Source organism: Rhinolophus hipposideros (assembly GCF_964194185.1).
Source record: "Rhinolophus hipposideros genome assembly, chromosome: 2".
Classification (NCBI taxonomy): domain Eukaryota; kingdom Metazoa; phylum Chordata; class Mammalia; order Chiroptera; family Rhinolophidae; genus Rhinolophus; species Rhinolophus hipposideros.
Window position 1 is genome coordinate 107,846,330 of NC_138048.1, and position 106,019 is coordinate 107,952,348.

The 106,019-nt window shown below is 50.6% G+C and overlaps 1 protein-coding gene across 3 annotated transcripts; it reads left to right on the top strand.

Moving 5' to 3' along the window:
- Nucleotides 1-35,806: 35,806 nt before the first annotated feature.
- Nucleotides 35,807-105,371, top strand: ABCG1 (ATP binding cassette subfamily G member 1). Of its 3 annotated transcripts, XM_081074289.1 has the most exons (16): nucleotides 35,807-35,996; nucleotides 36,732-36,825; nucleotides 49,748-49,991; nucleotides 81,185-81,302; nucleotides 82,212-82,344; nucleotides 84,806-84,856; nucleotides 88,773-88,918; nucleotides 89,201-89,324; nucleotides 90,095-90,209; nucleotides 92,915-93,063; nucleotides 93,215-93,316; nucleotides 94,230-94,398; nucleotides 95,277-95,377; nucleotides 95,493-95,651; nucleotides 96,400-96,518; nucleotides 97,673-105,371. In XM_081074289.1, the coding sequence occupies exons 2-16, from the start codon at nucleotides 36,733-36,735 to the stop codon at nucleotides 97,899-97,901; spliced, it is 2,052 nt and encodes a 683-aa protein (XP_080930415.1). In that variant the 5' UTR covers nucleotides 35,807-35,996; nucleotide 36,732; the 3' UTR covers nucleotides 97,902-105,371. The 3 variants fall into 3 exon arrangements, with proteins under 3 accessions (XP_080930415.1, XP_080930414.1, XP_080930413.1); XM_081074288.1 differs by lacking the exons at nucleotides 35,807-35,996; nucleotides 36,732-36,825 and adding an exon at nucleotides 43,404-43,565; XM_081074287.1 differs by lacking the exons at nucleotides 35,807-35,996; nucleotides 36,732-36,825 and adding an exon at nucleotides 43,407-43,565 and having other exon boundaries at nucleotides 92,915-93,099; nucleotides 97,673-102,060.
- The last annotated feature ends 648 nt before the right edge of the window (nucleotides 105,372-106,019 follow it).

The window sequence follows — 106,019 nt, forward strand, 5'->3', positions numbered from 1 at the left end:
ATCTATAACCTAAAGAGTTTAGTTTAGAATTTTCTCCATTATATCATGTTAACAGATAATGCTTTTTACTTAAAATAAATCAAATTGTATTTGATAGCTAACACTATACAGAAAGTATAGTGTTTTTCTTGATAAATTTAGAATTATAACACAATCTTTAATTTTTAATTCATGAGATTAATTTTGTTGAATGTGATTAACTGCCATTAATACAAACATTCGGGGAAAAGTGAGTTTTTTGATTTATTGGCTATTCTCAGAGTCAGTAAAGAATTATACTATGTAACACTGCAGATAACCAATTTTGAACAAGTAGAATAAACTGTATGTGACATTGAAACATGATGGTGCCGACTGCTCTGTTTGGTTCAGATACTCACCCAGCGTCCTGCAAGGGCCAGGAGCTGGGCTGGGCCCTGAGGGCTCCAGGAACCTGTCACTGCCTCTTCTTGACCTGCATCCATTTGTTCTGACATCCGCTCAGGACATATGACTTACTTTTCTTGAAGAAGAGACACTAAACATGCAATAACCCAGGTTTGGAGCCCCGTGGCTGTGTGACTCTTTGGACTTGAAATAAAGTAGTTGATGTGCATTTAAAAACTCCATCTTTAAAACTTCACCTACCATTCTCATGTAATTGCAAGAAATAGGTGGTGTTTATTCACCTGTGTTCTCCGTAATACAGTGGTACCTCGGTTTTCTAACGTAATCCGTTCCAGAAAACTGTTCGAGTTCTGAAACGTTCGAAAACCGAGGCACGATTTCCCCATAGAAAGTAATGCAAAATGGATTAAACCGTTCCAGACCTTTAAAATCAACCCCTAAAGCTGCAAATTTAGCATGAATTTTACTATCTAATGATACCATAGCTCCATAAAATTCACGGCGTTTGTAAACCGAAATGTTCGTCAACGGAGACGTTTGAAAACAGAGGTACTTCTGTAATGGAAAATTTGGTCTCCTCTCTTTTTCCCTCACCTGTCCCTGTCTCTTCTGGGACGAATATTTCCTGAGCACACACTGTGCACCAGGTCTTGGGCTCAGTGCTACTGATGAAATTGTGGAAGAGCAGACTGAGCCCTGCCCTCGTCAAGCACATGGTCTTGTTGGGGAGAGAGTCACTCAAAGCCAAAGATGAGGGGAGCCGTGATAAGTGCTGAAGGGACAAGTCAGAGGTACCTCTGACCTGGTTCATCCCTCTACCCATTCTCCTCTCTATGCACTCATCCATCCATCCATCCATCCATCCACCCACCAAAGAATGATTACTGAGTTCCGGTTCTTATCCTGACTATTAGGAAGACAAAAGGCATGAGGCAGAGTCCTTGCCCACAGGAACTTAAAACCCATCTGGAGACAAGCCCCTGAGACCACTACAGGCATAAAGTCGGGGAGGCTAGGGATAGAGGGAGAGGAAGAGAGTAATGCCCGTGTGCACGTAGGCTCGTGCTCATGTTACTTGCATGGAGGCTTCTGGGATGCTGCTATGTAGGAATATACTCACATTGCCTGCATATTGCTTTAAATCCTCTAATCCTAGAATCCTCTGCTGGCATGGCTCAAGGAACTAATCCAGAGCATATTGACACAGAAGGAGGAAGGGAGGGGCATATGTAGAGGTTGTTCACTGCTCTTCAATGTAGATGTCACCGCCCAGTTGTGCAGTGCACAGCCTGTAAGGCCAGACTTGGCCTTGGAGACGCTCCAGAAGACCCCTTCGCAGACTGAGTGGGCTCTGGGTTTTCCTGCCTGTGGAGCAGAGGAGATGGTGTGCCAGCTGTGCGTGTGCTTGCAGATATTATCTTATTCAGTCCTCATTACAAGCCTTCCACATACAATTATTCTCACTGTACAGTGAGGAATGGAGACATTATGCAACTTTCCCAAAGTCAAACAGCTAGTCAGTGGAGGCGCTGGAATTAAAGCCAAGCCTGTGTGGTTGTAAAGCCCGTGCTTCCGCTCTGCCTCCTGCCACAGGCCATGGTAGGACAATGAACATGACCGTGAACGTTCTCCTCTCCTTCATGTAATTGTTGCAGCCACCCTCTGAATTTGGAGTCACTGATCCCATTTTACAGACAAGCAAACTGAGGCCAAAGTTGAAATCACAAGTCCAAGCATCTCGGAAAACAAACTAAGATCTTTTTCCTCCTAGTTCAGGCTCTTCCTTCTCCTCCAGGAAAGACCTGGTTGTTTTACTGGTGAGAAATGTGGGTGCAGTTTGAGGACCTTAGAACTCAGAGTACCTCGAAGACGTGGAGAGATAGCCCAGGTGCTTCCCAAGGCAGGTTGGCCTCGTGTGGCTGTGGTTCTGGTCCCGTGCAGTTCTCACGTGCAGGTACCACTTGGGGCCCCAAGTCCTTCTTTGACCAGGAACGCAGGCGGTGATTCTGGCTGCGCTGGAGGGACTGATGGAGTCGCTGTGCCTGCCTTGCGCTCTCCAGACCAGGCTGCACTGTCCCTGCACCACCACTAGGTGGCAGGACAGACCAGTGCAGGAGGTCCCTTTGTTTCCGCAGCCACCACAGCCCTCCTTCTCTTGTTTTCTTTTGCCCAATTTGAGCCTCTTGAAAGCAAACAAAGGGCAATTAGAAATAATTGCTCAGTCCTGCGGGGTCCTGGGCTCCTATCTGTTGGGGTGGGGCCCTGGGGGGTCCTGGAAATAGCTCAGAAAACGACGCTGGTCACTCAGGCTGGAAAGACCTGGCACCTTCAGAACAAGGAGTTACTGGACGCTCTGCTCTGCCAATGTGGCTATATGGGCACAGCCAGTGTGGACTCTGCTTTCCCACCCCGACCTCCTGCAGGAGGGAGATGTCTTCTTCCCCTCCGGTCTCCGTTTCTGGGAGGGAAAGGGCAGCCACAGCAGGAAACAGTCTCTGTGTGCAAAGGAACCCGTGGGAATGAGTGAGTGTGGGGGTTTCCTGAGTGAAGACTCAGGAGGAGACAGGGGCTGCTGCATGCAGCAGGGTCTCAGGGTGTAAGCAAAGTTGGAGACCGGGCCAACTCGAGGAGGAAAGCCTTCGTGTCACAGAGCGGACGTGCCCCTCGCCTGGGCACAGCTTTGGCAGCTTTGCGAGTCTCAGTGCTGGGCAGTTATGGTCAGGCAGGGAGGGGGACGTGCAGGGCACAGAGGGGAAGGAACCACAGCTCCGCCAGGTGCCCCCTCGACCTCCAACCTTGAGCCTGCGTTGGGCAGAAAGGGTCGTTCTCATCATCAGACTGCAGAGTCTCCCTTTGGAGACCCTGGACACCAAAGTGATTCTGATGAAAAGAAAGTGACAGTAAGGACTTCACTTAGGGGTTCCTTAACCCAGAGAATATTTAGGATTTGCACTCCATGAGGTAGCATGTGATTTTGGAAGTCAGGTTAAAAGTACCAGCTTTCCCACATAGGGCATGTCACCTAATCTCCCTGAGCCTTAGTTTCCCCACCTATGAAACAGAGATGGGACTGGCATTGGTTAGGGTGCTTTGGGCTACAAGTAATGGAAACATTGACTCCAACAGGCTGTAACGATAAAGACAATTTTTGGCCTCTTGCAAATGAGAAGTCCAAGGCAGGGTGGGCTTCAGGAGAGGTTTGATCCTGCAGCTCCCAAGGACACTGGTTTTAGCCATCTTTCTGCGGTTTCAGCTTTAGCCAAAGTTCCATCTTAGTTCCCAAATAACCATGAGCAGTAATTGCGACTAAATGTCCTTCACTGATGTCCAGCAGAAAAAAGAGCGTGTTTCCCCAGCTATTAATCAAAGGGGCTGTAATTACCTCTTGATTCAGACATCCTGGGTCGTGTCCCCAGGCCCGAGCCAATCACTGTGGCCAGGAGGATATCCTGTGCTCACTGCTGGGATCTGGGCCACAGGCCCAGCCCGGAGTTGCTTCCATCCAGGGGGATGGCATTGTGCGGAGGCCACAGGAAACCAATACACCCAGGAGAGAGATGGGCTCCGTGTTTCTGATTCACACCGCCCAGGCCTGGCGCCTAGGCAGAGAGGAGAGGCCCTGAGATGATTTTGACTGAGTTTGTATCGATGTTCGTCTCTCTGCCTCATTCCAGGGCTGGCCTGGCTCCAGGCTCTGCGGGCTCCATCTCCTGGGATGTTTTCTGGGAACCAGGAAGAATAACACAGGCTTCTCAAACTATCCTTCGAGAATGCTCTTAGTAGGCAAGTGATGCCTTTGATGGATTGCTCCTGCAGAAAGGGCTCTGAAGCCCCCTTAGAAGCCGTCTCCTGGTTGAAGGTGGGCCCGGCAGTGGTTGTGAGGTGTGTGGGGGGAACACTGGGGTGCCTGAGTCAGCCACTCGAGTTCTCTTTTGATCTCTGCCTTTGGAACCCAGAGAGACACCGAGGAATCACTAGCCCTTTAGGGTTGGGGCTCTGATACCCATCCTCTGAGTCAGGAGAGGACCAAGCTTGTCCAACGCTGACCGTGAAACCGGGAGGGCTGGGGCTGCACACCCCCACCAACCACGTCTCAGTGCCACCGTCTTGGGAGGCCAGTGTCAGCATCTCCAGACCAAGGAGGAGAACAGAGGCCTGAGACACTAGCAACTCCCCCTGAGAAACCAGCAAGTTTCTCAGCTGAACCTGAACCTGGGGTTGTCCGCGCCCATGGCCTCTGCACCGTTTCCCAAAACGTGGACTGTAAAACGCCAGTCCCACGGGTGTTACTGGGCGTTTCAGGGGAAGAGAGTTTATGTTAGATCACATGTGAGAAAAGCTGGCTAAATAAGGCCACACGGCTGTGCTGTCACAGGACCTCTCGGCCACTTAACTGCGTGGTGGACCAGCCTCCACCCCGGGCCCAGCTTTGACCTTTACTCTTTGTCTCTGGAAAGAGAAGTTTCGATGACTCAGGGTGGTGGAGGACAGTGAACACATGGAGCAGGGGTAGAGGTTAGCGCATCCCCACCCTTGCTCCAGGACCCTCGTCCCCAAGGAGGGTAGGGGTCACCTCCTGGCATGACCCCACAGGGGCTTGGATGGAACCCTCCCAACAGCAGTTCCCACTCTCTCTCTGAGTGGCCATCAGAAGCCATCCCTGCTGGGACTTCATCTCCTGGGACCCCCCAGTTACCCAGCCGCAGTGGGGATTCCTGGTCGGGCGGTGGGCCACTCAGTGACGAAGGAGGCCGTGGAGCCTTAGCTGAAGATGAAGGGGCAGTTGGCTGCTCACTCCTTCCTCAAAGCTGCGTCACCATGATGGCGGGTGTGGCCTCTGGCCCCCGCTGTCCCCTGCCGTGCTCTGGAGCTGCCTCAAACCCCAGGACCGGCTCGGCTGAGAAGGAATCGGCTCACCCAGCACCCATGAGCAGATGGGCCTTATTTGGGGCCGGTCAGCTCCTTGCCCGAGGCAGGCCTCTTCACGCTTCTTTCCCCTTTCACTTGAGTGGCCACAATGGCCTGTCGTCCTGCAGTTGGTCTCACCCCAGGAGCCCACCTGTGTCTGAATTCAGTCTCAACATAAGCCGTCCTCTTCAGGGGCCTGGCCCACTCATGACAAGAAGTCAGACCCACCCGACACCCCCTTTCCCTTCTCTTTCCCAGAAAGGCCCTTGTAATTCTTCAGTTTCACGAGGGCTCCCATGTGCTCCCGGGGACAGACGGGACCCCGCATCTTCCAGCAGCCTCAGCAGCTTGTTGACATGGAAGCTTTTTCTTCTGTCTGCTCCTCCCAGTGGCAGGACCGGGGATTCTCTGTGGGCAGCCCAGGGGCCTAGATGACCAGCTTGTCAAGTCTGCATAGGGCTCTCACCCACTGCCCCCCACGCCCGCAGGAGGCAGGTATGGGGAGTAGAAGTGAAGGCAACAGCTCTCAGCCTGGAGGGTGCTCTCTGCCAGCTGCCTCCTTCACCTGCCAGCCTGCAGCCAGGCCCACACCTGCAGTGGGAGGGGAACGAGACGGAGGCCGGGGGAGGAGGCAGCCTCAGGGTCAAAGTCACTGCCTCAGGGTCAAGGTCACTGCCTGCGGCTCATCCACCGTCTCTCTGGCCCTGAGCTTCTGGGCCTTCAGGTCTTGGGGCTTCCTGGCTCTGCACCTGAACTCGGGACAAGGCCTGGGAGACCAGCTCCTCTGTAGGATGTGGAGTCCGGTGTCAGGTGACTCTTACCAAAGGTCTCAGCAGTGGCCTGATAGAACCATCCAGAATGTCTGCCATCGCAGGTCTCAAATGCAGGCCAAAATCTTTCACACTTTTGAGAGGGTAACCCCTCCTTGTTTGGGGTGGGGAGATGGTTTCTATAGTGAGAAACCTCTCTGAACTCCGGGAATGTTAGAATCAGGGACAGAGGATAAAATGAAATCAAAACCATCACATTAATCCTTCCTGGTTACGTTCAGGAACAGTCTGTGTGTGTGTTGGAAAGTGTTCAGTGTTGAGGGATGAAGGCACATCAGGGACTCCCACCGCATAGCGTTTCGGAGTTTATCCCTTAGAAGAGTTGACTCTAGTTTAAACTGGGCCGCTCCTTACGGACTGCCTAATTCGTGTGGAAAGGTGTAAGAGGAACCAAATAAATGTGTAAACAGATTCTTCACTAGACCCCAAGGGCCACCAGGTTTCCATGTTCAGTCGTCATTAACTTCTCCAGAGTTCTTTAAACTGCGTGGCCTGTGTAACTGAGGCACCTTACAAAGAAAATCAAATAAAGTTGTGAACAGTTTAAAATGCCCAGGGAAATTGAACTAATGGGATTGATTGGTTATGAGAAGACAGTGAGAAGATGATGTGGTCACCATGGTAACGTGGCAAGCATTTCAGCCCTGGGCAGGAACAGCGGCAGGCGGACACAGGTGTGATGCGTTTATCCAGAGTTTGACTCAAGGCGGAACTGGTCAGATTGAAAACCTTCACAGTCCCTGGTGAGCTGTAGTTCTCATCTTTCTGCAGGTGTCTGTCCCGTTTACAACAAGGAGGCATTGTCGCTGGTGCCCTGGCTGGTCTCCCGAGGCCACGTCCAGCTCCCTGGTCTTGGGCTTTGACTCACTAGGACACAGTCCAGCCCATTCCTGCCCCATGGCCCGGACCCAGCATGTTTGGGTTTCTTTTTCACAGAGTTGGTACCCAAGTATTACAAAGCTCACCAGCTAACTCCGGTCTTCTCGCTGTACATTTTGTGATTAAATGGAGTGGGAGAGAGAGAGAGACAGAGAGAAACAACAAAACCCCAAGGAATTAAGAGTGACAAAAATCAGCATGCAGAACTTCCGTCCACACGCTTTGGAGCTGCACTCACTGCCGGTTACGACGTTATGAATAGAGCCCAGCCTCGTCCTGTGAGTTTTGAGTTGAGTTTTGTGGGAGGGGTGAAGGAGAGGGCTGTGGACTTGAAGCTCAGGCAGGGAGATTGCCTTTGCTGGTGGCCCGCAGGTGGGAGGGCGCGACGGAGTGCTCTGGGCTCTGGGTCTGGGGTGGGGGCACGCCGGCTGCCCCTGCGTCGGGCTCCTTGGGAAAGGACCGCCAGGCTCCCTCACCTGTGAGACGGAGGGTGGGTGCGATGATACAGGAGCACCCTGATCCTAAAAGGGTCTTCACACTTTCACAGGCACTAGAACTACCTCGGCAGGGGGTGCGCGCGTTGTATTGCAGACTCCCAGGCCCCACTCAGTGGGGTTCTGATTCAATAAACCAGAGGCAGCCTCACTTTTTATCCATGTTTCTTACAAGCTTTGGATGACCATCCCCCCACAGTGGACCCCGCGTTGCTGGAATCTTCTTTGCAGGGGGATCTCATTGGTCTGGTTGCTCAGGTTGGCTTGCGCTGTAACTGGAATGGAGGTCCCACCTACCGCCCTGCTCCTCAGACCAGGCTTTGTGGGTGCAGAGGAATAAATCACACAGCTGTTGGTGAAGTAAAGACTTGTTGAGCACCTACTATGTGCAAAGCAAAGACACATTCTTCTGGGGAGAGAAAAAGGAAAAACCCCACAGCCCTGCCCCTGAGGACTTATTGCTGAGAAACGAGGATGGGCGAGGCAGAAGCCAGACTCAGAAAACTGCCAAGGAGCATGGTGCCGCCCATGGGGGTGGGGGCAGCCTCCTGCCGAGCCCTCGGTCCGTCCAGTGTACTCAAGCAGGGTGTGAGTCCTGGCACCTGGCCTGGCACCTGCGGGGCCCTCTGCTTGGCCAGATATTCCCCGCCCACTGCTGGCCCCAGGTCCTTCAAGCCCTGAGCTTTCTCCCTTGCCACCTGCAGGCACCAGGGCCCTGTGGGGACTGGCACTCTGACAACCTGCTTCAGCCACCTTCTCTGGCAGAGTGACAGGGAGGCGTTTCTCTTCTTTTCTTGAGCGGAGCCTCTGCACCTCCCACAGGGCTGAAGAAATGAGAGGCCTCAGGGTGCTTCTGGATGGCATGAACGCTGTGCATGGGTCCCACGAACAAACCTCAAACCCCACCTAAGCTTCAGACAGTCCAGCAACTTGGGCAGAGCTGCCCAGCCCTCAGTTGCCACGGTCTGACGTCCACACAGGCCTCTGTAGGCAGCTTCTGCAAATAGAACCTCTTCCCTGGGCAGGGGTGTGGGGCCAGCAGCCCCAGCTCCCCACAGCTGGTAGTGACCCCTCCTGGCCCAATCTGCCTGGATGCTGAGTAGTCTGCAGAGAGAGAGGCAGCAGATGGAGATACCAGACCAGGCAGGAAGAGGGGGCAGGAGGCACAGGCAGAAAGGGGAGCCTGGACCCCAGCTCCCAGCTTTGCTCCCAGCTTTGCTCTCAGCTCGCACTGTGGCAGCAAACACTTTCTGTGGATCTTTCCAGACCCTGAAGCCCATGCCTTTGAACCTGGAAGCACCTGGGATCTCTGACTTGGGGGGGACTGGACCATGAGGATAACGTCTGTGAAGGCAAGGTGAGGGGGGTGGCTCAGAAACATGAGACGGGGTCTTGCTCTCTGACCGTCCTCCCAGCAGAGATCTCGCTGTGAAAACACCATCTGCTCATCCATGCCCCAGCGTCTGACAGCACTTACACCTGTCTCCCTCCACTCCACGTTCCTTCAGGTGAGACCACTCGCTAGGCTGGAAGCAGCACCCCCCGCCCCTGCCCCACCGCCCCATCAGTGTTCAACTGGAAACCCCAGATGTGGGCTCTGATGTGCGGGTATCTGGTAGGAGCCAGATACCCCCAGTGCAGCTGTAGCCGAGGAAAGGGGCATTTTCTGCTTTGCTGATGTGTTTCAAGGACATAACGCCCAAGTCATTGAAGAACAAAGGCAAGCCGACACACCATGGCTTTGCTGGCCGGGGCCACGCCAAGGTCAGGAGTCAGATTCTGCAGCCACATCTGTCGGAGAACAATGCACAGCAGCCCTTGTCCTGAGGATGTGGGCTGGCTTCCAACCACTGTCGTTTCTGGAAAAAGAGAAGCCAGTCTTCCCCGAGAAGCTGGCTCAGTAAGGACTCTGCCCTTCCTGCCCCTCGGTCGGCCGCGGGAAAGACGACAGTCGTGGCTTAGAGCCAGCAGAGCTTCACCCTGTTGTCACAATCCCATCAAATCCTCCTGAGGACGCTGTGAGGTCCATACTGCTGTCCTTTCTCCTCCTCCATGAAGCTGAGCGACTGCCCAAGGCTGGAGGGTCTGCCCAGGCCCCCAGCTGTTGCCCCCAGGCCAGTCCCAGTGGCCCCAGGCCAGGAGATAGGAAGACGAGGGCTGTGTATGGACCCGTTCCAGTCCCCATGGCTGCTGTAACAAGTCACCTCACACCTAAAAGAGCACAAATGTGTTCTCTTATACTTCTGGAGCTCAGAAATCCAACAGGCGTCTCACGGGGCTAAACTCGGGGAGTCGGGAGGGCTGGTTTGTCCTGGAGGCTCCCGGGCTGCCTGGGCCGGCTCCCAGAGGCGCCCTCATTTCTTGGCTCGTGGCCCCTTCTTCAAAGGCAGGACGCCGGCCAAGTCTCTCTCACCTCACATCACTCAGAGGTCCCTCTGCCACTTAAGGATCCTGGTGATCCCTCCGGCCCCGGCCAGATATCTCCCTGTTTTAACGCCAGCTGACAAACAACTTCCATTTCATCTGCTACCTGGATCCCTCTCGCCTTGTAAGGTAATATGTTCACAGGTTCCAGGATTAGGACCTGGAAATAGTTTCAGCTGGGATGACCCTCATATCTGTGCCCCCCCAAGCCGACTGTCACTCTGTTACTTGGGCTGGGCACCCCCAGGTGCAGTCTCTACCTGGAGGAGGTGCTGCGGCCGGTGTTAAATAAAAAATTATGTAAACACACAATCGAATAAATTATATTAAGACAAAGGTAACAAGTGCTCAAATTCGTGACTTTCTCATTATGTTACCTCTGCGTGTTACTGTCATCTACACGCCTGTGGTTGCCTCTGTTATATCTGAATGGCAGAAATCCCAACCTGACATCTCTCCCCAAATCTGCATTTAGTGACATCATGCTGGCAGCTCGAAGTCGGCCACGACTTACACCGTGGACGGTTTACACCGTGCAAATGAGCAAACGCTACAAATGAGGGCTTGGTTTATTTTTTTGTTCTTTAGACTCAAGAAAGTTATGGAGGAAATAGCAATAATGCAGATGAACTGAAAAGCATGTCATGTTTGTCACTGTCCAAATTGTGAATAGCACAGAAAAACGGTCAGCTCATAATTGAAGTATAACTATCGACGGCTACACGTATCTGAGTTTGGCAAAAATCAATGAAAGCATTGTGTGTGAATTAATTGGCTCTATGGAGTTTATAGCAAGGTACTATTTTATTATCTGTGAAGTGCATGCTGTGCCCACTTTATTGCGAGGAAGCGGAGGATAAACTGACCGCCTCGTGCAGGCGCCTGCTTCCTGCTGCAGACAGCTGCGTGTTCAGGCTTTCCAGGACACCACTGCCCAGCTTCACCTCCCAGCACCTCGTGTTCTGTGTTCTGCCCTCTGGCCCACTCGGCTGTCCCAGAATCCTCCCTGCTTGTTTCCGTGCTGTTGCTCAGTGTGGCAGGACCCCACCCCACTCCACTTTGTCCCATTGCCTTGTGACCCTGTCTGTCTCCTCCAGGAGGCCATCCTGGCCCTGGGTTGGGCGGAGTTCCCCTCCTGTGATCTCACTGTCCCCGGCTTCTTCCTGTCTCAGCTCACATCACAGCCCATGGAATCAGGCTTCCTTCTCTGTTGTTACCACAGGCCCTGGCTGTGTCCGGTGCAGCCCAATTCCCACATAGTAGGTGCTCAGTGAACACTCACTCAGCGCATTCATGTGAAGAGCTGCAGTGTTTCTTGGCTGGGTAAGGCCTTCCAGTCTCTCCCAGGACACGGCAGGAAAGAAGAGGGAAAGGAAAGCACAGAGGTAGACACGGTTCCCAAGAGAGCCGGCTCCTAGCAGGTGGAGTCTTCTGGGCACCCTGAGGGGACCGTGGGGGAATGCCACACAGCAGCGCCCTGACAGAGTTTCTTTATGCAGATCCACGGAGGAGGGAGCGTCTAGGACGGGGACAGACCAGCGTCCTCCCCAGGGGATCCTGTGCCAGGTGTGTTCAGAGGATAAACAGGGGTGAGGGTGAGGCCATTACCAGGGCGACAGCTGCTCGGGGGCCCCCGGCACAGTCAGCCCAGATGTAGGGGCCATCCTCGTGGGCCCCCATTCTCCACCCCAGCAAACGACAGGAGGCACTGATGATGGCAATGCAGGCCCAGCTGGCTTCATGCTGCTGCGCAGCCCCGAGGGGTGGGACGAGGGGGATCCCCGGAGAGATGCCAGGCCGGGTAGCAGTGACGGCAGCAGCAGCGCTAGGCTAGACCCTTTCCTTACTCAAGCCCGTGTGGACAGCTCTCAGGATTACCCATCTTGCAGTTGGGGGACTGAGGTTTGCCCCTAGAAGAGGCAGCACAAGGACAGCCCCATAGACCCTGAGATCACAAAATACTTCTTGACCAGGATCTTAAAAACATTTAGTGCCACTTGCAAGTTACGCACCTGGCTTGAGCCTGGAGAGTTCCCGCGAGCACCTGTAACACCTTCTGTCCTTGCCCTCTTGGGGCTCCTCTTCTGCCCGACCCCCGGGTGGAGGCACGCATCCTGGCACCTCCTCTTACTTTACTTGGAGTTTGGAGACTGTCCTGGCCCCATGGGGAGGGGAGGGTGGGAAGCAGGGCCTTCCCAGCTGCCCCCACACCAGGACACGCCCGTGAAACAGCCCACAAAATGGCTGAGGCAGGTGACCAGCAGAGAGCAGGCCTCACACCTGGCCTCCCTTCCCAGACTTGAGAAGCAGAGGAAAACTTACTGGCCTAAGGGAGAGGGGAAGGAGGGTTGGGGGAGAAAGTGAAATGGTAATCAGAGCAGATACACTTTTAGAATGAACAGTGAGACTTCTGGTTTACCAGTGGTGGCCCAACCTCGAGAGGACCCACAGAGAACAAGAGGAACGAGGGCAGAAGGATAGACTCTGTCTAATGAAATGAGGCCTCAGGCCATGAGAGAGGTGGAAGGGATATCGAAAGCAATGGCTAGGGGAGCTGGAGAGAGGATCCTGCAGCTGCAAATTTCAGGAAAGGCCGTGACAGGACACATGGCTAAAGGAAGATGGGGGGTGGTCGCTGGGGAGGGGAGATCCACAGGCAGGCACAGGGATCGTCCCCAACCTGTTTGGTTCTGAGAAGCAGAGCCTATGACTGAATGAGGAATTAGCCGGCTTCCATATACCTATCAGGAAGCTGTGTATGGAAGTCACATCTTCGTACAGAAAGAGACAGTGTAACCTACACAAACGTCGAACTCAGATTAGGAGCAAGTCAGGTCATTTAATATAAATGGGCTAAGCTTAAGAATTAGAAAGCCAACCCCATGCCCCGTCCGGGAGGCATTCTCCACCTGTTGAAAGGTTGGAAATCCAAGGATGGTGGTTAATGTCAGGTGAAAAGCATTAGGCAAGATCAAGGAAGGCTCTGTAGAATAATAAGTGCAATTCACAACAAATGTGTCCCACTTACGAAAACGTATATACCACATAGGTTTTAACCTGTACAGAGTAAAAACTAGGACACACGAGGTAGAATATACAAGGTCATGGAAACAATAGGAGACTTTAAGAAAACAACTGTTGTGGTTTGTTAACTCCCCCCGCCCCCCCACACACTATTTTGCTATGGCAAGTTTCACTGACACAAAAAAGTTGGAAGAATTATACAATGAACCCTCACATGTCCTCCCCCTCCCTAGACCAGGGGTCAGCCTCACCCACTGACTTTTATACATGACCTGTAAGCTAAAAATGGCTTTATGTTTTTAAATGGTTGAAAAAATGTTTTGTGTCACATAAATAATGAAGTGAAATTCAAATTTCAGCGTTTATAAATAGAGTTGTATGGGAAGCAGGCTCACACATTCATATACACATGTGCATGGCTGGTTTCTCTCAGCAATGGATGAGTTGACAGGAGGTAACAGACAGTCTGGCCCATAAAGTCTACGATATTTACTATCTGGTCTTTTACAGATTGACCGACCCTGGCCCTAGATTCTAAAAATGAACACTTTTCTATAATCGCTTTGTCACACATCTGTCCATCCCTCTCTTCATCCATTGATCCACACTGTTTGGGATACATTTTAAAGTTGTAGACATCTGTATATGTCACTCTTTAAAGGCTTCAGCTCGCATATCATTAAACAGAGTTCATTACTAGTTTGTGGGTGTTTTTAAGATCAAATTTACAAACCGCAAAATGTATAAAATTTAAGCCTAATCCAAACCTCTATCAAGATGAAGTTCCCTCGTGGCCTTTCCCAGGCCCCATCCCCCCATGAGGCAACCACAGTTCCCTTTTTTATTTTCACTCTCGGTTAGTTTTACGTGTTCTAGACCTTCATACACATGGAATCGCACACTCCGTGCTCTTATGTGCAAGGGTTCTTCCACTCTGCATAATGTTCTGAGAATCACAGTTACGTGGAACGGGAGTGTAGACCTTTCTACTGAAGAGTATTATTCCATTGTGTGTTTCTTTATTTATTCTCCTGATGACGGGCTTCCAAGCTGAGTCCAGTGGTTGACTAGTTTAGATAAAGCTACTGTTTCTTGTACTACCCTTCTGATGCTTTTCCTTCTCTTGGGTAAATCCCTCCGAGCGGAAACTGGCTCATGGAGTGGGTGGGTGTTTAGTTTAATGGGACACTCTCCGGACTTTGTCCAAACTGGTTGTAGCATGTCACCTCCCAACAGTGAGAGTCCCAGTTATACCACGTCTCTACCAACAATAGGTGGTGCCTTTCTTTTCCATTGCAGCCATTCTGATGGGTGTGCAATAATATGTTATTTAGTTGGATTTTTCCTGATTACTAATAATGTTGAACCTTTTTCATGTGCTTTTTAGACATTCATATATCTTCCTTTGTCAAGTAAAAAATTAAATGGATTTTTGCCAGAAAAATATTTGTGGGTCAACATTTATTTCTCACAGATGAACATTATAAGCCTGAAGATTCAATGTTATGGATAGTTTCTGATCCTGACATAATCAGTTAAAAATAAACAGCTCTTAAAATTTTTTACTTTATTGAGGTATAATTTACATAACAATAATACACCCATTTTTTGCGTACACACAATAAATACGATGTGAGGTAAGATTTGAGGTTCATCTTTTTTTTCTTCTCATATAGACATCCTGCCATTCTAGCACCATTTGCTGGAAAGACTACCCCTTCCCTCATTGAATTACCCAGGCATCTTTGTTGAAAATTAATTGACCATCTCTGTGAAGGTATGTTGCTGGGTTCTCCATTCTTTTCCACGAATCTCTCTGTCTGTCTTTATATCAGTGCTACAATGTCTTGATTATAGCTTTCTAGCAAGTCTTAAAATTATGTAGTATAAGACCTCCAATTTTATTCATTTTCAAAAAAAGCTGGCTCTTTTAGGTTTTTTGCATTTCTTTATGGAATTTTAGAATCAGTTTGTTGATTTTGACAAAAAAAGACTACTAGGATATTTTTGGAAGAATTTATACAGAATTACTATTATTTCTGCCTAACATGTTCAGTAGAATTCACCAATGAAGCTACCTGGGATTAGAGTTTTCTCTGAGGAAAGTTTTAAACCACAAATTCAATTTCTTTAACAGATATAGGGATATTCAGGTTATTTATTTTTCTTGAGTGAGATTTGGTTGTTTGCATTTTTCAAAAACTTTGTTCAAGTAATTTATCAAATGTATTGCCATAAGCTGTTCATAATATTCCTTTACTGTTCTTTTAATGTTTATCTTATCTATAGTGAGGTTCTGTTTATAATTCCTAATATTGGTGATTTATGTCTTTTCTCTTTTTTTAATTTCTGATTTTGGGGCCTAGAGATTTATCAATTATATTAATCTCTTCAAAGAACTTAGTTTTGCTTTCATTGAATTTTCTGTTCTTCTTTTTTTTTTCTTCCCATTGATTTCTACTCATTATTTCCTTTCTTCTTAATTTGGGTTTAATTCACTGTTGTCTTTGTAGTTTCTTGGCTTGCAAATAGAGCATTGATTCCAGGCCTTTGTTCTTTTCTTACAAAAGCATTAAAATTTGTAAGTTTCCTTTTAGTCACTACTTTTGCTACATCCCACAAATTCTGATATATTGTGATTACATTTTCATTCAGTTCAAAATAGTCTAATCTCTTTTGTGATTTCTTCTTTGGCTCATGGGTTATTTAGAAGTGTGTTGTTTAATTTCCAAACATTTAGGAGGTTTTTCACATGCTTTTTTTTATTGATTTCTAGTTTAATTATTTTATGGTCAAAGAACAGACATTACATAATTTGAGACACTTTACATTTATTTGCCAGACCTATGGTGTATGTTCCATGTGTACTTGAAAAGAACATATTTTGCAGTTGTTTTGGGTAGAGTGTCTATAAATTCGGCAGATTGGTTGACACTGTGTTCCTGAGGCAGTATTGTTACTAATTTTCTATTTGCTCTAGTAGTCATTGAGAGAACAACAATTAAATACTTAACATTGTTGACTTGTCTCTTCTTCTTTTTAGGTCTGTTAGCTTTTCCTTCATGTATTTTTGAATCTCTGCAATTAGGTGCATGCACATTTAGTATTGTTACATCCTCATGATGAACTTATTCCTTTATCATTCTAAAATCTTCCTTTTTATCCCTGGTGATATTCCTTGTCCTGAAATCTACTTCAGCTAATATTAATATGGCTAGTCCAGCTAATCTTATGCCTAGTACATGCACGATATCTCTTTTCCATTCCTTTATCTTTAATCTATTTGTGTCATTATATTTAAGGCAGGTTTCCTGTAGACAACATACACGTAGGTTCTATTTTTTGCTCCACTTTGACAATCTCTGCTTTTTCTTAGTCTGTTCAGCCCATTTATTTTTGAGATAATTTAGGGTATGGTTGGGTATAAACCTATCATCTTGTTTATTTTTCCTTTATTTCATTCCCTTATTTTGATCAATTGAGCATCGTGTGTGTGTGTGTGTGTGTGTGTGTGAGTGTCTGTGTGTGTAGTAAAATAAACAACATGCATTTAAATTGAGTTCTTTTTAGTATTTCATTTTATCTCCACTTTGGCTCGTTAGCTGTATTTCATTGTTTTGTCACTTAATGGTGGCTCGATTGTACCTTTAACTTGTCACAGTCTACCTTCAGATAATATCGCACCCCTTCACCTACAGAGTGTGAGAACCTTACTACTGTACCTAAGTACTTTCATCTCCCCCATCCCTTCCTTTATGATATTGTTTCATACATTTCATTTTTACACATGTTGGGAATCCCAGAATATTCGGTCATCATTTTTTAATGCAGGTCTTTTAAAATCACAACTTAAAGGAAAAATAATTTAAAAATATATATCGTTAACAAAAATGCCAAAATGTCACAGCAAATGCTTTGCTTCTTCCTCTTTCTTCAAGAATGTACTGTTTGTACTGTGATGGCAGCATTTTTTTATGCTGTCATTATTTATTTGTCTTTCTCCTGCATTAGACAATAAAGTCCTTGAGAGCTGAAACAATATCTATTCATCTGATAACCTTAGCACAGTGCGAGGAGCTCGAAGGAGTCCAACAAATGTTGCACCACTCACTAGTTTCCTGACTACCCAACCAACTGATTTACTGAATGGAGGAATGATGAGATGGCTGAAACAAATGCCATAAACACAGTTGCATCACGCTCTAGTGGGCAGAGAGATGTACAGGTTACCTCCTGATCGCTTCTCCCCATCCTCACTTTCACCATCTACCTCCCATTCAAAGCCTGGCAGTCGGGCAGAAAAGCACAAGGACTTCCAAAGCACGCTTCAAAGACATCCGACCTTAAAAGGTCACAGATCAGGGCGCAGGGTGGAATCTGACTTGGGCAGCTTTCCAGGAGCTGCTGGGCATGGCCGCACTGGATACGTCATTTGTCTTGAGACCTCAGATGTGTTTGTGTTGTAAACAAATATGACCGTGGGTGAGGTCTGGGAATGGAGAGTGGGTCACTTCTGGATCGTGCCCTTGCTGGCCTGGAAAGTGGCCCAGGGCCATGTGCGAGTCTTTGTGGACCTGACGGCTCCCGATCTCATTGGGGAAACTGAGGCAGCTAAGTAGCTTTATCAAATGCAAATAAATTTCTGCAGCTGAACTGGAACACTGACTGATTATTGGTGTAGATAGTATTCATTTCCTGGGATGTGGAAATTTCATGTTTAAACCTTTGAAGTTATACATCGAATGCTTTCTAAAGTGGTTGGGAGGCTCGGGAATAGTTAAAGCCAGCTCACAGCAGGCAACAGTGAGTTCTTCTGAAAATGAGGATGTGGGAATATTTCTCTTCTAGCATTTTGAGTTCAGAACAATCAGAGCATTATGGATTTTACCCTGCTTTGCTGCCCTTTCTCTAATTTTCTAATCCTTGAAATGTTGAGAGAGTTATAAAAATGCTCACAATGTGCTTTAAACATTTCTACATAAATAAATAAAACGACAAAAAATCTATTTCTCTCTTCCAGCTTTTTTTAACCTTCTAGGAGAGAATTTATTTCAGAGAGGAATCTTTAATGCAAACAGAATTTTTTTTTTAAAGCTGTAGAATTTTCTTTTAAATGTAAAATGAAACATGTTCAACAACTTTCCTGTTTCATGTTTTATTGATTAGCACATATGTATTAAGCACTTATCGATGGGGTGAAGAAGGAAACATATGTCCATTACATGGAATAAGGCAGTTGGTGCTTTATGCCCAAAGACAGGTGTGGGACAGTTTCCCCCAATGACCACCAATTCTCTAGGTTTATTTTTGTCCTTTTCTGATGCACATATGGGTTAGCCATTAGTTTTCCGTTCACTACATCACAGAACTAGAAAGGCCTTTGAGGATAATTTACTGCGGTAGTTTTCAAAACAAGTGTTTTTTTCTTTTCTTCCAGCCAAGGGACCCACTGTCCAGTGATTCAGTTGGAAGAGGGACTGCCTGATTGGAGGCAGGAGATTTGTAGCTCTGTCCTCTTCCCACCAGCCCATGGCTGGCCCCCGCCTTGGGCAGTGGACATTTTGAGAACCATTGACCTAGTTCAACTCCTTCACTTACACATGAGGAAGAGATGTGTAACACATGTAGCCCAGAGAGGCTGTAACTGGTCCAAGGCCCCACAGCCCCAGGGGCAGAGCTGGCCTGGATACGGGGTCTTGTGACTCTTGGGCCAGTGTTGCCTCATTCTTGGAGCTTCCTCCCTCTGGGGTGAGCAGGCATGTAGGTGGGGAGAAGAGGGGCTGCCTTGGGAAGCAACCGGCATCTCCGGGTACCCAGACAATGACCTGGTGAGCCACCGTGGTGCTGACTGGCTGAGTCGGTGGCTGGGACTCCCTGTGTCCGGGGGCCTTGGAAGTGGGGACCTCATTAAGCTGAAGGCTAGGACAGGATCCTGCGAAAAGGCCCGTTCTGGGTCTGTTTGGGCCCCAGCCAGTGTGGAGAGCTGCCGGCTGTGGCTGGCAGTCACGGGGACTGCTAACCTAGTGACTGCACAGAGAGGACGGGGGGACCCTCCAAGGGCTTTCTTTCAAGGGCAGGGCTTTCTCCTCAGCAAACATCCCGTATGGCTCATTGGGAAGGAGAGGCAGTACATCTGCTCCAGAACCTTCCAGATTGTCATCCAAGACCTCCAGCAACTTTACCATATAAGACAGCGCCAGTATGTCCTTTGCATTTGTCCTTTGCTGGAGCTTAGTTTTCTGGAACTACTCAGCCTGACTCAACCAATTCAAAGACTGCTCCAAGAACGTGAGCCTGGGGTTGTTCTAGAAGTTCCACTAACTCTTCCAAAATCGTAAGGTACCATTTAGTAAATTACTGCTTTCTCGTACTTAGTGACACCTGGGAAGATTCATTTCATCTCCTAACACTCTCCAAAGTGTGGTGTGTGTGTGCGTGTGTGTGTGTGTGTGTGTGTGTGTGTGTGTGTGTGTGTGAGAGAGAGAGAGAGAGAGAGAGAGAGAGAGAGAGAGAGAGAGAGAGAGAGAGAGACAAGAAAGTATTTGGGGAATTAATGTATAAACGCAAACGTTTATCTGTACTTCTAAAATGTAGATCATTCTTCTCTCAATGGCCTGGATTAACAGCCAGTTCTAGTTCTAGTCAGAGCAGTTATTAGTTATAATTTCCTTAAAATGGCATTTAAAAAACCATTATCAGAAAAGGCTGCATTAGTCAGGACACTCTGAGCCACAGCCACCTCAAACTAGCCTTAGCCAAACAGGGCGCTTGCTGGCTCACACGGATGGGAAGTCCAGGTGCCCCCAGGAGGCCCTGGCAAGACTGTAGTGATGTCATCTTTCAAAGGCACTGTCAAGGGCAGGCTGACAGAGCCTTGGCTCATCACCAGTGGACACACACTGCTTTCCCACTGGCTCTAGTGCCAGAGGCCCAGGAGAGACTCTGATTGGCCCAAGTCACATGAGCTTGCCCCAACCAATCACTGTGGCCAGGAGGTAGGGGGCTCTGATGGGTCAGAGCGGGACCACATGGTTGGTAAGAGGTCAGCCCCACCTGGGCCAGGAAAGGACTCCTGCCAGGCCAAGGGGGTTGGTTAACTGCAGAAAGGCAGGACCCACAACCCCTCCCCCAGAGGTAGTCCCTGCTTTTCAGACCTCTCAACGTAACACAGGCCCACAAGTAACACAGATTCTACCACCCAGTCCTGTCTGGAACAAGGCTGGGTGGCAATACAGATGCATTGCATATACGTTGTGTTTCCTTTGAAAACCTTGTTGCCTGCTGGCTTTGGTGCTAGCGCTTTCATTGTGTTTAACTTGCTGTTTGGCTGTGTTTCTTCACATAGAAATGCACTTGTTCTGACGATGCATTTCGCCCTTGACTTCCAGAATTCAGAGATTTAGCAGCATCTCGAAGCAGGGAGCTTTTAGCACTGGAATATCGATGCAGTTATGCTTTCTTACCTGCTGTCCTTGGCTACTCAAATTTCCCACCACACCGACCTTCAGTCTGCCAGGAAGAACATTCCCGCTCTTCCTGGCAATGTTCTTTTCCCCAGTGGCCCCTAGCACTGGTTTGCACTCCTTCACCCACAGCCATCTGCGTGACGTGGGAACCTTGTGATCACCCCAATTCTCAAGCTTCTTGGCTCCTCAGGCTTTCTCTTAGCTGCAATTTAGATATTTTAATCTGATGGATTTCTATACGAAATGACCTCAAATTGCACGAACGGCTCTACATCTCCAAAGCTGGGGACCCTACGCCTGGTCATCTGGTGACACCGCCCAGCGGCTTCTTCCCTGCACATGATGGGTGCGGAATACTTGTGAATTTAACACCAGTATTCACCTGACACACTCCCACTTCTTTCCAGAGACCGTGCTGCTGCTTCATCTCACAGAAAGGTCTTTCTTCTTTGGGGTTCTACAAAACATTGACAATTGATCAAATGCTGGCTGAAGGTTTGTTACGTTTTGAATGCACGCGGGCATGTGCATGTGTCTGCGTGTTCACACGGGAGTTGCCCGTGTTCATAGAACTTAACCGTCAACGAGCTTGTAAAACTCGAGGCTGTGGACCAGCAATCCTCGGTCTGGACACCTCACAGTGTCCGCCTCTCACGATGACGTCCATCAGAGCAGGTGCTCAGTAAAGACTTTGAAATGAACTCAAGACCTGTCTCCACATTGGCAAATGTGTTTTCTCCTTCCTGGCTTCTACTCCCCAGCTCTACCTAGCACCCTCACAGATCAAAGCTCAGAGTCCCCACACATTAGGCTGCTCTGACACCCGCTCAGCCCCCAGAGCACTTTGGGGGTTTGTTAACTGCCACACAGTCACAGGGGCAGGGGACTATGGCACTGCTTTCACGTTGCTTTCTGAACCTACTTCAAGGTTCAACATCTGAGTGTACAAAACCCAATGCTGAGCTCAGCTATGGGCACCTTCCCTCGCAGGGACACTATGCTCCCTGAAAACTGACAGAGAGCATCAGGCAGCTGGGGAGACACCCAAGTCTCCCTAAGAACTCACAGCAAAATGGGAGAAATGCCAGGTGATGCTCTTCATCTGGAAATCACGAGCATGAGGATCCTCACCTTCCTTCCAGCTGAAAAGCCTGACTCCCAGGGATGCATTGTCCATGCACAGAATAAGGAAGAAAAGCTCCTAGAATTGGTCCCTCACGTGACGCTGTTCACCCCAAATCCAGTTCAACTTCTTAAAAACATGGAGAAACATTTCCTCCAGCCAAATACCCTGCTTTCCTTTTAGAAAACGGGCCATTTTTATGCGGTGAAAACCTTCTTGAAAACATTTTCACCTGATTACACTGACATTTCGTGTCAGCATGAAAACTAAAACTACACCCACTGGTGTTTTTTTTCTCTACTTGAAATCCCGACATCCTTCTATCGACACTCTCAAAGAGCTGACATTTGATGGTTACATCTTCTATTGGGATTAAGGACTTCGGAAGGTGTTTTTCCATGAGACGATGATTAGAGTGAAAAAAAACATCTTGCCTTATTAAAATATCTGAGTGCCGTCAGAGGGTGGGCACTGCACACAATGGCTCTCCTTATTTGAGAGGCGGTGGGTAGCCTGCGGACCAGAACCGGGCACTGCTGTGTGCAGACCACATAACCTAGTGCCTGGACTGTGAGCCTCCCAACCTTTAGCTTTAAAAGGATCAGGTTGCAGAGGATCGGAATCTTCAAATTCACCAAATGCTGCCAAGTTGCCCTCCAAAATGGTCATCCTGCTTTGCACCGCACCGAGAGTGGGAAGGCGTGTTTCTCCACGTGTGTGGGGACCCTTGTTATTGGCGGACGTAACCTGCCTGCCGGTCCAACCAGTGTGAAATGGTTTATCGTTGTTTCAATTTCCACTTCCATGTTGACCGACACATTTGAGCACCTTTTCACGCGTTTATTGGATGCCAGAGTTTCTTCTGTGAATTTCCTGTTCGTCCAACTCTTCCCATTTCAGATGTTACAGTGTTTGTTGTTTTAGGATCAGTTTGTAGGATTTCTTTACATAGCCTCGTTATTATGTTTGTGGTTGAGTTACACATACATATTTTTCTCACCCAACTTTTTTATCAAACTTGTATTAGCATCTTAAAATGAATTGCAAAGCTCACCTGCTTTTCCCATTCTTTCAAACAATTCGTATAAGATAAAGATGATGTATTTTTTGAAGATTTGATAAAATTCTTCTGAAAAATTTACCTGAAAAATCTGTCTGGGATGTCTAAGCAGGTGGGACAATTGACTACTAATTCAGTTTATGTAAGGATTTATAGGTTTATTCAAGCTTTTCTTTTCTCCTTAATTTAATTTTGGTGATTTTCACTTTTCTAAAGACTATCTATTTCATTGCTGTTTTCAGATTCATCAGATAAATTACACAGAGTGCCTCTTAAATGTGCTTTTAATTTTCACTGCAATTAAATCCCACTTTTCATTCTTATTAGTCACAATTTATTCTCATCCCTTTTCCTCTCCCTCCCTCCCTCTGTTCCCTCCCAACCTCCTCTCTCTTCTATATTATTCTGGCTAGAGGTGTGTCTATTAGTTTTTACAGAGAACTCACTTTTACGTTTGCTGATTTTTTTTGCTGTTCCTTCAACGGCATGATATTTAGCTGTTATGAAATCACGTGTTCTTGCTGGCTACCCATTCAGGTGGACCCAGCATCTCATAATTTCTATTGTAATTTCTTCACCCAAGAGTCGTTTAAGAGAGTATTTACATTTTCTAAACATGCCTTTGAGTGTATTATTGATTTGGAATTTAATTGCATTGAGATCTGAGAATGTGCTATGGACAATTTTTTAAAATCTGTTGAAACTTAAGAGAGAAAAACAAACTTTGCTTATGGTTAATTAACCGAGTTCCGTGAGTACTTGAAAAAAACGCATATGTTCTATTTGCTAGATGATAAATGCCATCCACTGCTGTGGGCCCTTCAGCTTGACCCAGCTGGGCTGACTGAGGAGGCTGCAGAATTCTCTCAGACTTGTGTGTCCGATAAATGAAGGCCAGGGGTCCTGCTTCGAGCCCCAGATCCCAGTGGGGCTGTGGCCCTGTGTTTCTGGGTCCTTCCCAGGCCATGAGAATTTCAAACCTGGCTTTGGCTACAGCCTCTCTTTTCAGACTTTATATTTGGGGCAGCCCAAGGTTCCTGCACCTTCTTGCCTGGAAATCCCCATCTCCGTTCCAGCGGCAGCAGCTCAGAGAAATGAGGCACTTGCCTGAGGTCACATGCCCCTTAGCGGAGGAACTAAAGGTAGGACTTCCCATCTTCACTGTCAGAGCTCTTGTCGCTCTGCCAGGTGACACCACAGCACTAAGAACAGAGTTTAAAATTGTCATGAACTAAGTGAACAACCGCCAAACCATGTACTCGCATAAACTATTATGAAACTGCTTAGCAAATAAATTATTCAAAGCCAATGGTTTCATTTTACTAGAAAAGTAGAAGTGTGTGTGTGTGTGTGTGTGTGTGTGTGCACGCGTGCACGCGTGCCTCAGTGCTTGTGCAGAAAAGTAATGAGGGGCTCCCTGAGGTACTGTGTCAGGGGTCTCCTGGGGTCAGGGGTCTACTGGAAAATTGGACCCAAGGTGATTTCTTTAAAACCTTAATGGTTGGAAGCTGGGGAAATGGTTTTATAAAACCATAAACAATTCCTGTGCCTAGAAGTGAAGAATTACTTGGGCGGGCCGTTTTGTGGTTCTGCTAAACCTCCCAGGTGTAAGCGATGGCCTTCAGCTGGTGGCAGGAAGACGAGAAGATGCAGGCCGATTGTCAGGCTGCCGGGCCCCCAGTCCCCGGTGGGACGGAGATGGTCTCTACCAGCCAAAAAGAGTCAATTGCTAAACCCATTCATTATTCAAAAGTAAAGAACTTTCAAACCAAAGGTAATAGACACTGAAACAACATCCCCTCCTCATCATTTTAACATTTTACAGGTATTTGTGCTCGTTGTGGCTTTGTGCCTGTCTGGGGGGACTCTCCTGCTGGTCTGCCATGCACATTTCTCCTTATGCCATGTTCTGTGAAATTGCGTTGGGAGCTTGAAATCGGTCAATGGTGGGAGTACTTATACCTTGGAAATCGGTGGACTCTGTAAGCCAGAGTCTGTAAGCCCCTCCCCCGATGCTCACTTGTCACATATTGGTCAGCACACCACTGCCCGACGCCATAGCGTCTCCATTTTCCAGGTGGGCGAGGTGCTGCTCATCCCACACATCTGAGTCATTTCGGTTGGAGTAGGAGCTTCGCAATGCAGGTACTCTTCTATTGGAGAGGTGAGGGTCTTATTGGAAGGCGAGTGTCTCAGGATCTTAGGTAAACAAATGGACAAAACAGTCCTTGAGAAAAACCTGTTTCAACTAGAAGAGGAAAAATTAGAAAAATCAATGTAAGAGAAAAGTTGGTTGTCAATTTCTTAGGAGCAAACTCTTAAGACAAGGATAGACCATGGCTTATAGAGAATGAACACAATAGGTTTGACACGTCCCAGAAGGAAGCTCTGAGGTAAGTGACATTTAGACTGACGGAGGAAACACAAAGATAAAGAGCTAGGTTTACCTTTATTAGAAAAAAAAAATTAGCAAGAAATTTTATGTCATCCATCAGGGAATGGCTGAGTAAATAATTTAATGGAAGATTATGTGGGTAATAAAATAATGCGTAAGATCTCTATATGTTGCCATGGAATGCTTTCATGTTAGGGGGGAGAAAAGAAATGGTCCCAAATAATTCTGTATTTATGTAAAAGAAACAACTTTACATAAGTCACACACACACACGCACGCACACGTATTTGCTGGTTTTATGACTAAAGAGCAACTTATGGGAGAATATTGTCCTGGTCAGCTCAGGCTGCTAACACCAAAATACCACAGGCTGAGTGCCTTAAGCAATGGAGATTTCTCTCTCACGTCCTGGAGGCCACAGACTTAGTCTTCTCATATAAACACACTTTCTCATTTTTTGAACTATACATAGCCTGAAATTTTCCAGATCTTTAAGTTTTGGTTTCATTTTTGCTTAGCAGTTTTTTTTCCTTTGGTTCATTTTTTTTTTCTCACATTTTACTATAAGCAGTCCGGAGGAACAGGCTGCTCCTTCAACACTCTGCTTTGCAGTCTCCTCAGCCAAGTATCCGGTGTCATAGCTCACAGGCCCTACCGTCCACAAACACTAGAACACCATGCAGCCGAGCCCTCTGCCACTTTATAACCCCATCCCCTTTCCTCCGGGCTCCAGCACCATGTTCCTCGTTTCCATCTGAGACCTCTCCAGAATCACCTGTGATGTCCCTGTTTCTGCCAACAGTCCCTTTGTGGCAACCTCAGCTTTTTCAAGCCTGTGCCTCTAAACTCTTCCAGCCTCTCCCCATCCCCCGGTTCTAAGGCCACTTCCACATTTTTAGGTCTTTGTAACCCCAGCACCCTCACTTCTCAGTTCCAGTTTCTCTCTAAGCTCAGGCTACCATAACAGGACAGCATAGCTGGGGGGCTTATGAACAACGGACATTTATTTCTCACAGTTCTGGAGGCTGGGAGCCTGAGATCAGGGTGGCAGTATGGTTGGGTTCTGGTTAGAAACTTCTTCTGTGTTCTCATCTGGCAGAGAAAGGGAGGGAGGGAGGGAGGGAGGGACAAAGAGAGGGAGGGAGAGAGAGGTGAACCTCTGTCTGGAGTTTATAAGGACATAATCCCATCATAAGGCACTCCCTCCCTCATTACTTAATGACTTCCCAAAGGTCTCACCTCCAAACACATCACACTGGGGGTTAGGGCTTCAACATGGGAATTTGGGGAGCACAATTCAGTCCACAGCAGATATACACAAAACTTTTAACAGTGCTGTCTTGTATGTATGTTGGAGATACTCGCCTAGAAATAAAAGGCCAAAGTGAGAGAGCATTTATTTGTGATAAAAAAGAAGAGCTAGTCAGGGTGCACTGATTCAGGCAGAAACCCAGATACTGTGCCCACGAGGAGACAAAGGCGAGGGGTGTCTGCCTGTGAGAGAGGGAAGGGGAGCACCTCCATCCGCAGACGAAGGCGGTTCTATCGTGCAGATGACATCACACAGATGCTCATTCTAAACACTGTTTGTAACTTCCAGTCCCGTGGTCATCAGTCCAGCAGTCATCAGACCTGCTTTCTTGTTATCTTTGCAAACAGTCGCCGGGGACACAGGTGGCTCAGGCCCAGTGCAAAGGTTGTTTTGCCCTGTTTTAACATTCTGGAGGTTTGAGGAGTAAGTCCGGCGAGGTGGTTCCTCCGGGATGGCAGCGCCAGTACCATTTTAATTAAAGTGTTTCCATTTATCACTCTTTTGCCGCGGTAAAGAAGGCTACACGCATTTTTCATGTACCTTTATTTTGTTATGATAAGCATGTATAATTTGTCTTATTTTGAAAAAGAACTCTTCCTCTTCCTTTCACTTTCTGACAACTTTGTTTCTAAGGGTGTTAGGTGGGCAGGGCAGAGCAGGAATCTGCCCTGGGGGTGGAGGGCACTGCCAGGGCGTGGGCAGGGGGAGGGTTTCCACACAGAGGGGAGATGCAGCGTGGGGTATTGGAACCAGAGTGAGGGGTGAAGTGTCCATGGTGGGGGCTGACCCCAGCTGTGGGTGCCCCACAGGGGACTGGGCATTACTCATTGTGACATCCTCCATCATCGGTCTCTCTATCAGCTATCTGTCTGTCTGTCTGTCTGTCTGTCTATCTATCATCTACCTATCATCATCTATATCTAATCTATTCGTCTATCTCATCTGTCTACCCACCTGCCTATCATCTTTCATCTGTTTATTTAAAAAGATGTCCTAAATGTGGTTGCTTTGTGTGGGTTGTGCTCAGCTATGTTACTAAAAAGGTATCTTTTCTATTTAAAAACCTAAAAGCTTCGCAGTGGGTTTCAGTGGAGACCTGAGTTCTGCAGGGCTTGGGGAGCCAGCCAGCTCTTCCCCTGAAGCTCCAGGCCCAGCTCATGCAGTTCTGCTGGCCAGCCGGGTCTCCAACCATGGGAATGCTCTCAGGTCAGCAGTGTGTCTCAGACCTGACCTGCCAGTTCACCGGGACTTCAGGAACATAGAGCTCTCCGCTACCCGAGGAGTCCCCCTCCCCCAGTGTCACAGGTCAGGGTGCCGTGCGCTCCGTGGGGACCCGAAGCACCTGCTTGCCCCTCAGGAACTATTGATACCTCAAGAGGAGTTCCCCAACACACCGAAACCTACAGTCTGAGGGGAGTAATTGCAGATGAAAAGCATTCTAAACTGACAGTAATAGAATTTTAGCACTTTGGAGATAAGGCATCTTTTAAATTATGTTGCAAACCAATCAATAAACTATTGTTTTACTTTCCCAAATGTATTAATACAACTTTGGAGGGAGGTCAAGTTTGGTGAGATGAAATGACAGTACACATTCAGGCGCTACACACGGTGGCGACGTTTTTCTGGACAATGAAGTAAGAAACACACAACTTTCTGCAGTTCTCCAGGCTACACTTCATTTCACTGTCGGTATGGAAATGCAGCACCTTTCTGCCAGACACGACCACTTTCTTTCCCCCACACTGCACAGACATCAGGCGGTATGGAGCGTTTTTAGATTTATGTGCCCAAGTGTGTAATCTTTAGCAAGTAACGCTTATTATGGACTTTGGAAAAAAATCCAAGTGTTTCGTGTGTATAAGGACGCGTCTTTCCCTGGGGAATTCTGAAAACATGGCAGGCACTGACTTTCCCAGCACGGGTGTTGTCAGGCTTGGTAAGCGACGGTCCCTGCCCCTTCCCTTGGCAGCCATCACTAACCCATCAGAGCACCAGGTACATTTGCCAGGGGTTAAGGTAATGACAGCCCACGGATTGATCCAACGCAGCCTGCGGGATGAACCCTAACTGCCCTCCTATGGTTAATCCTTGTTCCTGACAGGGAGCTCTGGCCGCTTCACTGTGTCTGCCTCTGCTGGTGTGAAGGGTCAGAAACTGTAGCACAGCCCTCCGGGCTCCACCCTCAGCAATTATGGTACCAGCAGACCTCCTTCGCATCCAAAAGTCTCTCTCAGGCCGACCCAGCTCTCCCTCCTCTTCCTCCCTCGCTTCTTTTCCCTGGCCCTGGGGTTAAACCGGAGCCCCAGACCACCCTCTGGGAAACGCTGGGCCACAGCGGCCCACACCCCCACCCCGTGTGGACTCAGGTAGGCGCCCCAGGGCTGTGCAAGGGGGGAGACCAAGCCCGTGCCCCACCTCCTGGAGGTCGGGGGCTGAATTTGGGATGTTTCCGACAAACACAGCGTTGTAGAGCTCTCCATACTGAATTCCACAATGTAGTACCGTGAAGAATTGCAATAATGCAATTTATCTGCAAATAAAACAAAAACGGGCTTTTATGGCCTGGCCTGGGAACCTAACCCCTGAGTCTATGGGAAAATGCAGCCTAAATTTTAGACAATACACTGGAGAAAGTGCTGGCCCGCCCTGCGTGGGGACTGCCAGCACTCCGGATGTGGCGTGTGCTCCGTGGACCGCGGTGGAGCTGGCGGTGCCGCCCGCAGTGAGCCCTGAGCCCTGAACCCTTCATTCCCTGTGATGTGGGGCTAAGAGCAGGATTTGGTAAAGAGTGTCTAATATTCAGGTCTCTCCGTTGGGATTTCGATGGCTCTGAAAGTCAAAGCCTTTGGAAGACAATGTCCTGATAACAAGGGCACATTTTCATTCTGGGTCCAGTGTGACTTAAAGAGCCACCCCCCACCCCCGGGGGACTTTGGATTGCACAGCTGATCCCCTCGGCTGCCCTCCAGCTCTGCTTTCTTGAAATAGGAGGGAATGGCCTGAATTTTCTTAGATGCTCAGCAGTCCAGGTCGGTTCTCACGGGTTCTGGACATTCGATGCCGTTTCTGTGACCCTGGGCACAGTGGCCCCACGCTCAGCGCCACCTTGTACCCCACCCCACTCGGCCCAGCTCTCCACCCCACACACCACTGTCATCGCCTGGGGACCATGTCTATGGTGGCCCTGTGGGAATTTGCAGGTGAGCAGCACACATTGGCCCCCCGACCACCTGACACTCCTGCCTTCCGTCCCCTGCCCGGGGACAGGTGCTTGCTGGGCTTGCCTCTGTCTCCCCTCTTGGCTCCAGGGTGGCACAGATGGCTTCCCACAGATTCTTGGGTCTGTTCCAGCCATGTGAGCAGGACTGAGGCTGCCTTAGTGAGCAGACTTGAGGTTTGGCCAGCATCTTTGTGACTTATATTATACACGGCACACACACTCAGACACACACACTGTCACACTCTCACTCACTCACACTCACACACACACTGACACACTCAAACACACTCAGACACATACACACTCTCAGACACACATTCAGACACACTCAGACACATACACACTTTCAGACACACATTCAGACACACTCAGACACATACACACTCTCAGACACACATTCAGACACACTCAGACACATACACACTTTCAGACACACATTCAGACACACTCAGACACATACACACTTTCAGACACACATTTAGACACACTCAGACACATACACACTCTCAGACACACATTCAGACACACTCAGACACATACACACTCTCAGACACACATTCAGACACACACTCTAAGACACACTCTCAAACTCACACACTCAACACACACACTCACATTCAGACACATACACACTCAGACACTCAGACAATCACACTCATGCACACACTCATGCACACGCTCATGCACACACTCACACACACGTACTCACACACACGTTTTTCAATCCCAACTAGTGAGATATTCTTATGTGCTTTTTCAGTTTTCACATTCTGAAATTCTTCACTGGTTACTGGTGGCTGTACGAATCAGCCACTGCCAACCGGGCACCTCGTAGAGCCCCTCTTCCTGTGCTGGGGAACACACGCTTGGCCCTGACTCCCTGTGTTTTTTGCTTGTTTGTTTGTTTGGTTTCCTGTAGTTGTTCTCAAGCCCACTTAACCTTTGGCACATCAAGAAACGAATCCGGGACTTTTCTTGGAAGAGCAAATAAGGTAGTTGACTTGGGTTCATGCACCACTTCTCATTTCTTATCCTGTGCTTCATCAGGAAAAAACAAACGAAACAAGCTCACGCTCGTATCCTTGAGGGCCCGAGCCTGCACAGCACAGGCCTGCCCTGTAGTGGCCTCAGCACACACTGCCACTGGTGGGAGGCGGGCGGCACCAAGGGACCGGGCAGCGGGACACATTCAGACCAACAGGCCAAGTTAGAGAAGGACAGCCACTTCAGCAGGGCTGCCAAGCTACTAGGGGTGTGAGTGGTAGGATTGACGCAGGGCTGTGACAGAGGTGGGGGGGGGGCTTCCGATGGCTCAGAGTTGTCTCTGAGACGTGGCCATTAGCGTTCTCCTGCCTGGACCCCAGTCCTGGGGCTGGAGAGACATAGAGGCCTCACTATTTGTTAACAGTCTGTCCCCTGGAGGATTCTACAGGGCAATCTGGCTTTGGAACCACTTACGGCATGTATTCCATCACCAATGCGAGGGGCAGGAGGCCTGGGCACGCTGGGTGTGTGTTGGGGGTTGGGGGCTGGAGGGGCTAGGCATCAATGACACAACAGGAAAAGGAGTCGGCCAGCTCACGATTACACCATATTCCCAGGAACACAGAGGTGCTGCAGGCACTGTGAGAAGCTGGTGAAAAATGCACAGACCTGCACCCACCGATCAGATGTGGGGTACAGCGTCTGACAAGGCTACACTTATGCACAGTCAGGCTTAGGCCTAGGGCATATGTTCTCACGTTTGGGTGCCTATTTGAGTCCCCTGGGAGCTAGTCAAACTCCTGATGCCCAGACCTTAGCCCGTGTTATCTGGGGGCACCCTGGTTGGGTGGGATTCAGGTTTCAGGCATCGATGTGGAGCCTAAGGAGGGGCATAGAGCTGGTTCATCAGGAAAGGGCAGGAGAGAGTGTTGGGAGCTGGCAGCCATCCTGCGGCCGGGGCATTACTGTGGGGACGGGAAGGAAGGTGCCTTGTTTGGAAAGATGGCCCTAGCACACGTGGAAGGGCACCTGTCTATCATCACTGACTCCTGAGAAGTGAGGCAAAGGGGCAGGAAGGCGAAGTCTCACCCATCAGTTCTCTGTGTGCTCCCCCAGCCCTGTGATGCCCCCACGTTTCTGTGATTCTGTGACTGGGCTGACAGGTGCCCCCATCCACTGCCACACAGGAGGTGCTGTAGCTAGGATGGACAGGGGCCCTGAGTTCTGGCTCTTGGCCTCTCTCGGTGGTGAGCCCATGAATGCCCAAAGCAAGTGAACACGGCTGTGGGTGTTGGTCACCCCCAAGCAGTTGCATACTTGGTCCTCTCCTGTGTAAGTTGCTGCTAGAGCACTGGATACTGCAGCTGCTCCAGCTCAGGGGGCAAAGGTCATGATCTGTAGGAAATGGGTGGACAATCAGATGAGGGGCTTGACTGAGATGCCTGGGCAAAACAAGGAGCTAAGGGACCCCCATTGTGCTCAGGTGACAGGAAGGGCATCCACCTTAGACATGTGTCCTGCTGTCCTCTGGGGAGCTCAGGCCACTTGGGGAGCACAGTGTGGACACTGCTTCCTTTGGGAGCCCGTGGAACCCTAGAACCTCAGAGCAAGGTGGCCATATCCTGTGAGGGTCGGATGAAGGAGCTAAGAATGTTCTAGCTGGGGACCTGAAGGGCAGTCTGAGGACCGTAGGCTGCTAGTGTGCAGCCAGGAGAGGGTCAGGGTGGGATGGGACGAGGTTGGCTGGGTGAGGTGGGGCCAGAAAGGCTCCAGTCACCTGAGTGTCCCCAAGCACACCCAGGCCATCCCGGGTCCACAGTGCCCTCAGCACAGCTCTCACAGCCTTAGTTCCAGCTCCAAATCCTGGGCTGGCGTTGAGTTCTCCTATTTATTTCCTGCCCAGGCAATGCCAGCAGATAGCCCACGTTCTTCTTCTAATCTCCCATAGACTTAAATCGAAAACTTGATACAATTGAAAGAGTGAAGTATCTACATTGTGTCAAACTCTAAATTGTGCAGCAATTGAAACATGAAAACACTCTCAAGTTCTTCCAGGGGTGGGTATTGCTGAATCTCAAGTGCCCGCCTGGGATCTTGTCCATAACTAATCGCAAACCTTTACAGACTCCCTCAAAATCCTGCATCAACAGCAGATAAAAACCCATTTTAGTCAGCTAGTTATCGCATCCATGAGTTACCTATGTTTTTAAGAGAGTAGAGTTTGTAACAAGTGCAACGTATTATTTTAATTAAATTGCCATTAAGGTCAATTTCAGTTCTTTTTTTTTTTGGTTTTTGTTTTAAATAAAGGGCATTTTACAGAAGTTGTGGGTAGGAATTGGTTGAGTTAGCCATTTGTGATGAGGATGGGCCAATTCAAGGAAAATGGTGAAAATGATTTTTCTCTACAGACCTGATGTTGCCCAAGACAGCTCCCCAAATTGTAGGAAGAGAAAGCCACCTCCTGACTTCCTGTGACAACACGACTTGGATTATTGTTTTGGTGCTGTTACTAAGGGTGGATTGCAGTGTTCACCTCCTGACTGATTCCTGGGGTTGCAGTCACAGAACTGGAGCATAAACCAGCCCAAACAGCCACAAGTTATAGGTGAAAGGTGATTCAACAGCAGGCGTGGCAGAAGTCAGCAGACAGGTTTCGTCTGCCTGTCTCCTCTCCGCTGTGGAAATGGCTTGCATGTTTAGAGGTCAAACTTCAGAGAATGACCCAGAGAATAAAGTTAGCAGCCAACAACTTCAAAATAACTGTGATAAATGCGTTAAAAATGGAGTACAAGATAGACGAAAAGGGTGGAAGGAGGAGGCATTTTCGTGGAGAATTGGAACGTACAAAAATCATTAACCGGGCATTCTAGAAATGCCAATAAATATTTAAAATGTGGGTATTGCAGATGGTTTTAACACCTGACGGATTACAGCAGACTACAAGGTTAATACATTTGAAGGTAGATCAATAGAAAATATCCAAACTGAATCACAGGGAGGAAAAACAATGGTGAAAACAGAACAAAGTGTAAGACATGTAGTGCATGCTTAAGAGCAACACAGGTGTAACTGGAATCCTGGGGGGAAAAGGGAGAGAGGGAGGGAGAGAAACAATATTTGAAGAAATAATAGTCAAATGTTTTCTAGAGCTTATGAAAAATAGCACCCCACAGGCAGCCATGACAACGCAACTAAAGACACTCAGGAAAGAGGACTTCCAGAACTTCTTCAGAAAGTGGCAAGAATGACGGGATAAGTGTGTTCGAAGCGAGGGGAAGTATTTTGAGGGGATTAATGGCAATGCCTCTTTTACTGTAATATATTTTTTTAATGTGAACATTCACTGTGTGTTTTGATCACACCTCATATCATGGTGCTGGTGCAATTCAATGAAGAAAGGCTGATGTTTTCAGCAAACTGGTGCTGGAACAATTGCTTGAATAAGCATATGCAATAATGCACCTTGACCTCTGCCTTTCAGCATACACAGAAATTAATTCAAAGTTGATAAACTTTATGAATTCAAAATTGATCAACTTTAAAGTGAAGATGGGAAAAATGGCACTTTCAGAAGAAAACAGGAATTACTTTCGTATTCTCGTGGTAGGCAGAGATTTCTTAAAGAAGACGTACAGGCAAAAACCACTCCCATAACTATGAAGGAAAATATTGATAAATTGAGTTTTACTAACACTGAGAACTTCCATCATTAGAAAGAAAAATTAACAAACTGAATGACAAGCTGCAGACTGGGAAACATATTCTCAATACATCTGTGTGACAGACAGTGCATCCGGACTCTATCAAGAAATCCTACAAATCAATATTGAAAAAAGAAATTCAATTTTTAAATGGGGGAGAAATTGAACAGGCACAACGTTAGTCAGTACAGAAAGGCAAATGAAAACCTTGCTGATCGAATCACCACACACCTATTAGAATGGGCACGTTTGAAAAACCCAAACACCTGAAAATGGAAGGTGGCGAGTATCTGGCCCCGCTGGGGGCCTTCCATTGCTGGTGGGCGTGTGGATCGGTTTAAATTGGGAAAACTGGTTGGTAGCATCGACTGAAGTGAAACATATTCTTATCCCACAAAACAGCAATTCCACTGCTAGGCATATTCTCAGGAGAACTGAGTGTTTATGTTCACCAAGACACATGTACAAGAATGTTGACTACACCCTTATTTATAATAGCTGACAACTGAAAACAACTCAAGAGTCCATCAAGAGGAGAATGGGAAAATAAACCGTGGCAAAAAGGAGCGGTGGCATAATGGACATGCGTACAACATGGAAGACTTGTAAAAACACGTTTTGTGAAAGACCCCGGACCGAGCAGTACATGCTATGCTCCAAATACATGACGTCAAAATAAACCAAGTGAATCTACAGGGATTAAAGCCAGAGTACTGTCACCTCCAGAGACAGGACTTGACTAACAGGATACAAGGAACATTTCACACCAAGGAAGTGTTCTATGGGGTGAGTGATCTGGGTGGTGAATATACAGGGGTCTAGATACGTAAAATTCACCAAGCTAACAGCAAGATCTGTGTGCTTTACTAAAAAAGAAAGGAAAAATTGTTTCTTACAGGAAGAAAAGAAAATGTAACCTCTGGAGCCAGACCTGATTGTTTGGGATCTGAGATTGACTACTCTCTTGCTGTGTGACCTCAGAAAGTCACATAACCTCTCTGTGCCTTACTTCCTCGTTGTGGATAATAACAGTGTCTGGCCTACAGAGTTGTGATGAGAATTAAGTGAGTTAGTGATCATAGAGTTCAAAGCGCAGTGCGGGGCACCTGCCCTGGCCTCCATGGCTGTCAGTTCTTGTCACCAGGGGGTGGCCACTGCCCTGAAGCTCTGAGGTCCCAGGCGCTTCACCAGCTCACTTTGCCTCCACTCTGCAGCAAGAGTCCTTGGCTAAAGCTATGGTGATATGATATTATTTAAGTTACTCTAGACCTTCCACTAGGAAATACTCTATTTACCCTTACCTATTACCCTATAGACCCTGAGGAAGTTCATTTTTGTTGTCAATGTGTGTTATGAAAAATAAATTCCACCATATTCACAAGTGCAAATTCTATCATCGGTCCCAAAGTGGATTTCACACTTGGCCCATCGGTGGACAGACAGGTGGAGGGCACTATTTTGTGCCAGTAACCTGGAAGGGAGCAGACTGCCCTTTAGTAACCTCTGTCACTTCCTGTTCTGGGAGTAACAATTGCACGGGGCAATGTTATTACACATAGGATTGCATCATGCCTATTTTAAAACAATTGTAGCATAAAACAGAAACTGAATCACTGTTTGTGGTTTGGGGGTTTCACATGTCGGCAGTGGTGAAAATTGAAATTCTGTCCTACATAAGACAGGGGCTTCTTCCTTTAGCTGCAAAATAAATAACACTTCACAGCAGACTGGTCCGTTTGTATCAGGAGGGCTCCTTGGCGCAGCTTTACACCTGAGCTTGTGGGTAAGTCACTGACAAAATGCTTTTTAGCCAAATAATGTTTTGTAATGCAAATGTATGGAGTAAATGTAACTACTTAGCTGTAGGTCAAAGAAAATATGTCATGTCTTTTAGTACAGGCAGCAAATGGTCATTTGGATTTAAACTATGATGCAAATTGTCTGTGACTGACACCAGTCGGTCAACAAATGTTGGAGAGTCACCTGGGACCAGGCCACATGCTGGGATCAGTGACCTTCTCTGTCCTGCAGGCCAAGAGACCAGACCGAGGGAAACACATGAATCTGTAAATTTGGATGGGCTGGGTGTCAGTGAAACACAAGATACCGTAATATTTTTTCCAGTTTTATTGAGATATAATTTACATACACCATTGTATGATATACATATAACAAGATTAGTACAACATACTGATTTGAAGTCAGTCTATATTGCGAAATAATCACAATACGTAAGTTTAGTTAACATCCATGACCTCACAGAGTTACAATGTTTTTTCTTGTGATAAGCACTTTAAGCCCTACTCTCTTAGTAACTTTCAAACAGACAATACATTGTGGGAAGCTACAGGCCTCATGCTGTAAGTTATATCCCCAGGACTCAATTGCCTTCTAACTAGAAGTTTTTACCTTTGACCACCGTATTGGTTGCCTAATAGTTACTACTGAAGTATTGTCACTCTGAGGCTGGTGACCCAGGAGTTCCTCTGTACCTATATCTACCCATTGTCCCTTGCAGAATGTCCCACACAACAGTTCTTTATAAGAAGCAAGGAGGAGTGACGCCCGCCACTGGGGGTATGGTGAGCCGTGAAAGCCATGGCGCAGAGGAGGTAAGAGGAGGGTCATGGAAGAAAACGTGTGCATACCAGCCTCCCTCCTTCTCTCTTCGCGGCTCCCATGCACCCTCACGACCCCAGCCCACTGGGCCGTCGCAGTGGTGCTCCTTTGGTTCCCATTGTACTGATGAGGACTGAGGCTTTGAGAGGTTTCCGACTGGCCGAGCATCCAGGCAGCGGGTGGTGGGCTGGCGTCCCCCACCCCCTGCTGTCTGCCTGCAGCTGCCGTTGATACCATTTTATGCTTCTTTATAGCTTCTATTTCTTTGCTGAGACTTTCTAATTTTTTGTTTCAAGTGTGTTCATAATTGCTCACTGAAGCGTTTTTCTGATGGCTGCTTTTAACCCTTTGTCAGGCTATTGTGACATCGTGTGTTGGCATCTACTGATTGCTTTTTTTTTTTTTTTTTGGATGGTGACTTTCTTGGGGGAGGATGAATAATTTTTGGTGGAAACCTAGATATTTTCAGTATTATGTTATGAGACTCTAGATCTTATTCAAGCCTTTTGTTTGAGCTGGCTTCCTCTGACATCACTCAGGCACAGGAAAGGGGGGGCACTTCCTCATTACTGTCAGGTGAGTGTGGAAGTCCAGCTTTCCCACTCAACCTGCGCTGACACCCAAGGGAGGCGCTCCTGGGTAGGTGGTTCAGCTCTCCACTTGGCCACCACCCACCCCTCCGTGGCTGAGAGAGATAGGGGACCTCATTGCTGCGCTCACATTATCTCCTCTGCACCATGGTGTGTGAGGAGAGCAGGTCCTTGTTGGCACGGGATGGTGGTGAGAGTTCTGATTCTACTGGGTCTCCTCTGTCACCAGCCCAGTGAGGGTGGGAGGAGCTCCTCATTACTGCCTGGGGCCATGGATTCCAGCCTCCCTATTTGGCCTTCTTGACACCATTTTGACTGAAGGTGAGAGCAGGTTTGGGGGCCTCCTTACAACCTGAGGGAGGTGAAAATCTAAGCTCCCCACTCATCCTTGCTGGGGTGGGTGGGGTGGGCCCACAGTTTATGATGTGGTGTTTGGCTGGAGCAGAGCAGTAGTTGTCTAAACATTTTCTCCATTGCTAGGTTGCTCCTTTTCTATTCCTGTGGCTAGAGAGAGCAATCTTTTGTTGGGCCTTTGCGTGTGTATGTGTGTGTGTGTGTGTCCATTAGCATTTCCAGGTTGTTGGTTTCTTCAACTGAAAGTCTGGGACATATGAGGCAGAAAGAAAGGGACCTCACACAGTGTGGTTCCTTGAACCCCAAGGTCGCTGGCCAGCCTGGCTTGTCTTCTCCACCTTTCTGAGTCTCCTCATGTTTCTTTTGTGTAATGTCTGGAGTTGTGCTCAAGGGGAATAGAGAAAAGCATGTCTATTGCTTTTCCCCATTAGCCTGCCCTGTGACATGTGACACACTGAGCTTGGACTTCTTGTAGATCTCTCTCCCTGCTTGGAATAGGATTGTCCTATTTGCCAACAAATATTGACAGCTGGAAAAAACGGTGCTGGGAGGAGTCAGGAGTCCTGGGTCCTTGCTTGGGTACCAAGACCCTGGGCAGGTCTCAAACCTCACAGAGCTCCTGTCTCCTTATTTCCATGGGGCAGAAGGGCTTACTGAGATAAGCTTAAATAATATCATATCACAATAGCTTTAGCCAAGGACTCTTGCTGCAGAGTGGAGGCAAAGTGAGCTGGTGAAGCGCCTGGGACCTCAGAGCTTCAGGACAGTGGCCACCCCCTGGTGACAAGGACTGACAGCCATGGAGGCCAGGGCAGGTGGTTCAGGCATTGTTTCCCAGGCCTGGAGAGGGTAGGGGGGGAGTGGGGGTTTGAAGATCCCTGGAGAGTCACGTGACTCAGGGAGCCAAGAGGACTTCTGCCGGGGTGAGCAGGGTTCTGAGCACCCTGCACTTGACCCGTGGTCTTTGGAGCCAGGAGAGTCCATCTGTGCCCGAGCTGGCATGACAGGAAGGCACCTCCGGGGACCAGAGGGAGGCAGATTTTCTGACTGATAAGAAAAATAAGACATGGCCTTCCCTGCACCTGGGAGTGACATTCACGCATGTCCCAGGGATGGGTGCTGCCCTCCGACCTCGCAGGGGCACATGAGTGTCACATGAGGTGATGCAGGTGGCAGCAGTCTCCAAACCATTACAGGTTGTTCAAATATAACTCATCACTTTCATCAAGCACCTACTCTGGTGAGACGCCACGCTAAGAATGATGTCGAAGGCAAAGAAATATCCGAGGGACATCAGGATCTATGATTTTTGGGGGGAGATAAAGCCTGTGGCGAGGTGAACAGAGTCTCAGGCCATAAGGGGTTACAGGGTTGACCTATGAAGTATTTGTAAGGATTTTTCCATCAACTGGTTTCTAGTTCCTGACTTTTAACAACTTTGACAAACTGTCTTAATCAGGACTTTTTAGACTGCACGTGACTGAAAACTAATTCATGTTAGTTCAAGGTCAGAGGGAGAGTCCTGGGTCTCACACAGCGACTAAATAATGAGGACGACCAACACTGATTTATAAGATGGACACTATGGGCCAGACGTGACTTTCAAAAATGAACTCATTTCATCCTCATGACAATTCTCTGAGATGGCTCATCCCCCACTCCATAGCGGATGTTATGGAGGCACCGAGACTCAAGGTCCTGTTCCTGGAGCCGACTCCTGGCTCTAGAGCCCAGCGCTTACCGCCGCGCGGCCCAGCCTCTGGGAATGGGCGCTGCGACTTCCTCCAGCTCCCAGCTCTGCCTTCCTCCGAGTGGTCACGTCCTTCTCACCTAGACACTCTCTTTACAGCAAGAAAGTCGGCCCCTGCAAATAGCTGCCAACCCCCAAAGGAAAAGAAACCCTCCCTTTCTTGGGGGTCCATGCAAGACCCCAGGAAAACTCTGGTGGCCCCATTGGGTTCATACATCCTTTCCAGAACAACTGCAGTGGCCAGCGGGATCCGATCTGACTGACCGAGGTGGGGGTTGCGTTCTAGGATGGATTCCATGGAGTTAGGGGTGGGAGGCTCCTCAGGGGCAAAGCGAGGCCCATGGGCCACCAGTCATTTCCCTGCTGGAACCTTCTATGGGGTGATAGGAGCCCTTCATCTATATGTCAGCAGGAGGCGTCCAGTACTTTCCCTGTGCCTGTCTCTGGGACTTCGGTCCTAATCTGCAGCTTTGAAGGTCATCTCGTCGCCAGATGTTGTTTCCTCTTTCTTCATCTGCAGACAGTGTTTCCTAGGTCTGTCCTGCCACTCTGTTCTGTGCTAAGGGAAGAAAACAGAAATAATCTGTTTGCAATGTTTACTTTGCCTCTTCCTTACTTAGTGTATGCATATTTACTTGCATTTTTCTGTCCTTGAAGACATCCCTCATTAACCTCATCTTTTCATCTCAGCCCCTGGGCACTTCCCCTCTTCCCGCCTCCACCCTGCAGGACATTCTCATCTCCAGACCCCTCCTCTGCCCTCACCTCCTGGCAGATGCAGGAGGGAGGGGCCCCCAGGGGATACCATGGTCGGGGGACATTTGGACATTGGAGACAGAACATTGTGGGAGTCGGACCAAGAGCAGGACCCTTGACCAAGAGACCGTGTCCTTGGGTGCCTCATCACCCCCTCCTTCCCCAGCCACAGGGCTGGACAGAGAGAAAGTGGACGCTCCTTCAAAATGGAATCTGGGGGTAAAGTGCAAACCAGGCAGGTGAAACTACATAATTACAAGGAGAGCTAATGTCCCCAAATGCTGGTTGAGCACGTGGACCTGCTTGCCCCCAGGACATCAGGTTGTTGGCTGAGTGGCAGGAAGGCTTGTCCTGACCGACAGTGTGAGGGGAACATGGGACAGCATGACCATTAGCGAGGGGAGGGAGTACCCTGAATAGGCGTTCCGTAGTGGACCCCAACTTTTACAAGGGACGCCGAGGAAACGTAAGTCATGCAGAGGAAGGTGAGCAGGAAGGGGCCTGTCTATGAAGCAACATTGGAGGGGCAGGGATTCTTGGGCCACAGAAGTGAAGGCCTGCAGAGAGACGTGGTGCCGTATTGTGTGTCGGGCGCTCGAGGCCCGCTGTGTGGAGGGGCGGCTCCCTGAGCTGTGCCTGAGGAACGCGGAGCCCGCAGGGTGACAGACAGGGAGTCCCAAGTACTTACTGTCGGGACGGAAGTGCCTCTGCACAGGAAGTTCTCAGGCCAGCCTGGTCCACCCGTCAGCCAGACCTTGGCATCCCTGGGACTGGGGTCTGGACTGGACAGTCCTGTGGTGAGTTCCCTCATATTTGTCTGCGTGGCACCCACGTTTCTTCTCAAAGCTCCCTAAAACGGCCCTGTGAAACATCCGTGTCCCAATCTTTCTGCATGGTTCTGTTGGGGCCGACCTCCCCTTTGGCCTGTTTGACACATGTGACTCAAGCCAGGCCCAGCGATGTTTGGCATTGCGCTGGGCACAGTGGCTGGCTGCCAGCTGATAGGATACCAGGCTGCCTGGCCCTGCTGGAAGGGCCTTCCCGAGACGGCCCGGCTGAGGGGCAAGCCAGCAGAGGGGAGCAGAGCCATTCAGAGAGCTGCAGGCCAGGGGCTGAGGACATAAAACGTGTGCTTGGCTGGGGCAGGCCTGAAACCCATGCACCCAGAACCCTTGTGGTGCCTAAGACAGTGCATTACCTTTAGCTTAAGCCACTTGCAGTTGAGTTTCTGTCAGTAATGAGCCAGGGTCCAGACGCAAATGTCACAGATCTGACCTTCTTTACCATTTGCTTGTGCCCTGACTTGCACAAGAGGGACAGTGTTAGTGAGGATTAGCATTAGAGCGCTTGCTCCGTGCCACATGGTGGGAAGGGCTCGCCATGAACGATTTCCCATGAAGCTAAGATTATTCTTCCCACAATGTACAGATGTCTAAGTGAGAACACTTTCAGGGGCCTGTAACAGAAAGGTCAGCAGCTCAAGCCATGCCAACAAGGACCTAGTCTGTCACTGTCTTCCCTCTCTGGCTTCATCTGTAGGCTCTGCACACTGTCCCCATGGCCACTCCCAGGAGCCCAGCAGGCACCATCACCTTACACTCCTGGTTCCTAACCTGCCACTGCTATAAATCACATGGCCTAGAACTCGGAGCGGGGGGAGCAGTGCAGGGTGGGGGAATTCCAGAAGAAACCTCTGGACACATTCTTGGGAGTGAGGAGAACCGATGGCAGCGTTACAGGACCACAGTGTGCTGTCACTCACCATGGCCACATAGCAGGGAGTGTCCAGCCAATGCCCATGGAGAACCCTCTGGGATGCGAGCCCTGTCATCCTCTCCTGCCTTGTGTCCTGTCTGCCCCAGGAGCAAGTGGTGGCTGCAGGGCCACCAGAAATGAGGCATCTTTTGGCCTAGACTCTCCCTAGGAGGTCTATGAATTTGAATCCTCTTTCCAGAACATTCAGAGATTGTTGGCTTCCCTGTTCAGTACATTGGAGGCACCACACGGCCTCCTGGAATTACAGCAGTCAGATTCCCTTACTCGTGGCCAAGGATAGAAAAGAGCTAATGCATTGACTCTTCAAGTGACACTATTCAGAATAAAGCAGGACCCTGTCCCCCTGAACTCATACATTACATCCCCTTTTCCTCCTTTGATGTGAGGGGAGAATTGGGCTGTGGTCATCAGACCCGTGGGTATGAAGTCCACCTGCCTGGCATGAAAAGCTTTTTGCCCCCTTTCTAGGTGAGGAGAAAGACGGGGGTTCTCTCATCTGAGGGGTGGCCCAGGAGTGCTGGAGGTGAGAAGAAATGCTGTGTGTAGTCCCAACATGCAAACCACTAAACAAAAGCATTGGCCTCTGAGATTGGGAGTAAAGAATGCCTTGTCACCATGGTTACTGAGAAATGGTCCCACCTGTATAACAAGGGTTCTAGCATACACCAGGCCATCTGACGTTCCATGAGAGGGTGTTGGGAGTGTCATTCCTTATGCAGTTACAGGAACACAGCTGTGGACCAGGTATTAGGGTGGGCCCTGGAAACACCGCTCTGCAAAGACAAGCTTTGTCTTCATTTGTTGGGGTGCGGTTGGGCGGGGAGAGCAGAGTGTTGGGCATCTTCGCCTGAGCGCCCCTTGGTTACCAGCACTTAACTCTGCGACTGGCACAAAGCAGTGTTGCATGTATTGCCTCAGTGTAGGGGGTGTCACCCCAGATACGGAGCTGTAGTGGTGGGCGGCGTAGGAACGGCCATCCCTTCCTTAGTTCTCACGTTCCTACCCGGCCCAACAAAGAAAAAGGAAGATCCCCTGCGCCTTCCTCCTCGCACAGGCTTGGAGGTGCTGGTCCTGGAGGGGGATCCCGCTGTCTGTCGGAGCCCTGGGCCGCTGGCCCAGCCTCTGCGAGTTTCTGGTCTCGGGGGCTCCGTGGCTGGGCGGGCCCGGGGGGCGGCGGCTCCCGCAGCGGGGATGCCGGGCAGCTCCGCCAGCCACCGCCGGCAGGAGCAAAACAAGAGCACGCGCACCTGCTGGCCCCGCCCCGCTTCCCTCACCGGCCAATCGTGGGGAGTGGGCGGGGCGTGGGCGGGGCCTGCGTGGGGCGGGGCCGGAGCCCAGCGGCAGCCGGAGACCGAGCTCGCGCGGGGCGCAGCGGCCGAGCCAGGAGCGAGCGCAGCCTCGTGCCCGCCGCCCGTCCCCGCCGCCGCCGTGTCCCCGCCGCTGCCGCCGCCGCCGCCCCCGGGGCATGGCCTGTCTGATGGCCGCTTTCTCGGTCGGCACCGCCATGGTGAGTGAGCGCATCCTTCGGCCCCGGGGCTTGGTTCTGTTTTCCGGAGAGCAAGAAACGCACAAAGACCCGCACCCTCACCTTGACACCTGCCCCTGGGTCCCCCGGGAGGCGCCGTCGCCCACGTCCTGGGCACCTAGCGTCCTGGGCTGCTCCTTGCCCGGCCGAGCACTCCTGGAAGGCGGAGGGGCCCGGAGTGGGCGGGAGGCAGCCGCACCCCACAAGTGGACAGATGGTTTGACCTCGCCCGCCTCTGACGGAGGGGCCTGGGGCCGGGCATCTCGCGCGCACTGGGGATGGCTGCAGCCTGGGCCACAGGGCGGCCCAGCTTTCGGCCCGGGTGCGCGGCCGGGGCTCGGGAGCGGGCCTTTCTCGCGCCACCCTCCGGAGCACCGGGCACGGTCGGGGGGAACAAAAGAGGAAGCAGCTCCCCGAAAGAGAGAGCTCCTCGGCGACAGCCGCTCCCGGACCCGCCTCGGAGGGGATGGCGGAGTCCCGGGGAGGCAGACGGAGGGCGAGCCTGGGCACCCTGGAGAGACTCGGGTGGGGACAGAGGCGCCCCTCCAGCGTCTCCTGAGGGTACTGGCTCCGTAGGGGGACCACCGGCTGCCAGCGAAGTCAGCGCTGGACACGGCATGTGCCGTTCCTGGGGTGGTCAGCAGTCTCCTCTGCTGGTTTGCAATGGCGCGTAAACCACATTAGGACAAAACAAACATTTCCATGCCCAGCAGGCGGGCATTGCAGTTTGGTACTCACGGACTAGATTTCACATCACCTAAAGTACAAATAGAAAGTATTACGCATTCCAACCCCTATCGCTCTCCCCACCCATCCCTCCGTCTTCCTATCTTCTGTGTATTTACTATCCTGCTAGTTCCGTCCCAGAGGCTGTAAGCCCACAGCGCACAGCAGCACCGGTGTGTCACCCCCACCCTCCGCTTTATTTCATTTTTAGCATCCTGTATTGAAGTCAGCTGGGCTCAACAGGATTTGACCGACAGTTACCTCTTGCCTTGAGCTAAAGGAAAAAAAAAAAAAAGAAACGTGTAGCCGGGTTTCTGCGCATGCTCTGTTCTGCCAACGGCATCCTATGATTCCACACAGGTTACTGTAGAACATACCGCGCCTCGCCAGCTCATTATATAATGATTTTGTGTAAACCGATAGAATGGGGCCGCGGGAGCGCTAAGGAGCTTGGTAGAACCGGGGAGAGCCAGTGGTAGGGGGACTCACAGCCGGGGTCCCGTCTCTGGGCTTGTTCTGCCTTTATTACTTAGTTTCTTACAGATAAGGAGGGGATGGAAAAACAGAGAAGCCCTTTGTTTTTGGTTGAGTGTTTGGTCACACTTGGCAATTCTTCCTTTTACATTTGCCCATCTCTTTGGGATCCCTCAATTATGCTGATAATGGAAAATGAAGGAGCTTATGGCTAGTTGTAAGCAAATAAAGTTTCACAACTTTGAGGTGCTGGGTAACTCCTGTGGTCCTTTCAATGCTACCAAAGTGGCTTATACATGTGGGAAAGTAATGAACCAGAATGTTTTAAGGCGTAGAGGTTTTTATGTCACGATTTTTAATGTTGTGGTATGGTTTGATACAGTCCCAGGACTCAAGTGTTTTGTTCTCACATGGAGATGCTAATGGCTGGGCTCGTTTTTTTTTTTTTGTTTGTTTTGTTTTGTTGTTTTGTTTTGCAGGAAACGTTGTTCTTTGTGAAAATAATTTTCCTCCCTGAATACCTTGTACTTTTAAAATTATTATTACTTTAAAAATTTGATACAAATCATCAACAAGGAGCCCTTGAGAGACCGCCCCCCGCCCCAGGCCCCGAGGTTTGCTGTACCGTCACCCCGGCTCTGGGGTCCAGCCCAGCTGCCTGTGCCAGGTGTGAGTTTGTTCAGAGAAAGTTCCTCGAAGGGGGTGCTGGAGTCCCTGAGCTGGGTGGAGGGGTGGGCATGGATTCCCAATGGGATGGTGGTATTTGGGGTGATTTAAAGCGGGGTATTGGTGATGGTGAGGTTGCATTCCCAGGCACCACTCAAGTGGCATCTGCCCTTTGCTGAGTTAAGGGCATGCTGTTTGGGTTATTTTCCTTAGGCAGTGGTCTTGAGAATTCTCGTCAGTACATTTTCCTGTAGTGTGCTTAGGGGTCTGCTGGTCTAGGTGGGCACAAGGCTGGTGGCAATGAACCAAAGAGAGAAGTGAGAGGGTGCGTGCGAACACCTGGCGCCTGTGAGTTCCTCTTCCCTTTCCTCCCCTCCTCATGTTGCTGTGGGTGGGGGCGTGGGGGTGTGTGTGTTGAGTTTGTATCTCTAACTGTGCTTCCCCGGGTAAATAGAGTGAGCCAGGCTTGCAATGGCCTTGTGTGTGGGGTGGGGTGGGGGGGGGTGCTGCTGCCTGTTGGAGACCCGCGCTACATAGATATCTCTATACGTTAGCATTCAAATTGAAGTCAGCACCCAAGGAAATATTCTCACCTATCAAAGGCAGGCTCACTCCAAACAGGGTCTCCTCACATCCAACGTCCGCGAATGGAGTTACTATTGTTTATCATTCATTACACAGCACAAATCGTGTGTAGAGTGGGGAGGAAAAGACGATGCTTTGGTAAGATAGGGGAACATACACTGAAAGGGAACCAGTGGGGAGGGAAGATGTATTTGTTTCATTTTTAATGAGCTCAGAAAGCGAAGGACAGCGAGCTGTAACCTACATTGCCAGCCTCACTCATCTGAGGATTGTTTCCAGAGAGCTGGTCTATTTCAAAATGACAGCCACTGCCTCCCATCACACAGGATTTCATGATTTTATTAATTGGGCAAAGCCGTTGGACACCCGTGGAGGAAAGGTGCGCACAGCTTTGGCGTCAGTTTATTTGGGAGGGGGGTTGTATGGATTTCTGTTTCTTGTGTATTTCCCTATAATGGACAGGGACTGGAATGACCCAGGGTCACCTACAACTTGTGTGTAGAAAGCTAAGCAGCATTCGAGTGCAGCATCCTATGCTGGCTGGGAGGACGGGGTGCAGACATGGATGCTGCACAGCATTGGACCCCAGCCTGGCTCCTCATTAACCACGGGGTCTCGGGCAGCCTCTTTGTGCCTTAGATCCCTCCTTTGAAGTGGAGGAAGGGGTGATGGTAATGCCCTCTGGGGAGATAGTAAGAGGCATAGTCTCTGCAGCCTGAAGTTTAATGGGTACACTGTACTTGCTGAATCAACAGTCATTGTTTGTAGTCGTTTACCTACTGCACAGGAGGCGTTATTATTGAATGCTTTAAATAGTGAGAACTTGACTCTGGCTTCTCTCTCTCACTCCCAAATCAGTTTCGTCACCAAGCTTTGTCCTGCGCTGCATTGCATGTTTCTTCTGGGTGTCTGCATGGCCTTGTGGTCTCGTTAGGCACTTGCCTCGCTGTATTGTGATACCCGTATTCTTGCCTGGGGCCTAGTCTTGAGCTTGCTCTTGCTGAAACCTTAGGCCACGACCGCTGACCCCCAGGGCTTTATTTGGTGCTCAAGTTGTTGAATGAATGAGACACTAGATAGGCTTCGAGTCTATAGAGGGGAAACTCGGGTCCTCATCATAAAACAGGTCTGGCTTCTGCTACAGTCGGTGGGTGGGTGGGTGGAGTAATGGCTGTTCATCCCTGTCTTGGTGTAGGTTTCATCAAAAAAGAAAGCCACACCGTGGACCTCCTTAGGGGGTGGACACCTGTGGTGGGTGCCAGGGGAGGGTATGGATGGCCCGTGGCAGCTGGAATGCTGGGAGGACCACCACTGGAGAGGGTATGCTAGACGCTCCCCGCCCCCAGCTGTGAACACACAATGATTGGGGGTTCCTGGTTAGAGCCAAATCTGCCAGCAGGATGTGGGTTCAGAGCCAGATGGTTAGCCTTTGCACTTAGGTGGCAGGGTGGAGGTGAGAATGGACCTTGGGGACCAGGCCTGCAGCTAATTGTCTTGCCCACTGCTCCCTCCACTACCCCCCCCCCCAAGTTCCTTAGAGGGGGTGCTGGAGTCCCTGAGCTGGGTGGAGGAGTGGGCACGGATTCCCAGTGGGATGGTGGTATTTGGGGAGATTTAAAGCGGGTGTTGGTGATGGTGAGGTTGCATTCCCAGGCACCACACAAGTGGCATCTTCCCTTTGCTGAGTTGGGTGCCAGGGGAGGGCAATTATGGAGTCAAAAAGGGTTATAAACCTGGGACAGCAGCATGTGCCCCAAAAGGGGATTTATCCAGTGAACCAAGGGATGGCATGGGGGGCCTGCACTGGGCGCCCGAGCTGAACTTGCACGTCCTTTCCAATCGTCCAAAGCCAAGAGCTGAGCTATGGCAGGCTTCTCTTATTACTCTTTCATGAGGCCTGGACATAAGGTCCCCCCGGTCCTGCCGCTGCCCCTTGGGAGCTGCAGAGGCACACACTCATGAACAGACTTTGCGGAGTCCCCTTGTCAGGCTAACATACACCTTCCTTGACTTTGTTTGTATGAACCCATTTACGTCTGCCTTTGAAGCATTTCACATGCTTGGTGCCAGAAGCGAACCAAGCCTAATTCCGTCAGTTTTATTCTGTACTTGAATTTTTATCTACAGAGTGTTCTAGTCAGTGAGATGAGTTTTGATTTGGTTAAGCTTTTCAGAGGTAGGAGATGCCTGGGGGGTGTGTGTGTGCGCATGCACACGTGCCTTTTTCTTAAACGGCAAAGCAACATTTTCAAATATCACCAGAACCAGAAACCCGTTCGCAGGTCTCCCCATCTCTCTCTTTGTGCTTTAAATACTCAAAAGCTCCAAGGACTCCAAGACTTTTGAGCCCTTAACTACCACGTGGGAAAGGATGCCAGCTCTTCAGCCTTATAGTCACATACCCTCAGGAGGTCATTCAAATGAGGGAAGGGCTTGTTCCAGCCACATGAGTTGCTGGGGCTTGTGGAGATTATTTATGGAATGATCCACCCTCTGGGTTTATTTCGGATTTTTGATTAGAAACAATGATGATCAAAAAGCCATCAACTCTAAAGAAATACCTAACAAACTTATGGAAAACTAACAGTAAAGTGTTTCCCTTTTGAGCAAACAATAACACTGCAGTGTCTCCCCCCATTGTACCGCAGTCAGAAGGGCCTGACTTAGGCAAGAGGGTAATAGATGGGCTCTGCCAGTCAGGCCGACTGTAGTCAACGCTACGAAGTAGTGTCTCCAGAGGCCCATGCTTCGGGTACTGTGGAATGTTCTCTCTTGATTCAAGAAACAGCTAGAGAAAGCATAGCATATTTGCCCACCCCACGGTTCTTCTGAGTTCTAGAGTTGCCTGAAGCATATTGATTTGCTCAGGCCTGCCAAGCTATTAGAAAAGGATATTTCTGTCTTTGCATAAATACTTTTGGTTCTTGGCATCAGTAACTAGTCAGTTGACTCCCATGGAAGCTTTAAAAGCCAGTGTAGCTACCAAGGGGTAGGTGAGTCAATGGAGAGAGCACCTAACTAACTGATTTTTGTTTTTTTTTTGATGACTCAGATTCTGGGATCACTTCTACCCCTCACTTGATTGTAGGACTCAGAGCAAGTTTCTTAAATTGTCTGTGCCTCAGTTTCCTTGTCTGTGTAATAGAGAAAAAAATCAACCTTTCCAACTGTTTTTTCAGTGCTATTATTAAGATACGATGAGAGAGGAGAGGTGTAAGTGATTTAGATTTACAAGGAAAATACAAAGGCCAACTCCCACAAAACCCAGAAATTCAAGTGGTGTCATTGCTCTTGGGAAATGTTAATGGGGTTCCACGAGGAACGCACGAAAAGAGCTCATTTTAGAGAAAACTGTCAATTACATATTTCATAGGAGCCCCATGTGTCTTTATTGGGATTTTTAATGAGTGGATGGTAAATAGATACTTTTTTTTATGGTGGCCAGTGTTTCATTCTTTGAAACAAGTGATTCATTTATTATGGTTTTGTAATTAGATTTTATGATTCTCAAAGAAATAGTAATATCTTATCTATCTTAAGCATTTTTAATAGAAGAACAAGTGATGGCTAGAGATGACAAATTCCTCTAGGCAAGCGCCTTTCTTCTCGCATGGAGGGCACTCTGTTGTCTAAGAGCTGAATGGTGAGGCCCCTGAGCTCTTTTCCTTGATGTAGCTTCTAACCTCTCTTGGTGCTTCTCTCTTTTTCTCTAGAATGCCAGCAGTTACTCTACAGCGATGATGGAGCCCAAGTCGGTGTGCGTCTCTGTGGATGAGGTGGTCTCCAGCAACATGGAGACCACCGAGAAGGACCTGCTGAATGGACATCTGAAAAAAGTGGACAACAATCTCACTGAGGCCCAGCGCTTCTCCTCCTTGCCTCGGAGGGCGGCTGTCAACATTGAATTCAAGGACCTCTCCTATTCGGTCCCAGAAGGACCCTGGTGGAGGAAGAAAGGTAGGGAGGTGGCTGCTGTGTGCGTCAGGAGGCGGGAGGAAGCTCTGAAGGAAGCAACAGGTTGGGGAAATCTGGTTCTGGAGAGGCTGAGTCTTCCCATTCTGACTCTGCCATGGTCAACTTATTTCATTGCTTTGTGCCTGATTTTTTTCTCACCTATAATATGAACAGGTTGGATTAGATGCTTCAGCCTTCACGGTGGCTTTTAACTTCTGATATGATTACAAAGAATGTCACAAAGTTAGGCCAGGGTCCATGTGTGCTGGTTTCCGGTGTGCACGCGAAGGGTCCTTTTCAAAATGGGAGACAGGTGCTCCCTCCCCAGTTTGAAGTGTTAAACTTCAATGTTGGTAACCTAGAGTGACCTCTCTTGAAAATATTACATTTATGGGTCTTGGAAGGACTCCTCATGGGTGGTGGGCTATAAAGAAAAATACATTGTTGTCAAATGAGCCGTAGAAATAAAAATAAAAGAGACAGAGAGGACGGCACTCAGGAGGGCTCTGGAAAGCCACACGGTCCAGGAGTTGGCCACCAGCTTGTTGCATGTTAACCACAATTGACGACTCATGGTATTTTGAATTTTCTTAGTAACCTGGATATTCCTTCGCCAGCCCTAGATTTTCAGTGTGCAGAGTTAATGCCACCTGGGTTGGTATATCCTTTACCGTCTGATCCATTTCTTCCCATGGTACTTCCCATCTCCCTCTGCTCTGTTCACCCATCACCTACCCATTTTCAGGTGAGTGGGGGACCAATTGAGAGAGGACAGTGTTACACATCACCAAGAAACGATGGTCCCTAGTTTCTACTCACTCATTTAAAACAGCTTGAAAATCTATGAGGAATTTGGAATAGAAGTGACTCGGGTACCACTGGAATATTGTAATTTTTTTAGGACTCTCAACTTAAATCTAGATTCGACCCTTCTTTCTTATTGAAGAAGACCCACCAAGGCTCACTTTTTTATTCTCCATTTTTCTTTCTTTCTTTTTCTTCTTTTACCTTCATTTTGTTTTCCTCTGCTCGTGAGGTTAAGCCATAGACTGTTGGCATGGGCACTCCTTGGGAGCTGCCAGCCAACTTGGTTGTGGCATGACTTCATGCTTGCACAACCAACTATGAATGGATCCTAAACCTTCTCAATGGCTGCTTGCATAGCACTGTTATCTAATGCTTAACATTTTCACTTTGCCAGCCTGGTTTTTTAAGAAATTCTATGGCAGACAGGGTTGGGCTCATTTGTTTGAGCCTGTTGAAATGCCAACACACAGTTCTAGCCTTTTTCTTCTCAACTTGAAAAAAGATTTTACTGGAAAAAACGTGCACCAAGTGACCAGGAGGGCCTCGTTGTGTTTTGGCTTGATTTGTGTGTTTTTCTTGATTTGTCTATACAGACAAACTGTGGATAATCTGAGAGATGTACATCATTATCTATCCGATACATGTGGCCTTTGAAATACTGTCTTGTTGGTTGAAGATGCTTGGATGGGTCTCCCTCAAATTGAAAATAGCTTGCAATGCAGAAATGTAAATGTTTGAAAACTGCCAGAATCTTGGTTTGAAATTCACACAGCAGGCAAGTGAAGGATATCATTTCCTAGTCAGGTATGTGGCTTGTCAACACTATATTCTCTAAATCTCAGAACTGGTCACACCGATTGTCAAACTTAGCCAATGGCGATGGCATCTAAATCAATGAGGGAAGGACCACCACTGTCCATTCCTAGTGGCCTCCTTGGAAGCTCTGTCCAGGTGACTGCCAGATAGACATATGCCCTATAGTAACCTCCGTGGGCTCTGGAGGGGGAGGAGGAGGAAGTGGGCCCCAGGGACCTACCGGTGAGTCAGAGATGGTTAGGGCGGAGGGGAAGCTGTGCACGACTGGTCTGCTGTGTCCTGGTTGCTGGTTTCTCGAGCTGTTGAGGCCTGATTTCTTTGACTGGCTTCCTCCCTGACCCCTTCTCCACAGCAGCACCTGTGTCCACTTCACTCTGCTTGCCCTCCTTCCCCTGCATGCCCCATTGTTTCCTTTGTTCTCGGTACCCTGCAGTTCAGAAGGTTTCTCACTCCAGCACAAATTTAGGGTGGGAAATACTTGTCCATCTTCTCACTGAACAGAAAGGAAATGGAGTGGTTAAGGCTTGCCCATGTGCCAGAGCTGCAAGGCCGGCCTAGGACTGGGTGGTGATTTCTAACTCTGCAGTCTGACTTGGTGCCCACGCCGCGCTTGACCCAGGGCCTCAGGGGTGCCAGGGTCCCCGTAGCCACAGGGAAGCAGTGCTTCTTCTCCAGGTTTGGTGCCTGCAGGGTGGGCTCTGCTTGGCTTGCTGAGTTGGTTGTCCCGTCAGGCTGGAGGCTACATCCAGGAAAATCGAGAGTTGTCTCGAATGGAGTGAGTTACCTGCCGAGGTTCTCAGTGCTCACTGTGCCCTCATCACCACCAGGCTCTCGAGTGCTACATCGACTCAGAACTTGGGGACCATATTTCCCCAACTAAGTGCCACCCTCAGGATGAACAATACAAGTCTGAATGAAATCTGGACCCAGGCAGCAGGCTCCGGGGGGAGGTCCTGTGGGCTGGTACGCATGAATTCCGCTCACACTGTTCTCTCCAGTTCACTGCCCTGCTTGTCAGCCTCCAAGCCGCTCCTCAGGTCTGGCGCCCCTCCCTCAACGTGGGGCCTCATCTTTCCTGCTTTGTCCTTCCGATTGCTGCCAGTTGTCTCTGAATGCAGCCATGATGAGGCTAAGCAGAGACGTCAGATTGAAGCCACGCTCTCATTTCCCTTTTCTCTCTGTGGCAGTTACATATTTGGCATCACCTTGGTGTGACACCAAGTATGACCAACCCTTGGGACAGGGACTCTTTCTCTTACTTTTCTCACCATGTTAGTTTTGCTCTCCGTACCAAGCTGATTGTTTTTACTTTCTGAAGTTCAACTTGACATGTTGAGCTCATTGTAAGGACACACTGGGGGTGGGATAACCCGGCATCATGTAGGTCTGAATGTGAGAGCTGAAGTGCCTGTGTAGTGAAGGGAACAAAGTGCTTGTGTAGTGAAGGGAACAAAGCCTGAGAGCAGAAGTGATTCGATCAAGGGCAGAGCCAGTGCTGGGTCCTGGCTGTCTGACTCCTAATCTAGGTTTCTTTGCATCACAAAGACACTAGACCATGCCAGAAAATTCCAGGAGAGACTTTTCCTCACATGATTTCTCCCAGAACACGGCACTTGACTCAAACTCGACATAGAATGCTGTAGCAAAGTTTGTATTGTGGTTAGAATAATATTATAAACTCCTCCATAATTATTTTAAAGAAAGAAGACAGAGAGAGAGTGAATGTCATAATTCTTAGAAGAAAGGTGATGAGTGATCAATAGCAATATTTTTTAGAGGGAAATGTCAGGCACCGATTCTTTAAAATTCTTGAGCTTGATGATTGCCAAGCATTAAATATGGTGTTTAACAAAACATCTTGTATTTTCAATTGTAGTTACATTTTCACCATATGATTAATGATGTCTTTGGAGGGAAAACTAGATCATATAATAGATTCCTAGTAGAGAACATAATTGTGAAAGGAATTATTCCCAAGAGAAAAAAAGTACACCCCAAGGATAATTTCACTGGCTTCTGACACAGTAATTACTTTCCCTCAAGGAATCCACTCACGTAGTATAAGTTGATGGGACAAATGATTTGGAACAATATGGTTTTTGGTGCCAACACACCAATTATTGTGTCGGAGCAACGTATGTATCCGAACAATCCGGGTTAGTTGTTATCACTCAGTCTCAGTGTGACTTACTTGTGAAGGCAGCTTCTGTTTCCGGTATGGCAGATCAATGGCAGACACTTGGTCGGGAACATTTAGGACCCCTCACTAAGAAGGCAGACCACGTCCTGAGTTTCTTGGTGAAGATGCGGGTGGTGAGGAGAAGATCTGACACTTAGCACTTCCTCGCTCTCAGGGCTCATTCACACATCCTAATCATTTTTTATTAGGATGTGACTGGTCACAATTAACAAGTGGAATGCTTTGGGTCCTCTGGATAATGATGTCTTCCTTACCCCCAAGGAAACTGGAGCACTTTCCATTTGTGAAATTAAAGCAGGTCTTGGGTCCATTTGGCTCCGGGGCCAATTCTGCCCTTTGTACCTATGGAATACATGAGGTTCAGAGCTATGTCCCAGGTCACAGGCGCACAGAAGGTGAGAATGGAAGCAGGTCTGCAGGATTTGAGGCTAAGACCCAACAGGGAACCGAGTAAGCACCTGGCCCTGAGGTGAGCACACCACTGGGCCACCAGGGTGTGGATGGGCCTCACCCCATTTTACAAAACCACGAGGGGTCTCCTTGATGATTAGTACTGACTGATTTTCCTTTTCATTGGCCTGCTTGGATGTCAGTCCCCTCTGCCATTCCTCAGGGTGCATAAAGGAATCCTTGGTCCTTTGGGCAGTCTGTAGCTGTCCTGTCCCCTCACCAGAGGGGTGAGGCTGAGGTGTGTGGCACACCTTCACACAAACAGGTGACATGATTCTTAGAAATTAAATTCACCTCCCAGGATTACCTTGTGATGAAGTTCAGGTCGAGAACAAAAGTAATCACATCTGGGGCGTTAGTGAGTTTTCCTTGCTATCCTTCAGCCAGGCTGCTGTCTCAACGCGGTGACACTGATGGTATGAAATACCATACCACCTGCTACTTTGAACCCCGACCCTCCAGCTCCCTCCTTGTCAAGTGCCAGCAAGGAATTAAACAATCTGGGCAGCCCCGCCTCAGTGTATCTGTATGGTTTGTTCCTAGGCTATAAAAATGCCTTTGAATACTCTTCGCCAATTCAAGTTTGCTTTTTCTTCATTTCAAAAGCTGTATCCCAAGGTCTGTAATGACGAACAGGTTGAAATGAGTGGAATGTGCCATTAATAAATGCCTTTCTGGAATTCCATTAAGGGAAGACCAGAGTCTAACCAAGTACTGGGTGACTTGATCCAACCAAGTGGAGCAGAGATGAGAGGGCGGCCAGTCAAAGGGGGACTACAGAAATCCCCAGGCAGTGATGGGTTTTCAGGGTCCGGTTCCAAGGGGACTTCTGCTCCCCTACCATGAATGGATTGCTCTCCTGTTTCTTGGGAGCCATCAAGCTAACGTGGGCTTTCTTTTGGGTGCGAAAGGAAATTGCTTTTAAATACTCTGCCTTTGTCTTTATTTGAGGCAGTAACTAGTCTTTTATGGTGAACCTAAACCTTGCTTGAGGCTGGGGCTTTTATGCACCTAGCTGACAAGCTCTTCTCTTCCCCTGTGGGACCAGTTCTTAGGTTCTCAGCACATGGTAGCTCCCTGGGGCAGGCAGGCAGGACACTCACTCAGGCCTCATTGATGATGGGTCTTCTGGAACACTTCTGATCATTGCCTCACAGGCTTTGAAAAAATGCTGGGAATGGGCCAACTCTCACAGCAGACTCATGGCAGAAGAATGTATAGTGACTAGGTACAAAACCAAAGGGTTTGCTAGTTTACCAGGAGAACGTTACATCCAAGGAGTCTAAATGCTCTCCAGCCAGCACACCTTCTCCCTCTGAGCATGCTGCATGGAAGCCAAACCATCACCTGCTGAGACCTGGGACCAGGGGTTCATGATTCAAAAGTGTGCCACTGTCAGGCTCAACACCCCTGTCGACAAGGCTGAGGTGGCCCTGCTAACATTGACCTTGAGGTCTTCTTTCCTCCTTCGCTTCAATGTCTGGCCACCGCTGTCCCCTTCTGATCGGCAGGTTCTTTATTTGGGTATGCTCACACTTCATCACTTTCCCAGAGAGTGCACCTATTCTTGAGCCATCTGGTCCCTTCGATGAGACTTTGTAGGACTGTGCTCTGCTCAGCGGGGACTTGGTGTCACTGTTTCACTTTCTGAGGACATTCTTGCCACACTCATTTTCACCTGCTGTGTGGTGGGTGCCTCCTGCCTTCCTTTAACACCTCAAATATGCTTGTGTCTTGAAAACTTCACATTCTCAAACTAAAGTCCTCTCTTACAAACCAGAACCTAATATGCCAAAGCCAAGAGATAACCCAAAGTGACATTCTGCTGAACATGAAACCATGTCTTTTGTTTATAAATTGGCAGGAAAAAATGTTTAGTGACCACACACCTGCTCTTTTTGAGTACAGTTCTATAATCAACAGATTCCCTTATTTAAGAAACAAAGGTAACCACATGGGTCAGATTAAGTATGTTTAGAAAGAAGGAACCATACAAAGTAGGGGTTTATAGAATGGGGGCGATTCTCTGTCAACCCCATGCTGATGAAGTCCCAGAACCTTCAGCTTATGGTCAAATAAAATATATCTAATACCAAGTGCTTTTGCTCATAATATGAGCAGAGAAAAGTTTGCAGAGTCAGGGATGGAGGCTGGTACCTCTGCCGGCTTCAGTCCAGCCATTAATTGTACTTTTCACTTTGTCAGCTGTGCTATTGTTTGTCACCTTTGTGCCCTCTGGGGTAAATGGCATTGATGTCAAAGTTAAGACATGCCAGAGTGACTTCAAGACTGTGATTATGACCAAGGGAGATCTATATTGAGCGTGCAAATCTTGGAGCCCAAGGGGGCCTCAGAACTCCCTTGGTCTGACCTCTCACCTATGGAGCAATCCTTCTTTCCCCATTCCCGACAACAGGGTGTCAGCCTGTCTGAGCACTTCCACTGACCAAGGACTGACACTTTCCCAGTGGCCAGGTCCATGTTTGCACAATCTAATTCTTAGAAAAATCTTCTATCTGTCGAGCTGAAATCCGAATTCCAGTAATGTTCGCTGGCTGATCCAAGTTCTGCTCTCTGGAACTCTGCAATATACATCCTGGTGTTGATCTTGAAACAAGCTCACAATTAGAAGGAAAAAAGCCTAACCACGTACAAAACAGTAATCAAGTGCGTCAAGACCCAAGACTATCTGGAAAGGAAAAAGTCAGAAGCATGTGGGCCTTGGAGGAAATGAGGCCAGCGTCCCGCTTTGGGAGTGGGCATCAGGTGGCATTGTGGGGGCAGGGCAATAAGCAGGAGACCTGACGGAATGTGCTTGCTCTGTTTATAAACTGATAAGGCTGGAATAGAAGAGCAGATGTGAGTCACTCTTTCTGTTTCTTTTGCTGTCATAAGGCAAGCTGCTGCGCTCAGACAAAAAGTCCCTCGCCCTGATTCTCTCAACGGCAGGTCTTGAAAGTGAACGTTTTAGCAGGAGTTTTATGGGATTTCTCAGTTGTGGTTTCTCCTCTCCCACTTTTGGGGAGAGTGTTTATTTTTCAATGAAAAATAACTTTTTACTGAGCAAACGCTGTTTGCTGTAGCCCATTGATTGCATCATTAAGTCCTCATGGGAAAGCCATGGGGGCATATCAGTATGGATATCTTACGGAGGAGGGAGGGAGGCAGATCTCGGATTCCCCCAGAAACCTGCACTCTTGACTACCTGCCTCTCAACAAGCTCCACTGAGAACTGTCCCTTTGTCGTTTCTCAGGCTGCCGTAAAATGAGCTGTGCTAGGTTTGCTTTGCCCATGACATACACAACCCCAGACCCTGGTGGCAGTGGAGTTGCCACAAAAGGCCTCTCCACCTCCCCTGGGGTGGCGGTTCCCAGATGTCCTTCATGGGCTGGCCTGGGAGCAGGTTTGTCCTCCCTCCACCTGGCTGGGCACCTCTGCTGGCCCACCAGGATGGGGTTAAGGGCCACTTGTCCTGCACCCACCCGCTCCTTCCAAGAGCTTGTCTCCAAGGAGCTAATTGGTTCTGGCTGCGTTTTACCCACAGACTCTGGGGAAGGGGAGGTTCAGGCCGCTGACGGAGAGGCAACTCTAACGCTGGCTATTAATATGGAGTAAGAACCCATCCCTTTCCCAGTACGGTGCCATGCTGACTCTGCAGGCCTAGGGCCCAGGGTGCTGTTTGTGCTGTCCCCCGCCAGGCGGCCGGACACACCTGCTCTCAGATGTAGGTCTGGCTGCGGGTCTCGTGGAGGCTGTCTGGAGGACTTTCGTGTTCGCTGGCAACTCCAAATGCTGAATGGGTTGCACAAGACCACCGCCGGTGCCCTTAGCGCGCGCAGGTGCGGGCCGGCCAAGTGCGGGCGGGGCAGGTAGGGACCGGCAAGTGCGGGCGGGGAAGTGCGCTGCTGCGCGTGCGCGTGCGCAGTAGCCACCTCCGCCACCGCCGCTGCCTGCGCCGGGGTTACTACCGGTCAACGCTCGCGGGTAACCTCGGCGGTGTGCTGCGCAATTGGCTGCGCTCCGGGCGCTGTTGCTAAGCGGGAGCAGAGGATGCAGAGCTCTTGGGGTCCCGGTGCTGCTGCCTCCCGGGCCGGCGGGGTCTCCGCCTCCCCTGGACTGGGGCCACCCTGTGCAAGTCTGATCCCTGGGGGTGCAAACCCCATGCTCCACCCCAGGTCTCTTGAACCCTGGGCCCTGAAAGTGCTAGAACCTTTCCGGTAGCCTAATTTTCCTCAAGAAGACGTCTCTAAAACAGATCTGATGAGATATTTTTTAACCGATAATTATTATGTTGTAGTCTTTTTAAGCATAATTGGGAGACTTCACTGGGATGGAAATAGCACACAATATTTAGGACGGCCATCGTCGGGAAACGGCTGGCATCCTATGTGGTGTTTGTCCTTGCACCAGAGTGGGGAGGCTTCACGAATTTCCCAGACTTCTATGTAAAGTGTAAGGTGGTGCCACCAATGGCAGGTTGCACACGTTTTCTAGGAGACAACTGATATATGAATCCTTATAAATGCTCTTGTTTTGTTTTGGATTCACGCTGTGGGTGAAGTGATAAGAGGCATGGCTCCTTGGGCCAAGCAGGTTAGACAGGAAGCAACCAACCTTTTCCGAGGTCAGCGTTTTAAAATGACCAGGGCGGTCTTTGGAATCCTGGAATTCCCCTCAGGAATCTGAATTGGGGTCCAGTCAGCTAGCTGGAATCCATCGGTCACACTGCAAAGCAGCTGCTCCCTAGTTTCCTGCCAAGTCACTTCTATCCTGGGTGTGCTAATGAGGCAAGGAGAAGTAATAGCTTAATTTGAGGTGTGTTTTCTTAGCACCTGGTACACAATTTTTGGTGAACCCACACATGTGATAATAAACATGATTTCTGTCACTTGGGCTCCATCCTAATGCCTAAAAGGCCTGGGCCCCCTGCTGGAATCAGAAGTGCTATGTGTTGCCTCTTCCTGGGGACCATTAGGGCAGGTCACAATAGTCCCCAGTTGTCACTAATGCACTGTGTGTGTGCCTTCTCTAGACACCTGGACTGTCTGCTTCCTTTGGGCATAATTTCGTTGTGTTTTGAAATGTTAAACATCACTATTCATATGCTTTGCTCAACCTTTTGGGTTCTTGACCAAATGCAAGGAGACCAAGGGCTAATGATGTTTCTCATAGTCTAGGGTCTCATTTGCTAATTTGATTTTGTGATTGCAGAGCTGGCATTTTTGTAAACCTACGTGGAGATCATAGTTCTCAAGTCTTTAAGACTCACTGAGCTGAAGGTGGAATACAGGAAGTCAGACATGGTGGTGGGTTTGCACAATGAATTCCCTCTGTCTTCCTGAGGTTTCGCTGGTGAGGTGGGTGGAAACCTTTGCAAAAGAAAGGCAGGGCACATTTTTGATAGCAGATGTTCCATTACTATAAACAGTAACAGTGCATACTGCTAACATGAGAACTTCCGATGCACAGAAGTCTGGCTGAAAAGGGGAAGCCTTACATTTAGTTTCATTTTATCAGAGTCCCTGTTAAGACTTGCAGAGGAAGCATGCGGGTTTCCTGTTTCTAAGACCTGCATATCAGCTTGTCCAGAAAATGCTTAGGTCCTAAATGGTGAGCAGGGGAGTCATCTAACCATGTACTCTCGTTAAGTTGTCCCAAATGTGCCATGTGCCCTGGGCCAAACCATGTGGACTTGCATCTCCAATTTTTATCTGATTAAAGAGAAGGATGGTGATTACCACCTCGTTACTTTCTCTTTTCCCAGGGGTGTTCTGTGCTTCTTGATTTCGGAATTGGATATGTCTCTAGAATACAAATTTCAAAGTGCTTAGCCTGTCTGAAAGGGTTTAAGGAGAGCCCTTCCTGACTGCCCCCAACTTCTTTTCTCCACAACCATTCCCCAGGGGCTAGCCAGGGAGACTGCCTGTTGAGAAACGGGTCTGTTCACTCAGTGCTGTGTGTTCTTTGCCTGGGCCACGCCGTCTGCCAGGAACCCACCTTGCCCAGGGCCTGACACTCACTGGACACCTGCCAAATGAATGAAATGATAGAAACCTCAATCCCAGTAGAAGAACACAAGTGGGGAGAAAAGGAAGGGGCTGGAGGAGATGTAATGTTTTGGTCTTCCCTTGCTGTGTCGAGCCCACGAGCCATCTCTGACCAACCATCTAGTTGGCGGTTTCTAGGTGCCATTTCCTTGGGTCAGCCCAACCACTGGCTTCACCTACAGCATCCCAGACAGGCAGACAGAGTTTGGGTGGTGGTAAGACTTGGATTCTAGGTCAGGCAGCCTGTTCCTGAATCCTGGCTCCACCCCTTATTAACCAGTGACTTCTGCCTCGGTTTCTGCATCAGCAGAATAGGGCTGATAAGCGTGCTTATCTCAGAGGGTCAGAGTTGGGAATGGCTGAGATCCACTTACCGTGTTTCCCCGAAAATAAGACCTAGCTGGACAATCGGCTCTAATGCATCTTTTGGAGCAACAATTAATATAAGACCCAGTCTAATATAATATAATGTAATGTAATGTAATATAATATAGACCGGGTCTCATATTAATTTTTGCTCCAAAAGACTCATTAGAGCTGTGTCTGGCTAGGTCTTATTTTTGGGGAACCAGGGTAGCTGTACTACAGTGGGCTGCGTGCATTCTAGTGTGGGGGTCAAAGTTTGCTGAAGGGTTGGTTTTTGGCTTCATTAAGGATTTTACTTATGAATAATAATAATAATAATAATAATAATACTATCAGCTTGGTGAGTTGTTCTCTGTGAGAATTTCCACACAGGTCCTTGTCTGAGGCTCCCCAGGCTTCCTGCTTATGGCTTAGCCCCAACATTTCAGAGCTGGGAATAAATACCGCTCCCTTAAGGCTGTGGCATCCATGGACCACGTAGGTAGAGACTTGATTACTTCTGGGAGGTCTTTCAAGAGGTGCAGCTCGCTGGCTGATGAGAGTTGCACGATTGAGACTATTTACATCGAAGCGTCTACGTTTGTAGTTACTGGATGGAAAGTTCCACCAGTTGGAACAAAGCTCCAGCAGCACTACTCAGAATTTGGCTCTGGAGCAGGGTTCAGCAGGTTATCTTACGAGGATGGGAGATTCTATCAGGTGCTGTGCATGTCAGTCTTGTGGCTGGATCTTCGTGACTGAAAGTTAAGGGTGTCGTGTGCGCCGCTCCCACTGGCGGCCATGGTGGGCCTGGCGGCCATGGTGGGCCCGGTGGCCTCGCCAGCATTGGTGGGGGCTCTGGTCTCAACGTGGCAGAAGCATCTCCAGTGCGTGAATGCTGTTCTTGTATTTGCAGCTGTTTGATGTAAAATCCCATCAGGTTGTGGTTCTGTAGAGAATGTGCTTTCCTTTCTTTGCAGTGATTCTAGGTTAATCTGTACCAAGGAGGAGGTTAACACGAGTCGAACTATATGTGGGGCTTAGTTAAAATTTTCTTTCTCTCTTTCTCTGTTTCTTTTAATAAAATGTTTCCAGGTCTAGCACCTCATAGCAGCACGGGCTCAGTGGAGGAGGCGTTGTGGTTGTGGTGGGGAAGGTGGGCTCCAGAACAAGAGCCTGGGTTCAAAACCCAGCTCTTCCACTTAGTAGCTGGGTTACTTAACCTTCCTGTGAAAAGGGCATATTAATAATGATAATACCTATCATATTGGATGAGCTATCTTGATACATATGAAGGATTGCACCTGACATGTACTGTTTTATAAACAGGAGTTACAACCCTTAAGAATAGTGTTATAGGTGATATAATAAAATAATAATTGCCTAGAGTTGATAGGATGGATCAAAGCTTTTTCATTATCATTCTACAAGTAAGTTTGGGGTAAAATCTTGGGCTTGTAAAAAGAGGTAGTAGAACTAATATGCGATTATGGTAAATGTCAACTTAGCTGAGCGTCTCTTAGATGCTGGGCATGGTTCTAAGTGCCTCATCCCTACGAGGCTGTGAGAGCAGAGAGGAGAGATGGATAGGGCTTGCCCAAGGTCACAGGGCTTGTCTTAGAGGGAGGGTCCAGCCCTGTGTGTTCATCTTGGGTTACAAGGTACTCAGTGACCATGTGGGGCATCGTTTCTATGTCATCAATGAGAAAAGTGTGGCTGGAGGAGTGTAAGCAAGCTCAGAGTTCCCACGAGGGCCACTAGGACCCCGGGATCAAGTCCAGCCTCTCACACTCCTCCTCTTTGTCCTGAGTCCTGTGTGTGAAACAGATCCAGTGACCACCCAGTTCCACGGCCATTTTTAGTGACGTCAAAACATGAAAATATTTACTTCCTCCAGGCTTGTGCCTTAAAGTGTTATTTTCAGTGAGAACGAGGCAGTGCCAAGGTAGAGAAGTCTTGTGAACTTGGGGGCTGAGTAGTAGTGGAGGCCTGCAGCCAGGTCTCATGAGCTGGCCCAGAGTAAACCCCACAACCCATCTTTCGGGAGAGTAAGCAGCCATGACAAGTGGACGCCGCACTTGCTCACATGCAGCAGACGTGCCCATTGGCGCCACTCAAGTGACTTCGCGCACAGGTGGGCAGTTAGAAGTGAATTCAGCTGCTTTGTCATGTTGTCAGCACAGGCTGGGTGAGGAAAACGGGGGCCCGAAAGGTCTGGAGTGGCCTCGGAATGGACATTCTGGCCGCCTGCGGCCCAGGGAAGAGCACATCGGTCTCTGGGAGTGTTATCTTTCTGATGTTCACAGACTTGTGAGAACATTGCCCACCTTCAAAAGTGACTGCCTCTGAGCACGCTGAGTGTGACGTCCCAGGCTGGGCCACCAGTGCAAAGTGGACATGCTTTCTTCACCATGATGTCAGTGAGCGGGCATGCTTTCAAGGGCTGTGTTCCTCGGGGCAGGGGATGAAAATCCAGAGGGTATTAGTAATTTTGTAGTGCTTCTTAAGAAGTTCCATTGTATTAAGAATGCCGCATGGTGCTTGGTTCCTTGTTTTACAAACATGCCTGTTATGGAACGTGCAGAAGATTGAGCTAGTAGTACGTTTCTAAGAAACGTGGGGCCGGTGTTAAGGTAGACTCTAGTGCACTTTAAGCCAAATGATCAAAGCATGTGCTGTTCTTACTGGTATATTTTGACTTTCTGAGTTTCCATTAGGGAATATTGGCTTTTTTTAAAAAAACTGTACTATGAGAGGGGCGGAGAGTGCTGTAGCAGTTAAGGGCGTAGATGTCTGATGTTGGAACCAAATGGTAAATGTAAGGAGGGATAACTGCTAAGGCGCGGAGGTGAATCAGCCGCTGGGAGGTCCCTGGCCTTTCCCCAGCTCTTGTATCATTTCACACGCCCATGTCCCCGGGTCCCCTGGGAGCTGATGGAGGGGGCAGTGGCCCGTGTGTTGGTGTTTTGTTTGTTCGCGTCTCCAGAAGCTGAAGTGACACGAGGCAATGGTCCCACACCTGAGTGCGCCCCAGACTGGCCTGGAAGGCTTGTGAAACACAGTTGGCTGGGCCCACCCAGGGTCTGCTTCAGCTTGTCTGGGGCGGGCGAGTGGGCATGGCAGTAAGTACTGGATGGTGCCAGCCCTGCTGGCCCTGGGATCCCCCTCTGAGAACTGCTGAGTTAGAGCAAAGAAGAGCTGATGGCTACTTGAGAATCCCACTGAGCCCCTTAAAAGCTGGAGCAGGAAACAGCCCTGCCTGAACTTCTGCTGGAGGCTGGAAAAGATGGCAAGAGGAAGAAGGGGACTGGGCTCAGGAGCTCAGGATCTCAGCTTCCCTGGGGCTAGGACGATGGGGACAAAGGTGCAGGCACTGATTTATATGGGGTGCAGGGCCGGGCACAGTCTTCTGAGCCACCCTGTACCCTTGGGGAACCTGTTGCCCCATCCCCTCCACAGTGACTGTCCCCTGGGACGTCTCTATGGGGACAGCAGGCTTCCAGGTGCTGGATAACAGGGCAGGAATGCTTGGATTCAGCAACTTATATTATTCTTGTTTAAAACAGTGCAGGTTGTATTTTTATCTTCATCTGAACCAGAGAACCGTGCTTTATTTAGATATGTGTGTGTGTGTGTGTGTGTGTGTGTGTGTGTTCACACTCGCCGGTTTACAATGTCACCTGTGGGGGTTAAAGAAGATAATGTTTCTCTTTGCTTTTCTGTAAAACCTATTCAAGCTTCCAAATAAATCTGTTTTGATGTCTATCACTAATTTGCCCACTGGTCAGTTCCTCTGTGAAATGTGGAAAGAGGGCTGGTGTGAAGGGACATATGTGGGTCATCAATCCCAGGCTCTGTCCAGACAGAGGGGGTGGGAGACAGCCAAGAGGGGCACAGATCTAACCCAGTCATTTTGTTTCTTGCCTGTAAAACCCTCCTGATCTCTGACTAAAAGAAACATGGTTCTTTTCTGGCTAAAACATCGCTGGAAGTGGCAAGGTCATTTGCAAAGGCTGGAGCCTGGGGTTGGCCTGGGGTGGGGACAACATGGCTGGAACCAACACGGGGGCTCGTGGGCCATCAGCACAGGCAGCCCCGGACCCTGAGCTTCTCCTGTCCCCTCTGGTGTCAGGGTCCAGCAGGAGACTACCTGAGCCGTTTGCTCGGTATTTGTTAAACTCTACTAACAGAATAAGGTCACCATGGCCACAGTATTCTCAGCACCAGCTCTAGGGACCAGACAGAAACATGGGCAGCTGACACAGTCATTGCTCTGCCAAGAAATCCGTGTGTCTCAAAGACCTCCAGCGTTTGTTCTCTTACTCAGCCCCTCTTTCCCACATTGAATTTAAGGTATCGTCTTACTTTGTAGCCCCACTCTGTTTTGGGGAAAGAACCCCTCTTTCCTCATCTCACAGGTGACATATCCTGAATCTCAGGGATCATAATTCGTGAATTTTAAAAACATCACATAGTTGGTGATGCGACAGCTTCTTGTCTCTGAGCTGACAGGCAGGGCTGTTTACATGACATCTGATTTCCTGCCACAAAATAATTGACTCAACAAAAAGCTTGGAAAACACCCGCTGAGAGCTGACAGTGACCTTCCACTCTGCCCACTGGGGAAGCACTTTGTCACGCAGAACGACTATGGGCTGAGAAAGCCTAGCTGAGGGAACTTGGGGTTCAGAGAAAGTGGGCAGAAACCAGAAGTGTGGACACCACCATTTCCCAACGCACTTGCTGAGGGTGGCCTCCATGTAAGAAGACCCTGTATTGGCAGGGTCCCAGATCCCCCTTCTTTGGCCCAGCCCTGCCCCCCTGCAATTCAGATCCCTCCTGTGTCCCTGGGCTGCCGCTGGCCTCTCTCCAGTGAGTTCTGGACGCCCGTGTGGTGTGCCAGCACATGTAAGATGAAGCAGACTTCTGGATCAGAGGACTTTTGAAAGTCCACAGATGGAAGAATCAGAGAAAATGGGGATTGTGTAAAAACGGGAACCTTTCTGTTGGCTTGTGTATAAGCCTGGCTTGTAAGGAAGCTGTTGGGCTGGGGGTTTTGTAGCCATAAAAATGATAAAGGAACTGGGATATCGCATTCTTCTGTTGACATCAGGCATCCAGTCCAAACAAAGGCTTTACCAAACGAGGGAAATGCAATGTGTCAACCCCAATTTGCTTCACGAAACTGCCTGGATGAAACACTCTCCTGGAGAGTGGGGTCCTTTCATCTGCAAGCTGGGACTCACTGCGGTCCTGCAGTCAGCAGAGTGAGAGGGTGCACCAGGCGGCCAGCAAGAGGACAGGGCAGATGGCAAAGCAGACACGCAGACTGAAGCCAGGTTCCCTTGTGTAAAGCCGGCAGGGAGAGGCCCAGGAGGCTGGACGCACAGGCGGGCGTCCCATTACAGGCAGAGAAGAGAGAGCAGCTCAGGGCTGAGATGGGCCCAGGCCAGTGGGGTGAGGGATAATCATCACAGTGGTAAGTTCTCCCAAACCTGTGGGGAGAACCAGGCAAGTCAAGCATTTTCCCATCTGTTCCTGAGCTCCACCTTTTCTCAAACACACCTGCACATCTGAGTATCTCAGTGGAGCTCTGACGATGGAGCAGACAGGGTACAAGTCAGAAGTGCTGACGTGTAAACAGCAGCCAGCCTTGCCTGCGACTCTTCTCCCATGGAACATTCTGGAATTAAATCAGCAACAGTGGCCCTTGGCAGGACATCCCAGATTGGCCAGGGCGGGTGGGGAGCACCTTCCAGGGGAGGAAGCAGCAGGTCAGGGCAGGCGGAGACAGCGAGCTGATGGTGAGGCGGGTGGAGGGCGGATTGGCTCCCACACCAGGTTTGCAGATGTTGGCTCCTCGGTTAGTGAGATGGCAGTCATTGAGTGTGCCACCCATGCACTTCACGGGAATAAGTGTGTGTGTGTGGGGGGGGGCGGTGTGGTTTACAGAGGCTGGATATATAAGGCAGTTTCTTATGGGGGAAACATCATCGATGGATATAATCGCTTTGAGAAGGAGTGATCGCTGGCTATAGAGACATTTTTCACCTAAGATACAGGGAAAACAAAAAGCTGTTCTAATAATGTTCCTGTTAATGAATATGTTCATAAAGTAATCTCAGTCCAGGGCAAAAAGAGTAAACAGGGCTGCTTAGGCTAAAAGGACACGACCGCCTGCCACAGCTTTTCCGCACTGACAGAAAGCTGTGAGATGTAAACCCAAGAGCTTTTTAGTTCTCTTTAGGCTTTTGCTTTGCAAAAAGTAAGTAAGAAATGTCATTTCAGGAATCAGTGGCATATGTGTCTGTTTGTGCTTGTCTGTTTAAACAACATACATTTATGTGTGAGTATTTTTTTCATATAGTCCACTCTTCTTATTTTACAGATTAGAAAGCCAAGGCCAGGTGAGAGACTTTTGCTTTAAGGTAAACCAGCTTTTGAGATCAAATTCTATTGCTGCCCCATCTAAATGAGGGTCTTTTATGCGTAAGTTTGTTTTGTTCTGAGCAAGATGGTGATGTGTGTTTGGAAATGGCCCTGAAGACGAGCCCTGGGTGTTCAGAGAAGGGTGTTCGGGAGCAGTGCTTCCTCCCTGGCAAGCTCGCAAGTTCTGCCTGTGGCTGTTCCTGGTCCTTCAGTGTTTAGTCTTTGGGGTCTCATGTGTGTTAGCACATGTGGTCAGAACGCTGGTCTGCGTTAGGGTCTCGCATGGTCCTGTGTGGCTTCTGGGTCTCACGTTCACTAGACGAAACGTGGCACTTAAGCTGTTTTGTTTCTCTTGCAATCGTGACTTTTGTCCTTATCATGCCTTACTGCTGGCTTGCAGACTCGGTTGGGAGTGAGATGAGGAAGATACATGCTGTATGTGGAAGGCCTGTCCCGTGTACCCAGGAGGATCAGGCCTCCGGGGGCACACCCACCAGACCCTCCAGAGGGAAACATTCCTTCCAACAGCAGACGCTGTGGCAACACAACGGCAATAACAGTAACTAACGATGACCACCGCCTCACTCTCGCTGCCTTACCTAGCCTATCATAGCCATAGACGGAGTTATGTCACCCTTTCCTCTCTGTGGCCGTCCAACCTGGAACAACAGGGAATGTTCAGGAAGCAGGTGGGGGTCAGTAGCACCCTTCAGCGTGGCGGCCACCTTCGCCGCACCACTGGGTTCTTGGAAACCCCAAATGTGGAAATATAGCAGTGCTCTTGCTGCTTCTCCTGACGCTGTCCCCCCAGCACTATTTGGGTGTGGCTACACATGGTGGCAAGTGGCTGAGCTGAGTGTCTACTTGGAGAATGAGCTGTTGACTGCCATTCTGTTTGAGAAATGCCATTAACGTAAACGTTCAGAGGCGCGATAAAGCCCAGTGGTCGTCGGCCAAGTTCTGCTTCTGGAAGCCATCCAGAGCTCTCTGCACCTACATCTGTGTGTGTGCTGGCTGTGGCTCTGTGTTTGCCTCTCTTTCAGGTCTTGAATCTGGGATCAGGAATACCATACTATATTAGAACAGTGATCGTGGCTTTCATGAAGTAGACCCCAGTAAGTACAAACCAGCCCAGTAGGGCTGGGAAGCCTGGAAGCACAAGAGAAGCACAAAGCTTGGAGGACCGTCCGGTGGGTCTAGCCTGGTCGATACAGCCACTGGGGTAAACTTGTAGGCTGCCACGTCGGACGGTCTCACCTACGCCTTTTTTGAGAGTTTGTGGCTGTGACCTTTCTTTAATGGAAGGTGGCTCCAATGTCATTCAGTGTTGAAATGTGTCCCAAGATAAACCTGTATTCACAGAAAAAGTGCTTGGATGACTAGGCACCTTCCTGGCCTGGTGATTGCAGGCTAGAGGTGACTTTCCTTTTCTCGACTTTTCCCCCAACCTCTCTCTCCTGGGAGCTGCCTTGTCCTGGGCCCTGAGATGGCCTTTCTTCTGGATTTAGAGGTTCGCCATTTGGATTTTCACCTGCTCTGGGCACTGGTTAGGGAAGTCACTGGAGGGGAGCTCTCTTCCCAGTGTCATCCCAGGCCAGGTGGCGGTGGCAGTGAGCAAAGTTCGGTACTGGGAAGCCACGACTTCAGGTGGCAATGGGAAGACCTTTTGTGCCAGGGACCGCCTCTTGCGTGCTCTGGCCTTCCCAAGTCCCTGCACGCCTACGTGGGACATCAGTAGGTAGGGATAGATGGAGTCGGAACTTCGGGACACAGCGGAGGAAGCATCTAAAGATCAGATCTAGCCTCGGGGCAGCTGGTCCCGGGGAGTGTATGTCAGCAGAGCCCACGGGGGAGGGGCAGAGACGTAAATACTTGGTCAACCACCTACAGAGCAGGTGCCCAGAGCAGGTCACAGCACTAGAGCGGAGACCAGCCGGTGGCCCCGTGGGGACAGCAAGCACCCCTGCCACTGCGGATGGGGAGTAAGCCGGAACCATGCCGGGCTCAGTTCAGCAAGGCACAGGATAATGCCCATTTCATCATTTTCTCACCCAGAGCCCTCTGTTAAAGGGTCTCTTCCCATCATGTTGGGGAGAAAGGACTCCATGGGACCGGCCCCGCCAGGCAGTCAACGGCCGCCTGTCCCCCAGCCAGGAGCTGGCACAGAGAGGAGCTGCTGGGCCAGCCACTGTTGGTGCTACAACTGGTTTCCTGGGAATGTGAAAGGCAAATCACATTCGATTGACTCCTCTGTCATGCCGCTGTCCAAGTGTCTACAGAGTACCTGGGCCTTTGAAGGAGAGATGAGGAACGCTGTGTTCTGGGGGTACATTTCCAGACGGTGGATTTACCAACCATTATCAGTGAGATAGGAGGCAAAAGGAAGTTGTATGCACCAGCTGGGGTACTTGCAGAAATGGCATCATTTTGCGTGGTATTTGTTGCCTAGGTAATCCCCCATTACTGCTCAAAACAGTTCGATCCAAGCAGGCATACAGAGTGACACGCTGCTTCTGCTTAGATGAGGGGCAGAGCTGGAACCGAGGTGGGCACTGGGGTGCTTGGTGGGGGGGGCAGATGGACTGCGGGACAGACAGGGAGTACCAAACATGAGGGAGACCACTGGAGCTGGATGGCAAAGTGCGGAGGGGCTCTAGGGGAAAAGGGATGAAAAAGCATCCTTGAGCGGTGGCCAGCTGACCATTTGCAGACCATTAAAGTTGTGCCTGGAGGAAGAAGCGTCTAGAAAGCTTGCTGCTTTGGCCGTTTATCCAATTGAATTTCCCAATTGAGTTTCCCCGAGTGCAGCGCCTGTTAAAAACTCCGGGAGTGGATTGTGACAAACTAACTAGCTATTCTCCTGAAGCCAGAAGGCACTTCCTGCCCCAACACCCACTGGGGGGATGGTACAGAGGGGTGCTGTGCTATTTGTATGGTTTGGGGACAAACAGTACCGCCCTCGTTTTACAAGTGGTTCTTGCTCTGTGTGACTTCGAAGCCCGCACACAGCACGTTCAGGTCATTTTGATGTTGTGAAGCCCCGCTTCCCAGACCCGCTTCCTTTTATTGTTGTTGGCGCAAAAGCCCCCGACTATTTCAGAAGATAGAGATGTATTCGGTGCGTGTGGCATCACCCCTTAATGAGGAAACTGAGGCACAGCTTAGCAGGCCCTCGTCTGTTCTCAGCGAGAGCCCCTTGCAGCTGTGGGGCTGAGACTGAGGGGAGAGGGGGCCGGCGGGCGGGCGGGAGACTGCTGGGCTCTTCCTTGTTGGCATCCGGAGAGAAATCATGGCTGGGTGCAGGGGTGGTGCTGGGCTGTTTTCACATGGAGACTGGTGTGATGCTTGGAGATTAATCGGCACCTTTATCAGTGCTTTGGCCATAATCTAAATAGAAGGGATTTTTCCCTTCATTGATCTAGCCAGGGTTAGAAGCCTGTGAAGCCCAGTTCTGCTTTCAGAAGTATAAAAAGATGGCAGTCACGCCTGGCAGGCAGGTGTCAATGACTTCTATCTATTTTTCAGGGCCCGTGCTGGGGCCCCCCTGCCTGGCTGTGGGGGTGGGGTGTGTGTACACATGACATGTGTGTGTACGTTTCGGGGCACACAGCAGGTTTTTGTCTGTTGTCAGCATCAGACAGCTTGGAATGCCAGACCTGGGAGTGCTAACTCCAGGTGACTGTGGCTGCAGGTGATCCGCATCACCTGGTGACAGGAAATGATGTCACAGCATTCTCCCATCAGTGTTCTCAGAGCTGCTGACCCTCAGGGGAAAACAGATGCAGGTCCGCTCCCCAGATGCTGGAGGCAGTGTACCTGGCCACACTGTCCCTCCTCACAGAGGCTGACCAGGCTCTTCGCACACAGCAGCTTCTGGAGGAGTTCTAGAACATTCCAGAACAGGCTCTGGCTCTTGGAAAACACTGACAAGCTTAAGATGCAGAATATTCAACCTCAGCAGGCCCTGTGGTGGGAGCACTGCCCCTCGATGCGCCAGGAACCCCTCAGGGTCCTCAAGCCACATGAAGGAGGATGTCCTTGCAGTTGTCACTCCCTGAGATGACACCTTGTGGTCACATGGCTTGCCTTTCCCACTGTGCAATGTGTTGGAATGTTTCTCTCAGTTGCAGCTCCAGCAGCCACCACTCACTGACCCTTGGGCCCCAGATGAAGCACTTCCAACACAATCTCCTTCCTTCCGCTTTGCAAATACCTGGAAGGTTAAGAACTCGCCCCTTAGCAGAGGAGGAAATGAAGTGAGAAAAAAATGGGGGTTTTTGAAGGAACTTGCTCCAGGCCACACAGCTAATCAGAGCAGATTCCAAGCCCCAGGGGACCTCAGACTCGCCTGGCCAAGCCCCAGACTGCTTCCATCCGAAGTGTTGTTCAAAGCTTCCCGGACATTCCACGATGCAAGCAGCCCTGAGAAACATCGGGGTGGAGGCCACACAGCATTCCTTCACATACAGCGCTGCTTTGAGCTATTTCTTGTTTAGGTGTCATGGTAAAGGAGGCCCAGGACGAGTGCACACAGATATGGCGTTAGCAGGATGTGCTGGAGTTCGTTGGTGGTAGGCACTGGCGGGCTGGGACCCACCACCCGCCCTTCCCTAAGCACTCCTGTCCCAAAGCGTGTCGGTGGGCCAATGTGGACGGCCGGTGGCCGTGGGAAGCACAAGCCCCTCACTCCGGCCACATGTCCCTTATGCTCACCTCTTCCCACAGTGGCTGCAACACTCTAGAAATCGGAATGTGTTTCAGTTAGTGGCAAAGAAGAATCTCACCTACTTTAGGGTGTGATTAAACTGGCCACTGAAAGGTTTGCAGCCCAGAGATGCTTTCCTGCACGGTGGGAGCGAGGCCCCAGCCCCACTCCAGCAAAGGTGTTCTTGAGAACGACACTCCGTGATGGTGGGACACGTGTGTGGCCTCAGCCAGGCCCCAGGCCAGCAAGTAAACAAGAGCACTTCCGGCATGCCCAGCTCCATGGCACTTTGGGGGAGATGTGAACAATCAGAGCAGGGTCTGCCCCCGCTTGAACCACAGAAGCAGCCCCTCCAGGATGCTGACACCTTCTCTGTGCCCCCGCCACTCTCCCATCATGCACCTGGCATGTCCTCCTGGTCTCTGACCGGTGACAGTGGTCGGGACGGTCGTGGTGCTAACCGGATCAGACAGACTTGATGGCTGTAATGGGACGGAAGATTCTGGGTCAGGCTCTGTGCTACGGTAAAGGTGGGTCCAGCCTCAGTAGCAATGCTAGCTGTGAGCATGGCGGATGCAGCTGGGGTTCCCTATCAGTGGCCCTTATGTTGGGGCCCCCTGGCCGTTTAGATCGGAACCTGCCCTTGAACCTCAGCTACCATTTGGTGGTCCAGGGAAAGAAAACCACATGCGACTACAGAATTCTAGTGCTGGAAGGCGCTTCGGGAGTAGACCTCTTCTTTTACCATGGGGAAACTGAGGCCAGGACAGGTAGGTAGTCATGTGCATGCCTGGAGTGAGGCCCAGCTGCCCTCTACCACCTCATTCTTCCCTCTTCAGCGGTCCCCACTAGAAACTCCAAGGCCCATCATTTTTCTTTTTGCATTTAATTGCATCCGTCTTAATCTGCTCCTTTAACCTCACGAAAGCTCTGCACTAGGTGGGGACTTGTTCTAACCAGGCTTTGTGCCCATGTGGACTACACAAGGAAGCCGCTGAAAGGCAGCTGTCACCTCTCCTAGAACAGCGTGGGGCTTCCTTCTCAGCGCACGACTGTCCATCAGACTGCCGCTTGTGAGGGTTTGCTGGCTAACGGGTCTAACTTCCGCGTAGTGTTCGTGCAGGAGCAAGGGAGTCGCCTTCAGAGGGAAGTGGGCTCCCCGACGAGGACCCGGCAGGCCTGGCAGGGCTGAGCTGCTGTGTGCGGCTGACGGTGACAGTGTTCTTGCCCTGGCGCTGCTGTAACAAATCACAAACTTGGTGGCTTAACGAGGCACAGATTTATCATCTTGCGGTTCTGGGGGCAGAAGCCAAAAATCAAAGCATTCCTCCTGGGGGCTTTGGGGAAGAATCCTCGCCTTGCCGTTTCCAGCCTCTAGAAGCTGCCACATTCCTTGTGCCGGGGCCCCTTCCTCCACCGTCAAAGCCAGCAGCTCAGCGAGTTGGCATCTATCTCTACCCACCGCCCCCTCCCCTGACCCCTGAGTCCACGTCACACCTCCTGCTACCGCCTCTGATCCTCACGCCTCCGTCTTCCCTTAGAAGACCCGTCGCCTTTGAGGGGCCCGCCTGAATGATCCCAGCTAATCTCCCATCGCAAGGGTTTTAATTAATCCCATCTGCAAATCCCTTTTGCCATATAAACTGACATGTGCACAGGGTCCAAGGATTAGGGTGGACATATCTTTGGGGGCTGTTATCCCGCTCAACACCGTGTGGTAGAACACACATCCTCTCTCCCTCCCTCCTCGCTCCCCTCATCCATCCACCCCTCCATGCCCCCACCCCTGCTTTTCTCCATACCACCCTCCATCCACAGCCCTCCTCACCCTGCGTCCCCAGCACAGCCTGAAAGCCATCCTGTCATTTCTCGTGCTAGGTAAATTGGAGTAGTTAATTCCGGGAACTGGAGAACCATCCAGTTAGAGCTCCTTCTTCCTGGGTGGCTTCCTGTCAGACCTGCCTCAGTGCTCCTGTCCCCCCAAGAACAGAGGCACCTTAGCCTTACCTGTCCTTTCAACCTTGCAAATGGACCTGGGATTGTTGGGAGTCCAGATGTCACTGGCCCTGGGCTAAACTCTGCTTCTTGTTTTGTAAATAAAGTTGTGTTAGCATATTGCCCACTTGTTACTTCTGTACAAAATAGCAGGGTTGAGCACTAGAGTGTATGCTCCACAAAGCCTGAAACGTTAGTGAGAAGGATTCGAGCCTTGTCTCGAACTGTCTGTTCAAAGGGCACTTCCTGGGGGCCCCCTGGTTGGGGACACCGTCTGGCCCTGGGGCTATGGAGGGGAACGTAGCTGTGTGGCTCTGGAGGGCCATTGTCTTGCTTTCCTAACTGTCACTCATTTTATGAAACTGGCAGGATTGCTAGAACCACGTATTTGCAAACCATCAGGCGCCTGCCCTTGAATTTAATGCTCATAGCGGTGCAATGAGGGGTGTTTACAGAGAGCAGGTGACTCAGATCTGTCACTTGCCACAGGTCACAGACTTGAGACTAAGCGGAGCTGGGGTGTTTTCTCATTACACCTGTGCCTCCTCCCTTTGTGGGGAGGACTGGAGGAGGGCGGGCGGGCAGTCCAAGGGGCAGGACGCGGAGCGGGAGGCAGAGGCTGCTGGAAGCCAGGCTGCTGCGGGTCCCACCTGAGTGTCTGTCGGCCCCTCCAGGCGCTGCCACCCGTGGTTGATGCCAGGACAGTGTCCCCATCTCGTGGACGTGTTGTTCTGTGAACAGCATGGCCACGTCACTGACTCACAGGGCGGGAGGGACAAAGGGCTGGGGTTTTCCCGGACGCGTCCTGAGGAAGGTGGGAGAATCTGTCACCTCGCAGGTCAACCGGCGACACGGGCCGTGCATGTTTAGATGTTACCCCGCCTGCAGGTGGGATCGGGAGCCTGGGCCCCGAGCACTTCTGGGACCTGGCCCGAGTCCCGCACTCGATGGTGGCTGAGCTGTACACCGTGCACCACGAGCTGGGCCAAGCCAGGAGGTGGCTGAGACCCGCGTATGCTTCCTTCCCACTGTTCCCTCCGAATGATTTCGTTTTGGTGCTTTTGCAGTGGAAAGGACTGAAAAAGAGCTCACCCATGATCTAAAACCACGCTGTTTGCTAGGACTGGAGAGCGTGGTCACGGATGAGTGGCATTCTGGGGCAACTGAAAACCGAGGGCGGCCAGAGGGTGTGAACTCACCAGCACCCCAACCCAACCGGTGACATTAGAGGTGGCTGCAGGAAGCAGGGTGGCTTTCCTTGTTCCTGTGCTCACCCCCACCCCAGCTTCTGCCAGGCAGCCAAGGTGCTGATGAAGGAAAATATCCATCAACAGAAACAAAATTAAACAGACTTCCAGAAACAGGAAAAACGCCCAGAAAGCCGCCCTTCCCTGTTGTCTGTGGGCTGCCAGCTGCTGGCCACTCTGTCTCCTCTTGCCCCCCACCCCCTTCCAGCACCGAATCCCTGGCCGCTGCCTTCAGCGGGAGTAGGGCACCGCCGCCCCACACGTAGCGTATGGGCCTCTCGTAGCTGCAGCTGACTCAGCGTCACCGTTTGTAGGGGACTTCTAGATGTCCCTGGTGGGTAGGCGTGATGACAGTGACCTGCTTAGTAGCTGGAAAGCTGATGTCCTGGAAGCAGATTGATGGGAGTGGGCTGGTGGGGGTCATATGATCATTGCTTTGGTGTCCCTGTGTGAGAGGAGGGGTCCCGATGAGGACACTCTGTCTCCAGTCCCCTGGCTGACGGATGCAGGACCCTCAGGGAGGGTGAGAGGGTAACGTGGTGGGGGGCAGGGAATCTGGGCAGCTCCCTGACCATCTCCCTATTGAAGAAACGGCCTTTCTCTGCGCAATGGGGTGCGTCATCTGTGATGAGACTCACTTCTTTGCCAGGAGGGCTAGAGGCATTGGACGTGCCCCAGCCACCTGGGCGAGCTGTCAGGTAAGAACAAGCCAGGATCGGGACCCCTCTGTGGCTTCTGCCTGCAGAGCTGCACACGGTGATTTATTTACCGGCAACGATTTTTACAGGATACCTCCCCCAGGAAGGGTCAGAACGCTGAGCTATCAGCCTGCATTTGACATTTGGACAAGCACGGAATGAGCCTGCTTCTCTGTGGGCACCCATTCCACCTGCCCCGGCCCACTCTGCACAGTGAGACCACAGCCTACTGTTGGGGGCCCCTCAGAAACAAACCCAGCGACTGGCTGACCCTCTAGAAACCGCTGCCCCTTCCAAACAGAAGCTCCTTAGATGAAACTCACTGGAGTTTGAGAGACAAGCTGCTTATTATTTTGTGCAGGTCACCAGGGTCGGGCCTAATGGTCCCCAAAGGCCCCGGTGTGTCATCAAGCTGCTCTGAAACACGTCTGCTCCAACCCCTGTGGTTGGGCTGCTCATGGCAGGGGCCAGGGGTGTTTTATAACAAGGAGCTGTGGGGAGCGGCCACTCGGGTCGGAGGACATACATTTCCCTGTACGTGCACCGAGGGGTCCTTCACAGGTGCATGGGGCTTCAGCTCTCAAGTGACAGACACCTGACCACACCCTGGCAAGATTTTTTATTTTTTTTTTGACTTGAGGCCGTTTCATGGGAAGAAAAGGAAACTGAAAGATGAGGGACTATCGTGTGAATTAAGAGTTCTTTGGATGCCCCAGGGCATTTGGGCCTCAGCTTTCAGAACACCTGGCCACACCCACACTGGGAGCTGCTCCACCGGCACCCTGGTCGTGCCCTTGGCCTTCGGAGACTGAGGGGATGTCATATGGGGGAAGGAAAGGAATGCCATTTCTTCCCGTCTTCTGTTAACTATGTCACGCAGCTGCAGACTAAATGCACACTCAATTCAGTGAGAGGACAGAGGTGAGGGGAGCCATTGCCTGGATCCCTGATCTGTGCTGCCGGGACTGGCAGAGGCTCTGGCCGTGTGTAAGGGCCACTTCTGAAGTTGGACAGAAGTCGCTGGCATGTTGGCTCCTCTGATGAGCTGCTGTGTGGCCTTGGGCAGGTCGTTCACCCTCTCTGAGCCCTTGTTTGTCGTCTGCAAAATATGGAGAAGAACCTGGTACTCAGCTCGCTGTGAGGCATAAAGGCACACAGATGTGCGTGAAGCTGGAGCCCTGCTTGCCTGTCGCGAGTGAGTGACCCCCGACCTGTCCTTGTTGGAGGGCTGTCCTTCACGGGCACATTTCTATAAATGAGAAAATCTGTGCCCCTTCCCAACTGAACCTACGTTCTGTGTGTCCCCAGAACATTAAAGGTGCTGGCAGACACCATTTCTCTTTAAAGGTCTGCTATCTCATATGGGACGTGCAAACAGTAGGTCATTCCATTTCTCCATAGTTTCCTGATATACATTCTGGGCCCAAATCAGCTCATCCCAGGACAGGGGTCACAGGGTGGCAGCAGGCACTCACGAGATTATTGAGGCGTAATTTCCCATCGAAGGAGAGTTCTACGCATAAAGGGGTATTGGCTTCATTTCCAAGGGAGGAAAATATTTTCCCTTTCGGAAAAAAATGTATTCCTGTGTCAAAAAATCAACACCCCTGGGGATGTACCTAAGCTTCAAAAGCAATTACCCACTGAAGTGATGACAGGGGCCTCCCAGGGCTCATTACATCCTGTCTCTGTCTGACCCGGGCGCTGGTTCCCCCATGGTCCAGTGTGGGGGGTGTCAAGCCGTGCACACACTTATGGTTTCTGCACTTCCCCTGTGTATGCTGCACTTCAGGGAAATTTGCATCAAGAAGTCATTACTCTGAAATAAATATAATCTCACATTTTGATTGTGACTACATAAAGGTTTATAGGTGAGCTTGGTGCCACCCACAGAGGGACAACAGTGGCCCGTCTAAAACACATCGCACAGCAATACTGGACCCTGTGGGTTGACCTCAGGGACTGTCTGGGCAGCTGGACCTCCAGGGGCTTCTGGGAATTTCCTCTGACCCAGACGGGTCCTATTGGGGCAGTGGCTTGAAAAGAGGCACAAGCCAAATGGCTGTGCTCAAGACGGTGGCTGTCACTCTGAATTCACTTGTGCAAAGAGCTCACCTTCTGCTCACTAAATCCATAAACAGTTTGTAAGTGACCGCTACATGCCAAGCAGCAGCCTACACTTAATGCTAAGTGCACGTGAAAACCTTTGTCCGCGGGGTTGGTAAACGTCCATTTATGTATGTCTGTGTTCACCAACCTTTCCTGAGTGGACACTGGGCCGGGCAGCAGTCGTGGCCGGAGGTTCTGAGACTGAGGGTGAGGGTCCTGCGGTGACAGCGTCCCTTCTTTAGCTGTCATGCCCTGAATACTCTTTCAGCCAGAACTATGCATCACATTTGTTTCACAATTGTCCTCTTTCCCATGAAGACCCCCCGCTCCAAGTCCCAAAATGTGAAGCATCAGGGTTGGGGAGACAAACGGACCGCGGGCTGGCACTGGTTTCGTGGCTGAGAACCTGCGTCTCCACCTGCTCCTCTCACTGGGCCTTTCTCCTGCCCATCAGCCCCTTTGCCCCAGTGGTCCTGCTGCCTTTGGCCCCTGTCTTCTCACTGCAGGACATGCCCGTCCCATGTCAGATGCTGGCCAAGTTCTGCACTGGGACCCAGTGTTTGAGCCGACCTCCCTTCACTATGATGGAGGGGCCCGGGGTACTTCATCTCTCTGTCTCTCTGTCTCCATTTCTCTCTGTCTCTCCATCTCTCCTCTCTGGTTTTGGTCTGGGCCCTGCTATGGCTTCTGGTCTGGCTGTTTTAAGGATGGAACTCCTGCACCCTGTGGGGGCTGATGGGTGTCCATGGCCCTGCCTGTTGGGTAGTTTTCCCATTATGCCAAGAACAGAGCTGAGGGGGGCTCAAAGGTAGGAAAGTAGGGCAGGGAAGGGTGGGGTTGGTGCTGGGAGGGGTCCATCTGCATTTCACATTTCTCTAAGGGGACAAACACAGGCTGCAGCAAAGGGTGGTTTTGTTACATAGGGACGTGCACGTGTGGACAGCAGTCCCTTAGCCTGCTGCTGGGAGCCCAGCTCTGTGTCTCCCCCATCCCAGCCTCTGGGCCCACAAGAGGAAAGATCAGTGCCTCCTTGACTTCTGTTGCCAGTGTCACTTTTAAGAGTTTTCAATCCCAAATGCATGTTTGTCATTTTTAAAGAAAAACAGATTTCTAATGTTAGAGGAGCCCCAAGTTGGATCTTGTACCATCTCTGCTGCCGAACCCCACATGGGTCCCACGTGGGAGGACCCTTCCCAACCGGCCCTGCAGCATGTCACACGCACTCCCTGTCCTAACACGTTACCCTGGGGGCCAGCGCCCCTCTCCGAGGCGTGAGTTCTCAGCCTTGTGAGGCAACATAACTCACTCAACTCTATGGTGTGTGGGTTTAGCGCCGGGGCTCACGGTCAGACCCACAGTGACAGTCTGGTGGCTGTAAAGGAGGAGACCGTGGTGTGTACCCCCATCCACGTTTTCCCATGAAAGGGCTGGATGCCCCCGTAGCTCCTACACTCATGCCTGTTCCTGGCGTCCTGGCCATTGGCTTCACTGCAGCCAGTATTGTTATCTGCACCCCAGTGTGGACCCCCACTCCCGGGGCCAGCCTTAGTGACATCAGAGTGAGAGTAGGGCCCATGGGGTCTGCGTGGAGGGAAGGACCTCTCACAACCCCAACTACAAGGCTGCCCTCAGGTTGTCACGACCCCTGTGCAGACTGCACGTGGCCTCCAAATGGCCAGTGGTCATCCTGGCAATGTGTTTGCACCCCCAGGCAGCTCCTGGTTTACGGGGGACCAGCTGGGGATCAGCCCAAACTTTGAGAAGGAGGGTTTGCTCGGGAATAACCGTGCTCTGGACCTGAACCCACAAGAGGCCGGTAATTAGCAGACGTCTGGCATTTAGAGCTCCCTCGGTGATGTCACACAGGTTCCCTGTGGCCCAGATCCCAAAGTGCCATCCTGATTCAGAGCCTGCTGTGCTGAGAGCTTGACTTATTAGAGGAGGGGTCTCTGCTGTGCCCCGAGTAGTCCATCTGTCTGTCCACCCAGGGGCAGACGCAGTCCTTTGGGGTCCCCTCCCCCACACAGGTCTCCTTGAACTCTCATGGCCGTGTTTGCTGACCTATCACCAAGTGGTAGGAATCTGGCTCATTTGCAGTTCTGAGCCATTCTAGACACCCTCCCTTTGTCTCCCTGCCCTTCCTTTGTCCCTCTGTCCCTGTCCCACCAGGAAGACTATGTCAACCCTCCCCAGGCGACTGTCTCTCTCTGTAATGAGCCAGAACACAAGTTTCCTGCCTTTGCTTCCGCTCCTCTGTGCCTGATTAAACAAGGCCTTAGGGATTCTCCATCTAAATGAAGGTGGCACTGGTGACAGGTTGGGTGTTCAGGTGTCTCATTTGTGAGACGGGAACTCCCTGGACCTTGGCCAGGGCACGAACAAACAGGAGTTTGGGGGTGCAGAGAGCATGCGGCCGGGGACTGGGAAGAGAGCTGGGTCTGGTCGGGTGCGCATGCACTCGTTTCTCATCAGGCCCCTGAACGTCGTGTGGGAGCTGGAAGGTTGCGTTTGCGTGGCTCTGATCGTTGACGGTGCGTCTGGGAGTGCTTCTCAGGACCTGAGAAATGTTTCTGAATTAGCAGTCTTTATCCACAAACCCAGCTGCTTCTATTTTATTCTGGAGAGCACATTTGAACAGTCTACTTGGAAAAAATTAGTATGGCTGTGTTTGGGATGTGTAGTTTTTCTGTCCTTTTACAAAGCTCTCAGATGGAGACTTGGCAGAAATTCCAAAGCCATTCGATGTGGCTGCAAAGTGATGAAGTTTAATTATTAATTCGTTAGTATATCAACTCGCTGATTATAGAGGAATGATTTATGAATAAATTCTATATGAATAATTTACATTCTTATAAATTATAAATACAAATTCATAGATGCAATATTAAGTTAATCATTTAATTAACAAGGTATGGGCTCACCATTGTGGGGACAGAAGCAGTGTGGCCGGTGGTGTGGCCCAGGGTTAGGCTCTGTTGCCACCAGTTTTGGGGGCCTGGACAAGTCACGTCGGCCCCCTGGACACCAGCCTGCTCCTCCCGAAAGGAGAATGGTGGCTCCTGCTTCCCTTGATGTGCATATGAAAGTGCTGTGTATACTCTAAATAAAGCATTATACACCCACCGTAAATGTCATAAACATAACCCAGGACATGCAGCTAAAGACGTTCACAGAGGTGTCAAAAAGATACGAGGTCCGTTTTCTTGCCCAGAAATCGGCATTGTATAAGGTGTGAAAAATCTTGCCTTGGGCTCCGTGGGCAAATGTACTGTGTGCTTGGGCAGCACCAGGATAAAACCAATGAGTCCTGTGATGGTTGGAGAGTGAACGTGATCTGCTTCTTGCAGGGTACAAGACCCTTCTGAAAGGGATTTCTGGAAAATTCAACAGTGGGGAGCTGGTGGCCATCATGGGTCCCTCCGGGGCCGGGAAGTCCACGTTCATGAACATTCTGGCTGGATACAGGTGAGCACGCCCAGCCGAGGAGCGAGGTCCTCACCCGCCGTCAGCCCTAAGAGGCCCTGGAACCTGACGAGAATGACATTGGAAGGTCAAAAGGCAGCACCTGCTCGCTGCCACATGACTGGAAACGTCACTCCTGCTCAGGGGAGGGAGGTCTTGGGGTGGAATAGCGATGGCTCCCACCCCCTCCTGGGGCTGAGCTGAGGCCCCCAGAAGAGCAGAGGGCAGTAAGGAGGCTCGTGGGCCTGGGGCTGAGGCAGTGAGTGAGTGTGGCGGGCCGGGCTGTGCCCCTTCCGTTTCCACAGTGCACACAGCATGCCCCCACCTGTTCCCTGTGTCACAGAGAAGGACCATGTGCTTGGCCTAATGGATGCAAGGCCCAGGCCGCCCTCTCTGAGCCACGTGAGCCCAGGGCCCTTGCTGTGCTCCCTCCCCATCAGCCTCCGAGCCAGGCACTTGGGAGCTGGTTCTGATGCAGCGGCCACACCCCGGACAGCAGGGTCTTGGCCTTTAGGGCAGTGAGTGTAGCCTTGGTTACACAGGGTCCTTCAGAAGCCACTCTTAGAACCCCCCACAAGCCAGGGGTGCATCTGACATCCTGGCTGCGAGGAGGACCGTCCACGCATGTCTTTGTTGGTGTGTTTAGTGGGCACTTGTTACAGACGTGCCATCCCAGAGAGGCCCCCACTCCCCTTCCCCTCTCCGTCCATACTGGGCATTGTCTCTGCACACTTCCTTCCTGTGAGGGCTGGGGCTGCCCCTGCTCCCCTCTTCCTGCCCCTCGCTGTCTCTATGGCAAACAAACGGTCCTGCAGGGAGGATGCTGGGAGGGGCTGCCTCTCTCTCATCCCTCCCCGGGCCCGGAGGAGGAGAGCAGGGGCTGGGCTGACGTGTCCTCTCCGGGCCTTGCAGGGAGACTGGCATGAAGGGCTCTGTTCTCATCAACGGCATGCCCCGCGACCTGCGCTGCTTCCGGAAGGTGTCCTGTTACATTATGCAGGACGACATGCTGCTGCCCCATCTCACCGTGCAGGAGGCCATGATGGTGAGCGGCCCCTCCCGCCTGTGCTCCTGCCCCAGCCCCCTCTCCTCCAACAGAGGGCGCAGCACCCAGCGCCCAGCACCCAGCGTGGGGTGGGGGGTTCTGCCCAGCTGCCTGCAGTAGTTAGCACCCCTATTCCAGTGGAGTTCTGATACCAGTCATGCCATTTGGACAACTTCATGGAAAATAAACCCCAAGACCCTGGGTTCTCACCGACCTGGGATGGCAAAGTCAAGGTCAAGTGTCTGAGAAGGTTACTGACCAAACTGATATCGGTGACCATTCCCAGGGTGACCACTATCCTTGCGCCACCAACCCAGGGTCTGTCCTTCCCACCAGCCATCCTCCGGTTGTTTGGGCCCAAGTTCCAGTCAACCTGGTGACAAGGTTATGGCCCCTCTGACTGGCCTGTCTGCCGGGAGGGGGAGTGAAAGCAGCGTTTGCTGCCCACCTACTGGGTCCCAGGCCCTGCGCGCACACAGCCCAACACAGGCATCAAACATGTAACCCTTGAAAGCACATGAGAAAGGCAGCCTCCGGAGTCAAGTGCCAAGCCCAGGGCGTCCTGTACAGTTGGGAACGGAGTGGCCTGGCCACCCTGCTCTTTGAACAGACTGCGACCCAGCCAAGTGCTGTGACCTGGGCTTCCAGGGCCAGTGTCTGAAAAGGCCCAGCCCACGGACAGGCCCACACCCACCAGTCCTGGCAGTGGGAGCTGCCAGAATGCCTCCCCCTGAGAGGAGGAGGGAGGGGCCCTGACGGCCCTTTTGCTCAGCAGTGTGCTTTGTGCTGGGGCTGCTTGGTGCTTTCTCCTCATCCACTGCCAAACACAGGGCCTCCAGGATGCTCCTGGCACATTACGGGACCTTCTCAGCCTGTCTGCCTTGTGCGCTGGTCAGTGGGCGTGTGTTCGCCCTGGTTTTGCAGCCTGGAGAGGTCTTGCCTGGTGCTTCTGCCTGGGACTGGGCAAAGCTTCCTCCCTGTGGTGTCCGAGAGTGGCAATTGCCCAGCTTTTTGTCCCAAGGGCAATTCCCAGGGAATCTGAGCAAAGGGAAGTGGGGTAAGGTGTCAGATACGTGATCTGCTCCCTAATCTGCTTTGTGGCAAAGCAGAAAGAGAGGCTCCTGTGGAGCTGTTTCTGTCGCCGTCCCTGGTACTGAGTGTCCCGTAAGTAAGGGGAGACCTCTCCCCCAGGCTGGCCTCCCGAGAAGGCACATGCACTGGTGGCCTGATTGTTTTCCCAGCCTCCAAACAGGGCTTCTGTTGGGGGCACAAGGGACTTCGGAAGATCTCACAAACAGCAGTCAGTTTAGTAAACACCCTCGCAGGCTCCTTCAATGCTAGTTCATCTCGTCTAGGGGGAGCAGAGCTTAGCTGCTCTGTGAGTTACTAAATGAAGCACTTGGTTACTTGTCTCAGAAAAGTCCCTTTGATTTCCGACTCAGTCTCTGCTTTCTTTTGCAGACAACGTTGGTGACTTCTGTTGTCACCTGCCTCCTCTCCCTAACCTGTTACCAGGCTCTGCTGTGAAATCTGTTTGTTTTCAGAGTATATTAAATGAGACTTTGACTTTAAGAATTTCACAATGCCTTTGAAGAATCCTTTGACCTTGAGGCTGTGAGACCTTTCACCCTTCGAGGTCTTGTCACACACGTAGTATTGTTACAGGCTACCAGCTGCAGGTTGTGCATTTTCGCAGGCTGCTTCTGACCCTTACAACCAGCAGGCCAATCGAGAAGTGACACTTGGTGTCACAGGGCAAGCAGCTGGCCTGGCCTAAGCCTACCCATGCCTGGACCGTGGCCTCTTTCCCACTCTCCCCTTCATCTCAGTCGCTCATTGATTCTCACGGCAACTTCACCAGCTCCCTGGTGGGAGGTTCTAACCTCCCCATTGTGCCCATAAGGAAACTGAGACTCCTTGTCTCCCAAAGCCACAGAAGTCGGCAGGGCAGAACCAAGGCAGACCCTGGGCGTGATGATGGCTACTCAGTGTTTTACCACGCAGGCTCAGGGGCGTGTGCTGGCAAACAGGATCTCGAACAAAACCAGAGTCCTGCAAGGCATCACTTGCCAATTCCTGTGGTATAAATACTCAAACACGCCGTGATGAGCAATGGGTAGCTTTAAGCCAGCACTGGTTAAAAAGGTGGCTTGTGAAGTTCCCGAATACACACCGCTGGTCTTCAAGCCCCTGGTGCCTGGGTTTCCTTCTCTCTCAGTTGCCCACATCTTACTGCTCTCATGGCACAGCAGCAAATTCGACTGAGAGAATAGGAAGTGTCCCGGACACGCACTGTGCGTCCTAGACCCCACCTTCATTGGGCCGAGGGAGGTGGGAGGCCAAGACTTCCAAGGGCAGTGCCCCGGCCACTGGGGCTCCTGGCCGACCATACGGCATGTGAGGTTTGCCTTGCCGATGGCCGTCTGTCCTGAGTACACACTGTTGTCCTCGTCCCCTGCAGGTATCTGCACACCTGAAGCTCCAGGAGAAGGACGAAGGCAGAAGAGAGATGGTAAGTGTGTGCTTCGGGGCCACAAGGGGTCCAGAAGGTCCAGGAAACCATTAGGCAAACATGTGGGACGGACTTTTGGGCGCTGGATTTGTTGGTTTGTCCTTAGCCTTCTGTGTGCGGGACAGTGACAGCCCAGTGCGCACTCCAGCCTGGCATCCAGAGCTCAGGAGTGACCACTCTGCAGCAAGAGCCTGGGCCCGACTCTCACGTCCAGATGCTGCCACAGCAGCATAGCAAGGACTCTGCGGTCACCGGCCTGGAATCTTCGGTTCGGCCCCAGTGCTGCCCTTGTAGTGTTTGATACGCTTCACACGCCATTGTTTTCTACAAAACTCTGACAGTGAAGAGGGTTAGTCATTCATTTAAAATAACCAGCCTCCACCCACACACACTTGCAAGGAGAAATTTGGTTCTCACGTGTTATCAACCAGCCTTTGAAAAGATAAAATAAACATGTTTCTAGGGTGACTGAGACCTCCTTCTAGTTCTTTTCATCACTTTTTTCGTTTCCCTAAAATCCCAGGGAGCAGGGAGCACCAGAAAACCCCACTCAGTGCGGGGAGGGCTGGCTCCTATTACACACTGCCTGATGGAAACCCAGCTTCCCTGCTCTCCACCGCGAGTGCTCGTGGGCTGTTCATGTGAGCACAGAATTTGGTGACGTTCCACTCACATAATACTATCTTGCTTCCTAAGACTGTTGGAGAGCCACAGTCCAGCCGCGGGAAGGCAAGGTCTGCAGGGTTAGCACCAATGGGGCAACGCGGCCCTTCATGTATTGATGAAAAATGGAATGATTGACAGGATACAGTTAAACGTGCTAAGGAAATATGAATAGCAACCTGACTTACGCTCTACTGTCCCACATCAGTTACTGTTACGTAAATGTAAACCACCTGGGTATGAAAAAAAACGCTGGCACTTTCAGGGTCCTCCTCTCTTTGCCCCAGTGCACACCCCACAACTCTTAGGGTTCAGCCCGTGAACCGGGGGGAGGGTTCACAACACAGTGTAGGTGGGAGAGCCCGATTTCTGTGACGAGTGAACCATGTTGCTGCCGGTTCACGTGGAGCTCTTCTATCCTGAGACTGAAAGGAATAAAATGGAGCCCGAAAGCAGAGAAGTAGAAAACGTGGGAAGCACACATGTTTCTATCCCTTTGTGAAGGCGGAGGGCTGGGCTGTGACTTTATGTCATAGGTTGAAAGCAGAGAGCCCTGCAGGACCACTACTCATTTCAGAACGGGCACCTTAGACTCACTGCGGGGAAGCAGATACAGCGGGCGCAGGAAGAGGGAGGACCCGTTTCTGTTTATATTCAGGGATCACACAGTACAGGAGTGGGGGTGCGGGTGAGCACATGAGTTAGGGCAGAGGAGCTTGCTCACGTGCAGAGGGCCTGTCGTAAAGGGGGACGAAGCCCACAAGGGGACCCCCTTCAGCCTGGCCTCCCGAGACACACTGCATAACCACGGGCCACTGCCTCTAGCGCTCTGGGCCTCTTCGTCTGTAACAAGGGACGGAAGGCCAGGCCCCACCTGCCTTCAGAGCAGCATGATGCTGAATGAGATGATGTCTTTACCATCTCTGAGCTGCACAGAACAGGCGTGATCCATGAGTAAGTGGGCCGCTTGGGATTTCCCGGCAGCGTGACCCACACGGACCAGCCTCTCCATTTTGGAAGAGGGGCCTGGGGAAAGCAACTTTGCTGAAGGGCTGGGAGGACAAGTGAGCGCTTCTCAGCTGCAGCATAGCCAGCAACCCCTTTTGCCTCCTGAACCATGTCTGTCACGTGGTGCTCTTCAGAGGCAGCTTCCCGCCCCGACGGGCTAGCTGCTTGGTGATGTCCCGTTGGGTAGGGTCTTGATGGGAGCCAGGGAACCCGCCCTGCCTGCTTGAGCAGAAGCGACAGCTGCGAGATGGCCTTCTTGGTAGAGAACGGAGGTGTTTCCTGCAAGGGCATGTCCTCCACACACCTGGCCTGTAAGACACACACCAGTAGAGAGCCTCGTGCTATTGTCAGCTGGGTTTACCTCCACTCGGTCGGGATCTTGCCGGACTATGTGGCTGAATCGTCCAAGGGAATGAGAGCCTTGAACCTCTCTTCAGATCCAACTGCTGCCAAATTGAACAAGGCAGTGAGCCACCCCTGCAGGGCTGACAGGTGTCCTTGGTTCCTGCACACATTTCTCATCGGAAGCTCCCAGCCTGGGCCGGCCCACCATCCTCCTGCTCCTCAGCCATGGGAAGGTCCCACCTCCTCCAATAATCCAGCAGCAGGATTGTGTGATTGTTTCAAGGGCAAGACAGCCCATCGCTTGCCCTGACTCATTTCCTTGCAGCTCCATGCATGGCAACACAATAGGATGGACTATTCTGGCTGGAGAGGAATGTGCTGTCAGGCCTTCCTTGTTTCCCAGAAAAGCAGCCTCTGCCCTGAGATCCCCAAGGGAGGGGTCCTCCTTGGGAGCAACATCTTCAGACCACACATTGTTCTCTCTGATGAGTTTTCAAACAAAACCAGCCTGCAGAGCGTCACTCTTGAGAGAATGCTGGAGAAAACGCTCCAGCTAGCAGGGCAGGAAAAGGGAAGGCACCGCCCTTTGGCCTGTGTCTGCTTCCAGCATCCTGTCTGTGGCGGCTGAGGGCATGTGGGGTGAGGGGACGCTCAGCCACAAGAGGCAGACAGGCAAAGGGCATGTGCCATGTTTGTGGATGGTCCCAAAGCAGGCCTGGAATGACCAGTGTGACTCTTTATCCTGTCACTTTGGCCTGTGGTTCCAGAAGACCTTGCCAGCCTTATCATTCTGAGAAAGCCAGCAGATAAACCACCTGCATGGGAGAGGAAGTGTGCCAGGAAGAGCCCTCTCCACCTGCCCCACGTTGATGGTCTTTGCTGGGTGACGTCACTGACCTTATTCCTGGCTTGGTGTCCTTCAACGGCACCGCATTCTAGAAGAGGTAGTGGGGTGGGGTTTTGGGATCAACAAGGGAGAGGCTGAGTAGGATTCAAACCCAGGCCTGTCTGACCTACTGCTTCCTGGCCCATGAAGCAGCAGTCCCTGGCTCTTCCTGTCACCAAAGCCACATTTTGTCCTGACCGTGCTTTAGTAATTCAAGAACCAAAATGGAAATTTTCTTTCTTGTGAGTTCTTTCTCCTTTTGGGTGACCTCATCTCCCCAGAGAAGCCGCTGGACTGGGTCCACCCATACAGGCCCAGGGGCCACCTGGGGCCAGGATGATGGCCAGGCGAATTCTGGCAGGACTGTTGGGAGGTGAGGCTGGCCTGGAGGCAGGGAGGCTGAAGACTGAGAAGATGTTGGGCCGGACCCTTAACGCTGCAGCTGAAGCGGGCGCCACAGCCTGCCCTGAAGTCTGCTGACCTCGGGTCCCCTGCGTCAATACTGGATTGACAATTGGGAGCAGACAGGGAGGGCTCAGTGCAGTGGGCTGTTCAGACTTTGCTCGCCAGCCTGCAGCCCAGGCAGGCATCGGCGGGCCGCTGTGGGAGGGACTGGCTGCTTCAAGCACTTTTATCGCCTTGCTGCCCCTTCAGAGACCTTGTTTTCCTATTGACAAGTGCCAAGGGGGCCCCGTTCCTTCTTTCCGAGAGGCCCGGCCTGTGTGGTTATGTGTCTACAGAAGCTGTGTCACTAGTAATTGTCTCATTAACAGCTGCCATCAATTAAATGTTTACATGTGCTACGCACTTTGATTGATTCTCTCATTTAACCGTCACAGTGGCCGTCCCTTTGTGCTGGTCAGAAACCTGATGATCCGTTCATCTCCGGGTGACCGGGCACATCCGTCTGTGTGTCTGGGAGCTGGGCTAGGGAGGTGACAGGTTTCCACGTGGGCCCTGGTGGTGACAAGGTATGGGGGGAGGTCCCTGACGGCCATTCTGCTCTCCCCCCAGGTCAAGGAGATCCTGACGGCTCTGGGCTTGCTGTCTTGTGCCAACACGCGGACCGGAAGCCTCTCGGGCGGCCAGCGGAAGCGCCTGGCCATCGCGCTGGAGCTGGTGAACAACCCTCCGGTCATGTTCTTTGACGAGCCCACAAGGTATTCAGGAGCAGCCAGGGACAAACCCTGCCCCCTCCACCAGCAGTTTTACGGGGCCCCTACTGTAGCCTCAGGAGGGGGAGCTGTGTGCCCTGCCTCCCCCATCTCTTTCTCCTTCTATTCAGGGTCACAGAGCAGTAGTCTCACTTGCCCCCCTCTCCCTGTCTGAGTCTGGGAGACACCCATGGGCTCAGGCCTGCACACAGACCTATCCAGTGAGCTTTGAATGTGGGCATGGTTTGGGGGTCCCACAGGCATCTCATGGTGCCCCTTGACTTGCAGTGGCCTGGACAGCGCCTCCTGTTTCCAGGTGGTCTCCCTAATGAAAGGACTGGCTCAGGGAGGACGGTCCATCATCTGCACCATCCACCAGCCTAGCGCCAAGCTCTTCGAGCTGTTCGACCAGGTACACAGGCCCCGTGGGGTCCACCAGGGAGAAACTGACTCCCGTTGGCTCGTGGGGGTGCCTTCATTTCTGAGTGGCCTTCAGTGTTATGTTTCATAAAACTTTGAAGCCATAAACAACTAAGGTGGCTGGGTCTGTGGGGGCAGGAAGGGGTAGGATGAGCTGGTCAGGGTCCTCTCTCTGGGCTGACATCTGGCCACAGGGTCTCCTGTGAGCCCCTGGCAACACTGAGGCTTCATTACCTCCCCTGTTACAATGGGGGACCACCTGTTTTATTGAATTAAATGACAGGTTATTTTATTTGTATAATATATTTTATAAATTTTAGGTTTTCATATTATGAGCAAAAACAAAAAAAGCCCAAAGAGTTAAAATATATATGGCTCCAAAATCTTTCCTTAGTAGGTGGTTAGTGTGGAAAAAAGCAGCATAATAAAATTAGTCCTGGCCACATGATATCTTTAGTTTTCTTGACTTATGATGGATTTCTCTTCGAACTTTAAAAGTCCTTAGGAGGTAATGGAGAGAGAGAGACAGAGAGAGACAGAGAGAGACAGAGAGAGAGAGAGAGAGAGAGAGAGAGAGAGAGAGAGAGAGATTGGGTGGTTGGTAAAATGGGTAGGTGGGTGGATGGATGGGTGGAAGGGTAGATGGTTGCGTGGGTGGATAGATGGATGAAAGATGGGTGGAAGGATGGGTGGATTGAGAGCACCTGTTGCTTTACGGAAGTAGGTAGTCTTGATGTTTTCCCTCTCCTTGCTTTTTTCCAGCTTTATGTCCTTAGTCAAGGACAATGTGTGTACCGGGGAAAAGTCTCCAATCTTGTACCATATTTGAGGGATTTAGGTCTGAATTGCCCAACCTACCACAACCCAGCCGATTTTGGTAAGTAGAGCCTTTACTAGCTAGAAGGAAAACCAAGGGGCTTTTTTGTTGTTGTTTTGTTTTTTCCATTCTTGCTTTTTCCACTTTTACCTGAACCCCCAAGTCAGGAATTACTTGATTATCTACAAATGGTTTAAGTGACATCCTGTGGTGAAACTTTTAAGATCAGAAAAAAAGATTGTCTTTTCTCCAGATAAAAATGTCTGGGAACTATTACAGGGGAGCTGTTGCTAGGAATAACATTTCCTAACATTTTGCTGTGTCAGGCCCCAGTTTAAAGGAAGTTATTTCTAAAAAGAAATAACCTTTTAAAAGAAAGATCTGCTCCTCCCTAATCCTGCTCTGTTCCTCTTGCCTTCTCTTTCTCTCAAACTTCATATTTACTAGACCACCGGGTTGTTCAACCCCAACCAGTCCCATTCTCCCCTTCGGCCACTGTACTTGGGGTCCCGTCCTTGCTGTTCCATCCTGCCTTCCTGGGGTGGCTGCTACAAAGCACCACAGACTGAGCGGCCTAGACAACAGAAATGCATTCCCTTGCAGTTCTGGAGGCCGGAAGTCAAGGTGTGGACAGGGCCAGGTTTCCTCCCAGGGCTCCAGGGGAGGGTCCTGCCTGCCTCTTCCGCTTCCAGTGGCTGCAGTATTCCTTGGGTTGTCCCATCACTCCAATCTCTGCCTCTGTGTTCCCATGGCTTTTAACTCTGTGACCTCTGTGTTCTTATAAGGACACCATTCATTGGATTCAGGGGTCTAAATCCAGGATAATTTCATCCAATTATACCTGCAAAGAACCTTTTCCAAATAAGGTCACATTCTGAGGTTCCAGGTGCACATGAATTTCAGGAAACAGTATTGGACCCACTCCAACCCTCCTCCTTGGTCATTAGCTCTTAAAAAGATTTTATTGGGGAAGGGGAACAGGACTTTATTGGGGAACAGTATGTACTTCCAGGACTTTTTTCCAAGTCAAGTTGTTGTCCTTTCAGTCTTAGTTGTGGAGGGCGCAGCTCAGCTCCAGGTCCAGTTGCCAGTTGCTAGTTGCAGGGGGCACAGCCACCATCCCTTGCGGGAGTCGAACCGGCAACCTTGGGGTTGAGAGGATGTGCTTCAACCAGCTGAGCCATCGGGGAGCTCAGAGGCAGCTCAGCTCAAGGTGCCATGTTCAGTCTTAATTGCAGGGGGCGGAGCCCATCATCCCTTGGAGGAATTGAGCTGGCAACCTTGTGGTTGAGAGCCCACTGGCCCATGTGGGAATCGACCGGCAGTTAGGAGCATGGCGCTCGAACCGCCTGAGCCACCGGGCCAGCCCCGGTCATTAATTAGCTCTTCTTGCTCAGTTGTTTTTTTATTCAAACATATCTTAGGGTTCCTAATTTGCTGCAACATCAGCTCCCAAATTGTGTTCCATGAGCCACTGTTCCTGGGAAATGCTTCTCTTACGAGAAGTGGGCTTTGATCTGGAGGGAGGTGAGGGCTTTGTTTAAAGGGCAGTCTCGAGCACCTTGGAGAGGCAGTGAGTGTGGCGGGTTTACCGTTTCGTGTTCATTCAGGAGAGAGAAGTGTGGACAGGTGCTGCCGAGCAGGGGGAGGGTGGTGAGGTCCAAAGCCCGTAAAGAGGTGAGAACTTTGAGGGAAGGGCAGACAGGAGGAGAACTAGGATGCATCAGACTTCGGGGAGGTCCCAGAAAGGTTAGAGTGTGGCTTCTATATCCTTAATGTCACGTGAAGATGAGGTGAGGACAGAGTGGCCCTTTGGAGGGGCGAGTGTGAGTGACCAGTGGAGCAGGTAGTACTGGGCTCATATGGCACTGGTGGTGATGAGGTCCTGGTGGGGTCACCGTATCCTGGTTTCTGACTGGATCGGGGAGACTTGGACTTCCTGTTCAGGCCTGGGGAGACCAGAGAGCCGCCTTTGCCAGAGGGACGTGCAGCCTGAAATCAAAGCCTGGGACTCCGGGCATTAGCTAGAATGCTACTGAGGTGAGGGGCCAGAGGGTTCACCAGGAAGGATGTGGGGTATGAGAGGGAAGATGGACTGGGAGAGAGCAGGTGGGCGGATAGGAAAGAGCCTGTCACCCTGGGGGTGTGGAACCAGGAGAGAAGTGGGCAGAGTGGGACCTGGAATGGGTCTGGAGTGCTGAGGAGGCCTGATGCCCAGGGCCAAGGAGTGACGGTGGAGCAAGCCAGGGCCAGTGGAGGAGACTCTCCCTGGGGATCTCAGAGTTGGGGCTGATGGTCCCCGACCTCAATGTTCCCAGCGTGCCAAGCACACCTCGGGGCCCCGGGTACCCCTTTCTCCATGGTCCTGCTGCACTGCCACCACTCTCATCACTCATGCCAGACCTCATGTGCAAAATGCCAGCTCTCCAATCAGGAATCCTGCTCCATTCACTCATCTCCCAGCTCCACTGCAGAGGCTTGAGTGCCTATTGCAAGTAGCCGACCAGCGTGGACGGGCGCCTAAGGTAGTAGGGGAGGCACGTGAGAAATGGCCTTGCTGGGCATTTTAGAACTGAAAGAACATTGGCTGCCAAGTGATTTCATCGTATGGTGATCATCCAGCAGCTCCTCTGTAATCACTTAAAAATATTCCTGCTGGACTCAGGACTGTGTTGTTGAGAAATGAAAGGACCCCCAATTCACATTAGTAATGTCGGGCGCCTGTCCTGGGGCTGGCTGACCACACACATCTGTGTCTCACGCAGTCATGGAGGTGGCGTCCGGCGAGTATGGTGATCAGAATGGCCGCCTGGTGAGAGCCGTCCGGGAGGGCATGTGTGACTCCGACTACAGGAGAGAGCCTGGGGGCGAGGCTGAGGTGAACCCCTTCCTATGGCACCGGCCCTCTGAAGAGGTAAAGCAGGCAAAACGATTAAAGGGGCGCAGAAAGGTAATGCCCACCCCCGGTTCCCGGGGCAGCCGTGTGCTGCATTGCAGCCGGCTGCACGGAAACATGTCACAGGCCAGGAGTCTCACCTCCTCTCCCTTCTCGGGTATGTCCTCAGGACTCCACGTCCATGGAAGGCTGCCACAGCTTCTCAGCCAGCTGCCTCACTCAGTTCTGCATCCTCTTCAAACGGACTTTTCTCAGTATCATGAGGGATTCGGTAAGCTTGCTCGCAATCATCTCTCGTAGTAAAGGAAGCTGTCGGCCGTTTTCTGCTTTATTTGTCCTGACTGAACTTCCAGATAGTTGTTCCTCCATTGCACTTGTCAGCTTTCACTCTGTGTTGTTCCTGTAACAAATGCTCCCCAAATGCCAGGTGGCTATGACAATAACGATTCCTGTCTCACTCCTGTGACCTGTTGGTGGCTGAGTGTTGTGGCTCTGCCCCACAGCTTCTCACCCTGGGACCCAGCATGGAGGAACAGGTCCTTTCTAGAACGTGACAAAGGGGAAGTGCGAGAAAGGAATGAAATGGCAGCCCTTAAAACTTCTGGTTCATGGCGGCAACGTGTCACTCGTGGCGGCAACGTGTTACTCGTGCTCACGTCCCACTGGCCAAAGTCAGTCATGGGGCCAAGTGTGACACCAGGTGTTGTGTCCCTCCCTCAGGGAGGCACGGCGAGTTGCACTGAGGCTTTTCAGGGAGGAGGTAGTGAATGCTTAGGAACCATGATAATAGCCACCCTTTAGCGTGGACAATCTGACAGCCTGCTTAGGAGGGGTGGTGTTCCGTGGGCCTCTGGGACCGAGTTTGAAAGATGGAGGGGCTTGTAGTAACCCAGGCTGGAGCTCTTCAAGTGTAGGCCTTTGATCTATCCTTCCTCTGTCCTCCTCCCCACCATTGTCTCTTGTCCTTTCCTCTGAAGGTTGCCATTTTGGAATAGGTCTGTTTTAACAGCAACAAAATGCTGTGTGTGTGTGTGTGTGTGTGTGTGTGTGTGTGTTCCTTTGTCTTTCTGGAGGAGAAGGGGCATGTGAAGCAGGGTGCTGCCTCCGGAGGCCTTGCCCCCGGTTCTGTCGCTGCCCGAGCCTGCCCTCCCTGGCGTGTGAGTCAGAGCTGTGTCCCCCCCCAGGTCCTGACGCACCTGCGGATCACGTCTCACATCGGCATTGGCCTGCTCATCGGCCTGCTCTACCTGGGGATTGGGAACGAAGCCAAGAAAGTCCTGAGTAATTCCGGATTCCTCTTCTTCTCCATGCTGTTCCTCATGTTCGCGGCCCTCATGCCCACCGTGCTCACGTGTGAGTGCCTCACTGGCCACAGACCCACCTCTCCTCCATTATCTGTCACTCCAACCCTTGACTGATGTCACGGCTTGGCCAAGAGATGATGGGTTTTCTGAACACACAGTGTCATGTTTTTATTTTGTATAAATACCATTTTCTTTGTTGACAGAGGTAGGCGTTATTGTAATTTCTGTTAGACAAGAAAATACATACCATGTTCAAGCCAAAGGAATGAATCACTGATGGGGGGAATGGGGGTTTTAAGCATGTGGAAGGCAGATAACACAGATTTCTAAAAGGTTTTCTAATCAGGGTCCCCTCAAATTCTACTGCTTCCCTCGTCCAATGATTGAGACAGCCCCGGTACAGCCAAGCAGTGAGTGGATAATGCCACTCTGGGTGGATTTCCATGCCCGTCCTGATTGTTTGCGGTGTAGAGCACTCTGGGACCCTCTGGGCTCAGTAGAGAAGCTTTGGCTTCAGCAGAGCTCCAGCATAAGCACTTCCTCCACACCATGCTGCCTCTCTAAATGGCCCAGAATTTCCAAGACCAGCTGTCAAGGTCTTGCCCACGGGAAGGAATGACACTGTTTCAGTTATTCCAGGAGAATAAGTTAGGCAGTAAATTGCTTACGTGAATCACTAAAATAACGCTCAGTCCCTGCATAGATGTTCTCCACTCAGTGACTCTTCGTGTTATTAAAATGGTCGGCCATTGCCCCAGCTGGTCAATCATTCCACCCCTTTCCATCCACACCTTGAGTACTATAAGTGTGGAAATGTGCACACCTCAGCAAAGGCCAGCCAGGGCACAGAGAGCCCAGGAGCAGCCTGCGCAGGGCTATGCACACGGGCACGTCTGCTTGACCGTCTTCCATTCCCTTGTCTCCTAGTTCCCCTGGAGATGGGCGTGTTTCTTCGGGAACACCTGAATTATTGGTACAGCCTGAAGGCCTACTACCTGGCCAAGACCATGGCCGACGTCCCCTTCCAGGTACGTAAGTGAAGGGCGCGTCCTTGAAGAGGGGCAAGAATTCTCCGTCGCCCCTGTAGACCCGGGTGGGAGAGGCCGAGCTGCTTCCCTGAGGTGACGGCCCCTGTGTTTCCAGATCATGTTCCCCGTGGCCTACTGCAGCATCGTGTACTGGATGACGTCGCAGCCGTCTGACGCCGTGCGCTTCGTCCTGTTTGCCGCGCTGGGCACCATGACCTCACTGGTGGCGCAGTCCCTGGGCCTGCTGATCGGAGCTGCCTCCACGTCCCTGCAGGTAGCAGCCCAGGAAACACCGCGGGACAGGCCTCCCTTCTCTGCCAAGGCTGACACGCAGCCCCTGCCCTCCTCCTGGTTCTGCCCTAACTTCCTAGACCAGCTTCACCAGGTCAAAACCCAGGGCAGGACTTGCATTGTCCTGGCTGGTCAGGATTTGCACATCAACAGCACAGGTGCCCCTATGTGGCTCCTACTGTATGCCAGGTGCTGTTCTCCATGCTTCCCACCTAATAGCTTGTTTAGTCCCAAGCATAAGCCCATCTTACAGGTGGGGACACTGAGGCCCAAAGAGGCAACATGATTTGATCAGGGTCATGCAGCTGGCTTGGAGGCCAAGTTCTGGAGACCAAGGGGGGAATCTAGTTGGCCATCCCTTAGAGCCCCTCATTGCCACCCCACTCCAAGTCTCTCCATGTGCCCCTTCTACACCTGGTACCACCCTGCCCCCCAACCTGCCAAACTCACATGCATTTGCAGCTTCTGCACCTCTGTGGCTTCAGGGAGACTCAGGCCAGGCTGTTCCTTAAAAACAGCCAGATCTGTGGTGAATCATGTGACCTCAAACAGGCTGCTTGTCACTCAAACCAGACACGTCTCTGTGCCACCCTGGCCCTTGTAAGATCCATCCTGAAAGCTGGTCCTTTCCCAGCTGCCCACGTGGCTGTCCAGGAATATGGCGTCCAGGGGCCACCTGAGAAGGAAGCTGGATGGGACTCTAAGCTCTCTTTATGCCCCCTCCCCACTAGGTGGCAACCTTCGTGGGTCCTGTGACGGCCATCCCTGTCCTCCTCTTCTCAGGATTTTTTGTCAGTTTTGACACCATCCCAACCTACCTGCAGTGGATGTCCTACATCTCCTACGTCAGGTAGCATGGGTGTCGGGGGTGGGGGGGCTCTATAACTCGGGGCTTCACAATGACTGAAGGAAGGGGACTGTTGTGGAGATGCTCACAAAGCCACGTTCTGGCTGTCGGCTAAATGCCGTCATGATTCCTTTTATCTTTTCCTAGTGTCGTGTGCCCCACACTCACCACCACACACACACAAGGAGAAGATAAGTACCAATGATTCAGGCCCGAAGAAACCCGGGTGCGCCCTGTATTCTGGGGCTTTGGAGAACTGCTTGGGGGGCGGGGAGCGTTCCCACCTTTTAGGCACATCAACCCCCTCTGAAACAAGCAGTGCTCATACGGGTTTCTGAGTGTCATAAACCCTAAAAGGAAATCCAGGGGGAAACAAGTCATGATGTAAGCCTCCGCATATCTTTGGAGAAGAGTATCCCGCACTCGGGCTCTTGCCATCAGATGGTGTGCTCTGTGCCCAGGTTGTTTGGCCCTTGGTCCTCGGGCATGCTTATCTTTAGAGCTTTTCTGCCCAGCTGTAGCAGGTCCATGTGACACACAGATCTGAAGTCAGGAACAAGCTTTTCTTTTCTAGAATGTCAGTTCAGACCCAGGGGTATTGTTCGGGAAAACAGAATGGGAAGAAAGCGCCTGTACAGAGTTTCAGCAAGCTCTGTGCACGCCAATACCAAGACATCTGAAACCCACGTCTTTCTTCTCAGAATTTGTGTTTCTGTTCTGACCGTGTAGGGCTGGAGCAGAATGGTAGACAGCACAGAAATCTTTTATTAAAGTGCTGCACAGGGCGTGGAAGCCTGTCCGACCCTTTATTATTTCCAACTTTAAAACAGTTTGTAGTATCACATGTAACCAAAGTGGCTTTCCATTCATTTCATCGCTGAACAAATGCCTACAATTCATTCAGTATGGTTTTTTGGTGGAGATTCTGGAGAAAATGAAACTGGAAAAAAATGTAGTGAAGCTGTTGCATGTGTTTATGTTGGGAAGATGCTGCAGGTTAGGGAGTATTTCAGCCCGTTCGGGAAAGGAGCCAACCGGGAGGCCGGAGAAGGCGGCTGCTGTTCTACCCTCTGCAGACAGAGGTGGGGCAGGGGCCATGGGGAGGCGTCTGGTCTCCCGGGACACAGCCTTCCTCACAGGGGCGCTTTCCTCCCCAGGTACGGGTTCGAAGGGGTCATCCTCTCCATCTACGGCCTCGACCGAGAGGACCTGCACTGTGACATTGACGAGACCTGCCACTTTCAGAAGTCGGAGGCCATTCTGAGGGAGCTGGACGTGGAGAACGCCAAACTCTATCTGGACTTCGTTGTCCTGGGTATTTTCTTCATCTCCCTGCGCCTCATCGCCTATTTCGTCCTGAGGTACAAAATCCGGGCAGAGAGGTAAAGCACCTGCATCCCAGAAAAGAAGAGAAATAGACATTGTGGCCAAGGGCATCTTGTAGAATCATGGCGGCAAGCCTGTGCCTGCAGACAAAGGGACAACTGTGACCCAACCCCGAGCCACCGCGCCTGGTCTGCGGGTGCCAAGTGTTCAACTGCCCTGCCCAGCTGGGTCAGGTCTTCTCTCCATTACCCTTTCTAGCTTTAACTAAGAAGAAGATATAGAAAGGAATTTTTTTACATGCAGAATTTAAAAATACCACCACTGGGGCAGAATTTAAAACTGCAACAAAGCTGGTGAGAAGAGGCCTCCTCGGTAAAATTCTTCCTTATGACCCAGGTGACACTGGTCTCGGATGGGGAAACGAGCAGCCCCTCAGCTGGCCGCTGGGCAGGGAGCCGTCCTGGGGGAGAAAGGCAAAGAGTGCAGCGGTTCCATCTTATGACTGTTGTTTTTCATAGTTTTCGTCTTTCTACGGTTTGTCTTTTTCCAACGAGCAGTCATTTTCCAAGCCAAAAATCAATGAATTTCGTTCATTTTAAGAAGCTGTATCTTTTTAGAACTTGTTAAAGAGAATTATTCAGGGTAAATAACATACTTTGTTTAGAGGTATAAGGGGTTTTGCAGAATCGCTGAGCTGGCCTCATGTATAGACAGAACTTAGGAGAAGACGCCAAGGCAGGTTCCAGGCGGAGAGGAGACTTTGGAACTGTGTGTGGTGTGCTAAGCCGTGCAGACATTTCAAAAAGTTGTACAAAACGTTGTCAGGTGAAATTGGCCAATTCTTTCAAAGTTTTTTATTTCTCCCCATGCTTTTTATTTTAAGCCAAATACATTGCTTCTTTCTTCCTAACTCTCTGAGCACCTTAATTTTGCCTCAGAAAGTTCCAGAAGATCAACCCTGTTGAGTTTTTGCAAACATTTCCCTTTCCTCCTATCTCACGTCAGCTACCTCCACTGCACCTGCGAAAGCTGGGCGTAGGGACTTCCAGGTATGAACGCTGAGGGGTCTGCAGGTATGGCTGGTAGAAGACTAACTACATGACAGGGGAAGATGCTGAGGCCTCATTAGAATCCAAGGCCTTTGCAAGAAACCGTGGACACTGAGTGTGGCCAAGGCATGCACAGCTCCATCACACAGTGCCCTTGGAGCCGCGGGAGTCCGTCTCCTCAGTGTGGCTCCTGCGGCCCTCACTGCACCCCTTTCCCAGTGCTGGGTGGTGTGGCCTCCGCAGACCGGACACCCCTTCCTGCAAGTGATGTCATCATGTCAGTGCCTCTCTCTCGTACGGGAACAGGGGCCGCACCTGCAGGGTAAATAGCCTTGACTTCCCAACAGGGCATCCGTGTGTTTGCCAGCTGTCAGAGGCAGTGACTGCAGGGTGGGGAGCGGTTCTGGCCAAAGACGGTCATCTGAATGAAAATGGAACTGCTTTCCCCTTCCAGAACGTCACTGTCCTGGAATTGGGGTCTCCTATGAAAGATGGTATTTTTGTAGGCAAATCCATGAACCTCTCTGACCCTCTGTGTCTTCTTCTGTAAATGGTAGCACTAGATATCCTTCAAGGCCATTTTCAGCTCCAAGATTCCTTGGTTCTGCTCCAAAACCTCTTATATCCTACTCCAGAGAACAAAAAGCGTTAAATTTTTACTTACACATGGATTTGATGTGCAAATGCTGAGAGATCCTCTTTTCACCCTTAGATCCTTTTTAGGAAACTTAGTCAAGATATATTGAAATGTACTTTTCAGTTTGCTTGTCCTGCACAAATATAGCTTGGCCTTCCAGACTCAGTTATTTAACCAGGGTCAAACTTAGCTTTTATAAAAAGTCTTCATTTCATTTCCAGACACATTTGCTTGTAAGACGTCACACATGGGAACAGCCTGGGGAAATACAGAGTTGGGAAGGCGAGAAAGTCTTTATCATGCCTCAGAGTTACATCAGGCGAGGTCAGTATTTAAAGACCTCTGCCCCTCCCAGTAAGCCCTTCCTGTTGGCTGTGGCTCTGTGACCCTAGTAAGGACAGCACGCCAGGAACCACACTGAGTAGGGCCGACGCCCTCCACTCCACAGGCAGCTTCATCTCATTCGCTGAGCCCACGGTGTCAGGTCTCAGAAATTTCGGAAGGAAACAGTGAGATTCCTCTAGATTGAAAATCGAGTTCCCAAGCAAACCTCAGCCCTCAGAAGGAATGATTTCCGTAGGGGTTCATGTTTCCTGCATTTCGGTTTTCCACTGTTAGCAGATTGTATTCGTCCCTGAATAGATGAGGAACTGATTGAGGTCCCCCAAAGGGCAGATCTTGGGGGACGTGAGGGCTGCCAGACTGCTAGAAGGCAAACCCACGAGCAAAGTAACACAGGGGTTACTTTTTAAGGCTGCGAACTGGAGTGTAGTGAGTACACTGTGAGCACCTCAGGCTGATTCTTCTACAAGGACCTAAAGCCATGCTGAATGAGTGTCTGTCATCCGCAGCAAATGTCCATGCCCCCCCCCCCCGCCCCGCTTGTGCTTTTTCATTAGAGACCCTTACCAGCATTTACTGAAATGCTGCTACTCTGTTTGGATCTCCAGATATTTGCCCTCCGCTTTTTGTTTTAGGGCAATTTGATAAAACACCTTATTCCAAGGGCCTAAGATCACATCCAAGCAACTGGTTGACTTATTTTTCTAACCAGTTGTGTCTGAGAGGTAGATACATTAGCATTTAAACAGGCCAGCTTCCCAATTCTAATTCTTGTAAGTGATTTCAGAATGTAATAATTCTAATAGTCCTTCTCGGATTGAGCACCTTGATTTAGAAGGATGAAAGCTTGGCTAAAAAGATGCCTGGTCTCTCCAGCTATTGGCAGAGGTGAAAATGGCCCAGAATTCCACTTTCAAATGAAACTTGTTGGAGAGAAGGGGGCACCCTGGGATTCGAACCCCTGCCCCCTCCCATGACGGCATCAGCCCCAGCTTGGGAGACTCTCACCTCTGTCTCTATCAGGGCATTTCGTGCCCCCCTTTCTCTTATGCTCCTTGAATATCAGCGGGAGAATTCAATTCTCCCAAAGTTCCCTGTGGGTGAAGTGAGACACTCTCCCAGGGAAGGGAAGAAAACCGGTGTAAACATTTACATGGAAGATTCTGGAATCTGATAAGTCACCTGGCGGGGACTTAAGCTTTTAAGTAAAAGGGGACCAGGAAAAGGGACATAAGCTTTTAGGTAAAACCTTACCCTGGAGAACCACGGAAAGATCCTTTTCCCACCTGAGAAAGGCACTGCCAGGAGGTCAGGGGCAGGCCCTGTCGTGAGGTAGAGTCACCTTTGGTTGTTGCGCTGAGAAGAGAAAAAGTTGAGCTTCAAGGTGTTGCGCATCTTTCCTTCTGAGAGTCTGGGCACTGACTGCGTGCCTTGTGAATCCCTCTGTTTGTTTACTCGGTAAACGTAGATTGACCACCCACATGCTTGGTGCTGTCCTAGGCACTGGGGTCTCAGGGGGAGGGGACTCAGCCACCGGCCTGCCCTCCAGTGCGGCAGGCAGGAGGGGACCCATGACTGCATCACGCTGTTCACTCTGGAGGTGCAGGATGCAGAGGCCGGGAGAGGGGCAGGAAGGTCCTCCATCCCAGGGTCAGGAAAGAGCGGAGTTGGAATTTGAGCCCCAGGCTGACCCCAAAGTGTCCACTTTCTTGCTTTGCCACATTGCCTCCATTCATAGTGTACAAATGGACATGAAAATACATTTTAGATATAAAATGCAATACTAGCTTAATGGCTGCTATTCATTCTGGACTTGTTGTCACCACACAGCTGAGATGGGAGGGTGGCCCTCGCCCCTTCCCCTCAACCGCCTTGCAAAGGGCACCAGAGCTGGCCCGGGGGCTCCTGGCCTGGGGGCTCAGCTCACTCCTGTCTCGGTGGAGTGGTGCCTTTTTCATGCTTTACTCCGAGAAGGAAAGGAAAAATGCCCTGACTTCAGGCCTGCCGTGCAGATGGCAAAAGCATAGTCAAAACACGCTAAGGCTTCCATCCAACGCCAGCTAAATTTGAATGTGACAAAAAGTACAAACAAAAAAAGAAAACAGCCCAGTGGGGTGGGGGGAGGTACAGAGCATATGAATATAAAGTTACTTTTAAGAAATGAAAACCACTAATAAAGTATTTTATATAAAGCTTTTTCTTGTGTTCACGTTAAATGCTTTAAACCCCAAATGATGTGCTTGACTCTCGCGAGGTGAAATGGATTCTGAGGTGGTATTTTGAATACATTTGCTGGACATCTAGGAAGAGTTCAGGTTTATTAGTGTTCTGGCTTAACACCAACTGTCAACAGTCACCTTTCTGTCTCGGTAACGTTCATGTCTTATGTTGAACCGCCTTCAAGTTCTGTGGTTTTCCTCCATTCTCCCAGACGCCTCACCCACTTCCTGCTGCCTTGGTAATAGCGTTGGCCATGACCTTGAAAAATGCTGAGGCCCCGAGTGCATGCGGCTCGCTGAGCTTCCTGTCCAGCCCCCTCGCCCTGTCGTGGTCTCGGTGACGCAGAGCCGAGGAACACCCCTCATTCATGGCTCTAGGTCCGGGGAAACCCCTTTCTCGGCCGAGGCCTCGGTAGGCAGCTGCTATGGGGTAGGAGGTTTGGCTCCCACTCGAGGTGAGCAGAACCCAGAAGGGGCTGAACCCATGAGCTGCATCAGCTCCCAGGTCCCTGAGCTTGAGCCCAGCCTGGGCAGTGGTGCCTAGGGCGGGGCTGTCACACTGCGCTTCCCTCCCACCCGGGACGGAGCAGTGAAATGGCTTTGCAAAGGCACAGCACTGAAGGCCCCTGCAGTCCTCCGAAGTGACAGGCAGAGAGGGATGGCATGCACCGTGCCCCCCTACCTCTGCAGGCCCGCCCTCCGTCATGGTACTTGAGGTCACTGCAATTGGCCTCTCACATCAGAGAGACACCCCGGGGACAATCATCAGGGCCTCCCTGGGACCAGAGGCTGGAAATAGTGGGGGATCTCCCTGCCCCCACTCCCTCTTCCTCCCCCATCGCATGCTCATTATCAGCTTGCAAGCTCATTTCACCCTGTCCTTAAACCCACACCTCCTGGGCGGGAAGACAGCTGAAGAGGGTGCACTCGGCCCACCTCCTGCTGGGTGTAGCTAGACTTTCTGAGAACTACTGCATATGGGGGTATTGAATACCCCATTTCTTTCTCCCATCTTTGAGAAAACAGAAGGGTTTAGCCTTTGCTCAGTTTTTAATGTTCTCTCTGAACATGCCAACGTGGAATCTTCCTTCAGCAGACAGTCTGTGGCCTCCTTGAGTGTGCCCGAGGCCTGCCGGGAAGCCTGCTGTACACCCCTGTGTCACACAGGTGGCTGCTCTGGGTGCAGGCTGGTCTCCCTGTGGTAAACAGGAGAAAACAAGCCACACACACCTGTTGCAGCCAGGGCGAGGGATTGTCACGGGTGGGACACAGCTTCGGGGCTTTTCTACCAGTGCAGTGACCATTGTGAGGCTGAAGAGAAAGGAACAGGAGCACAAAAGTGCCCTGTTGTGTCACCAGCCCAGGTGGGGCCTGCGCTGGATCTGGGCTCTGCCTTTGGAGGGCATTTGGGACCATAGCCAGCTCTGTGTGTTCCCACAGCGGGGGGGGCGGAGCTTGCTCCCTGGTCCCAGGGAGACCCACCCCACAGCCACCGCCTCACAGGCCAAGTCAAGGACACGGCCCCAGACATGTGTGAGTTTCTCACTGGGTTTCATGGTTTTAGCCAGATCTTGGGAACCGCGTGAGTCCAAGCCACACAAATAAAAAACAGCAAAACTCAAAACGATTACATTCAGTGCAAGGGTTCTCTCGGCAGAGTAGAACAGGTACCGTCCTGTTTGCTGAGCGAACATGAGGGACTCAGGCTGAGCACCTGTGGGTGCTGTCGCCTGTTACTTTGCACCTGAGTTTAAGCGTGGCCCCGATATTGTGCAGTTAAATGGTATCGCCTGAGCTTACTAACGTTATTCGCAGATCTGATTTGGCGGACCTTGTAAGCCACCTGCTGTTACCTCTCATGATGGGTGTCATTCCTCACATGCAGCAGGGTCCTAGGTGAGCTGGGCCATGACACTGAAACCCGTTGGGCAAGCGTTCGTGCTGTGAGGGGTGACCCTCCCTTCCCGGCCTGTGTGGCGGCCATTCTCAAGTCCCCCAGACGTACCCAAAATGGACTGTTGTTTTGCTTCCCCTGCCCTGAGGCCTGGTCTGCCCCAGCCCTTCCTTCTAGCACAGCCCTGGACCACCACAGCGAACTTTCAAGAAAACGGCGTTTGCCAGCTGGGGCTTTGCTGGAGCACCGGGCAAACCCCCTTCCTGGGGGAGCTACCAAAACCGCCCCCATGTGCCCTCTCCTGCTGGGTGAAATGGATCAGGCCTCAAGGGGAAGCAGGAAGTCAGGGGCTTCATGGGTTTCAGGCTGAGCGCCCTACCTCCACGGGTTCCTGGAGGTCCCAGTGCCACCCCGCCTGCACGAGGTGGTACCACGGGGACGTGGTTCTTCTGAGGGTATTTCAGTGGCCGTGGTAGTGACCTTGTTTTTCTACCTTTCCATTTTTTTACAATTCTGTTATCATGTCCCTCTGGGGGTCTCTTTTCCAGGATCTTTGGAACACAGGCCGCCCGAGCTGAATCATAAATATCTCATTTTTAAGTCCTCAGCCAATTAAAAATGGTAGCAAAAGTCCTGTCATCCAAATTGCTACTAAAATTCACTACCAACCCCAGACAAGGGGTTTCCATTTTCATGGTCATAATCCCTGGGGTGGAGAGGGGACACAGAGGACCCTCTACATAGAACACATATATTTAGGTCAGTCTGTGTAACTGGCCCCCTGCCCCCTCGTCAGTTCTTCCCTCGTAGCCATATTCGTGCAATGCCTGATTCTAGCCACATCCGTTGTGAATTGTTGTCTTTTATTTGATGACCATTATTTTAATGTCTTTCCTTTGTATTCCTTCCAAAGCACGAGTCAATGCAAGTAACATTTTTTAACCAGCGTGCAAACATGTGCGTATGTCTGTATATCTAATATGTGTTAATAATTATGTAAGCCCTGTTGTTATAATGCTGGGTGGATGGATCGCTTTACCTTGATTTAGCCGTGTGACCTAGAAAATGCAATTGCTTGCACGCTGTCAGAGGTTTGCACTGTTGTAGATACATGAGACTTATATACATACGCACATATATACATATTTAAAAATAACGTGGGCTCCCCTGGGCACTTGCTCCCTCTGTGTCACTCCATGGGAACACAGACCCGAGCAGACCCTGGGATGCCAGCCCTCCTTACAGACCACGGTCCTGCTTTGTATATCTCTGTACAGTTATCGCCTTAGATTTGTATGTGCATTTTTTGCAGACTTGAACTTTGTTTTCTGAAATTAGATGCCGTTTATGAAAGTGTGACACAAATCAAATAAAGCACCTTTATTTTCAGATTCCGTTTCTCTGTACTTCTTGCTTTCAACAACTCCAGCTCTCGGACCTGCTGGGAGAATTGGGCCTGGGTGTGGGGGAGCACATGTGGGGGAGAATGTTCGCCTTTTTGCTCTTAATGGAGCAATTTCCATGGTAGCTGTTACAGTGGATACGGATGAAGCTGGGAAGAAAAATCAGAGCGACGCTCATGATACACCAGACCCCAGTTGTTATGTGGTAGCACAGGGTCCAGTGCTTTTTCACACATTATCTCATTTCACCTGCAAACCCCATTGCGCTGAAGAGGAAACTGAGGCTCAGAGAGACTAGACAACTTGCCTGAGGCAAGTGATGAAGGTAGTGTTCAGATGGTGACAGTGATGCTGCGGAGCAGAAGCTCCTGACCCCTTAATCAGACTCCCCACCTTGGGAAGAAGACACTGAGAGCTGGGAGAAGAGACCATCATGCCACAGGAAGTGGCCTGGGGAATCTGTTCCCTGTGACCAGAGGAAACTTCTCCCAGACACGTACCTAAGGGGTAAGATGATGGATGAACATCCTGGGAGTCAGCTTTGGGGGTCTTTATGCTCTGAGGGCCCCATAGGGGGCAGCAGTGGGGTTCCGGCTGGGTCCAGGAGTCACGCTGGGACTGTCACCTGTGTGTG

Coding starts and splice junctions, on each gene's coding strand:
- ABCG1 (XM_081074289.1), top strand. CDS start 36,733: ATGTCCCACACAACAGTTCTTTATAAGAAGCAAGGAGGAGTGACGCCC. Junction 88,919..89,200: donor TTCTTTGACGAGCCCACAAG/GTATTCAGGAGC, acceptor CTTGACTTGCAG/TGGCCTGGACAGCGCCTCCT. Junction 90,210..92,914: donor CCACAACCCAGCCGATTTTG/GTAAGTAGAGCC, acceptor TGTCTCACGCAG/TCATGGAGGTGGCGTCCGGC.